The sequence below is a fragment of the Staurois parvus genome, unplaced genomic scaffold (genome assembly GCF_062004578.1).
Source record: "Staurois parvus isolate SC_StPar_1 unplaced genomic scaffold, SC_StPar_1.0 ptg000019l, whole genome shotgun sequence".
Classification (NCBI taxonomy): Eukaryota; Metazoa; Chordata; class Amphibia; order Anura; family Ranidae; genus Staurois; species Staurois parvus.
The window spans coordinates 6,275,978-6,420,156 of record NW_028317815.1 but is presented as its reverse complement, the minus strand read 5'-3'; the positions used below and the strand labels follow the sequence as shown (position 1 = coordinate 6,420,156).

The following is a 144,179-nucleotide window of genomic DNA, read 5'->3' as shown; positions in this document are numbered from 1 at the left end:
CAAACCTAGGCTGATCTAACTGAAAATGGTGCAGTACAAGGTAATTTAAGATCACAAATGATTCCCCCTCCCAGCTGCCAAGAAAAAAAAAATATAGATATTTTTACCTTTAACCAATGAACAAGTGTATGTATAATCTATTTTTATTTTTAGCTGGTAAAAAAAAGAGTTGTAGTAAAGGGGAATATAAAAGGACTCACTTGATCTTATAATAGCAATGTCACATTATTTTGCCCTTTTTGACTTTGATCAAGACACCTGCATATTCATCTTGCAGGAATCTCAGATTATGCAAAGTTGAAGAAAAGGTTGAAAAGGGAATAGCATGGTTGCACTACTGAGAGTATTGATTATCATGTGTATACAGAAAAAGCTTTAGATATTGAGTAGCTGAAAATAACAAAAACTGCATGAGCATCTCCAGCTGACATTGAAACTATTCAGGCTTCTAGTACAACACTGCCATCTTGTGGATTTTTTCCAAATTTCTCTTTTTTCAGTACTGATTTTTTAAAAACGTTTATATGGAATAAAATAAAATACAATAACAATATTTTTATTATATTCTACACCCACTGAATTGTAAAATACCACTTGTCTGTGCCAAAAGGCATTGTAAATATATAGAGAGCAGCATACAAAGTCCATGCATTCTTTTTGTAGAACAGTCACTACCAAAATGGTTATGTTTAAATGATGCTAAAGTACGCTTTGCAACCTCCTCCAAAATGTATACAGAGAGATGAAAATAACATAGAAAAACATACATTATATACACTATAAATATTCAATGTATCATCCTCATGATGTAAAAGAGGTAATAATATAAATAAGCAAGTTCATCAAGATAAAATCTGATAATATTTAAAATCATAACATAAACCAATAATAACATTCAATCTAATCAATCTCAGAAAAACAGCCAAATCCTATGCAATACAGCACTGGCACTATCTGGGAGATCAAATGCAGCCAAGTGGAGTCACAGCAGGGGTAACCCTTATGAGATTTAAAAGACAATAGAAAAACAGTGCAGGGGACTCTCGTAGTGTAGTATGGAAAGTACCAGTTACACTTACCGATAATGGTATTTCTGGGAAATCTTCTAGTACAGCACACCTGAGAAATGACTAGCTCCACCTGGCAGGAAACACAATCAACAATTGACAGAGTTTAAATTCCTCGCCCTTCCCACCACTCCTCAGTTATATAAGAGTATTCCCACACCCTGGTGCACGAAAGGCAATCTGTCTTGAAATAACCAACACCAGACACGGGTGGGAAGTAGGCCTGCCATCCTGGAAGATTTCCCAGAAATACTGTTACTGGTAAGTGTAACTGGTACTTTTCGCTAGTCATCTTCCAGGACAACACACCTGAGATAAGCAAGGAACTCAGGCCTACCTTAGAGTGGGACTACTGCCTGTAATACTTTCCTGCCAAACACCAGGTCCTGAGATGACAACTCTACCCTGTAGTGTCTCATGAAGGTGTCCTGGCTTGTCCACGTGGCTGCTCGGCAGATGTGCTCAATCAATGCACCCAGTAGGTCACTAGCGCTCTAGTAGAGTGAGCCTTCAGGTGAGAGGGCACTGAAACTCCTAATTGCTCATAAGCTAAGGAAATGGCTTGTCTGATCCATGTAGCTATTGTTGGCTTAGATGCCTGCTGTCCCTTCCTTGGACCATTAAACAAAATTAGAAGGTGACTTGACTTCCTGAAGTCACTTACTCTATTCAAATATGTCAGCAAACACCGCCTGACATCTAAAAAATGAAATTTCTCTTCCCCTTCATTCCTAGGATTTTGAAAGAAAGATGGTAGGGCAATCTCCTGTGTCCTATGAAACCTTGACGCCACTTTGGGTAAATAAATAGGGTCCTGTCTAAGTTCTACCCTGTCCTCTAATGCCACCAGGAAGGGTTCCTTGATTGACAGGCTCTGCAGGTTGCTTATCCTTCTTGCTGTTGTGATGACTAACAGGAAGGCTAACTTAAAAGATAACATTTTAACCAAAATCTGTACCACTGGCTCAAACGGTGGCTTAGTCAAAGCAACTAACACTAAGGTTCAATCCCAAGTCGGAAAATTATGTAACTTACAGTATGTAACTTAACTGAGGTCACCCTCTCCCTGGCTCCCACAAATCTCTTAACCAGGGGCTCTGACGCGAACCTTCGATCCAAAAAGACCAACATGGCCAGCACCTGCACCTTCTTACTGCTATACCTTTATCCACCCCCACTTGGAGAAAGTCTAGGATCACCGGAACCTTGGCAAGGAAAACCACTTTTTTCTGACACCAAGTGGAAAACACCCTCTACACCTTGGTGTATATTTTTCTTTATTGAGGTGCTGAGTTGGCCCCTGTAAGAGAAGATCAAACCTGACTGGGAGATGCTGCGGGGGAACCACGGCCCACCTCTTCAAGGTGGAGAACCAGATTCTTCTTGGCCACCACAGTGCCAGTGCCAGCAAGATCAGTCTGCAGTCACATCGGGCCAGCTTCTGGAGTACCCACGAGATCAGTGGCAGAGAGGGAAAAGCATATGCCAGCTCCAAATCCCATTCAAGCGCTAACGCATCCAGGTCTTCAGATCCCTGTTCCCGAGCCAAGGAGAAATACTGTTTTACCTTTCTGTTTCTCCTGCAGGCAAAAAGGTCTATCTCCGAGCAGCAAAAGACCTGACTTATCTGAAAAAAGACTTTGGGATTGAGTTCCCACTTTTCCTGGTGCACTATCGACTGAGAAAGTCTGCTTTCGTGTTGACCGACTCCTTTGTGTGGACTGCCGACACCGAAAGCTCTCTGCTCATCCTAGAATCTCCTGAGCTAGCTCCAGGAGATTCCGGGATCTAGTGCCATCCTGATTATTCAGGTATGCCACTGTCGACATATTGTCTGACAGAATTTGGACTTCTTTTCCTTTGATCCTATTTGCAAAGGCCTTCAAGGCCTGACCTACTGCCAACAGTTCTCAACAGTGGGCATTAGGCTTGTTGGTCCTCCCCCCCCCAGCCCCATTCACTTGCGTCCGTGGTTACCCAAAACTGGGTCCCACTGCACCCATGGTCTCCCTTTTCCAAAATTCTGGGGCCTGAGCCACCATCCTAGAGAGGTCTTTGTCCAGCGACTCCTCTTTCCTGTTCCAAGAGGATAGAAGAAATAATTGAAGCTCCCTGGAATGTAGTTTTTCCCACTCCACAGCCGGAATGCAGGCTGTCATGAGACCTAGCACTTTCATGATGTGCCTGTGGGAGCAATCTGAAACAGCTATCAGAGCAGAGACCACCCTCACTACAATTGTGTTCAAAATAATAGCAGTGTGTTGAAAAAAGTGAATAAAGCTCAAAATCCTTCTAATAGCTTTTATTTCCATACACACAAATGCATTGGGAACACTACACATTCTATTCCAAATCAAAACATGAAGAAAAATATATAAAATTTGTGTTGTTCCTCTTAAAAAAAAATTGAAGAAAAGTGAATCTTAGACTGTTCCAAAAAATAGCAGTGTTTGTATTCTTCTTTACAAACTCAAACATTCACTATGTAAACTGAAAAATGTTTGAAGATTTTGCTTTACTTTGAATCACTTAATTAATATTTAGTTGTATAAGCACTGTTTCTGAGAACTGCTGTACATCTGTGTTGCATGGAGTCAACCAACTTCTGGCACCTGTGAACAGGTATTCCAGCCCAGGATGATTGGACTACATTCCACAGTTCTTCTCTATTTCTTGGTTTTGCCTCAGAAACTGCATTTTTGATGTCACCCCACAAGTTTTCTATTGGATTAAGATCCGGGGATTGGGCTGGCCACTCCATAACGTCAATCTTGTTGGTCTGGAACCAAGATGTTGCACGTTTACTGGTGTGTTTGGGGTTGTTGTCTTGTTGTAATACCCATTTCAAGGGCATTTCCTCTTCAGCATAAGGCAGCATGACCTCTTCAAGTATTCTGATGTATTCAAACTGATCCATGATCCCTGGTATGCGATAAATAGGCCCAACACCGTAGTATGAGAAACATCCCCATTTCATGATGCTTGCGCAACCATGCTTCACTGTCTTCACAGTGTACTGTGGCTTGAATTCAGTGTTTGGGGGTCGTATGACAAACTGTCTCCGGTCATTAGACCCAAAAAGAGCAATCTTACTTTCATCAGTCCACAAAATGTTTCTCTTTATGCCAGTCAATGTGCTCTTTGGCAAATTGTAACCTGTTCAGCACGTCTTTTTTTCAACAGTGGGACTTTGCGGGGGCTTCTTGCAGATAGCTTGGCTTCACATAGGAGTCTTCTAATTGTAACAGTACTCACAGGTAACTTTAGACCTTCTTTGATCTTCCTGGAGCTGATTGTTGGCTGAGTCCTTGCCATTTGGCTATTCTTCTATCCATTCGAATGGTAGTTTTTCGCTTTCTTCCACGTCTTTCAGGTTTTGGTTGCCATTTTAAAGCATTTGTGATCATTTTAGCTGAGCAGCCTATCATTTTCTGCACTTCTTTATATGTTTTCCCCTCTCCAATCAACTTTTTAATCAAGGTACACTGTTCTTCTGAACAATGTCTGGAACAACCCATTTTCCTCAGAATTTCAGAGAGAAATGCACTGTAACCAGCAAGTACAACATTTGCTGCCTTCCTTCCTTAAATAAGGGCAATAATTGCCACCTGTTTTTCAAAGAATGAATGACCTCACTAATAGAACTCCACACTGCTATTATTTTGAACATGCCCCTTTCAATTAGTGATTCAATTACATAGAATCAGCAGCATGCATGTCATGACTGTTGGGTCTGTTGGATTTCTAGTACTCTACTACACCTGCTAGTAAATTATTTGCCATGTAGAAATATCATTTGTACCAAAAACAGTGATTGATCAGGTTAGTGATGTCTGACTGCTATTATTTTGAACACAACTGTACCTTTTAGGTCTTCTCTTGGTGTAAAAATAGTTTCTGGACTTTGGAGTCAACTACGTATCCCAAGAACACCTTAATTTGGGAGGGAGTCAATTTCTCCCAATTGGCGATCCACCCCAAAGATTCCAAGGTGAGGAACACCTTTTCCAGGTCTCTCAGGACTTGGTGCTGGGAGACCTGTAGATCATCAGATTATCTAGATAAGGAATGAGTGAAATTCCCTGAAGGTGTAAAAAGGCTACTACATCAGCCAAGACCTTGGTAAATATTCTCGGACTGGCCACTAGTTTGAGAGGGAGAGCTCGAAACTGCCAGTAACTGACTCCCTGCTCCATGAAGATAGCAAAGCTCAAGAAGGCTTGGTACTCTGGCGCGATGGGAAAAGTGGAAGTAGGTGTCCCTGAGATCCATAGTGGCCATAAAGACTCCTTTGAGCAGATGCTTCCATACACTGTACATGCTTTACATTCAAAACTTCTTGTACCATAGGAAACCATTCAACCTTCTCAGGTATATGATCAAGCAGAATTTCCCTGAAGGCTTCGGGACAACGAGCACATGGGAATAAAATCCCTGAAACAGTTGGTCCGCTGGGACCAGGATGATTACCTCCTTTTCCACTAAATCCCTTCCAAGAGACCCTCTGCCTTTGTCCCAGCTCTGGGGAGATAAGTCAGCACAAAAGGTATGAGGAGGGAGAGAGGATAATTCCAACTGGTACCCCTCCCTTATCACCTGCAGGATGGGCTCTCCGTAATCTTCCCCCACTGTTGAAGGAATCTGGACAGCCTTCCTCCCACCCTGAAGTCTGTCATTTGGGGTGCTTACTGGTGGGTTTGGAGACAGTAAAAAGGAAACTCCGTTTTTGTCTCCCTTCATTGGACCATTTTTTAGGGGAGTCTTTCCTAAACCTTTGTTGGCCAGAATTAAGGGGGGGGCACGATAAAACTTCTTCCCCTTATGCTTTTTGGCCTTGGTAGGGAACTTCTTCCCATTTTCAGCGAACCTAGATAACTCCTGGTCCAGCCCTGGGTTAAATAAAAAGGAACCCTCAAAGGGTAAACCACAGAGATGGGCTCTTGATGTTTGATCACCCTCTTAGGTTTTAACCCACACTGCCCTCCAGGCTGAGTTAAGGAGAGCTGCGGTCTTAGCCGATGTTCTGACCATCTCCACCCCATCATCCACCAAGTAGGCCACTGCCTTACCAACCACCTCCAGGGAATCCAAGACCTCCTCTGACTGGGTTTCCCCTTTTTTCTTTGTACCCCGTGAGACATGGTCAATTACTCTGTGCATCCAAGCATCAGCATTTCTAGCTGGGGCCAAAGTAGCAGCATTGGCATCCCCTGCTCTAAGCAATGTCTCCAACCTTTGGTCCAACTGGTCTCTGATGTTACCTGAGTCCTCAAAGGACAAGTCAGATTTCTTAGATACTTGCAAATAACGCTGCGTCCAATTTGGGGGTTTTCATTCATTTCTCTTCTTCCCCAAAGGGGTACCACCTCTTCCAGATCTTCAATTTTAGGACCTCTCTCTCAGGCTCCTTCCATTCTCTTAAGACAATATCTTTGAGAAACTGGTGTATAGGTAGCACCCTAGCTTGAGGCCTCATCAACCCTCTATACATCTTGTCTTGAGCTGAGACCCGCATTGGTGGTTCTGGAATGTCCTCCGAGGCATAGATAGCCCTTAGGAGCCCTTCCATGTCTTCCACAGCAAAAAGGTGTCTACCAGGTCTAGATTCCTCCCTCGCCAGACTAGCACCTTCTAAATCTTCCCCTTCTTCCAAGCCAGAAACCTCTGCCTCCTCTAAGTCTTCTTCCACTGTGACCTGAGAGGATGAGGGACCTAAACTCCCCATTCCAAGCTCCCTCCTGGGAAGATGATCCTTCCCTAGAGGATCGGGCATCCACCTCCCTAGCTATCAGGGCTGTCTTGAAGGATTGTAAGGTGGTTAATATTTCCGTCTGCACCAACAAAAAATCCTTCATAACCGAGGTTTCTTTCCCTGACAACTTGTGGATACACATGACAAAAGGGTCTGGAGTGGTCTTGCGGGACCTTACCACACCATTTGGAGAGGGGGGGGGCATTAGGTGTCTTGTGGGCGCTCTCTTGGGAAGATCTAGATGGCTCTAAGGAGAGATAAACAGGGGCCCGGGTTAGAATATTAATTTCCCCCCTAAGAACATCTATAGGGGAGTGGGTAAGGTCTCTATCCTCCCTCCTCTTCCCTATAAGCCTAGTCAGACTCACCACCCCTGGTCTTTTCACTGGCTGCAGCCACTGCTTTGCCTTCCATATTGCAGGGCCCTTCAGGACTGTGCTGCCTTCACCAGGCTCCTGGATCCCCACTCCCAGGGGTATCTCCTGGAGGCTCCTCACCAGCCTCATAAGAAGAAATTGCCAACCGGTGCCGCCATCTTTAACCTGGGAGTCCTGCTCCCGCTGGAAGTCATATTGAGAGTGAGGCTTGGACCTCAGCCCTTCCTTCCAGTCCTGGGCTCTCACTACAGAAACCAGTGACAAACGTCACCACGGCCGCCTTGCTCACCCTACAGGGGTGCGCCACACTATCTAGCTGGTCAGCCTCAGTATACCCGCGAGAAGCATCTCGTGGCCCAGTCTTCACCAGATATGCTTCCCTGCTGCCTTGGAAGAGGGAGGAAGGAGCCTATCCCTTGAACACCAGGAAACCTCCCCTGGGCCCAGGAAACTCTGCACCAATGGGACCCCTGCAGTGGGTGAGTAAAAGGCTGCCCTCCCGAGCTTGGCTACTACTCCCCAGGGGGACCTCCAGCCCCCAAGCTTAGGTCCACAAAAAAACAAAATGTTTCGCTGCCAGGGGAACACAATCAAAAACTGAGGAGTGGAGGGAGGGTGGGGAATTAAACTGGTAATTGTGTTTCCTGTCATGTGGAGCTAGTCATCTCTCAGGTTTGCTGGCCTGGAAGATGACTAGAGAAAACAATTTATTAAGTAAACACATTATTAACACACAATGGTTAAGGACTCATGCATGCAGGTAAGTACCAAAAGAGAGAATCATATGCTCAACATAGTGTTAAAAGTGTTTAAAAAAAATATTAATAAAATTTCACTCACATATGAATAAAAAGAACAGTGCTGTTTAAACTGCTTAAGGACCGCCCACAGTACATTTACTGCTACAGGGCAGCCGCTGTGTGCAGGATCACGTACAGTGGGGCAAAAAAGTATTTAGTCAGCCACCAATTGTGCAAGTTCTCCCACTTAAAAAGATGAGAGAGGCCTGTAATTGGCATCATAGGTAGACCTCAACTATGAGAGACAAAATGTGAAAAAAAATCCAGACAATCACATTGGCTGATTTGGAAAGAATTTATTTGCAAATTATGGTGGAAAATAAGTATTTGGTCACCTACAAACAAGCAAGATTTCTGGCTCTCACAGACCTGTACCTTCTTCTTTAAGAGGCTCCTCTGTCCTGCACTCATTACCTGTATCAATGGCACCTGTTTGAACTTGTTATCAGTATAAAAGACACCTGTCCACAACCTCAAACAGTCACACTCCAAACTCCACTATGGTGAAGACCAAAGAGCTGTCGAAGGACACCAGAAACAAAATTGTAGACCTGCACCAGGCTGAGAAGACTGAATCTGCAATAGGCAAGCAGCTTGGTGTGAACAAATCAACTGTGGGAGCAATAATTAGAAAATGGAAGACATACAAGACCACTGATAATCTCCCTCGATCTGGGGCTCCACGCAAGATCTCACCCCGTGGGGTCAAAATGATCACAAGAACAGTGAGCAAAAATCCCAGGACCACACGGGGGGACCTAGTGAATGACCTGCAGAGAGCTGGGACCAACGTAACAAAGGCTACCATCAGTAACACACTACGCCGCCAGGGACTCAGATCTTGCAGTGCCAGACGTGTTCCCCTGCGTAAGCCAGTACATGTCTGGGCCTGTCTGAAGTTTGCTAGAGAGCATTTGGATGATCCAGAAGAGGATTGGGAGAATTTCATATGGTCAGATGAAACCAAAATAGAACTGTTTGGTAGAAACACAACTCGTCGTGTTTGGAGGAGAGAGAAGGCTGAGTTGCATCCAAAGAACACCATACCTACTGTGAAGCATGGGGGTGGCAACATCATGCTTTGGGGCTGTTTCTCCACAAAGGGACCAGGACGACTGATCCATGTACAGGACAGAATGAATGGGGCCATGTATCGTGAGATTTTGAGTGCAAACCTCCTTCCATCAGCAAGGGCATTGAAGATGAAACGTGGCTGGGTCTTCCAACATGACAATGATCCCAAACATACCTCCCGGGCAACGAAGGAGTAGCTTCGTAAGAAGCATTTCAAGGTCTTGGAGTGGCCTAGCCAGTCTCCAGATCGCAACCCCATAGAAAACCTTTGGAGGGAGTTGAAAGTCCGTATTGCCCAGCGACAGCCCCAAAACATCACTGCTCTAGAGGAGATCTGTATGGAGGAATGGGCCAACATACCAGCAACAGTGTGTGCCAACCTTGTGAAGACTTACAGGAAACGTCTGACCTCTGTCATTGCCAACAAAGGATATATAACAAAATATTCAGATGAACTTTTCATATTGACCAAATACTTATTTTCCACCATAATTTGCAAATAAATTCTTTCCAAATCAGCCAATGTGATTGTCTGGATTTTGTTTCTCATTTTGTCTCTCATAGTTGAGGTCTACCTATGATGCCAATTACAGGCCTCTCTCATCTTTTTAAGTGGGAGAACTTGCACAATTGGTGGCTGACTAAATACTTTTTTGCCCCACTGTATATATACGTGATTCTGCATTTCCAGGTAGGGGAGTGTCAATCACCGGGTCCTGGCCGGTGATTACCGGTGATCACCGACAGAGGAGGGATGCATTGTTTACCAACAGCCCTCCTCCCTCTTAGTTTCGGCACACTGCTCTGGATGGATGAGCATAGCCATCCAGAGCAGTGTGCTTACAGTGAAGCACACACCCCAGCACCTTTGTAAAAAACACTCCCATCACACAGTTAACCCTTTGATTGCCCCTCATGTTAACCCATTCCTGCCCAGTGCCCTTAGTACAGTGTCAGTGCTTTTTTTTTTTTTTTTAAGCACTGATCACTGTATTGGTGTCACTGGGGATGTCAGTGACACCAAGACAGTTCCCCCCAGTGTCAGAATGCCCGCCACAGTCCCACTATAAGTCGCTGATCACTGCTATAAGTCGCTGATCGCCGCCATTATTAGTATAAAAAAAAAATCCCAGTATCTATACCGCCATTTGTAAATGCTATAACTTTCACGTAAACCAATTAATTTACACGTATTGGTATTTTTTTTTTTAGCAAAGACATGTCGCAAAATACATTTTAGCCTAAAGTTATGATGAAATTTGATTTTAAAATTTTTTTCACTTGACATGTTTTATAGCAAAAAGTCCAAAATGTTTTTTTTTTCCAAAATTGTCGCTTTTTTTATAGCGCAAATAATTAAAAATGCAGACGATCAAATACCACCGAAAGAATGCTCAATTCGTGCGAAAAAAGGATGTCATTTTCCTTTGGGTGCAGCATTGCGTGACAGCGCAATTGTCAGTTAAAGCAATGCAGCGCCATAATGCAAATCACTTTAACTGCTTCCTGACCGCCCTATAGCAGAAATACTGCTACAGGGCTGCATGCAGGAGCATATTTGCAGTGAGGCAAACAAGGCGTTTGCCTAGGGTGGCACTTTTCGGGGGGGCATGGCTCCACCTCCCCGGCCCCCCTACCCTTTCCCACAGAAGGGGGGAAACTAACATGGGAAAGGGACAGGGGCTTCTGTGTCCGCTATTCCCGTGTCCCACTTCAATCTGGTCCATGAGACGTTGCTGGAGGAGGGATGCAGAGGGTGTCCATCCGGTGTCTTCATCTTCCTGGATCTTGATCTCGATGTGGGTAGGATGACATGCCGCCCCTCTCATCTGACCACACCCCTATGAACACTGGGCAGCCTATGGAAGCCTGTCCCTCCCTCTGCAAGCTCCACCTCCTCGCCGGTGATTGGCTGCCGGATCTGTAATTCAGGAAAGGCACACAGGCGGCCAATCACTGGCGAGGAGATGAAGCTTGGAAAGGGGGAGCCGAGCGTTAGCGCAAAGATCAAAGATCGAGTGAGGGACCAGCTGGAGCTGGTGAAGGAGGAGAGCGGCAGGAGAAAGAAGACAGTTGATCGGTAAGGTAAATGAGGCTAGTATGTGGTGCTGCAGCCATGTATGGTGGCTGTGGATGGGAGAGGGAGGGAGCCTGGGCTGGAACGGGGGTCAGCGATGTACGTATCAATGGTGTCAGTAATAGTGCCCCATCATTAGTGTCAGTGTGGGAGGAATAGTGCCCCTTCATTGGTGTCACTGACACCAATGAGGAGACACGTTTCCTCGTGCTGACACCAAAGATGGGGCACTATTCCTCCCACTGACACCAATGATGGGGCACTATTCCTCCCACACTGACACTAATGATGGGGCACCATCATTGGTGTCAGTGGGAGGAATAGTGCCCCGTCATTGGTGTCACTGTGGGAGGAATAGTGCCCCATCATTGGTGTCAGTGTGGGAGGAATAGTGCCCCATCATTGGTGTCAGTGTGGGAGGAATAGGAAGAGGTGGAGCCTAAAGAGGAAGGGGTGGAGTTTACAGATGAAGGCGTGGATCTTAAACAGGAAGCAGTGGGTCAAATTTAGATGTGGGGGGTGCTCGATTTTAGTCTTGCCTAGGGCATCACAAAACCAAAGTACACGACTGGCTGCATGGGTGCGCAAAATCACATATATATATATGTGATTCGCGCTCCTGTGGTTTTCACATCCCTCCCAGATAGCATCAGATTGCCCATCAGTACACCAGTAATCACATTTAACCCCTTGATTGCCAGGAACACGATCATACACAATAAACCTCCATTGCTAGTATAGCGTCTGAATGGATCAATATCTTTGATCAGATCAGCACGATACCAGCGTTCACATTAGTATATTGTCCCCAAAAACGCAGCATTAGCGGGATCAGCCCCGGAACCTGCATTTAGCTCCTACACTTACCCCCCCCCTTCTCCCCCAGCAAGTGCAGTGTCAGTAGGTCACTGTCACTTGATACATTGCACACAAAACCGCAGTGTTAGCAGAATCAGGTCTGATCTCTGCTAGCACTTACCAGTAAATTTTGATGACTCTCATATGCAGCAGAGTGCCAGTACTAGTGCCGCTCTACCTTTTGGTGAACTGGCGAGCAACAGCGGTCTAGTACATCCTGGTCTTTCACATACCAGCACTGCAGTATCACTTGGTGACGTGGCGAGTCCCATAAGTGCAGTACAAGCTGGTGTGGTGGCGAGCGCAAGTATTGTCCTGCAAACACCAAGAATTTGCACAGGCCCGTAGACCCCCTAGTATCCTTCCAGATGTGTTTGCAAATCCCAATTGGCAGCCCACAAATTCAGCAGCACCCATACTTCCCCCCCTTCACTGCCCAACCCGGAATTCAGGTGGAAACAGCAAATTTAACTACTTCCCTTGATTCTTTTGAAGCTGTTTTTCACAGAAGATCTGTATGGATTGATTGTGGATCAAAGCAATTTATATGCACAACAATTTATAGCCACCAACCCAAATTCAAACCTTGCCAGACCATTCGCATGGAAACCCATTACGGTTTCAGAATTAAAATATTTTTTGGGCCTAACCCTCAACGTGGGCATTACTAAAAAAAAAAATGAATTGCGGTTGTATTGGTCCACAGACCCGATTCATCATATGCCCGTGTTCTCTGCTGCCATGGCCAGGCATAGATAGGACAATATAATGTGTTTTATACATTTCAACGACAATACACTGTCATCCTCGCGGCGACCCTGAATTTGACCGGCTCCACAAAATTCAGCCCCTTGTAAATCACCTTAACCAAAAACTTGCAGATGTCTATACTCCCCAGCAAAAAATCTGCATTGTTGAGCCCCTCATTAATTTTTCTGGCAGCCTTGCATTCAAACAATTTCGCCCCAGCGTACCAGATATGGGATCAAGATGTAGAAGACCTGTGGGAGGGCAACAGGCTATACATATAAGTTTTGGATTTATGAGGGAAAAGATTGAGCCCTCCAGACTACATGGGGAGCAGTGGCAAGATAGTTTGTGGCTTAGTGTCATGCTTTTTACATATGGGGTACCACTTATACGTGGACAATTTTTATTCAAGTGTGCAACTATTTAGACAATCTAGGAATTGGCGCATGTGGCACCGTGCGACCTAATGTGTGCTCACCATTAAAAGTGGGTGGATGCAGGGTGGTATGTTCTAATGGTGGGCATACCACACACTTTTTCTGGCAGAGATTTCTTCTCTATTTTTCATTTAGCCCACAGGCTGCATACAAGAAAAAAAAAAAAGGAATATAGCATATATACCCAACAAGGACCAGTGGCGTACTGGTACATCACTGGAATTTGAATGGTTATACCAGGATGATGCCTACAGCTGCATGCATCATCCTGGTATAAATTTTTTTTCAACCGGTGATCGGCTTTCATGTAAAAGCAATCCTATTGGCTAATTAGCTGCAGGACTGCTTTTACAAGCAGCGGGAGATGATACCCCCCTCCCCCCGCTGCCTTCCACGGCCTTCTCGGGCACTTCCAAGCCATCGAGGGAACCTGAGAATGCAGCCGGTATTTCTGCCAGCTGACCATATAGCAGATTGAAGACCAGAATGGTGCCAGTCATCTCTACAGTCTAAGAAATCGGAAGCCACGAGCATTTCATCACTTCAGTTTCGCAGGATATAAACAGAGCCATTTGTAAATTGGGAAAGCAGCGGATCACACCGATCTTGATGAGATTAGATAATGTAAGGGCAGAGGAGATATCTAGAGTCTGACAGACCCCAGCTTTCTCAGAAAAAAAATATATAATGTTTTGAAGTTCAAAGTAATTTCCTAGCAAAAAATACGTATTTTTTTTTCATGTGAACAAAGTGTCAGAAAAGGCTTGGTCTTCAGGCAGCAAGAAGAGTGAATGATGCATGGCATAAACTTCTAATGCTGGGCATAAAATGCCCCCACCCCCCCAAAACGACCCCTTGTTGAAAAATAGACACCCCAAACTATTTGCTGAGAGGCATATTGAGTCAACAGAAGAATTTATTTTTTTACTACAAGTTTTTGGAAAATAAAAAAAAAACTTTTTTTTTGTTTTTTTTACACAAAATGGTCATTTAAATGATTTATTGCTCACACATTCCATGGGTATATGCATAATTACTCCCCAAAATACATTCTGCCACTTCTCCTGAGTATGGGGGTACCACATGTGAGAGATTTGTGGCAGTCTAGCCAAGTACAGGACCCCAAAATCCAATAAGCACCTTCAGAGTTTTAAAGGGCTTTAATTCCTCATTACACTTCCTGACTACCTATCACGGTTTTGGAGGCCCTGAAATGCCAGGAGGGCACAGAACCCCCCCCCCCCAGATAACACCCCAAGGAATTTGATAAGAAGCATGGTGAGTATTTTGCAGATCTCATTTGTTGCCACAAGTTTTTGGAAAATGAGGAAAGAAAACAAACATTTTTTCTTTTTTTATATTTCCAACCCTTGTGAGAAAAGAAATCTGCAAAATACTCGCCATGGCTCTTTTTACATTCCTTGGGGTGTCTACTTTCCACAAAGGGGTCATTGGGGGGGGGGGGGGGTTGTTGCTATCCTGGCATTTCAGGGCCTCCAAAACTGTGATAGGTAGTGAGGAAGTGAAATGAGGAAGTGAAGTGGTCATTGGATTTCAGGCTCCTATATGTGGCTAGGCTCCCAAAACATCTCACACATGTGGTATCCCCATACTCGGTACAAGTTGCAGAATGTATTTTTGGGTGTAATTCCACATATACCCATGGCTTGTGTGAGAAACATATAATTTAAATGACAACTTTGTAAAAAAAAAAAAAGTTTATTTTCCAAAAACTCGTGGAAAAAAAAATAAATCTTCCATGGACTCAATATGCCTCTCAGCAGATAGTTTAGGGTGTCTACTTTCCAAAAAGCGGTCATTTGGGGGTGTTTGTACTGTTCTGGTATTTTAGCACCTCAAGAAATGTGATGAGCAGTCAGAAAGTAAAAGCTGTGTAATTTCCATTATTACATTACATTGAATTTATATAGCACCAAAGGGTTTGCTCAGCACTGTACAATAGAGGAGGGGGACAATACACGAAACAGTACAGCAACAACAAACAGCACACGAGGGGTTAGAGGACCCTACTCTTTCAAGCTTACAATCTAGGAGGGAGGGGGTAGTGGTACAGGAGGAAGTGGCTGTGGGGGATGGAGTGGTAGGAGGAATGAAGGAGAACGGCTGTTAGGCGAGGGTGGGGTAGGCTTCCCTGAAGAGGTGGGTTTTCAGGGAGCGCCTGAAGGTGAGGAGGGAAGGTGACAATCTGATGGATTGGGGTAGTGAGTTCCAGAGGATGGGGGAGGATCTGGAGAAGTCTTGCAGTCGTGCGTGGGAGGAGGAGACCAGGGAGCAAGATAGAAGGAGGTCCTGTGTGGAGCGAAAGGTACGGGTAGGGTGGTACTTGGGAATCAGGTTGGTGAGGTAGTTAGGGGCAGTGTTGTGAATGGCTTTGTAGGTCAGAGTTAGTAGTTTGAATTTGATGCGTTGGGCAATTGGGAGCCAGTGGAGGGATAGGCAGAGGGGGGTGGCAGAGGTGGAGTGGTTGGTGAGGTTGATGAGTCTAGCCACTGAGTTCAGGATGGTCTGAAGCGGGGAGAGCCTGCGCTGGGGTAGGCCGGTGAGAAGGGAGTTGCAGTAGTCAAGGCGTGAGATAATCAGGGAGTGTACGAGTAGTTTAGTGGTGTCTGGGGTAAGGAAGGAGCGTCTCTTGGCGATGTTGCGGAAGTTATGACATCTATACTATAGTTTGTAGATGTCATAACTTTCACACAAAGCAATCAATATACACTTATTGGGATTTTGTTAACCAAAAATATGTAGCAGAATACATTTTGGCCTAAATTTATGACGAAATGTGAGTTTTTTGGATTTTTTTTATGACAGAAATGAAAAAATGTTTTCTTTTCAAAAAAAATTTTTTTCAACACTTTTTTTTATTATAGTGCCAAAAATAGAAAGCACACAGGTGAGCAAATACCACTGAAAGAAAGCTCTATTTGTGTGAAAAAAGGACATAAATTTAATCTATGTATCGTATTGCATGACCACGCAACTGTCTGTTAAACTAGTGTAGCGATGTATAGCAAAAAAAAAAATTGCAGTATCTATACCAGAGTTTGTAGAGGCTATAACTTTCACACAAAGCAATCAATATACACCTATTGGGATTTTATTTTTACCAAAAACATGTAGCAGAATACATTTTGGCCTAAGTTTATGACTGAGTTTACTATATTTTTTTTTTTTTATAGCAGAAAGAAAAAAATATAATTTTTCTTCAAACTTTTCTGTGTTTTTTTTGTTTATAGCACAAAAAATAAAAAGCGCACAGGTGATCAAATACCATTGAAAGAAAGCTCTGTTTGTGTGAAAAAAGGACGTAAATTTTGTTTGGGTACAGCATTGCATGACTGCGCAATTATCAGTTGAAATAGTGCAGAGCCGAATAGCAAAGAGAGGCCTGGTCATTAAGGGGAGTAAATCCTCAGGACGGCAAGTGGTTAAACAAACATCAGAATATTCCACACTTCCAATGCGATGTCACAGCAGGCTCCTCCCTACGCATTTCATCACACATTTTATTAAAATCTTAGTTTTCACACTACTCCTAGATTGTAAGCTCGAAAGAGCAGGGCCCTCGATCCCCTCATGTTTTGCATTGTACTGTTATTGTTTTGTCACATGTTCTGTCCCCTTTGTAATGTACAGCGCTGAGCAAACCATTGGCGCTTTATAAATACTGTATAATAATAATGTGGAGCATGAGATTCTCTTTTGGGTAATGGCCTTAAAGAAGCTCCAAAACTTTTTTCAAATTGAATGGCAAACGCATGTCTGCCACCCACACTTGGGGGTGCCTTTAACATGTAATGACAGCGCAAGCATGATGCACATTTGCAGTACATTTCTGAAACGTACAGCATAGCGCACATTTTTTGTGCAGCTTGCCATGCGCTTGGAAACTCGCAGATGTGAACGGAATTTCACTGTTCTTGTGTGAACACACCAATTTTACTTTTAGGGCCCATTCACACCTAATGGGAGTGCAGGTTTTTTGGCTTTTTTTTTTCCACAACACCCATCGCACAGCATATTGAGTTCAATAAGCTGCCCTAAATGTGGCAAAGTAACTCATGACATTTTGGCATGTTGCAGTTTGACAAATGCACAGTAAAAAAAAAAAGTGCACTCATTTTTACGCAGGGCAAAATGTGTGCTTGCTTCGGAATTTGGGGTGCCATTAACAATTAATGTCACCAAAAGCTCAACTAGTTAATTTTAGGTGTATAAAAGGTGTATATAAAAGGTGGCCATGCATTATACAATCTGATTGTACAATCTCTATAGGATCTCCTTTAGATTTACCAAAACTATATAATAGGAGGACATACCCTCTATCCAACCACTCTGTATCCAGTCAGGCAGGATCTTTCACTACATAGTTGATGGTAGATCTAATGCTGTGTATTCAGAGAATGTTGTTCCTTAACCACTTGCCCTTCTGAGAATTCCCCCCACCCCGTTCATGACCAAGCCATTTTTTGCGTTCTGGCGCTACATTACTTTATCTGACAATTGCACAGTCATGCAGCACTGCACCCAAATGAAATTTACGTCACTTTTTTCACACAAATTGAGCTTTCTTTCGGTGGTATTTAATCACCTATAAGAAAAAAAAAAAAAGACCAACAATTTTGATAAACAAAAAAACAATATTTTGGACTTTTTGCTATAAAACATGTCTAGTTAAAAAAATTTAAAAATCTAATTTCGTCATAAATTTAGGCCAAAATGTATTCTGCAACATGTATTTGCTAAAAAAAAAAAAAAATCCCAATACGTCTAAATTAATTGGTTTAAATGAAAGTTATAGCGTTTACAAATGGCGGTATAGATAATGGGATTTTTTCTCTACTAGTAATGGCGGCGATCAGTGACTTTTAGCAGACATTCGGACACTGGGGAGGAACTAACTTGGTGTCACTGACACTCCAATACAGTGATCAGTGCTAATATAAAAAAAAAAAAAGCAGACACTGTGGGGTTTATTTACTAAAGCTGGAGAGTTCAAAATCAGACTCCCTTCTGCAAAGAAACCAATCAGCTTCTAACCTCAGCTTGTTCAATGAAGCTTTGACAATGAAACCTGGAAGCTGATTGGTTTCTATGCAGAAGGGAGTCTGATTTTGGACTCTCCAGCTTTAGTAAATAAACCCCTATATGTCACGGATCCAAACCGCACACACGAGCCCACAGCGACTAACTAACCGAGGTGTGCACGTCCGGCCGGGACTTGGGGTAAAGAGGGAATGAGGGGGACTTACTTTGAGCATAGAAGACTGGCCGTGATACACTTTCACAGCCTGTACTACCTCTGGCCACCACTAGAGGGAGACTCCACTCCAATCCAGCTGGCTGACCACACACAGGCAGATATGAATCTTATATACAATCTGGTGCACTTTAAGGGTTGGGGAGCAGTCTAGCAATTGGCACACCCTTCTAGGATTCCTCCTGCTATCCTACAAGCTAGAACCCCGGTGTTAATCACTCTTCCACTCTCCACTCCACACCCCCCTCCCCCCCCCAAACCAGACACACAACAAACGGTAGCTTGCCACCACCCAACAGTTTGTCCGCAGACTGGTCTGCTGGGCCACCACACACACACAGATCTCCGTCTGGCAGATCTGCTACTTTACAATCTGCATGCAATCTGCCAACACGCAGTGCGATTGCATACAGATTGGCAATAAACTTGACCGAGCATATATAGACACTGCAATACAATACAATCTCTCCGGAGAAATGAGCCCGAGCTTAAGTACCCAGAAATTACTTATTAATTTTATGATTGAATATCCCGAAAGTGGGCAGTGCATAAAATATGTACAAAGTATAAAGACAGTTACAGAAAATACAAGACGACACACAATTGGCTATTGACTATAAAATAAAAGGGAATAAAAACAGAAATAAAACTTTTACCAAGAGTTATCCTGCAACTGAAGCAAGTCAGAGAAAGTCCGCGATTCACCAGTAAAATAGAACCGGCTCTGTACGAATCACCCCGTCAATATCTCAGGGTCCTCAATTTATTGAAATATGGACGTAGGCTGAACATTAGCCCTTGGCCAATCAACCCCGGGGGGTGTTCCTGTACCAGCCCCCAGGACGTTCTGGGTTCTGAGGTGCCCAAAGTCGATTGGACCAGGAACGGTTTGAATCACCAAGTCAGGGATAGAATTTCCGACACCAGCGCATCAGTCTGATTGCGACAGTATCAATAGCTGTTCAGCTGTCGCAATCAGGCGCCATATAACCATTTTCTGCATTTCTCTGGGATTCCACAGGGGCTACAAATACAGTTTTACATGCAGATGTAGCCTACAGTGTGTCCAATCAGAAGGAAGTAGTTTCATCTCTCTGCAACTAATATTTTAGCTTGTATGAGAGATGAAACATTTTCCTATGATCTGTGGATAAACATCAGAGATGGCAGACAGATCGGAGCCACTCCTGGTCTCCTGCTGCTTCCCAAAGCGGAAATGGCTGTAGCTCTTCTTTTAGACTTCAAGAAGGTGGCAATCACTGGGTACATAGGTGACTTTTTATTGACATCCAGGTGTCACCTCCAGCCTAGAAGCTGCTCTGTCCTTTCAGATGCTAATTGGTGAACATAAGATTGACTGACTACTGAACACAGATCTGTAATAACATGGAATGAAACTATATTTACAATGACATATTTCTACTGATCACCTCACATCTCAGCTACCCACAGGCAGACATTTATGTTACACTGTACTAATGGCACTGGGCAGGAAGGGGTTAATGTGAAGTGCGATCAAAGGGTTAACTGTGTGCTAGGAATGTTTTACTAGGGGGCGGGGTGTGTTCTTCACTGTAAGCACACTGATCAGGATGGCTGCACAGCCATCCCGAGCAGTGTGATCGAGCTGACAGGGAGGAAGATTGTAAACAAAACAATCTTCCTCCCCGTCAGGAGATGCTCGGTAAAACGACAGGGCCGGGACCCAGTGATTGACATCCACGGCTGCAAACGGTGGCGCGCATAGGACTCACGCACAACCCCTACCCGGAAATGCAAAAACACGTGTGTATATATACGGGATTCTGCGCACAGGTGCCACCCTGTAGCAGTATGTCTGCTATAGGGAGGTCCTTAAGTGGTTAACATTAATTGCATGTGTGCACAGAGGTAGGTGAAAGTAATCTCCTGGAGGGGGAAAGGCAGGTACAGGGTGAATGCTAACAACATCAGCTGATAAATTCCTTCCTGTGTCTTTGCAGTTTGCACATTCTAAGGTCCGCCCATAAAGTAATGGAAAAGTTTATCATAAAACAATCTGGAGCCTGAGGTAAGGGATGTTGTAGGATATTCTAAAATAAGAAAAAAAAAAAAAAAGGGAAGGAGAGGGGGGAGTGTAAACTTAGCCTTTAAAGGATAAGTTCACCTTTCATAACATGTTACACCCCCTACTCAGCATGTAACATTTTATGAAAGCACCAAAGTTCCCCGTCGATCCCTTGCTTTGAGAGCTAGGAATGTGGCTGCGCAGAGCTCCACTCACCTGGCCACGTCACTCATTCACTGTGTTCGGTAAATGAGAAACTACCAGTCCCAGCATCCTTTGTGGCTCTCAGCTTGCAGTTCTCAATGAACTACCATGGCGCTCCACAGAGCTGTGGTAGTTCATTGAGAACTAAAAGCTGAGAGCCACTAAGACTGCTGGGACTGGTAGTCTCATTCACGGTACACAGTGAATGATTGACGTGGCCAGGCGAGTGGAGCTCCGCATGGCCACCTTTTTTTTTAAAATTTGACAGCTAGCAGGGAGATCACCCCCTGCTAGCTGACAAAGTGAGTTAATTGAATCTTCCCTGTCAGTAGATCTGCTTGCTCGTACGTCCCGTACAGGGAAGCAGATATACGGACAGATCTACAGGAGACTTGAATTGCACCAGCAATCTACTGATCACTGGTGCAATGCTTTACAGGCTCCTGCAGCAAAAAATAATACATGCACATTTTTTATCTGCAAAAACAAAAATGTGTATGTATTTTTTACCAAAAGGTGAACTTATCCTTTGTTAAGCCACAAGATCCTGAGCACATGGATGTTAGGATGACTTATCCTTGAAAACTGATAAAATGTGTCAACCAAGCAGTTCATGCAGTAGTGCGAGGCCATAGGTAAAAAAAATCTAAAAACGGACTATGAACTGAGGCATCCATTAGGACAGAGTTAGGATCTCTTGCCATGTGTTCAGTTTACATAGTAATGGTCTGGCAGGCTGTCATAGAAGAGGACTTCTAACCTCTTGTCTAGTGGGTCCTTGAACAGAGGATTATCCTGCATAGGGGTTATGAGGGTTTCATTAAAGCAAGAAATGGCAGGCTCTACCACAAGAACTGCTCACTTCCAAAGAAAACTTTCTTTAAATAGGATACGGCTGAATGAAATGTTTTGGAGAAGTAAAAATACTATATAGGACAAGCTCTACCAGCAAATGGACCAGGAAAGTCTTAGCTGGGTTCTACAATTTAAAAAGGATCTTAGGGGGTGCAGATTCAAACAATGATTGTCTAATACTATCCTTCAGCTGGATGAAATTTCACTATAGCCATTTCATCCTGATGTTTTCTCAGAAGAAAGATCTTCATCAATTATTACCTCCTCCTCAGGTAATATATCTGTCTCAAAAGACAAAGACTGATTAAAGGAGGGGGAAGTCAATAGGAGTAGTTGTGACCTCTGATATCCATTGCCTCAATAAAGCCTGAATATATGAAATCTGACATTGTGGCAGAACATTCCTTTGTTGACAGGAAAGACGCAGCTTTGGGGGTGGATTCAGGGCATTCCAGCAACATCACAGGCTGAACTCACTTCATTAAGCCTTATTTTTACCAGTTAGGCTTCCTGTCTTAGGCTACATTTACAGCGGCAATATCAACCTGTGCAAATTGTAGTGGCTGTGGCTAGGTGCGGCCGATGGCCCCCTTAATTATAATGACAAGTTATTCACTGATGTCCACACAGACAGAAATCCCAGCAAGTAATCACTGCTGCAACCTGCCATTATAGCAATGGGGGCTGGTGGCTGCGCCTAGTGGCTCAGAGCCATAGCAGAAATCTCAGATTCCTGACAACTAAATAAAATTTGATACAAGACCACATTTTTTCCGTTTAGATGGATCAGAATGGATTTAAAACGGATTCCATCTGTCTACATCTGTTCCATTTATAGACAAAAAAAACCCATTTAAATTTCATTTAAAAAACATATAATTTGTTTCAACATCTAAAAATGCAAATGGATTTGTAAACTGAATTAAACAGAACTGAAGTGTAAATTGATGTAAACTGAACCTAAATCCATATTAATCATTTTAAATTTAGAAAAAAATGTGACAACTCATAATGCCCATGTCAAAGGAGCCTTAGAAAAGTTATCGTCTTCCTCTACGTAAAAGGACTAGACATTTATACTGTAATAATCTAAAGTAAAATTGGGGAGTCAATTTGTGTCTAAATCCAGCCATAGACCGTTCGAATCTCAGCAGATTTGGCCAGGACCGGCCAAGATTAAAACCAAGTATGGGTAGGCTTAATCTACCAAAGTTTATCAATCAAAATGGGTACAACCAGCCTGCTGGATTTTACATGAGATTATTGGCAGAGATTGCTCCCCCCCCCCCCCCCCGCTGGGAGAACACAATGGTTCCATGGGAGGGATTCCCACATCCACACTGACTGTGTTGATGGAGGGAATCAAGCAATATTCTTTCCTACAACCCAGGAAAAAAAATCGCTCCATCTATGCCTGGTTTATTGGGGTTAAGCTGCCTGTGGAGGGAGCCAAAACAGCAGGTGAACTTACAGCCAAGACAGACCAAAAATGAAGTGGTATGTCAGTACATAAAGCAACATTTGAAAATGAACAGTATGGCTACATTTACATGGGCAATGGGATGTGGATAGTTTAATATGTGCAGGGGTGGCTAGATGCAGCAACACTCTGTGCTAAGGGCACACAAAAATTATGCTTTTGGCACAACTTGTGAAAGCACACAAATAGCTATACATGTCTGAACATGAATCTGTATGTCCATTGAAGGCAAACTGTGAGCAACTGGTAGAGATATCTGCTAGCTCAAATGCAGTTAAATTGAAAAATTACATATAGGATAAGAAGAAATATAAGATCTGTTTCTATACTTTGTTTGTCTTGTGCTCTGTCATAGAATTTACCTCCATTAATCTCTTGAATAAGCCACAATAGGATGCTGTGCAACACATTGAGTTTAAGCCTACATCATTTAGAAAACAGCATCAGGATCATCTGTTGATATCTCTCTACTTGAGTAATTACAAACATGTGGCCATGACCATGGTTATATGCTGTAAGGAAAGACATTGATGGAGGATATACACAGATTAACCATAACATAATGACCACCCACCATAACATGTTGAGGCATGAACTCCACTAGAATTTCAATCCATGTATGTAGTCACCAAGTGAACAACCAACCAGGTTGTTGTGTTTTTCCCAATCAGTGCCACCAGCTATAGCGGGTAACACTCACGTGTGTTCTGACAGCAGGGAAGGCTCCCCACCATCAAAAAATAATGGAACGGTAGGAGTGATTCCCCCATCCACCTAAGAGGTGTGGTTAAATGAAAAAAAAAATAAACAAATCAATCAATGTAAGGAATGCTCAAGGTGAACACTTGACTGGACCGAGCCTCCCTTCAGGCTCTCTCTGCTTCCAGTTCATGCAGCACTCCATACAGATTGTTGTCAGCTTCCTCACTAAAGGCTCATAGAGGCATGTTGTCAGTGGGGGCATTGTGGGCCAGACAGGGACAGTGAAAGGGCCACATGTGGCCTTGGAGCTGTAATTTGCCCAGGTCTGAATTAGCCATTACAATTTGGCCCTTGTCAAAGTTGTTCAAACCCCTAAGCTTGCCCATTTTTTCTGCTTTCAACATATCAACTTTAGAAACAAAATGTTCACTTACTGCCCAATACAATGCACCCAAGTTTAGATGCCATTGTAACAAGAAAATTAATGTTATTCATTCTACCTGTCAACATTACGTTATGGTTGATTGGTATATTACCAAACGAAACAATGTTTTTCAATGTGCCTTGTAGAATAGCATTTTTTTCTATCATGATTAGATATACTGTATGTAATAAATTATAAAATGAAATGATTTGTGTACATGGTGCCCTAAAAATCCACATACTTTCTTTGCTCTAAATAATGTATCAATACAGGTGTGCCTGCGTTAAATAGCATTACTGACCTTGAAAAAAAAAAAAAAGTACTTTGCATTTTTGAAGACCAAGTTACTGATAGACAAGATACCACAACTCCATTAAACTGTCTTGCCACACCCTACAGATCATCATCCTGCTCTTAGCAGTCATCACTAAGTATTCAACTCAAAGATCCACTGCTGAAGCAGAAGGGAAAGCTTACTACATGAAGAGGAAAGCAGCCATCAAAGCACAAGCTGACTACATACTTGCACACATGCAAAAGCACAAGCTGTCCAAGCATTTGCATGAGTATAGGCACAAAGTTCTTCAAACAGAAACACAGGCAGAAGTAGAAGCTGCTCACACAGAAGCTCAGCTAGTTTATCAGAAGCTAAGACAGGACGCAGCAGCCTTAGTCAAGCTCAGAGCTTTTAAAACAAGCGGCTGAAGAAGAAACCCATCAACCCATCTTGACAACCGGAGATGACCCTACAAAGACGAACCTTGCATTTCATCCTATGCTAAAACAAAGTCAATGCTATTGCATAGAACACCTCGAATTCTGTACATCAACCCACACAACAGTCACCAGCAGGAGAAGCTGCCATAATCAACCACACAGGTAACCCTAGCACATCTGACACTTCTCTACCTCCTAAGTTACTAACATCCTGTGCAGCAATTCCTATGCCACCAGAGACTGTCCTGAATTAAACTCAATTAGCCCAAAACCTCCTAAGACTGGTCAAACTGTTCTTGAGACCCACACCTCTGGATTCCAAGGTTTCATTTGGACTGAACCTATCTACTACCCCATTCTCTCCTCCAATACCTAAACACCAGGTATTCGATATCACCGCCCCTATCTTCAGTGAAGGAACACGTGTCACAAGGTTTTAAGGAATTGATACATCAGACCTTAATAAGCACATGACCCACAGAGAACTGATTAATATAGGTCTCATGAAGTTTGAGAATTGACTGGAGAACTATAGAAGCTGAAGATCCACCTTTATAGGCAGTAGTTGGGGATCTTACCATCCCACCTATGCAGGTGATAAATGGCTCACGCCTATGGACCAAAGACTTTAATCTCACAAAGGAGATACAAGTGCAAACTTATATGAGCTCTAGCATTATTGACTTTGCAGAATATTCCAAAACTATCCAACACAGACAACCAGAAGTTCCACAAACTGAGCAATAGTCTTGTGCATGAAATCACAAAGGAATACCCATATCTACCAGTCTTAGCTACCTAGATACATGGTGTGATCCCAGCTGTAGCAAAATTGTCCTATAATATCCAAAGAAAAATAAGGAAAAAGTGGGCTCAAAATGCAAGGAGCAGCCTTTTCATATTTTTCCTTCTTTACAAAAGGTTACCAAAGACTTGGAGCCAAGAATGATCAAACGTTTCTCAGTTATTAACTTGAACATTTCCAGCCCTGCAACTACAAGAAAACCTCACCTCAGAGACTCTAGAAATGTATCATTTAGAAAGACAAATTATACCCGTTACCAGTGGCAACAGCAAGAAAGGTGAAACAACGCAAACTCCAAAGGTTTTGTTTTGGTTTTTTTTTTTTACTAAAAGGCAGACTGTTCACTTTGCAATGGAAGTTGAACTTTGCAAGGGAACTTTCGGCTGACTTCAATCATCAGCAAGCAAATTTTAATTTTCCTTGCATGTGACTGGGAATTCTCTGCAAAGTAAACTTTCACCACATTAACAAAGCTCTGGAGAAAATTCCCTTGCAAAGCTAGCAGTATTTCCCTTTGGAATATCAACTCAATTATGACAAACCACATCCCCAGAAAAAAAAAAAAAAAAAAGTGTTGTGCCTTCAAAGGAAAGTGCTTTGAGGAAAGCAAGGAGTTTCTAAAGAACCATATTTGCTTTAGATGTTGCAGATCCACAGAGCATATTGCCAGAGATTGCAAGGCTAGTTAAGTGCCCATAATGTGACAGGCTTGTACCAGCCTTAAATTGAGACCTATTTAAACAAGACTCATCATCCACCAAAGATCTTACACCTGAAGGGCTTTCAAAGAAAACCAGTGTTAAATTGTCTAGTGAAAGGGTTTACACAGGGACAACCAGGGAAAGTGATCAGGATGTATACCATTTTAGACGACAAAAGCAGTCAGTCACTTGTTTGATACTTCAGAGTTCGTTGACATGTTTATTGTAAGGAGAGAAGTACTGACCTACACTATGCATACATGTGCTGGTACAGTAGAAACCACAGGAAGAATTGCCCCTGCTGCAAAATTCAAGCCATATTCAGGTCTGGGATATAAGCGACTAAAGGAATTCATCTTCCTACATTAATAGAGTGCAATCAAGAATCTAACGACAGAGGAAAGTATGATTTAAAAGTTCCAAGACAAGTCTACATACCACCATTGGAAGAGGATACCAAAACAATGCTTCTGTTGGGAAACAACATCTCGAGTCCACAAGGTACAAGAACAGCAAACAAGTGACCTTTCCAACTCTTAGGAACAAAGGTCAAACTAGGATTGGTTGTTGTAGGCGAAACAGAATACAATCATTGTGTGCACTCTTAAAGCAATTGCTAAGAGAACTCAAGACTTCATCTTTCAATACTCATTCTATGGGATATCAAAATAAATACCCACTCTGACACTCACTGTGAGCAATCAAGTCTACATCAGAAAATCATCTTACAGCTGGGTCAGTGAAGCATCTCAAAATTACTACTGATTGCAAGAAGACTAAACTTTCAAGGGTGTCCAGAAATCTACTAAATGCCGAGATCCTGCACAACACTGATGTTTACCAGTGCATGCTGAAATGCACAGTGAGCAGAAGTTGCCAACTGTCTGAATAGTCAATAGCTAAAGACCTCCAGACTTCGTGTGGACTTCAGATTAGCACAACAGTGCGTAGAGAGCTTCATGGAATAGGTTTCCATGACAGAGCAGCTGCATCCAAGCCTTACATCACCAAGTGCAATGCAAAGTGCTGGATGCAGTTGTGTAAAGCACGCCACCACTGGACTATAGGAGCAGTGGAGAAGTTTTCTGGAGTGACGAATCACGCCTCTGTCTGGCAATCCAATGGACATGTCTGGGTTTGGTGGCTGCCAGGAGAACGGTACTTGACTGACTGCATTGTGCCTAGTGTAAAGTTTGGTGGATGGGGGGGGGATTATGGTGTGGGGTTGTTTTTCAGGGGTTGAGCTTGGCCCCTTCGTTCCAGAGAAAGGAACTCTTTAAGGCGTCAGTATATCAAAACATTTTAGACAATGTCATGCTTCCAACTTTGTGGGAACAGTTTGGGGATGGCCCCTTCCAGCAAGGTCCATAAAGACATGGATGAGCGAGTTTGGGATGGATGAACTTGACTGGCCTGCACAGGGTCTTGACCTCAACCTGATAGTACATCTTTTGGGATGAATTAGGGCAGAGATTGCAAGCCAGGCCTTCTTATCCAACATCAGTGCCTGGCCTCACAAATGCGCTTCTGGAAGAATGGTCAAACATTCCCATATATGCACTCCTAAACCTTGTGGACAGCCTTCCCCGAAGAGTTGAAGCTGTTATAGCGGCAAAGAGTGGGCCAACTCAATATTGAAGCCTACGGACTAAGACTGGGATGCCATTAAAGTTCATGTGCTTGTAAAGGCAGGTGTCCGAATACTTTTGGCAATATAGTGCATGTTGGTATCCGATGGTGGGTTTGGGCTACTACTTCACTTCAGTCTTTGCTGGAACCTCTGTTTCTTCCAGTTTCTTTCAGTCAGTGTTCAATTTTCCAAAAACAGGGCCTAGGAAAGTCAGTGTCTTCTCACAGTTGCCTGGACATGACTGTAAACATCCTCTGTATTGCAGTTATCAGAGTATATTTAATTAGATTCAACTTCTGTCTTACTGAAGACTTAAGCTGCCTGTAAATTGTGTCAAGTCAGCAGGTAACCATACTCTCCAGAGAGATTGGATCTAAGGTGTGTCAATGCATAAAGCGGCACTTGAAAAAGAACACTAACAAATTAAGGTTGATCTTTAGTGAACACTTTATAAGTTACAGAACATTTTATTTTTCTATTGGTATACCATATGACTAACAGCTGACTGTTGTAAGCACCCTCAGCAGTGTAATATTGTTTGTCCCACCTGTAACTGTCAATTTCTGAACAGCCTGGTCTGTTACTGAGAAAAAATAATAGCTACGTGAAGGATCAACAGCCAATACTATTGTAATTGCTTGCTTTCTGGAGCAGTTTTGACATTTTTCGTATATAGCACTGTGCAAAAGTTTCAGGCAGATGTAAAGAAATGCTGTAAAGTAAGAGTTTTCAAAATACGTATTTGCTTTTTTTCTTTTTAATCAATTTACAAAATGCAGAGTGAACAAAAGAAAAATCTACATCAAATCAATCAAATAAAACTGATGCTGGTTTGAAAGCCAGGGATTGTGTAGGATAAGAGGCAACTGTATGATTAACCAACTATAGCAAGTATGTGGGAATGATCAATATCATATGTAAGCTAAAACACAGTCATTAAACAGATGTGTAGGAGGCTTAAAACTGGATTAGGAACAGCCAAACTCTGCTACTAAGGTGGGGTTGTGAAGACCATTTCATGTCATAGGTCATACGCCATGGCAAGACTAAGCACAGCAACAAGACACAAGGTAGTTACACTGTATCAGCAAGGTCTCTCCCAGGCAAAGATTTCAAAGTAGACTGGGGTTTCAAGATGTGCTGTTCTAGCTCTTTTGAAGCACAAAGAAAACAGGAAACGTTGAGGACCCTAGATGCTGTGGTCAGACAAGGAAACTTAATGCAGCAGATGACAGACACAGCAAGCTTATTTCTCTTGGACGTGAGATAATGTCCAACAGTTTCATCAGCACAGAACTAGTGGGACCCAGGTACACCCATCTATTGTCCAAGGAAATCTGGATAGAAGTCTTCATGGAAGAATTGCAGCCAAAAAAAGCCATACCTCAGACAAGGAAAAGCAACTCAACTATGCACAAAAACATAGGAACTGGGGTGCAGAAAAATGGCAGCAGGTGCTCTGGACAGATGAGCCAAAATCTGAAATATCTGGCTGTAGCAGGAGCGGACTGACCATTTGGAAACTCGGGCACTGCCCGAGGTCAGTAGGGGGCCCCATGAGAAGCCCCGGTACCTTTTTCATAGGTTTTTTGCGTTTGGGCAAGGACACAGGGGCCCCATGATCCCCTATTGCCCGGGGGCCCCATGAGTTGTCAGTCTGCCCCTGAGCAGGAGGCAGTTTGTTCACCAAAGGGCTGGAGAGCAGCTGTTTTGGTTATTCCACATAATCTTTATGTTTTTTGGTGCGCTGAATCCGAAAATTACCTCCATTTTGTCATAGGACATCACATTTCCTGACAATTTAGATAACTATGTTAAATAAGGCAATACCTCAAAATAAATGGAAATAGACTTATAAAATTAAAGTTATTACATTTTTTCATGAAAATCCTTTTTTGAACTGAAATGAGCTCACCTACACACACTAAACTCTATTCTTCTTCCCTGTGAGGCTTCTCTTGGTGCATTTACGCTTGTGAGTAGCATCTGGAATGTCTCTCTGAAGTATCCAACAGTAGTCTGCCATTATTGTAATACTCCATTTTCCCTGGTATCTCCTTTCGATCTCTTTAATGTCTTGGTGGAATCATTCACCTTGTTCCTCACTCACAGCTCCCAAATTTTCAGGAAAGTAGTCAAGGTGAGACTGGAGGAAATGCACTTTCAAACTCATCAGGCAACCTAAAGCTCGAAATGCTTTCAGCATTCGTCCGATGGTCTTTTTGTAGTGAGGATCGTTGTTATTGCCTAAAAATTTCTGTATGACTTCTTTAAATGCAATCCACCCTTCTTTTTGAGGATCCGTCATGGTATTGACAAACTCTTGATCAACTATAAGCCTTCTAATGTCTGGTCCGACAAACACACCTTCCTTCAATTTTGCCTCCGACAGGCCTGGAAACTTGGTGACCAAGTATTTGAAGCATTCTCCATCTCTTGGAAGTGATTTTACGAATTGCTTCATGAATCCCAATTTTATGTGGAGAGGTGGTAGAAGAACTTTATGGGAAGGTACCAAAGTTTCTCCGAGGACATTTTTTTCACCGACTGTTAGCACCCTCGGCTGCCAACTCTTCTTGGTCCTGTGATTTTGTCCATCTTGACTGTCCCATAGACACAGAAAACAAGGGTATTTGCTATCCCACCCACTGGATTCTTCAGGAAAGATTAACCCCTTCTACCATTAGAAGCACAGACTCAGGGCTGAGGCTTACACATACAGCATGCTGCTGAGTATCCCAGTAGTCAGACATGTCACTCAGAGCAGCACTTGTATTCACCCCCTTTGCAGGGGGGGGGGGGGAAGGGGCAGAGATGGTTTACCTGCAAATAACAACAAAGGGCCAGAAGAGAACTAGGGAAAGAAGGAAATAGAATTTTTTTTCCCTAAAACTTGCTTATCTTATGTATATATTGCTGACCATCAGATTTACAGTACTATATTTTTTTTACATAACTCTTATAACCCCTTTAAGGTTTTTTTGGAATTTTATATCTTAAATGCACTTATGTGAATAAAAGTAATTTGGACTTAAAATTTGGTTAAAAACCCATAATATAAAAAAAATACCAAAAATTAAAAACAATTGATAAATTTGAAGACAATTTTGAATTTTGTGGCAAATCATGACGTCTAGGAGTTTTTTCAATATTTTATTTGTTTTAAGCACACCAATATACATGGAAATTAGATGAAAATAAACAGCTTTTTAGTCACAGACCTGTGTAATGAGTGTCTGCAGGCAAAAAGTGAAGCATTGTAAAGGTTCCTTGCAAGTTTAGGACTGCATTTCTGCAAAAGGGGTTTGAGATTTGGTCAGGATCAATGGTGTCCTCAACGCGGAGAAATACAGGCAGATACTTATCCATCATGCCCTACCATCAGGGAGGCATGTGATTGGTCCCAAATGTATTCTACAGCATGACAATGACCTCAAACATACAGCCAATGTCATGAAGAACTAATTTCAGCGTAACAAGCAAGACATCCTGGAAGTGATGGTCTGTCCCTAACAGAGACCTGATCTCAAATTCGAGTGTCTGGGATTACATGGAGACAGAAGGGTTTGAGGCAGCCTACATCCACAGATTTCCAAGATGTATGGAACAACCTACCTGAAGATTTCCTTCAAAAACTGTGCAAGTGTACCTATAAGAATTGATGCAGTTTTGAAGGCAAAGGGTGGTCACACTATATACAGTGGTAAACAAAATCCAAAAAATCTGTCACAGAAATGAACAGGGGTTATTCTAGTTCTGTTTTTGGTTGCAAACTCAGATATCTGCTTAGAAATTCTCCATCACGTAACATTTTGGAGTGACATCCAGTTGAAATTTACACTATGTTGCTTATATGTACAATATGCGTATATAGGTGTATATTGTAATGTAGTCTTCTAAAAAGGTATTTGTATATGATTTTCTGTGTTGCGCCTCAGGAACATCCCTCTTAAGGGTCCAACAATAGTCTGCAAGCATACTGGAGCTACACTTGCCCTGGTGCCTATTTTCCATTACTGAAATATCCTGATGAAACCGTTCCCCATGTTAATCGCCGACTGCTCCTAGATTTGCAGGGAAAAAAATCCAGGTGTGAATCCAAGAAGTGCATTTTCAAACACGTTACATCCCAGTTTCTGGTAAGATTTCAGTAGAGTATCCACTAATTCTGCGTAGCTGTCTGCCTTGTTTTTTCCTAAGAAGTCACGGCAAAACAGTCTTAAAGGACTCCCATGCAGCTCTTTCAGTTTCATTCAACTTACCGTTAAAGTTTTCATCTTTCATCAGTTTCCTAATGTCAGGTCCTACAAACACCCCTTCTTTGATCTTCGCTTCACTGATCCTTGGAAATGTCTCTTAGATATGCAAATCCAAATCCACTTCTATCCATCGCTTTTACAAAGTTCTTCATAAGACCAAACTTTATATGGAGTGGAGGTAGATTTACTTTATTCGGCTCCACAAGTGGGTCATGTGCAACATTTTTTTGTCCTGGGACTAGTGATGTTCTCTTTGGCCACTGTTTCCGGATGTAATGATTTCTCCTGTCGCTACTGTCCCACTCACACAGAAAGCAGCAATACTTTGTGTAACCAAGCTGTTGTCCAAGCAAGAGTGCAATTACTTTCAGATCCCCACATATATTCCACTTGTGTTCTTCATATTTGATCTTTGTGAGCAGGAGTTGCATAGTGCTGTACGTTTTTCATATTAGCGGCATGAGCTATTGGAACAGATGGTAAAATACAAGACTCAGCGTTTGTGCTTGTATTAGTCAAGCCATTAGGGCAAGGGGCTAGGTAATTAAAAATACATGACTCAGCATTTTTGGTTGTGGCTAACAATGGAATTTTTTGTATTAAACCTCTGTTCAACCAAAACAAAACTAACATACAAACTTTACTAGAGCATAACTTCTGAAGTATGGGCAATAGAAAAATTCTGATACCATATTTGTAAACAAGAGGAAAAAGTGCATATGAAACAGGTCAGAGCAGATCTGTGACAAAAATTGTGTTGAACAGCGATATTGATTTAGATTTCTCTTCTATTTACTTTCCATTTTGTTAACTGAGAAAAATAAACTATTGACACTTCTATTTCTGAAAGCATTCTCATTTATAAAAAAAATTTTCATACCTGCCCAAAACTTTTGCACAGTAATGTACATGATAAAATACATTTTTTTTTTTTTTTTTTTAGAAAATCACTTACAACCCCTAAACATATTTTCTTGGGAGAGGCCCTGGAGAATAAAAAAAGGAGGCAATTGCAATATTTTATGTTGCACAATATTTGCACAGGCATTTATCAAATGCAAAATTTCAAGAAAAAATACACTTAAACTAATTTAACTGCAAAACACAATATCCAATTTTTGGTAAAATATACGAGATGTGGAGTCACATAAAGAGATATCAAATATAAGATTTAAAATTGCACTCGCCTGTGAAATGGCGACAAACCATGATACCTAAAATTGTCCATAGATGCTTTAAAAGCCTTTAGCCACATGTGGTGCAATCACTGGGGTGAGGGTGCTGTACATTTTTATTTTTCCCTTTTACACTAACTTTTTCTTTATTTGCTATCAGAAGGGATGATCAAGACTCCTGGCGATAGCTTTTGGCAGTGACAGGTATTCGTTATGGAGACATCAGGGGTCCAATTACCTCCCCTGCCCTTTAAAGCATTTGATCAAACACAGATATGTTTCAGACCGCTCTGAAACTGGAAGTGAAGAAATCGCTTCTGGCTTTGTTCACCACAAAGGAGATATGGTTCTCTACCCAAGCCATCTTTCATATGGAAGGTAACAAGAATTTTCCCATAAGTCTACAGTGGGCACTGCCAAGTGTTGTAGACCTAAAATAAGCAAATATGAACCCACCATCTACAGCACAACACCGGATCCTAAATACATGCCTTTACAACACTTGTGTATTCAGACCTTTCTAAAGGTTTCACAACTTCTCATTAAGCCTGTTGTGTTTGCCCACACCTTTTTTTCTACATAGTTACATTGAATCACACATTCAAGTAGATAATGCCCTGCTTTGCATGTGTGTGTTTCAAGGGAATAGTGGGGATGGAACTGCTGCCTAAGGCCATGCATAGTGGGAAGAGCTGGAGGCAAAATTTCCTCCAAATTAATGGTACAGTGGGGCAAAAAAGTATTTAGTCAGCCACCAATTGTGCAAGTTCTCCCACTTAAAAAGATGAGAGAGGCCTGTAATTGGCATCATAGGTAGACCTCAACTATGAGACAAAATGAGAAACAAAATCCAGACAATCACATTGGCTGATTTGGAAAGAATTTATTTGCAAATTATGGTCGAAAATAAGTATTTGGTCAATATCAAAAGTTTATCTCAATACTTTGTTATATATCCTTTGTTGGCAATGACAGAGGTCAAACGTTTCCTGTAAGTCTTCACACGGTTGGCACACACTGTTGCTGGTATGTTGGCCCATTCCTCCATGCAGATCTCCTCTAGAGCAGTGATGTTTTGAAGCTGTCGCTGGGCAACACGGACTTTCAACTCCCTCCAAAGGTTTTCTATGGGGTTGAGATCTGGAGACTGGCTAGGCCACTCCAGGACCTTGAAATGCTTCTTACGAAGCCACTCCTTCGTTGCCCGGGCGGTATGTTTGGGATAATTGTCATGTTGGAAGATCCAGCCACGTTTCATCTTCAATGGCCTTGCTGATGGAAGGAGGTTTGCACTCAAAATCGCACGATACATGGCCCTAATCATTCTGTCCTGTACATGGATCAGTCATCCCGGTCCCTTAGCGGAGAAACAGCCCCAAAGCATGATGTTGCCACCCCCATGCTTCACAGTAGGTATGGTGTTCTTTGGATGCAACTCAGCCTTCTCTCTCCTCCAAACATGACGAGTTGTGTTTCTACCAAACAGTTCTATTTTGGTTTCATCTGACCATATGACATTCTCCCAATCCTCTTCTGGATCCAAATGCTCTCTAGCAAACTTCAGACGAGCCCGGACATGTACTGGCTTAAGCAGGGGGACACGTCTGGCATTGCAGGATCTGAGTCCCTGGCAGCGTAGTGTGTTACTGATGGTAGCCTTTGTTACGTTGGTCCCAGCTCTCTGCAGGTCATTCACTAGGACCCCCGTGTGGTCCTAGGATTTTTGCTCACCGTTCTTGTGATCATTTTGACCCCACGGGGGGGATCAAGGGAGATTATCAGTGGTCTTGTATGTCTTCCATTTTCTAATTATTGCTCCCACAGTTGATTTGTTCACACCAAGCTGCTTGCCTATTACAGATTCAGTCTTCCCAGCCTGGTGCAGGTCTACAATTTTGTTTCTGGTGTCCTTCGACAGCTCTTTAGTCTTCACCATAGTGGAGTTTGGAGTGTAACTGTTTGAACTTGTTATCAGTATAAAAGACACCTGTCCACAACCTCAAACAGGTGCCATTGATATAGGTAATGAGTGCAGGACAGAGGAGCCTCTTAAAGAAGAAGGTACAGGTCTGTGAGAGCCAGAAATCTTGCTTGTTTGTAGGTGACCACATACTTGTTTTCCACCATAATTTGCAAATAAATGCTTTCCAAATCAGCCAATGTGATTGTCTGGATTTTTTTTCTCATTTTGTCTCTCATAGTTGAGGTCTACCTATGATGCCAATTACAGGCCTCTCTCATCTTTTTAAGTGGGAGAACTTGCACAATTGGTGGCTGACTAAATACTTTTTTGCCCCACTGTATGAGCTTGTAGAAGAGCAGTAAGTACAGTAAGCTTGTGTATTTTGCATAGTTAATTTTTGTCTATTTCCGTGTGCAACACCACTCATCAAAAATCCCATTATTTTCAACTGTGGCTGTTCATATCTCTATGCTCACTCATTTGAAATGTGACAGGGTACAGGAGGTTACATTTTTGCTTGTTGTGCATTTTTGGCCTAAACAGACTAAGTAAAGTGCTTATAAATGTGCAGCATAAGCATTTTTGTTCCTGAACTGTTCACAACTCTCCTCCCCCAAAACAAGTGCCCCAAAACCTTTAGCAAAACACTTCAAGCATATTTATGCATGCACAAAACAAAAAAATAATAAATAACATGCTTTTAAATAGCCTGAAAAATGCACAAAAGAGACTTTTTACACTACCATTACAACCAATCTCACTTCTGACACTGGGGACAGGAGTGCTTGCTTCAGTGCATAGATAAAAGATCCCTATCCAAGCATAACACGCTGCATCATATGGCTCCTTTCCCCAAAGAGACAGACTGCTGCCAAGCCCCATGAGTAACCCCTTGTGCAACCATTCAGAAACTACCTTCTTAGAGACCCCTCTAGCACTATCCAAGTATGCCTATAGGAAACAGGACTTCACAGTTTTTCAATTTTCAACATCTTGATTGCCTGGATAGCATAAACAAACACTTACTGAAGCTTCTACCTCACAACCCAAAATAAAGAAAAATAAAAGTGAACACATCATGACATTAATAGGGAGCAAAAGGTCAATTCCTAAGCAAAAAAAATGGTTTGCACTACTGTATAAAGGTAGCTTGCAGCTTTTCTGAAAACAGGAGACATGTCTTATTTTCTGTTAACAGTAGTGGACAAGGGACTACTTTCAGTTTTGAAAAAGCAACGGTTACACCAGTATTTTTGCCAAATACTTTTGTTGTTCTCAAGTTTAATCATCAGAAAAATAGTGCTTATACATAACTAATAATGCACCAGGATGCACAAGTACATCAAAATCCTGACTTTATTTTAATATAAAAATGCAGCTTTGGAAACCCATCATACATATATGTCCCTAACATAATGCTTTAGGTCTTAGAAATAAAAATAAAGTACTAATTCTATATACATCACATGTACCATACAAAATGTATCCAAAGGTTCTATTGCTACCAAGCTTTGCTAAATTATAACAGGTTACCTAAACCCATTTCCATAAAAAAAAAAGAAAACAAGGCAATTTTTTATTCCTTTACAGATTTTGATGCATATTTCTTGAAACCATGTTGACATATTTATGTGCCTGCAATATAAAATACATGTTAATATATCCACAAAATTAAATTCTTAGTTTAAAGCAAATTAACATTTTAAACAAAAAACAACCCAGGCACATATATAATTAAATTTATATATATTTATGCTTATAAAAAAAATAAAATCTATTGGATAAAGGTAGTGGGATCTTTAAAGGGAACAATGTGCCAAAAACACCCTTATCTCAAAAATATTAAAAATATTTAAAACATGAAAGATTTTAAAAATAAAGGGAGTATAAGAAAAAAAAAAAAAAAAAGAAAAAAAGAAAATAAAACAAACTTTGGGCTGCAGTTTTGTGCAACAATTTTGAAAGTGATAATACAGCTTGAGCATGTTCTGCATTTTTGGAAATACTTTCTAGCACACTGTATCTTATGACACCACAAATGCATATGGTTTCTTAAATAAACCTATAATCTTTATTTATATGGAAATATTTCTATGTGGGAGCTCTAAAGGGGTTTTCACTCCAAATGAAAAGTGAACTCGTGACATGATCTGCTACACCACCAGTACTTTACAGGTAACAGTTTCAGATTTAAACGAATCTTATACAGAGAGAAATTCATAGGCTGTCATTGCTGAACACTTTACGAAGTGGCTTGTTGTTTGGCTGCCTGTGGCACCAATACCATCTATATCAATGACCTAGAAGCATACAATAAATGAAGCCATGACTCTTCAGTAAATTCCTTTTAGGTCAGTGATTCAGAGGGAACTGCAATTTAGTTTGCCAGAGAAATACCATTTGCAAAAGGTTGTGCCTGCCATGGCATCCTAAACATTCATCTCATTAAATGTTTTACCTAAACCTGCAGTGCCATTCCAGGTGAAACATGATAGAGAAGCCATAGCTTTCATATTTGTTTATACTTTGGTAACATGATTTTGTTCACTTAACGAGTGTGAATTAGGAAAGGACAAGAGTCCTGCTCTTAAGATCTAAGCTAAACAGAGAATTTAAGGTAGCTCATTTGTGCTACTAAAAGGAGCCAGTGATTGATTTTTGAAGATTTATATCGGATTACTAACAGGTGGAACAAATGGTTTCTAATGGTGCAGCATGTAGTGGCAATCAAATGTGCATTATTCATCATGCAGTGCTTGAACTGTGTGCAAATTATCACAACCACATGATACAATATGCACATAGCTTACACTGTAGTACCGTTTGTTTCATACGTTAGTGACACGATAATGTTGGTGACTCTTTAGCCATTCCTTGCAGATTTTAGAAGCAATCTAAAGGACTTCACTTTTCAACCAGTGGAAAACCTCTTTAAGGACGCAAAATTAATAAGGTTTCCTAGCTTTAAGAACTTAAGGCCAATAGAGTCTCCCAATGTCCTGTTAAAATAAAACAGTTTACATGTAATAGCACATTGTACTCTTTTCAATGGTAATTATATCATTTAAAATACTTAATTACAGTAGTCAAAATATGAAAAAATGGACAAGCTAGGTAGCAGTTCATTAAATATATTTTAAACATAGCTATTTTCCAATCTAGCGAAGTCTTACAAAACATTTTGTCTTTATGTAAAGTGGTGCTAAGGCTCAACCCTTTTTAAACTTAAAAAATTACAATTATACATCTAATTTTAGAGCAAATAAAAAACTGTTTCAAACAGGCTTTCACCTGGTAGGAATTACTACGTCAAAGTGAGAATAAGTTAAGTGTTTCCCAATATACAATTATGTACATATTATAAACACTATAAACAGAATGCTTTAGTGGAAGCTCCTCCAATCAACTATAAAGTAAAGTCATCCAAGGGGCAGCAATAGCTTCATGCTCCTTTACAAAACAATATCTTCACCTTTCAGAGATTAGGAATTGTATTTTCAGTACATTCTTTCAGAGGAAGAAGTTAATGATAAAGCTTAAGAGTACATGAGGCATGGTGTGTCTCAGTAGCACCTTCATCAGTCAATATCGCTAAAGTCGCTAACGGATTCTCCTTGAACTCTGCTTAAATGGTTCAAAGCACGGTCATAAGCAACTCTGACAGCCTTCCGAATACTCGAGTTACGCCCTTCCATCATCTTCAATTTGTCAATGGTTTCGTCTATCCCAAGAGGAACCATTTTTGACTTTGGAAGCCACTGCCTAAAAACACAAAAGAAAATCTTTTTTTTAAACAGTTTTTATTGCGTTTTACTAAAGTTATACAAGAAAGGGGGAAAAAAATACAAAAAGAAGAAGTGTAGAAAGAATAGTCAACCGAAAAATGGCAATACACTGCGTATATAATCTCAATACACAATCACCAAAAATACTGAACAAAAAGGTGATATAAAGCTTCAGAACCATAATCCACAAAGGCAGAGTGCTGATATATCGGAGAGGGTAACCAAAGGGTTTTGGGCATAAATGGTTATGTCATTGCCAACTACATAGTATTAGACAGAAGAAAAAATACATAGAGCATCCTAGCAACCGATAATAGGTTTCATTAGGCAGTGTAAAGTTGGGTAATCCAAGAGTTAAAAGAAAAAATTGTTTACCCAAATATAATTTTTACATAGTAAATATGCATTCAAATGCTCAATTTTGATAAAACAAATTCATATTAGTATTCCAAAAAGTGGATAAATGCAAGCATGCTAGTGAGAGTGCTTGCAAGAACGAAATGTGCATGAGCAAGTGGGCATGTACAAGAGAACACAAAAGCAAGTGTGAGTGCAAGTGCGCACGAGAGAGCATGAGTGCAAAAGAGCAAACGATCCACCCAATCAAAACTACAGTTACCAGTAATCATGCACTGCAAAATCCTGAACTTGGAAGTACTCAGATCTATGCCATCTCAGGTTCATTCAGTACAAGAGAGAAGAGAATAGGAGTTCACTAGTCTTATCCAACTGATCCAGGAGACTCAGCCGCCCATGACTGAAGTGAGTAGCGATGGGCTTTTTTTTGCTGTTCAGCTGCCAAGACAGCTGAATGGAGGGCCCAGAAAAATAGCACTAAAAAGGAGAACACTTTAATGCAAACCATCATTTATAGCATATAGTGGACCAGCTGATGTAATAAAAGCTCTTCTTAGGACTTTGTGTCTTACAAATTCTCAAAAGAAGGAAGAGAACATTGATGTCAACATACAGATCAAATACAAAGAATGTCAGTGTTGCTCCTAAAGTTTGCCAGAAGCATTTACAATCTCCTGCAGATATTCCAACATGTATGTAGTGCAAGGGCATAATTAATTAACCATCAATGTAGTGGATTATTCAGGCAAGCCTTCACACTACATACTGTAGTTGTTGGCAAATCTAAAGAAAATTGCACATAATCATATGTAACAAGTGGCCAGCTCTTAACCTGTGGCTGGCAAAAAAATTCATTTATGACTTCTCTGTAAAATCCATTTCTTGGAGTAGATGGGACATTGAGCAGCTTCAGCAAGGGAGGATGTCCCCAACACACCGAGGATCACCAATATGGGTTCAAAAGTTTTAATGAACGATTACATAGTTACAGCAAGTCAATGTTTCGGAGTCTCGCAGGACCCCTTCATCAGGCATGTGACCACACGTCACATGCCTGATGAAGTGGTCCTGCGGAACTCCGAAACGTTGACCGTAGGTAAGGAGGACGATATAGAACAAAGTACCACCTGATTATGGTGGAGTACTGGAAATTACTCTTTGCAAGAAAGAGCTGGAAATTCTTAAACCCCACAAGACAATGTAATAGCTACCAGAAACACAACCTTCCAGGTCAGAATTACCAAGGGAAGGTCTCTAAAGGGCTCAAACAAAGGTTTTCGTAAGACCAAGAGAACCATTACGAGATCCCATAGGTTCAAGGGAGTCCTGGCTGGGAGAGTAATGCGTATGACACCCTGCTCAAAGATACATACCAAGGAATAAGAATCAATTGGTCTCTGGAAAAAATGCCAAGTCCGAAAGACTCTGGCTTCAGTAACATTGCCTTTACAGCCAGCCAAGGAAGGAAAGATCCAGAAAAGTTCAATGTTTGTCCGTTGACATGGTTAGGATATCTGAGTACCACGCTTTGGGGCCAAGCTGGGGAAACCAGGATTACTGGAATTCCTTCCACTCGAATTCTGAAAAGTGTCTGGAGACGTAGCGGTAGTGGAGAAAAGGCACAAATCAGGGAGAACTGGTGCCATGGTGTCACCAGAGCATCCACCGTAAACACCAGAGGATCCCTGGTCCTGCATGTGAATCTGTCCAGTGCTGAATTGAACCTGAATGCCAGAAGATCCACATCCAGAGTGCCCCACCTTCAAAACTCCTGAACACTTCTGGATGAAGAGCCCATGTCCACAGAGAACATCGCTGCTATCTGAGAAAGCATGCCCACAGAGAACATCTCTGATATCTGAGAAAGCATGCTTGCCAATTTTCCCACTACTGGAATGTGAACCACAGACAAAGCGTGAATGTGAAGCTCCACCCAAGACAGTTAAAGTAGATGGGCACAGGTACCTTTCACTGAAAGATAACCCAGAACTTCCTCCCACCTGGCAAACTGGCGTACGTCGTCAACATTGTCCAAGAGATGGAGAGAAAAGATTTTACGGTCTCCAGCACTTGGGAAGACATCCAAAGATGCAGAGACTGAAGAGTGTTTGTGTGTAAAGCAATTGGGAGGGTCCAAGGACTGTATCCTGTCACAAGCCCATAAAACATTAAGTTGTAGGGGTCTGGAATGGAACCTGGTAAAGAAAACTGCCTCAAAGAGACAACCATCTTTCCCAAGACTTGCATGCAACAGGGAATCGAGGAAGCCCTCAGTGCACTGGTAGATTCCCCCTACATTCTCCTTATAAAGGCATTTTTCAAGAGGGAGAACTCATCTCACCTGGACAGTATTCAGAATCAGTTGGACACTTGCCCTTCTTCCGCAGAGGTAAAAAAACTTTCCAGCCAGAAATTTTGTTGATGTACTTATCCAGGTCAGGTCCAAACAAATTTTCTCTTGCCAGCAACATCTTACAGGGAGCTTCTGCAGACCAACATTTCAGCCAAAGAATCCTGTGCATGTCCACAGATAAAAGGCCCAAACAAAACATTTGCTGGATGAAAACCTTTAGGGCATCCACAGCAAAACATAGCACCCAAGGAAAATCTGGTAACTGTCTCCATTGAAGGACTCCAGACCTCTGGACAGACATTTTGCCTTAACTTTTAGACTCTAGCAAACTCCAAAAGCTGCAACTGCCCATTGGAGAGTGGCCCCTGTCATGGCAAAGGAAGCCTTTAACAAGGATCCTAGTCTTCTAGATTCTTTTGTCAGAAGCATCTTTAAAAAACAGGAATATCGTCAACCAGACAAAAGATTCTTGCTAAGATTTACTGAGTCAACCAATGGCACACTGCACTTTTTTGTGAATTCCTTTTTCATTGGATATTGCTGAACAAATCTCTAGTGGAGTGAACACCTTGTCAAGGTGAACCTAGTCCACATGAAAAATGTCCTCAAGATGAGGATATATGAGAAAAGACAGAGGGTCTTGTAACAGAGGTCGCCATGATCCAGGAGGCTGTACTGTCTGAGAAGACAACTCTGAAAGAGGCAACTTCAAATCTGTAAGCACTACTAGCAAAAGAAACTACACAAGGGCCTTCTCAGTTAAACTTTCGCCCTTGGGTTCCTCTGAGACAGAATCCTCAGCTGAGTTCTCCCACCTTCAGGAAAGCCATCTTCTGCTTGCACGTAATCATCCACAAACCTCCATTATGGGATTATGGAAAATATCAATCATTTTAATAAATATAAACTGCTAAACACCTTTTCTTAGCAGTATACAGCAGTCTTGTTTCCAGGCGAGCACTGCTTACAGCTTGTATGAGGAGTTTTCAATCAGCTCTGATTGTCCTATGAGGCTGAATAACCCCTAATCCTCTGTGTGGGCAGTGCTGATCACATGCACCATTGCAAAAAAAAAAAAAAAAACTCTTGGCTCCTCCTGTCGGGTACCCCCACAGCAAGCAGCGTGCTATGGGGGGCACCTGCTGCCATCCACACATGGAGCTGTGCCTTGGCCTCGCCCCTCTCTCTCCTAATTGGCTGGCTGTGATTGAGAGCAGTGGGAGCCAATGGCTCCCGCTTGCTGTCTCAGCCAATGAGGAGGCAGAGACCCAGGACAGCTGAGGCTGTCATTCACATCGCTGGATCGTGATGAAGCTCGGGTAAGTATGGAGTGGGCTGGGGAACTGCTGCACACAGGTTTTTTTTTTTTTCACTTTTGTGCATAGAATGATTAAAGGTAAAAAACCTTCAGCCTTTACAACCACTTTAACTGCATATACAGACTGATTTTACTGTTGTGGGTTTAGTAACACTTCATTGGTCCGACTCATCCTGGACTCAAGAAATTTGCTGAAGCCTCCCAGCAAACATGGACAATAAATCCTCGTTTGTAATAAAGTAACTGGAGGAAATTGCCGTTAAAGTGATATTAAAAGTCAGATTTATTTATTTTTTTAAATGTCATACTTACCTGCTCCATGCAGTGGTTTTCACAGTGCAGCCCCGATCCTCCTCTTCTTGGGTCCCCTGCTGATGCTCCCTCCTGCCTGGTGCCATCATAGAGAAGCAGCTTGCCAACAGGGCACCCAGGCAGGCTCGCTCCTGAACTGCTGCTTTGTGTGTCCATGCTACCAATGTGTCCAATGGCTACCGTAGTTGTCTCAGCCAATAAGGAGGGAGAGACCCGGGAGAGCTGTGCATATCTCTGGATCGAGATGGGACACAGGTAAGTTTTAGGGGGGAGACTGCTGCATACAAAAGGTTTTTTATGTTCATGCATAGAATCCATGAAGGTAAAAAACCTTGAGCCTTTACAACCACTTTAAGGTAGCCGAAGCACCTGATACGGGAAGAGTCAGAGCTACCAGGCAGCATTTAGAATCCCAGGGGAAAAAGTATCGGGGGGCCTACATCCAGGTTCTTCCCTGACAGCGGTATTTGAGACCCATTCCTTGGTGTCTTCTCTTTGCCATTTTTGGACATAAGGCCTGCTGACAATGTAAATTGACCTGAGCTATGTAGCAATTGTTTTTTTCAGCTGAAATAACACTGCACAAAAGCACCCCTGGGGATGACCCTTATCTGCCAGTGTGTCCCAGCCCCCACCCCACCAGGCCAGGGGAGTGCTTACATGACCCTGAAAGATGACTGGGCCACCGCTGTGTAGTGCTGGTGCAGGAAGTTTCTTCTGCGCAGTTGCCCTGGAGTGCTGACCGGATCATACCCTGAATGAAGCTTAACCTGTGAAAGCCATGAAGGGGGAGAAAAAAAGCCACCATTGGGACTCTCTGACTTCAAATTCCTATTGGAACCATTGAGAACATTTAAAATCGTGCAGAGAGCTGCCAAGTAGTGACCATCACCTTCAAACACTGGCAAAAAAAAAAAACTAAAAGCCTTTCAGGCAGAGGAGAGGACTTCCTGTCTTTCTTGTCAGTGTCCAATCACGAAAGGTGGCCCATAACCCTAACGTAAGGATTACTGAATCTGCTCTATGTACCGTAATGTAGGATAAAGAAAATATGAAAGTGCCACTAATATACGTGCTGTCTCATTGGGTCTGCCTCTACAGCCTGGTAGCCTGTAAAACCAGTACACTATTCGATGCAACCACTATGGATAACTTCTTCCCTGCACTTCAGTTAGCAAGAAAACCCATCATAGTGATGGGTCAACAACTTGTTGCAGGACACGTAAAAGGGTAGAAATGATAAGAAATAAGTCACTATTTGGATATCTATTTTTTGGCCACTTGAAGCACCTTGCAGGAAACTATGTAGCTTTAAAAGTAAACAATACAATATACATAATATCAAACTGAAATAGCTACAGTCCCAAAAAGGTCATAAACATTCAGTTCTTCATACTTATAAGTGAAATACAGTAAACTGGCTATACATGTACATCAAGTTCTTACCAGCTTCTTTTAGTATCGAAGAAAAGAACCAAAAACAGCTTTTCTTCAGCTCTTGTTTGCATTTGTTCTCCCGTTTTTAAAACATCCATCGGTGGAACTGGTATAGCAACACCATTATGATGACAACCAACACGTGGCATTTTGGGATCTATTATCTAAAAGAAGGGATAACATCTTTGAAGCGAAAAAACACTAAAAGCAGCAAACAATGCAAAATAGGAATTCCACAAAAGTGACAATCCAATTTTTTTTTTTTAAAAGTTCCATAATTATAATTTTAGCAGGATGTTTACTGCCAATACCTACGCCAAGCCAAAACAGTTTTCGTTTATTAAAAACACCAGTTTTAGATAGAGTGGGAAAGGATTACAACTCAGTTTTACTGTTACCCATTACAGAGTGTCAAGCTCACTTCCTGCTGAAAACTATTTTACCAAACATGTCAGCCTTTTAATTCTGTTTTTAACCCTGTTGCAGTTTCCCTCAGTTTACCTGAGTTCTAGCCTTCCTCTACCATTAAGTAATGACATTTTTATTTTAACTGCGTCGATGTTGGAGAGTTCCCCTCACTTTCAGTCTAGTAAAATATCAGCAGGACAGGAAGCAAGAGTAAATCTTTCTAATGGAGATCCATTGAGCAGTAAAAACCTGGCAGGGGGACCTTTCCCCACTCTATCCAAAACTAAGAAAAAAAAAGTTCTGACTGGATATGTGCTTTAATATTACTATTACGTATAAACAGACATCAAATATTACCGCTATACCAGGGTAACATGACTATTTAATGAAACTTGTGCCTAATACGATTAGATCAAAATTAGTATGTGAATAGTTCTTACCAATGCTGGATAAGAAGGATAACCGCTACATTTGGCCCAGACCACTTTTAGAGGTTCAAGGAAAGATGAATTTGCACTTGCGGACACCCACATGTTGGTTTGTCCAACTTCTGCATTAAAAAAGAAAATGTAATGTGTAACATCAAAGCAAAAATTATCAAGTATATTTTACAAGCACTGAAAAATACATTTAATTTTTTCCTAAGATAGTACACTACAAGTCCATCCCACACCACTAACCACATGTATGTACAGTATGGGAAAACGCATTTAACTGATATCTTATCTTAGCTGCTTGATGTTCAAAAATGTTTATAGGCCAAGAAGCAGGATGCAACACTGGCCCTTGGGACAAAAGGTCAGGATGATCTGCAAGAGTCCATGCAGTGTCAGAGTATGTCTCAATACCATGTTGTTCTGCAATGTGAATCAGTATGCATTCCACCTCGATCCTGTGTAGGCGTGGGAAAGCCATACAATAGATCAAGTTGAACTGATCCCACAGAGTCATCTAAGATAGCCCAAAGGTCACTGGACCTGTCAACAAACCTAATTTATTGTTGAGTCTGGAAGCCAGGAGATATGCATCCGAAGTCACCCATCTGAGAAAAAGGGCTAAAAAGTCAAGACCAGTGGCTGGGGGAATAGGAGGCATAGCAGCCACTGGTCTTTCAAAACAGAAAACCGAAGATAATTAACGGCTTGATTTGAAAATGAATAGACTATTTCAGAGCAACAACTGAGTAAACCAGAAGATGGATGACATTCAGTGAAGGTAGGAAATCAGCAACAAGGACATGTAAAGAAGTTTTTGCCTGGAGTTCTGCTTTCAGGTACCCTACAACAAGAATCCCCCAAGTGTTTAGCAAAGCAAACACCTTGGTGAAAAACACAAGAGGCCACAGACAAACTAAAAAGCAAGATCACAAATTGGTAATGTTAATCAAAAACGCAAACCGCAGAGAGCATGGTTATTGAGAAAAGATGGTAATGTGCAGATAAGCATCCCTGATGTCTATATAAGAAAATCACCTGGAGGGAGAGAGAAAGGGATGGTTTAAACCCGCAGGAGGAAGTAGAGACTTCTTAGAACCAGAATGGGCAGACTTCTCCATTCCACTGCTGGTATCACAATGATGCCCTGAGACAAAAACTGCCACACAAAAGTCATGAGACTTTCTCTTTGAAGAGAAAAGTACTCTTACCCCCAGTCATCTCTTTGATGTATTTAGGAAAGCAAGGACCAAACTTTTATTAGCCTTCAAGGGGTAACCGCTCAAGGAGTTTCTTGTACAGGAGCTCAGCTGACCAGCATTTAAGCTAAAAGAACCCTTTGCTTGTGGATAGAGAGAGTATTGTACAGCATCAGTAAGGATAGCTACGATTCCCCTAAGCTTGGGTGAGATTTCTGTAATGCCACAAGGAGTGAGGGCTTCTTCTCAATAACCTCCTCCTCTTCAGGTACTAAGTCTGGCTCAAAAGGTGAAATAAAAGTTAAGGGGAGACTGGAGAGGCACAATTGTGACCCCCTGATGTCTATGGCCTCAATAAGGCCAGAAATTCTAGTCATGAATTACAACATTATGGCAGAAGATTCCTCTCCAGAATGCAAAAATTAGGTTGATGTGGCAGTCAGGCATGACTGAAAGACAGCATGGAGACAACCATCAGAGAGGGGGTACCAGGGCCTTGAACCAATGAACACCTCTGAGTAAACTAAAGGCTAAGCCTAAGCTAGTGAGCCCATCGAACCCCATATTCCTGTGGCGGTTGTAAGGATTTGAAGAAACCTGCTTCCTGTACTATAATATCAATAAAATATGTTATGGAGTACATTGTGCATATATTATAAATACCAACTGTCAAAAAATTTCATGGTAATTTGAAATAAAAATGTAATACCTGCTGCAATTCTTGCTGCCCTTGCATAATTTCCATTCTCTATACAAGATATTAGCTCGCTTCGGTCTTCGATAGTATGGCGTCGCACAAGTGCAGGTTTGCCTTTACCGCATTTTGGTAAAGTAAAACTGAGTGATAAATACAAAAGAATAATGTGACTTTACAAATATGGAAATATTTTTTCTTTAGTTGTGTACATTACCCAGCTGTCTAGTCTTTTCACTTAAATGGGTAAAATTACTGCAGCCGATTTAAAATAATACAGAGGTGATACCTGGAAGAAAACGCTAACTTTTCAGCACTAAAAGCACATTTAAAATACTTTTAAAAACTTGTCAATTTCTATGCAAACTATGCACTTTCCCATTTTACATTACATGAACGCTGTATTAAAGCCTTGTTTTCTAGCTTCTCCCTAGTTTTAGAAGTAGCCCTATATAGAACAGGAATTTTTCCAACAATCACTTGTGAAGAAGCCAATCACAGGACTGGCCTTTTTTTTCCCCTCTATCACTAAACTCATTTAACCCTCATGCACACTTGACGTTTGTACAGCTGCTGTTTTTGGCTTTTGACATTTTTTTCTACAGCTAGTAAACCCCCCAGCATGTTATCCTATGTGTCCATGCACACAGACTGCAATCAACTTTTTTTGGCTGCAAAAAAAAAAAAAACCCAGGACTAGTGGGTTTCTAGGAGTTTTTTAGCTGTAAAAAAGCTCTAATGCTGAAAAACGTGCTAAAACGCCACAAACCAAAAACCGTGGAAACCCACAAACGCAGGCAAATGCAGCAAAACGCAATTGCAACAACGCTTAAAAAAAAAAAAAGCTGAAAAACCATGTTTTTAACGTGACTTTACACAGCTAACATTACCAGTGTTATCAAAACATCCAGTGTGCATGAGGGCTTACTAGCGCTCCTCTGACTTCAGAGTTCCAGGATCACCAGGTATTATTGATAAACTTATTTAAAGAGATTGAAAACGACTAAAAATTACAATACAATATAAGGATTGGGTTTAAATTTAGCAGGTACAAAACAGTGATTGGGAATAGCTATTCTTTTATATGAAATAAAAAAAAGGGGGGAATTTAAGTGCACGACAAAAAAGTTTTTTTCCCACAATGAGATAGGACCTACTATGTGGGTAAACAATATATAAAAATGAAGGTTGATAAAAGGTTTTATAACAGGCAAACATGTCATTACAACCCTAATGTTTATTCATGTATTTGAGAATTATGTGAAGAAAGAATGTATTGAAAATGTGAGAATTAAATCTACAAAGACGACACTTTTACTAACAGATGAAAAATAAGATTCTACAACAGACAAATTTAACACATTCTTGGTAGAAAAGCCAAAGAATACACCTCAAAATAAACATATGGAGAGATCATTTTTCAAAACCTTGATAGAAATAAGGTTGTAGGAAGAATTGCATGCACTTGTAAAGCGAATTTTTAGAAGGAAAAATTTTAATCAGTGTTGGGGAAAAAAAGGGACAGAAGATAAAAAAGCTGCAAGTGCACTTTTTATATGCAAAAAGGGGAACATTCCCATTTTTGCCTGTAATGGACCCTTACTTTGAGTTGCACAAAATGCTGTTATTTGAAGAGATACTGGATTCTGAAGCACACCTTCTACGAGGTTCCAACTTTCGGACTGGAGTCACTTCAATATCTTTCTCCTTGTCTCCATCTGCAAAGCCATTTGGGAGGCCTGTAAAATAAATTCAAGCTATGCGTGAAGTTGTACTTTTATAAATTATATGACTGTAAAAGCTATAATTTAACTAATACTGCAGAATACTTCTGAAATGCCAAAACAGAAAAATGGACAGTATATTATTCTACAAGAAAAGAAAATACTTTCAAATTCCTTGAAGTTTACATATACCCAAAGCATTGTTGATACAGTAGGGGAGGAGTTGAACCCTTGTCAGAATTTTATTGTCTAGGTTTCTACTGGGAAGACTTAACGTGTAAGCTGACCTTTACAGAAAATCTGTAAGGTGACTTTACACAGGGCCCTGTTTCCCGTTGTACCAGTTTCCTGCGATCCCCAGCTGTCAGGCACCAGAACCACTTTGACGGTCTGAGGATTTTAAAACCTCGCAGTTTAATCTATCCATACCTCTCAGCATGTACAGACAAGAGGAATTCTAATTGGTCAACACTGTCACATGGACGGCACTGACCAATCAGAATTTGTCTAGCCCGTCCTGTCAGCGCTGCGAGGGGAGAGAATCGTGGGGATTTCATATCCTCAGATTGGTGAGTGGCATTCCAGAGCCTGACAGCAGGGGATCGCAGGACACTAATACAGCTATATAGGGAGGTATGGGGAGAAGTTCCAAGTTAAGCTCACCTTACAGATTTTCTGTACAGGTGAACTTACACTTTAAGCTGGCCAAACTGGATCAAAATTCATCAGGGACAGGCCAAATATTGATCATAAATGGGCACTGTGGTTGTATAACTGTCCTGTTGGATTTTTGCCTTCAAACTGTGTATATTCACGACTGGGAAGTCTCCCCATTGTCAGAATGCAAAGACACAGGAATGATTCTCCCATTTACCTTGAATGGGTAGATGGTGGAATCGGGTCAATTATATTTTTTTTCATTCCTCTGGTTGAACGAAAAAAAGGACTAATGTATGGACAAGCCTAACACTATTTGCCCTGGTGACCATTTTCACTGGGACAGAAAGTTACAGGACAGCGAAAAGTGTTGTCATCAGAAAAGAGCAAGGAGGTCACTTATTCTGACAACTGAGGGAATTTCCCCTCATTTACTTTTGTGTTTGTTTAACAGCAAGTGAAGGGTATTCTCCCAATAAACCACATACCAAAAATATATTGACAGTGTTTTAGCCATATTTTTACTCATGAAGAAAAAAAAAAAAAAAGGTTTTGGCTATACATATATATTTACACACACTAACAGTCTAGACTTTCCAGGAACTAATGCCATAAAAAAAAAAATATACATATATAAAAATAAATATAAACTCTTGCGTTGATAAAGGAAGAAACTTGCATACATAATTCATTTACTTTAAACATAGTAGTTAACCTTAAAGTGTACTAAACCCTGGACCCTGCATCCACTATATCTGGTCTCCCACAGTGCACAGAACATAGAAGTGCAATTATTTTAGTAACTATAAACTGCAAAATACCTTTTCATCAGAAGTTAGAGCAGTCTACTGATGCCCAGCCCAACACTAGCTACAGCTTGTTGGAGTTTTCCTTTCTGCTCTAGGAGGATGCAAAACCCCTGATCTCTGTCTGACCAGTGCGGATTGGCACTGTGCCGATCACATACACCCTCCCAAGAAAAAAAAATCTCTAGCAATACACACCAAACTGAGCATGTGCAACTGCCTACGGTTCAGTCTGCTTTATCAAGAGATAAGGGGTGGTCGCTTGAAAAAGGGGATGAACAGAAGAAAGGATTAAACTGCCTTTTTACGTAATGCAGAGGATTAACCCCTTAGGTTCCACAGTGAGTATAACAAGCATGCTTTACTGCATATACAGACTGATTTTACTGTTGTGGGTTTAGTAACACTTTAAAGCACATTTCCAGGCAAATAATATAGTCCTGCTAAAGTATCCTGTGGGAGTTGTTTTTCCTTTACCTTGTCAAGCAAGGGTGTGGACGAAAACTAATCTGCAGATGTGCCCATTCCAACCGGTTTGTCTCATGCTCACGTCACTCCTCTTCCTAATCCTGAAAAGACCGCACCATTGTACAGCTAAACAGAATAGGACTCGGGACTTGAGTCACATACCTGCTGCCTTAGAGGAGTAAAATAGGCTTTTTTTTAATGTCAGTAATCATTTAGAGGGGGTGGGAGGGGATTGCAGGGAACTGCAGCCATAACTTTATGGACAGGGTGGGTGATGCACAGAAATCCCATTGGGCTTTAATTGCAGTTTGTCATGGTGTTTCCCCTCACACAAGTAAGTGTGCACAGTAGGGATGGAGCCACGTTGTGAAAAAAAAGTTAACGCAAGTCTTCTAGGATGGTCACATGCGCTAAGCTCCCCCTACTTAAAGGAAACACAAGCACAGAGGTTAAATTCAGCTTTTTAACTTGTACCTACAAGTAAACCAATAAAGCGTACCTATAGGTACAGGAGATATTCAGATGTAAAGTAGCCGGTGACAAATCAGCACATGCGCACTAAATGGACGGCACACTCGAGTGTGCTGTTCTTCGGGACTTCTGTGCTGCATGCATGACAGTGCTGTCATCATAGATCAGCCATTCAAACAGCCAGAAACCTAGGAGGATTGGGTGAAGATGGAATCCCTGTCAGCAGTGACAGGCCGCCACTGGAGGGATCCGTTTTACAGGCAAGTCTGTCAAATGTGTTACTATAACATGACATTAACCAGAATGGCAAAGATGAACCAAAAATCTTGAGCAGAAAGCAAAAAAACAGCTGTCCTGGAGGATTCCTGGAAAAGTAGTTGTGTTAAAAAATAGTGTGTTTAAAAAGTGTTTAAAAAGGTCAAAATCCTTATACTAGCTTTTATTTCCATTACAGGCAAATGCATTGGGAACAGTGAACAGTATTCCAAATCAAAACATTTATTTCAGGTTCTTATATAGCACTGTCAATTTACAAAGCGCCTTACATATATATTGTACATTCACATCAGTCCCTAACCCTCAAGGGGTGTACAATCTAAGGTCCCTAACTTATATTCATACATATACATACTAGGGCCAATTTAGACAGGATCCAATTAACCTACCAGCATGTCTTTGAAGTGTGGGGGGAAACCGGAGTACCTGGAGGAAACCCACGCAGGCACAGGGAGAACATGCAAACTCCAGGCAGGTGTTGCCATGGCTGAGATTTGAACCAACGACCCTAGTGCTGCCAGGTGGAAGTGCTAACCATTTAGCCACTGTGCTGCCCCATGAAGAAAAAGGTTTAAAATGTGTTATTTTACATAAAGTAAAGAAAAAGGAATATTAAGCTATTCAAAAAACAGCAGTGTCTGCATTTTTCTTTACAAACAAACATTTACTGTATAAAAACTGAAAACCGCTTGAAGATTTAGCTTTCCTGTGAATCACTGAATATTTAGTTGTATAAGCACTGTTTCTGTGAACTGGTTCACATCTGTGTTGCATGGAGTCGACCAACTTCTGGTACCTGTGAACAGGTATTCCAGCCTAGGACGATTGAGCTACATTCCACAATTCCTCTGGATTTCTTGGTTTTACCTCAAACAGCATTTTTGATGTCACCACACAAGTTTTCTATTGGATTAAGGTCCTGGGATTGGGCTTGCCACTCCATAAATGTTAATTTTGTTGGTTTGGAACCAAGACGCTGCTTGCTTACTGATGTTTGGAGTCTGTCTTGTTGAAACACCCATTTCAAGGGTATTTCCTCTTCGGCATAAGGCAGCATGACCTCAAGTATTTTGTTGTATTCAAACTGATCCATGATCCCTGGTACACAATACTGTAAATAGGCCCAACACCATAGTATAAGAAACATCCTAATATCATGATGCGTGTGCCACCATACTTCACGGTCTTCAGTGTACTGTGGCACGAATTCAGTGTTTGGGGTTTGTCTGAAACTGGCTGTGACCCCTAGACTCAAAAAGAAAAAATCTTGCAGTTCTTGGGCAAATTGTAACCTCTTCAGCACGCCATTTTTTCAACAATGGGATTTTACTGGGGCTTCTTGCATTGCTTGGCTTCACATAGGCGTCTAATTGTTCTCACAGATAACTTTCTTTGATCACCCTGAAGCTGATCATTGCCTGAGTCTTTGCCATTTTGGCTATTCTTCGATCCATTCGAATGGTAGTTTTCCGTTTTCTTCCACATCTTTATGGTTTTGGTTGCATTTAAAGCATTTGGGAGAATTTTAGCTGAGCCACCCATCAGTTTCTTTGTTTTCCCCTTTCCAATCTAATTTTTAATCAAAGTATGCGGTTCTTCTGAACAATGTCTGAAACAACCCATTTTACTCAGATTTTCAGAGAGAAATGCACTATAGCAGACATGTACAACATTTGCTGCCTTTTTCCTTAAATAAGAGCCACCTGTTTTTTCAAAGACTGAATGACCTCACTAATTGAACTCCACAGTGCTATTTTGAACACGTTCCTTTCAATTGATGATTCAAATACACAGAATCAGCAGCATGCATGTTATGACTGTTGGTTTTCTATTACTCTGCTACACCTACCAGTAAATTATATGCCATGTAGAAATAAATTTATACAAAAGAAAAACAGTGATTGATCCGGTTAGTGATGTTGGACCCCAACCCCCCCTCCCCCCCCCTCCCCACACCACACACACACCAAAGCCATTAAAGTTTTTTCCCATTCCTGCCAGGAAAATCCTGTCAAAGGAGATGAATTTTTAGACAAACCTGAGCAACACTGGATCCTTGAGGCCAACTTGCCAGCAGGGTTTAACCTACAGCAGGTCCCAAGGATTGCCCTTAACATAAACATCACCTGTGAGGCAGACTCATGGTACTGTCCAATACAGGAACTAGATCAGTCTTTCAACCAGGGTGCCTTCAGGTTTCTTTAGGGGTGCCTTGTCAAAATGCCTAAAAATTATAAACAAGCCATCAGGTGGATTAAGCCTGCCTTTTATTTACACAAAACCACAGATTTTGATTGTGAACCAATACAACCTTCTAGTCCCCGGCATCCTAACAACCGATGGCGTCAACGAAGACATCGGGCGCCTGCACAACATCCTTGTTTACCCCTCCCCCTCTCCAACACTGGGGTCACATTAGCTGAGAGAGGGAGAGAAACCGTTGGAGAAGAGAGAGAAACGTTGGAATACTAGTCAGTACCAGTGTACAAGGGGTTATTTCCTTTGTAATGAAATAAATAACATTTAACATTGGATGTCCTACGTGTGTGGAATCTGCTGCACTATGAAACATGATTAGTTTATTTTTTTACATTTTAGAATGGGATGCCTTTAGAGTGTGCATAAAATAAAAAAAAAATGAAAAAAGTGAACTAGATAATAAAAAGTGTTTTCTATTCCTACCAAGGGAATTTTATAGAAGTTGGCTGATGCACACCATCTGCTATCCAAATCAAGGTGGGGCACCCACTGATCCTGACCTTCCAGACAGGGCCAAAGGCACACCTAAAAATATGTGACTATCCATGTGCAGAGGTTACTAGTTGAGAGAAACTATTTCCTAGGAATTGCCCTTACAGATAACGACCCTTATAAGATAGAGACTCACGGTATTGTCCAGAGCAGAAAACAGAATATTTTTCCTCATGCAGTACAGACTCACACTTCTCAGAGAAGAAGCAGCAGCACCTTGGTGTCCAACTGGATCTGAACCAGGAGATTCACCTACACAATACCGTAAAAGGAGCACCCCCCTGAGAAACTAGGCAATCCAGGATATTACTCTCCAATTAAAGCGCCGCCCAATACAGGCAAGTCAATGGGAGGCAAAGATTAGTATACACCAGGATGTGTGTGACATATAGGAGTAGACAATGGCAGAGAAAGTGGTTAAGGCGGATAGAAAGGAAAAAAAAAAAAAAAAAAAAAGAAGGCAGCTGTCAGAGAAGAGAAGGGTTCCCCAACACCTGATGCTCTTGAATGGGAGGAAAAAGGAGTCTCTTCCTGGCTGATAATGTTCCTGACTATGACCTAGATGCTGTTGCCAAGTACTATAGTGGATAATGACAACTACAACTTTGAAGGCTGATCAAGCACAGATGGTGAGCCTGTGGGGGATGTTATCCACTAGAATCCGCTCACGCCCACCACGCTACTGGCACAAGTGTTCCAGTAGAGAGTATAATGCTGCTGCCACACCTGACCCACATGGATCAGGAGTAGCAGGGTTCCTATCCCTACCCCACATGGGAAGAAGGTGCACCAGTTCACTGAAGCTGGGGTAAGAACATGGAGCCCAATAAGCGAGTACTATAGGGAAGACATAGTTTAAACTAACCATGCCCCAACATCTTTCCCGAGTCCTGTCCCATGGACGGCTAAGAAGACCACCTTGCCTGTAAGTTGAAGTTAGGCAGAAGGATTCCCAAGCGGCTTCTGGGAATTGGGGGACATGAAAACAGCAAAATAACTGAACAAGTGCTTGATGAAGGAACAAGAACAGAGGTGGAAGCCTCTGTGGAGCCTTTGACTTTCCTGTAGGTGTACGGAGGTTCATGTGACCATCATGATAAATGACTTTGAAAACATTTTATTCACCAAAATGGGGAGTGGCTAAAACCTATGTCAGGTTATAAATACTGGTCCGGTGATAACCATTCCCCTCATTTCTCCTACCCTGATATCAAACAGATAGGAAGTGATGTGAAATCGTAACAGTCACAGACAGCAATAAAAAAGTGACATTAATATTTTAAACGCTAGCCAAAACTGTGAAAAAAAAAAAATTTGACTGGGTTTGGCATTTTATGCTGTAAAATATTTAAGATCCTAAAAATCATTCTAAATATATACTAGGAACATGACTTATTTTCAGTCATTTGCCAAGTCTAGTACCCCAAAAATTAGCAGATTCCTCTATGATAAACAGTGTAGATGAGTGAATACTCCACTGCATCTGACTAGATGAAGGTGCTGTTTGGCTTACAATTCTCCACCTGAGTCCTTTGATTGTGGAGTTAAAGGATGTTGGAAGGAGTGGTGCTGACAGGGCCAGCCACTGATCGAATTTCATACAGTTTATTAGGGACCAACTGAAATTCATCAAGTGTATGGCCAGCTTAATTTACACTCCACAATGGTAAAACAAAACATTAGTAAACTAGAATAGGCTCTGTTATAGTAAAGGAATCTGTCATAACAGGAATATTCAAGCGATTAATGCCAGCTCAGTTTAATGGTGCATGTCTATAGTTAGACTGGCCATACACAAGTCTTTTTTTCAACCAACAGATTGAGCAAAAGAAAATGACTCTACTGCCCTCATCCACACACTATGTGGATGGGGGAATCCCTCTCGCTGAGCTATTGTATTCTGACAGTAGGGAGACTTCGCCGCCCTGTGAATACACGTATCAGCATTGCCAACTATAGTTGGCAGCAATGACTGAAAGTAAGTTTTCCAACAAGCTGGTTGTACACAGGTCAATCATTAGATTGACTTGCTGTACAACCAGCCTGCGCATACATGGATCGAAATTCAGCTGGTCCCTGCTGATATGGACAAATTTCAATTGATGTATGGCCGGCCTAAACCATCCTTATCCTAGCTTTTCTAATTAGTAAATAACCTGATATAAGCATATTCTAGCCCTGGAGCATACATTTTCAAAACGTTAGTCAATGATGGCAGCTCATACATTTTAATCTGAGAGACTTCTTTTAAATTAAATCTTTCTTTCAGGAAGGACTGGGGGGGGTTGACGTCATTACAGATCTCCTTAAAAATGCTAGCTGCATGGCAGTCATGCTGATCCTCTTAGTTCTTTTAGCCCCTAACTGCAAACATCAAGCAGAAAAATTTAGGATGCATGATGAGCATTTCTGTTTCAAGCAAGTGACTCAAAGTATTGAAGCCATTAGATCAACATAACAAAGAGCAATTAATTTCAAGGACATGTAAGATAGCAGCTTCTATACTTGTAACGCAGGCTTACTTTAAAACAAAGACTAACTGGGAATCAGAATGTAAGACAAGAATGTTTACTAATACCTGCTCTAGATCTATTCTCCCTGATTTTAAGTGGAGGTTCTACTTGAAAATGTGCTCCCTTGTCTTTGTTCCTAAGAGCATCTGTAAAACACACTATCGAATTAAGATATTTCTTTTCAAGGATACATTTGTTAAATGTTAGCTTTAAAAGAATGTAATTTTAGGCTCTGTACAACATGATTAGAGAATATTACACAGGTTTAAATGGATATTTAAAGTCATTTTGGAAGCACATCAAATGCTTTTATATTCTATGCTGAATATTCGTACAAATTCTTGAAGTCAAGAACACAAGAAGAAAAAAAAAAAAAAAAACACACACACTCTCTATATTGCCAAAAGTATTGGGACGCCTGCCTTTACACGCACATGAACTCTAATGGCGTCTTAGTCCGTAGGGTTCAATATTGAGTTGACTCACCCTTTGCAGCTATAACAACTTTAACTTTTCCGGGAAGGCTGTCCACAAGGTTTAATAGTGTGTCTATGGGAATGTTTGACCATTCTTCCAGACGCGCCTTTGTGAGGTCAGGCACCGATGTCAGATGAGAAGGCCTGGCTCGCAGTCTTCGCTCTAATTCATCCCAAGGGTATGCTATTGGGTTGAGGTCAGGACTCTGTGCAGGCCAATCAAGTTCCTCCACCCCAAACTCACTCATCCATATCTTTATGGACCTTGCTTTGTGCACTGGTGCGCAGTCATGTTGGAACAGGAAGGGGCCATCCTCAAACTGTTCCCACAAAGTTGGGAGCATGAAATTGTCCAAAATGTCTTGGTATGCTGACGCCTTAAGAGTTCCCTTCGCTAGAACTAAGGGGCCAAGGCAAACCCTTGAGAAACAACTCCACCCTATAATCACCCCTCCACCAAACTTTACACTTGGCACAATACAGTCAGGCAAGTACCGTTCTCCTGGCAACCACCAAACCCAGACACGTCCATTGGATTGCCAGGCAGAGAAGCGTGATTAGTCACTCCAGAGAACACGTCTCCACTGCTCTAGAGCATGGGTCTCCAAATTATGGCCCTCCAGCTATTGAAGTACTACAAGTCCCATCATGTCTCTTCCTCTAGGAGTCTTGCCTGTGGCTGTCAGTCTTGCAAGGCCTCATGGGACTTGCAGTTCCTCAACACCTGGAAGACCACAGTTTGAAGACCCCTGGTCTACAGTCCAGTGGCGGCATGCTTTACACCACTGCATCCAATGCTTTGCACTGCACTTGATGTAAGGCTTGGATGCAGCTGCTCGGCCATGGAAACCCATTCAATGAAACTCTCTACGCACTGTTGTGCTAATCTGAAGGACACACAAAGTTTGGAGGTCTTTAGCTATTGACTCTGCAAACAGTTGGCAACTTCATGTTGTGCACTTATCATTGTTGCTTTAAACAAAAAGGGATTCAGAGGCAAGGATATTGCTGCTACTAAGATTGCACCTAAAATCAACCATTTATCAGATCATCAAGAACTTCGAGAGGTTCATTTGTTGTGAAGGCAGCTTCAGGGCACCCAAGAAAGTCCAGCAAGCGCTAGGACCATCTCCCAAAGTTGAATCAGCTGCAGGATATGGGCACCACCAGTGCAGAGTTTGCTCAGTAATGGCAGCAGGCAGGTGTGAGTGCATCTGCACACACAGTAAGATGAAGACTTTGAGGATGGTCTTGCCAGTGACAAAATCACCATGCAGGGCTAAACAAAGGTACAAAAGTGCTACTTGCTTCTATATCACTCTTCCCAAAGATTTTTATTCTTTTGGGCATTTCCAGTAAGGAGCGATGCCTCACTCATCCAGTTTGTGCATGCATAACAGATCATGCACTCTTAAGTAATCTAATCCTTCACCTGGCAAAAACCTGTAACTAGTCACTTTTAGGAAACCCTTTTCCAAAAATATTCAAAGCGGAACCTCATACTTCTGCTTGTTTGCATCCTCCCCCGACCCCCCTCCACTGCCATATTTGGCACTTTATTTTTTTTTTGGGGGGGGGGGGCATTGAAAAGCATTGAAAAGTACAGCAGTTTTTCTCGGTACAAAATCTACATTGCTTGTATGACAAAATAGAATTTTTTTTTTTTTTTTTATTATTATTTTTAACGACACCTGTCAAAGTTTGATTTTAAACATACAGAACAGAAATTTCCATATAATTACACCATGTAATTACTAGTGTGTAAACTCTCCTACCTTTTCTTTCATGAGCTGCGGTTTGAAAACTACCTTACGTCTGGTTGCAATTCTTGTATATAGGCAGCTACCCGTATATCCCAAGCTAGTGTGCTAGCTACGTACAAGGCAAAATACTCATATTGATAATTCGATAAAGTTTTTCAAAATGGTAGAACCACACAGATTTTTGGCTAAGCAAAGATTCAGAATTATAAAAACAGCTACAGATTTAAATTTCAACTCCAGGCAGCAAGAACAAAAAAATAAAATACAATTTTTAAGGAAACAAATGCATTAAATTTTTTTTTTTTTTTTTAAATAAAAACTAGTTTTACGTACATAACTCTGACTTCGTTTCAGCCCTTTGCAACTCCCTGAAGCACACAGGACCGGAATAGGGAGTAGCAGTACTAAGTTTGCTGTGTTTCTTGTGTGCCAACATGAAGCGAGAGCAGAACGAGCAGAGGTATGATCTCAGTCTGCTGCTTCCCTATCACTGTCCAATCACAGGCTGTGGAAACAAAGGTTAGCAAGCTGTATTGCTTAAAGTGTATTTCCATTCTTGCAGCAAATTTGGCATAACACCTACTTTGTGACATGTTCCTATTAACATAGCATAACTTAAAATATTTAAAAAATGTTGGTTACCTTTTTACATAATTTTTACTTTCCTAAAAATCCTTAAAGTAGAAGGCAAGTCAAAACCTAACTAAGCTTAAATTTACTCCCACCCACATTCTAAGCCTGCAAAAAGGAAAGATTTCCATACCTGCCTATTCTGAAGTCGCTCCGGTCAAGTCACACGATCTTTCCAGTGCCGCATTCAGTGTAGAGAAGAGATTGCAGACAATGGATGCAGAGCCTGAGCGATGAGGCCACCCACAGGCTTACTATGGGGCATCCATTGTCAGCTGTCCCGCGTCTACATTGAAGCTGGAAACCAGTCATGTGATAAATATAGCCATCTTTCCTTTTACAGAGTAGATAGATTAGGCTTCAGAGATGTTCAATTCCTATCGCACGATGCCCGGAACATGTAGTTCCGGGCAGGTCTTTTTTTGCCTTTAGCCCTGCTGCGGGCAAGCAGGACTCACCTGTCAGGTGGAAGCAATCGGGCAATAGCGCTGCCGCCCAATTGCTGCCCCACTATATGTCCCAGGCTCCGCTTGCCCATCTGCAAGCCGAGACTGGTTTGGTGGGTGCCACGGGATGTGGTATGGGGGAGGGAGGGAGGAGGAGATTGGACACATCCGTTCCCCTCACTTTCCTGATCCGGAAGTGATGTGACGTGACGTGGATTGCAATACACGTTCCATATTGTCGCACATGCCAGAATGAGAGCAATAATTCTAGCACCAGACCTCCTCCGTAATGCTAAACTAATGATCTATAGGTGACTAGGAAGGGATTCTCTTGAATGGGACTGCTGAATACCAATTAAAATTTAGGTATTTACACTAAGCGCATTTGAAACACATTTCAGTTTGTTTTATTGACTGTATAGCTGCCTGTTAATTCTCTAAACATGTAGAAGTATTTTATTAAAAAGGGCCAGGTTTATTAACATTGCTTCCCGGCATTCATTAAAGTGGTTCTAAAGTCTACTTTAACCTTTAACACACACTTTGCATAGGTAAATATGAACACAGTCTAGCTCAGGAGCATGCATGCACGGGTGCCTCCTTGGCACCCGGCTTGCTAAGGAGGTACCCAAAAGGGGAGAGGAGCAGACAGTGCCAGCAGGGAATTGCTTAAAAAGAAGATAGGGGCCACTCTGTTCAATATTGTTGCACGGAGCAGGCAAGTATAACCTTGTCCTTTAACAAAAACAACTTTAGGTACATAAAACATAGTTTTTATTTACTTACTGCATTCATTATTTTCCTCTAATGAACCAATTTTTTTTTTATTTTCAATATTTTTATTGAAGTTTTTTAGTATAACAACAGGGTATAAAAATATTGCGAAGCAAAAAAAATAAAAAATACAGTTCACAGTCAAATAGAACAAAGCGTTAGTGTGATGTGCGTTCCTCACCATTTGGCTGAGGATAATAAATGTCTAGGTTGCATTGACCTGAGAAGTATACTCGTTTAGGTGTGAACCGTATGGAGGTGGTGGTGTTGTTACCTAGAGGGGGAGCGCAACTTGTGGAAGGATAGGGGGGGGGTGGACATGGGGATAAGGGGAAAATATGCACCAGTCTTGGGATTGCAGAGGAATGTCAGTCTTTTACTGTACAGTTTGGGTTCTGTAGCCATCGAGACCATTGGAATTTGAATTTTTGGTAGGATGTGATGGTGGGAGCCGTTCTCCTTTCCGTGTCGCATTGTACGTTAAAATCTGATATAAGTGTGGAGAGGGAGGGAGATTTAGTAGAGTTCCATAGCTTAGTAAGATTAGTCTTAGCAGCTGATAGGACATGGATAATGATTGTACGAGAGTCTCTGGGGAGTTTGTTGATCCCTATGTGGAGGAGTGCCTGAGCCAGGTTTTGTGGGATTGGTGTATCAGCTATTGTTGTGAGAAGTTGTAAAACACTGCCCAATTTTAACCAAAGTTGAGCTTTACTGAACTCAAAGGTGCATCATATATTAGCTGCTTCAAACCAAAAAAGTTCTAGTGATTTAATTTTAAGTGTAAAAAGTGAAGCTTTCATCTGAATGATCCAAATACACATTTAAAGTACATACACCATTAAAAAAATCTTCAGTGTACATGCATATGCTGGCCAACAGAAGACCTTAATGTGTGACAACTGACCCGTCTAAATCAAAGTACCTGTAGATTTACTAATTATGTTTGATCGTGGAGTAACCTCCACCCCTAAGTGACTTCAACTAAAAAGATGTGTTGCCTATACAGGTTTACTTTACCATTTATTGCTCTAACAGCATCAGATAAAGGTAAAAAGAGCAAAGTTTCTTGAAGCTTTTCTCTAAAGCTGGCCATACACAGAGCAATTTTCCTTCCTGCAACCACAGGAGAACCAGGAAGAAGCGGGAGAACACAGTGATTACTGCTAGTTGCTACAATAGCCGCTAGCAACAAATCGCATGTAAAATCCAACAAGCTGGTTGTACCCAAATTGATCAATCAACTTAGGTACATTCAGCCTCCCCATACATGGTTTGAACCTCGGCAGGTCACTGCTGAACCAACCGAGATTCGAACCATCTATGGCCGGCTTTACAGAAGGCAACATTGGGTATGTAGCAGCAAATTTTACACTTTAGGATTCCACTGCTGAAACAGACACTTCTCTTCGTAATGGGTAATACACATTGGAAATCTTTGCTATAAACAAGTAGAAGCAGATAAATTTACAACTTAAAAAAGGCAAAAAAAGTAAATGTTAATATTTAAAACAGAAGGCACATTTAATATTCAAGTCTGAGTAGGTAAAAAGTTTTTTTTCTTTCCAGACAAAAAAAATTCAGTTTAAAATGTTCTCAGAAAAAACAAGCATTGAAGGCCAAGAATAGGATTATAAATATCTATGCTATAATAAAACAGGCTGTTTATTTTTATTCAACTTCTTTCATGCACCCAGATGCATGAAACTATTTTTCTGCACATTTTAAAGTTTGTGAAAGATACAGTCCACGATGCTACCAACTCTTGTATTGAGGCTTTGGAGCAACCCAACTATATGGTCTAATGTTTATGTTTCCCTTCAAATACACTAGACATTTCTGTTAAATGTATACATTTTGAATGATTTAATCATTCCTGGGTTCTGTCACAGAAGTATTCGCATTTGATATACTGTAATATAATGTAAGACTAAAGGATAGGTGAAAAGATAAAAAAAAAAGAAAGGAAAATATGTATAGCGTTTTCTTCTTCATGGTTACATATTTCTAACATGCAAGGCAAAAATTAATAAAATGCCAACAGTTAAAGACAAAACCAATGTTTTCTTCCAAAACTGTAGACTGCGAGTCTAGAGAGGTAGATGAACTTTCAAGTAAAAAGGTTATTCTTCAAATATTGCTAAGTGTTGCTCCAATTGAAGCAGTTATGGAAATAATTCAGACAGCAAGACATAATCCTCCGACCTTCCAGATTTATGTGCAACAGTAATAGTTTTCAAGAATGGTTTTAATTTTTAATGCTGAAGACAACTGTCTGCAGGGAGTTCTCTAACAATTCGTTTTCCTGTTTCCAATCATATACTGGTCCTCCTAAAATAGACCATTGCTGCTTTCACTTAAAGATGGTATCTGATATATTCCTCAAGTGCATAAACTGGCTTTTACTGGCAATGGAATCAGCTCTTTTTTTCTGTTAAAAGGAGAAAAAAAAAAAAGAAAACAAAAACAAAAAAAAAGCAAAATGTTCTGTATTTCTCTTTAACAAGGAGCATTATATCATAAATGCAAAGATCCCAAACCTGTGGCTCATCAGTGACATATGACATCAGCTAAAGTTTGACTGTTTTTCTATTATTAAAGAAAGGCTTGCCATCATTAAATCTGAATGTGACTCACAAGCCAAAGAAATTGGGACCTCAGCTTCAGTGCACAAATTTACTTAGTTATTTAAGGAAGTAAAATCATGCTAAAACAGAAACAAAAAAATCTATTGCAGAACATCTAAAAACTCTAAACCTCAAAAGCAACTACAAAAAAATTCACACACACACTACAAAGAAAAAAAATAGCCCAATGTTTCCGACACGGTCATATATTTCTAATAACAGATATGATAGAGATGGTAGCTGGCAGGAAAGCAAGGAAGATACACAATGACACTTATTTGTTGCTTACAGGAATTCAACTGCTCCCACTTGATAAAGAATATGAGCTACTAAAAAAGTGAAGATAAAAGTAAAATGGTTGTACACCTCTATAAAACAAGAGGCCTATGCAACAAGTCACTCCAATATATACCAATGAGTAAAATACTGAGCATCAAATAAACAGCACCAGGGACTTTAATACTATTACATTTTTATTGTAACCTTCAACACAACATAGTTTGCATCATATTAGAGCAATGTGACAGAAAAGCATTCCATGATATTCTAGATTTAATGTAAATAGTGACTCCTTTCTCAATCCAATTGAAACCCTGGCTAGAGAAAAGGGTCACACTTAACCTAAATCATGGCAAGACCTCTTTGAATGCTTTTTTGGTCACATTGCTCTAACATGACACATGCTATATGGTGTGGAAGATTACCACAAAAAATTATTAACTTGCTACTGCTATTGTGAAGTCCCTTGATTCCGTTAAAGAGGTAAGCATTCACTTTTTAGTAGTGATTATTAACCAAAGTCTGGAAGAGCTTTGTACACAAGTATTTAGATGTATAAGAGAATACTGGATTTACTACGATGCATGGTGATCCAGGTGGTTGGAAGGTTTTTGGTTGAAGATTTGTCATTTGTCTTATGTATGTTGATTTATAACTTTAACCCAGTTTAATAAAGATATGGTATGTGGTTTTAATCAATTGAGTGCCATCACAATGTAGGTTTCATGCATTTCAAAACATTTTTGAAAAACCCTTATATTCATTTGTAGACCAGGGGGAAAGTAGAGCCCATATCCATTCCTTTTTTCCTGCTTATGTGCCAAGTATTTAAATGTACATCCGAGTCACAGTCATGCCTGCACCGTTTATCAAATTTAACTGAACAGAGCATTACTTGGCTTCACTGAAGCGTTGTTTATTCTATGTTTACCAATAGTTCCACCATTTCTGCATGCTTAGCCCTACAGCAGCAGGTTCTCAGCTGATATTCCTGCTATTTACTGAATTCCAAAGCCCCCTAGAATTCAGAGAACTCTAGAACAAAACCAACCTAGACCTGATCACTGAGGAGGCGAATACTACAAGGAAACACCCGTTCATCCTATTTTGACATCAGCCGCAGTTTGTAAGAACCACCATAGTAGCATCAGATTTGTGAAGCAAACACATATGACATAGAACACACACACAAACTCTAAAACAAAGCTCTGATATCTATCCTTACAATGCTTATACTTATTAAAACATTTAGCACTGCTCCATTACTGAAAAGCTTCAGTAATTTGCTGCTCCTTGTCTCCCAGTTTTCCAAACTGTATGGGTTCCTCACCTGTACATATACACATCTAATGGAAAATTTAATAGGAAAAAAACAGCACTCTTCTAATTTGTTTAGTCCATTGTTTGTGGTTATGTTCTGCAGAAGGAGATCAATGTTTACCATTAAAAGCACATGCAAAAGTGTCGGTATTCTGTTTGTTTCAAAAGTCCAGAGCTTCTGTATCCATATTCATTTTCTAAAAAGTCTGTCTCAAAGTATTTTCCATTTTAAATCAGACCCAGAAACTGACACATAGGCCCCGATTTACAAAATGTGCCTAGGCACATTTCCGTGGGCTAACGTCTGCTTTTCAATAGCAACCGTCTACTTTTAGACGGCAAAGACATTTACTAAAGAAAGGGTCAACAAGTAGACGCGAAATCGAATTTACACAATCCAGGAATCAGTCTCAAAAAGCAGACTTGCTAAGAAGCATATTTAAACACAACGAAAAAATCACTGCAGAGACATGTTCACATTGAAATTTGCTTTCACAAATATCAGGACTTCACTTTAAACAATATCTTACATTTAAAAAAAAAATTTTTTAAAGGAATTCATGACAGTCAAGAACTAAACTGTTTTCCAGCGTCTATGCACGGATATAAACGCACATGTGCAGAACACATTTTAGCCATCTGCCGTGGGCGCTTTCTTTTTAGACGCTGTTTAATAGTAAATCTCAATGTGGAGTTCTCTGACAGGAGGCACTCAATCGCATCTTCTGTGTTTAACAAACAGCACTATTTGTAGCTAGGCATATCTTTATGTATTCTAATTTGATTTCCTTAGTGCTATTGATTCTGTTTCCTAACACCCCCAGATCCCTGCCCCCCTTCCCCCTACGTGAATGAGTATGGGGTACACGGTACCACTACTCATTCACAAAAAAACAAAAAAAAGTGTAGTGTAAAAAAAAAAAAAAAAAAAAAAAAAAGGACAGGACAAGGTCTTTGACAAGTTCTTTAAGAAAAGAAAAATCTAAAAGAATGTCCCCCGAAGTAGATCCAACGTCAATCATGGTAAAAGCAGCCACCGACCCAAAAAAAAAAAAAAAAGTAAAAAGTTCTGTTCCCAACAATGGCATCCAGCCCTCTGGTGTTGGCTGGGTGCCAGCTCTTTTATATTTAAGGGGCGGGGCCACCCGGGGACATCACGCATGTGACATCATTGATGTCACATAGGGCGGGGTCAATGATGATATCCACGGGTGGCCCTGACCCTTACATATTTAAAAACGGTCAACCAGGCTCACAGCAGAGGGCTGGACAGCCATCGTTGAGAACGGAACCTTTTTTCCCTTCTTTTTTCGGGTCCCCGGCGGCGTGCTTTGTGATTGACGTTGGATCTACTTCGGGGGACAGTCTTTTAGATTTTTCTTTTATTAAAGGATGTGTCAAAGACTGTGTCCTGTCTTTTTTTACACTACACTAGTTTTTTTGTGAATGAGTGGTGGTACCATATACTCATTCACGTAGAGGTGGGCCGGGATCTAGGGGCCCCCTTGTTAAAGGGGGCGTCAAGATTCTGATATGCCCCCCCTCCGCACACAGACCCCCACAACCACCGGCCAAAGTTGTGGGGAAGAGGCCCTTGTCCCCATCAACATGGGGACAAGGTGCTTTGGGGGGGAAGGCCCCCCTGCCCCAAAGCACCCCCCCATGTGGAGGGCATGTGACCTGGTATGGTTCAGGAAGGGGCGCTCACTCGTTCCCCCCCCCCCCCCCCCTTCCTGACCTGCATGCTCGGATAAGGGTTTGGTATGGATTTTGGGGGGGACCTGAATGTGGAATATTTTTTTTGGGGGGGGGTTATTTCATGTTCAATATACTAGCACCCCTAACACTTATATTTTGCGAGCTATAGAATATGCCCAAATCTAGCTTGTTAGAGTGCACATATCCAAGTATGTCCAAACTAACAAACCAAAATCCCCCTACTGCACCAAAAGACCATGTTATGTACCAATGAATAGGCCGTGTTCAATGTGCAGCTAGCTATTCTTTTTCTACAATCCTCTTAACAGTAATAAAATTAGGCCCCCAATTTATGTTGACTTTGGGCCTTTACCGGCAAACATATTCACCAATGTCATATACACAGTAGAGCTGCAAACATACACAGGTGAAACTCAAAAAATTTGAATATCGTGCAGAAGTTCATTTATTTCAGTAATGCAACTTAAAAGGTGAAACTAATATATGAGATAAACTCATTACATGAAAAGCAAGATAGTTCAAGCCGTGATTTGTCATAATTGTGATGATTATGGCTTACAGCTCACGAAAACCCCAAATCCACAATCTCAGAAAATTAGAATATTGTGAAAAGGTGCAATATTCTAGGCTCAAAGTGCCCCATTCTAATCAGCTAATTAAGCCATAACACCTGCAAAGGGTTCCTGAGTCTTTAAATGGTCTCTCAGTCTGGTTCAGTAGGAATCACAATCATGGGAAAGACTGCTGACCTGACAGTTGTGCAGAAAACCATCATTGACACCCTCCATAAGGAGGAAATGCCTCAAAAGGTAATTGCAAAAGAAGTTGGATGTTCCCAAAGTGCTGTATCTAAGCACATTAATAGAAAGTTATGTGGAAGGGAAAAGTGTGGAAGAAAAAGGTGCACAAGCAGCAGGGTTGACTGAAGCCTGGAGAGGATTGTCAGGAAAAGGCCATTCAAAAGTGTTGAGGACTTTCACAAGAAGTGGACTGAGGTTGGAGTCAGTGCATGAAGAGCCACCACACACACACAGACGGATACTGGACATGGGCTTCAAATGTCGTATTCCTCTTGTCAAGCCGCTCCTGAACAAACAAACAGCAACGCCAGAAGCGTCTTACCTGGGCTAAAGAAAAACAGATTTGGTCTGTTGCTCAGTGGTCCAAAGTCCTCTTTTCTGATGAGAGCAACGTTTGCATCTCATTTGGAAACCAAGGACCCAGAGTATGGAGGAAGAATGGAGAGACACACACTGCAAGATACTTGAAGTCCAGTGTGAAGTTTCCACAGTCTGTGTTGATTTGGGGAGCCCTGTCATCTACTGGTGTTGGTCCACTGTGCTTCATTAAGTCCAGGGTCAACGCAACCGTCTACCAGGAGATTTTGGAGCACTTCATGCTCCCTTCCACAGACGAGCTTTATGGAGATGCAGACTTCATCTTCCAGCAGGACTTGGCACCTGCCCACACTGCCAAAAGCATCAAAACCTGGTTCATCGACCGTGAGATTACTGTGCTTGATTGGCCAGCAAACTCCCCTGACCTGAACCCCATAGAGAATCTATGGGGCATTGCCAAGAGAAAGATGAGGGACACGAGACCGAACAATGCAGAAGAGCTGAAGGCTGCTATTGAAGCATCCTGGTCTTCCATAACACCTCAGCAGTGCCACAGACTGATAGCTTCCATGCCACGCCGCATTGAGGCAGTAATTGCTGCAAAAGGGGCCCAAACCAAGTACTGAGTACATATGCATGCTTATACTTTTCAGAGGTCCGATATTGTTCTATGTACAATCCTTGTTTTATTGATTGCAAAAGTTCATTTATTTCAGTAATGCAACTTAAAAGGTGAAAATTATATATGAGATAGACTCATTACATGCAAAGCAAGATAGATCAAGCCGTGATTTGTCATAATTGTGATGATTATGGCTTACAGCTCATGAAAACCCCAAATCCACAATCTCAGAAAATTAGAATATTGTGAAAAGGTGCAATATTCTAGGCTCAAAGTGTCCCACTCTAATCAGCTAATTAAGCCATAACACCTGCAAAGGGTTTCTGAGCCTTTAAATGGTCACTCAGTCTGGTTCAGTAGGAATCACAATCACGGGAAAGACTGCTGACCTGACAGTTGTGCAGAAAACATCATTGACACCCTCCATAAGGAGGGAAAGCCTCAAAACGTAATTGAAAAAAGTTGGATGTTCCCAAAGTGCTGTATCAAAGCACATTAATAAAACGTTATGTTGAAGGGAAAAGTGCGGAAGAAAAAAGGTACACAAGCAGCAGGGATGACCGCAGCCTGGAGAGGATGTCAGGAAAAGGCCATTCAAAAGTGTTGGGGACTTTCACAAAGAGTGGACTGAGGCTGGAGTCAGTGCATCCTGAGCCGCCACCACACACAGACAGATCCTGGACATAGGCTTCAAATGTCGTATTCCTCTTGTCAAGCTGCTCCTGAACAACAAACAATGTCAGAGGAGTCTTACCTGGGCTAAAGAAAAACAGACCTGGGCTGTTGCTCAGTGGTCCAAAGTCCTCTTTTCTGATGAGAGCAACTTTTGCATCGCATTTGGAAACCAAAGACCCAGAGTATGGAGGAAGAATGGAGAGGCACACACTGCAAGATGCTTGAAGTCCAGTGTGACGTTTCCACAGTCTGTGTTGATTTGGGGAACTATGTCATCTGCTGGTGTTGGTCCACTGTGCTTCATTAAGTCCAGGGTCAATGCAGCCATCTACCAGGAGATTTTGGAGCACTTCATGCTTCTGCTGACTAGCTTTAAAGGGGATGCGAACTTCATTTTCCAGCAGGACTTGGCACCTGCCCACACTGCCAAAAGCACCAAAACCTGGTTCAATGACCGTGGGATTACAGTGATTGATTGGGCAGTAAACTCGCCTGACCTGAACCCCATAGAGAATCTATGGGGCATTGCCAAGAGAAAGATGAGAGACATGAGACCGAACAATGCAGAAGAGCTGAAGGCAGCTATTGAAGCATCCTGGTGTTCCATAACACCTCAGCAGCACCACAGGCTGATAGCTTCCACGCCACGCCGCATTGAGGCAGTAATTGCTGCAAAAGGGGCCCAAACCAAGTACTCAGTACACATGCATGCTTATACTTTTCAGAGGTATGATATTGTTCTATGTACAATCCTTGTTTTATTGATAGCATGTAATATTCTAATTTTCTGAGATTGTGGATTTGGGGTTTTCATCAGCTTTAAGCCATAATCATCACATTTATGACAAATCACAGCTTGAACTATCTTGCTTTGCATGTAATGAATCTATCTCATATATTAGTTTCACCTTTTAAGTTGCATTACTGAAATAAATGAACTTCTGCACGATATTCTAATTTTTCGAGTTTCACCTGTATTCACCAAATGTCATATACACAATAGAGCTGCAAACATATATTCACCAATGCCAAATCCACAATATAACTGCAAACATATATTTGCGAATGTCATATACACAATGGAGCAGCATGGAAAATTGCTATGGTGCACAAATAAACGGTAAGAAGGCTGCTGGAGGAGGCGCTAGAGCAGCTGTCATAGCGGAAATACGTCATCACGTTTGCGGAAGAACGTTTGCACACACCCGGAAGTGGTAGTGGGGAGTGTTAGTAGATGGGAGTGTAGTTAGGAGAGTTTAGTGGTAATTTGCAAGTCTATTTTTTAGCTTTGTGAATTGTTCTTTTGTGGAATTCCAGACCAAATCTGGACATGGCGAGATCGCTGTTCTCCACCGAGGAGCTGATCCTCATTTGCAGGGGAAACATTACTAATTGTTGTATTTTCAGTTGAAAACATGTCCAATTCCTAGATACATTGAGGTACATAGCAGAGGTTCAAGGTATTCCATAGAAGAAGTTATTGTTCTTCCTAACTATACAGGTGGCACAGACACAAGCATACACCCAGGGCCACTGTTAGATATCACGGGGCCCCATACAGCACACCTGACAGCCCCCCACCGCCACAGAAAATATCCAAATTATATTTATGGTAAAAATACACTAAAAACATTATTAATAGACACAATCCCAACCATATTCCTGTGATATCTAAGTGATAAAGCTGTGTGTGTAATTGAGGTCTTGGGGCTCATTCACATGGGTGCTGTGGCCTGTAGAGTGTGAATCAGTGGTTTGTTTTTGTGGCTGTCGCCGTTTGCAGACAACCTATGTTACACTATGGAAATGCTACAGGTCCTAATTTGACAAGCATATGGGTGCAGGTGTACAGCCCTGAACACAGACAGTGAGCATTCAGGGCCACTTTCCACGCCTTCACACCTGTCAGATTAAGATCTGTGTTCATACAGCTGCTGTGTCCCCATAGTGTAACAGGTGCCTCTAGCCACATGAACAACCCACTCAATCATGCTGTACAGGCCAGAGGACCTGTGTGAATGTGACATTTTTTACTTTTTTTCCTCAGCTCATTAATTTCAATGGGCTGCCTAACGTGTGGTAACATGCAAAAATACTGCAGGCATGTTATTTTAAAAGTTTGTTCCACCTAACCGCACAGTAGTGTGGTGCCATGCGTTTTGGTGGCTGTGAATGCGTCTGTTTACTAGACGTGTGGAGGGTAAATTACGTTTTCATCATGGTACCTGCGCAAATCTGCAGAGGGCATTGCATTTCTTTGCTGTGCAGGAAAATGCGAACTCTTGCATGCGTTTCTGCACCACAAATGGTGTGAACAAGTCTCAAGGGCCAGTTCACACTATAGAAAGTCTAGATGTGTTCCAGATGTATTTTTGCATGCACTTTTTTGATGCATTTTCAGCGTGTTCCAGTGCATTTTGGATGCATTTTTGACGTGTTCCAGTGCATTTTTTTTATGCATTCCAGTTAATTTTTCCCCGTCTTTTTCTTCAATTTAATTAGGGACATGTGTGTTTTAGCACGTTCCAGGGCATTTTACCGCGTCCAAGTACAGTTCTATGCATAAACAATGGTGCCTGTTCGACTTTTTTGGCAGCACCTGCAACGCACTGGAACTGCAAGCGCTGATGTGAACTATGACATTGACAACCATATAACCTTCTGTGTGTTTTAGATGCAAAAAAGCAACTGAAAACACATGTAGTGTGAACTGGCCCTAAAGGTTATTATAGGTAAGGGAACTGAACTGGACTGACCAGGAATTGTGAATTCAATCAGACTAGTGGTGAGATACAATCAGGAATCATAATAATGTGAGATCTGAGCTGTAGGTGATAGGAAATGAGACACATTAACTAGATCAGTAAATAAATAGTTAAACAACAAGAGTGGGGTGGTAATACATAGATTTGCAGATGGAACAGGTGATGACAGGTGGGGGGGGGGGGGTCAAGTTGTATAAAGAGAGAGGTTTAAGGGCTCGTTCACACTTGATTAATTCTAGCTCTTGCCAAACAGCCCTATAGCTTTGACAGGCATTTGGAAAGAGGTTTTAACGCTCCTCAAATGCTCCCCAAACGCCCTATGCACAGTTTTGAGGCATTAGCCAAGCGTTAAAACTGCACCACAAATGCCTGTAATGAAGTTAAATGGTATTAACGCTCCACAAACGCCTGCCAGGCATTTGAGTAGCAGCACCATAGACTTGAATGGGAGGCTTCAGCTCCTCCTGACTTGACATGAGGCGCCAGTTTTGCCGCGACGCAACGCTAACGCTTCAGTGTGAACAGCACTGTGTGCTGCCTTGTGCAGAATTTTTATAGGCGTTTGAGAAGCATTAAACACGCTTCCCAAACGCCTGTCTGACGCCTGCTGACAAAGCTAGTGTGAACGTAGCCTAAGAGAAGAGAAACAAAGTTGTAATGAAATATAAACAGAAAGAAAATTGAAAGTTTCAAACTTGTCAGAAGAACAGGACGCAGGTAAGATTCACTCCCATTGTTTGGTCAATATTCCTGGCACTGACAGAACCCTGGAAATTGATCTCCATATTTTGGGCATTCACAAATGTCAAGGAGCTTACAATCTAACGCCAGAAACTCAGACATAAACTAGGCCCAATTAACCTAACAGCATGTCTTTGGAGTGTTGACAGAAACACATCCTTGCAAAGAAAGCATGCAAATTCCAGACAGGTCAGCCATGACTGGGATTAGAACCCCTGACCCAAGTGCTGTAAGTCCTGAGTACTAACCACTAAGCCACTGTAGGAGACAGAGTTTGAGCTGGAATGTAGAATAGTTACATGAATAAAGAGAAGGAAGATATGTAATTATATTGGGAAATTAGAACTAGACAATCAAATTATTTGAGATGTTTGAAAATGTTTGACATTTGAAAATAGAACATATGACATTCATTAGGAAATGCATTAGTTGGCTGATCATTTCTGGAGAAACAGAAAAAAAAACATAATAAATAATATAGGCGTGTTTTTTAAATTATAAGTATTCTCATATGCAAACAGAAAAACGCCAATGGGACAAAGCCACCTAGCGAACATATCCAGCATTGCATGTAGAAATGTGCCTGACGCGATTCCGAATTTACTAAACAGGAAAAGAGTCTACAAAGTAGACTCTTTTTAATGAGTTTGCTAGATGCCTTTCTGATGACTGACAGGTCTTGATTGAAAATGAGTCTGCCTGAATGCTCAGCATCTGCTGGTAGACTCAATTCTCAGTAAATCAGGGCCTCACTGTCCAGAAAAATAAACTTGGAAGAAAACCAATCAAAACAAGGAATTTTTACTTCAGGGGAATGCATTAAATGGCAATACATACTATAATTTACCTTTCCTGGACAGATGAATACTGTTGGACAAAAATTTTACAAATCCATTTAGCACAAAATCAGCTTAGACTAGGTGCCATGCTGCAATTCTTGGACTGAACACTGTGGTACCTAGTTGAACATCATTTTGTTTTGGCTAGGTCCTTTTGCAAGAAAGAAAACTGGATCAAAACGTTCACAATGCTACACCTACAAAGTTCTTTGACTGGTTTGGAGTAGTAGGGTCAGTACTGTGGTTTTAATGTGCTGACCAAATAAATCATAGGCACTTATCAAGAGTGCCGACTAAAAGTAAAAAGAGAATCCATGTATTGTGAATTCTATTGTGACTTTATAGGCATCAACTATGCCCGCCCACCCACCTCCTCCATTCTTAGAAACCACACTACCACTTCCATCAATTTAAAGCACTCAATGAATAGAGGAAAAGCAGATGAATGAAATAGCTGCCCCTCCATTTACAAAGAACTTTTCAGTCAACCCCTGGAGCAGTTGTAGGCAAGCATGGAGCATGGGGGAATCCAATTAGGACAACTAGCACCAGCACACAAGGGACAGGTCTCTTTAAATGTAAAATACTGGAAGAGGAAAACAAATTAACCTCCCTGGCGGTATGATTATTTCAGATTTTTGGTGCTGAAAGCGGTACCATTTTTTTGCATGGAAATATGTATTTTTTTTATTGTAGGCTATAATTTTTAGGAAAAACTCACTGAAATCTGTCCGAACAAGAGTCTAGTAAACATCCCGGGTATGATAAAATTTGAAACACAAAATCATAAATTATAATTTAATAAATAATCATAAAAATAATATAAAAATAATAAAAAATTTAATTCAATAATATAATCAAACCAAAAACACTGAAATGTGAAATAGAGCGCCAAGTTCGCACATTGCTGAGCTCAGTCGCAAAATCGTCTTCAGTTTCTGATGACGAATTTCCCCCACGAATCATTATCACTCAATTCTGAAAGTGGTTCTGATTTACTATCGCTGTTCTCTAGCTGATCTAAACCCGCTTTTGACCTAAAGGGACACTTTTTGGACGCCATGGACATTTCTCAGTTTCCAGGCAGAAAGAATAGACAAAATGCAGGCAGGGCGCAGGACAAAGCACTAGGGACAATATGTATGTGAAATAGGTTGAAACAGCAATGTTTTACTGTGTAAAATGAAAAAAAAAAAAATGACATTTTTTAAAATTTTTAAATTTCCCGCCGGCGGCGGCGCCCGTACGTCCCGACGTCACAGGGACAGGACACAGAAGCCGGATGCCGGCATCGGCCGGAGGAGATGGCCGGGGACGCTGCAGGGGACACATCGTGGGAGCGCAGGGTAAGGTAAGTGAAGACAACTTGCCGGAGCAGTGCCGCAGGGTAAGCCCGAGTGTAGCTCGGGGTTACCGCTTTTGGTACTGAAATGTTACCCCGAGCTACACTCGGGAATACCGTCAGGGAGGTTAAAAAACAGCAGTGTCAAACTGTTGCTCCCCTCAGAGCAGCTTCCCTCCCTATACAAGTCTATAGAAATGCAAATTAACAGAAGCTGGTCCAATGCACTTGCAATGAGTTCTAAAATATCTCAAGTTAATCAAAAGTGTTGTAAAAAAAAAAAAAAAAAAAAAAAAAAAAAAACTTCATTTACCCATCAAAGTCCAGCAATACAGGCCCTAAAAAGTAACATCACACTGTCTCTGGGAAATTCAGTCACCAGCTATGTAAAATGCAATTTTTGTGTTTTTACAGTAGGAAAAAGTATTCATACCCCTTAAAATTTTCCACATTTTTTCAGGTAACAACCAAAAACGTAAATTTATTTTTATATGAATTTTATATGATAGACCAACACAAAGTGGCACATAATTGTGAAGTGGAAGGAAAATTATAAATGGTTTTCAAAATATTATACAAATAAATATCTGAAAAGTGGTGTGCATTTGTATTCAGTCCCCTTTACTCTGATACCCCTAACTAAAATCTAGTGGAACCAATTGCCTTCAGAAGTCACCTAATTAGTAAATAGAGTCCACCTCTGTGTAATTTAATCTCAGTATAAATACTGGTGGTGCACCGAAAAATGAAAATTCTGATGCCGAGACCAAAAACAAACTTGGCTGAAAACTGAAACATGTAGTTTTTAAAAATGAATATCTATTTTATTAAAAAATACACGGATTAAAGAAAAAAACAAAAAAAAAAAAAAAAAACACACAATATGTACCCAAATTTTTTTTGTAAAATATGAAAGAGGATGTTCCGGTAAATAGACACCCAACATGTCATGCTTTAAAATTGCGCAAACTCGTGGAATGCCGTCAAACTGCGGTACTTAAAAATCTCCATGGGTAATGCTTTAAAAAAGGTCTACAGGTTATCAGTGTAATGTTACAGAGGAGGTCTAGTGCTAGAATTATTGGTCTTGCTCCAATATCATGGCAATACCTCATGTGTGGTAGGTTTACATATGTGGGCATGGCCTATGCATGCGTTTACCACTACGTGCGAGCACGGGGGTACATGGGCATGTTAAAACTTTTTTTTTTTATTTAATTTTTTTTTTTGCACTGTCCCTTTAAAAAAAAAAAATGTAATCACTTATTCTTATCACAAGGAATGCATGCATCCCTTGTGATAGAAATATTTAGTGACAGGTCCTCTTTATGGAGAGATATAGGGTCAATAAGACCCCACATCTCTCCTCTGCAATGTAAAGCATTACACCCTGTTCCAAATTATTATACAAATTCTATTAAAGTGTCACAAAGATGAAATATTTTGTTTTTCAGTTTAACTCATGGATGGCATTGTGTGTCAGGGCTCTTTTGATCACTGAAAACAATCTCGGACACCTGTGATAATTAGATTGGCAGGTGAGCCCAATTTAAGGAAAAACTACTAAAGGAGGGTGTTCCACATTATTAAGCAGAGCACCATTTTCAAGCAATATGGGGAAGAAAAAGGATCACTCTGCTGCAGAAAAGAGTGAAATAGTTCAATGCCTTGGACGAGATATGAAAACACTAGATATTTCCCGAAAACTTAAGCGTGATCATCGCACTATTAAGAGATTTGTGGCTGATTCAGAGCACAGACGGGTTCGTGCAGATAAAGGCACATTGAGGAAGATTTCTGCCAGATCCATGCATCGGATCAAGAGGGCAGCTGCTAAAATACCATTACATAGCAGCAAACAGATATTTGAAGCTGCTGGTGCCTCTGGAGTCCCACGGACATCAAGGTGTAGAGTCCTCCAGGGTCTTGCAACTGTGCATAAACCTATTCGGCCACCACTAACCAATGCTCACACAAGCAGAAACAGCAGAAAAAGCATTGGGCAGAAAAATACATGAAGACTAATTTTCAAACAGTCCTGTTCACTGATGAGTGCCGTGCAACCCTGGATGGTCCAGATGGATGGAGTAGTGGATGGTTGGTGGATGGCCACCCTGTTCCAACAAGGCTGCGACGTCAGCAAGGCGGTGGTGGAGTCATGTTCTGGGCCGGAATCATGGGAACAGAGCTGGTTGGCCCCTTTAAGGTCCCCGAAGGTGTAAAGATGACCTCTGCAAAGTATGTGGAGTTTATGATTGACCACTTTCCTTCCTGGTACAGAAGGAAGAACTGTGCTTTCCGTAATAAAATCATCTTCATGCATGACAATGCACCATCTCATGCTGCAAAGAATACCTCTGCATCAATGGCTGCTATGGGGATAAAAGGAGAGAAAGTCATGGTGTGGCCTCCATCCTCCCCTGACCTCAATCCTATTGAAAACCTTTGCAGCATCCTCAAGCAAAAGATCTATGAGGGTGGGAGGCAGTTTACATACAAACAGCAGCTCTGGGAGGCTATTCTGACATCTTGCAAACAAATTCCAGCAGAAACTGTCCAACAACTCACAAGTTCAATGGATGCAAGCTATCAAATAAGGGGTCCTATGTTAAAATGTAACGCGACTTGTTAAAAGTTTGATTGATATAGCTTTTGATTTCAGTAAATATGCTGCAAACACAACAAATGATAATTTTCAGTTCTTTACAACCTATAAAGTGTTTTGAAACTTACTGTGCGTAATAATTTGGAACAGTGCATTTTAAGTTTTTATGTTTAAAAAAAATACTGTTATTAGGAGTTTTGTTCAATAAAATTTGAATTGTACTCTTAACAGTTGATAACATGAGAATTATGCTGACTGTTATTTACATCAATTATTTAGGTAAATGAGAAAAATATAATTTGCATAATAATTCAGAACAGGGTGTAGAAAAAAAAAAAAAAAAAAAAAAAAAAAAAAAAGAAGAAGAAGGCCGGAACCGACATTGCTCCGGTCTTCCAAGGGCATAGAGATGAGTGAAGGCCATCTTTCCTTCACTCATCTCTATGCCCAACGCTGGGATCGTTTGATGGTTTCACAGGTAAGGCTGAGAACTACCGAGCGGTGACCGATGGCAAAAGGTGGTTCTACAAAAAGTATTGACTCAGGGGGGCTGAATACAAATGCACGTTACACTTTTCAGATGATTTGTAAAAAAAAAAAAAAAAAAATTGAAGACCATTTATCGTTTTCCTTCCACTTCACAATTATGTGCCCCTATGTGTTAGTCTATCACATAAAATCCCAATAAAATACATTTATGTTTTTGGTTGTAACATGAAAAAAAATGTGTAAACAGTATAAAACAGTCAGATGGCTCACTCCTGACAGTTGGAGGGCATTTTAAAACATCCTCTCATTTGAATCCTCTGAAGCATTGGACACAGATCACAGAGGGGGACAGGGTAATTGAAAACTACGGTGAAACTGTACTGGGGTGGCTAGTGATCAGGGACCTTAGCGGGCTGACATGGGTGACACTGAGCACTAGCCACATCAGCCCAGTGCAGACAGCCAGAATGTTCCTGATCACCACAACAGTCAGTGTCGCCAGACCAGTATGGTCGGCAACAGTGTTTATGATCATTGCCACAGTCTCAGTGCCACCAGACCAGTGTAAGCCAGCAAGTGTTCCAGATTGCCACATCAGTGGTAGCGACCCAGACTTGTGAAACCAGAAACAGTGTTCCTGATCACTGCCACACCTGTGACAGAATCAGACCAGACCAGCGCAGTCACCGACTGCCCCTGATCGTCGCCACGTAAGCACAGTGTCATTCAAGGCACTGCAGCCAACAGTATTCCTGATCACCGCCACACCAGTGCAGTTTCGCCTCTGTATGCCACCTGTATTAACTCCGGCCTGTTAACCACATTTCTGCCTGCCATCTGGGCCAACCTTTTGCCCATTTGGTAACATTTCTGCCTGACTCCTTAACGAATCCATCTGCACATTCCTGAAACCCCAGTTCTAACCTTCCCCTTTTAGTCACCCTTTGTTCAGCCTCCTCTGCTTCCAGGCGAGTGAATATTGCATTCCTGGAGGCATTCACTCTAGGCTTCCTTGGCTTATAGCAGTGGTGGGCAACCTTTTTTTTCAACTGAGCCAAATCTCGCCAAAACCACGATTGAAATTTATTTTGAGAGCCACATTTTTAAAACTGAAAATACATAGGATGGTACACTGTTTTTAGTTTCAATAAGTTTTTATAGTAATTCATCCCCCCTATAGTAATTCATCCCCCATAGTAATTCATCCCCCATATAGTAATTCATCCCCCATAGTAATTCATCCCCCATATAGTAATTCATCCCCCATATAGTAGTAGTAAGCCAAGTCCCCCCCTGTGTCAATTCACTTACCTTTGCTCCGCGCGTTCCTCTCGCCGTGTTCCCGCGCCGTTCCGGTCTTCAGGGCGGACTGTGAGAGGAGCCTAGCTCCTCTCACGTTCGTCACGCTGCCCCGCCTACACACATCCTGACAGCCAATCACTGGCTATCAGGATGTGAGTGGCAGCGAGACTGGCCAATCATTGCATTTGAGCGCGCTGCCCTGGCTGTTTTTTTTTTTTATTGGATCACGCTGCAGAGTCCCTGCCGCCCGAGAGGAGGGAGGGGAGCGGGCGCCCGGCACACAAGAGCCGCATTAAAGCGTGTAAAGAGCCGCATGTGGCTCGTGAGCCGCGGCTTGCCGACCACTGGCTTATAGGAATGGAACCACTACAGGTGATGCTACACTAAGCTATATTCCCTAACTAATTATGCAGAAGCGGGTATTACAGTACAATGTTTTTGATACAATGTTAGTTGATTTTGTGGTGCACAAGGTACAATGCCAGATAGTACATAATCATTCCAAACATTTTTAAAAATTCTCACAAGTGGTATCTCCATACTCAGGAATAACAACAGAGTGTTTTAAGGTTTAATTCTAGGCATTTCCAAGCTGTGTCTGAGAAATATCTTATTAAACTAGGGGCGCTCATCCTGTGGGAAGCACATGCGCAGATCAGAAACCCATTGATTGCAATCTGGGCTTGCCAACTCCCCATCCCAGAGCATAGCAAGCTGGCACAAGCAGCAGAGGAAGCAGGTGGCCACGGAGAAAACAGGAGCTACATAAGCCGATGCTTCCTCTGTGGCACTGGCTCCTATACCAGGCAGAGTGATACCAAGTGCATTTCACCTGGGAATTTTCTAGCAGCCTGCAGGGCGATGCCAACAGGAAGGGGGGGGGGGGGGCGAGTCAGTGTGTTAAACACATACTGCGCTTCTACAAAAGGGCATATTAGCACCTATAAAAGGGTTAACTATTTGCTACACCCGCTGATCCAGTGAAAGCGGCCTCAGTGCACCACCTGCGGGTTAGCTGCACTTTCAGTAAGTACACCACACCATCACGATATAATAAGAGTATGGGAAAGCTCAGCTAACCCACAGGAAAGCCGCAGGTGCACTGTGCTGCACCTGCCATGCAGGTAAACCGCACCACATTGGTGTGAGAGCAGCTTTATAGGGGGCTCAGGACAGTAAAGGCTCATTTAAATTTGCAGTTTAGGGGGCAGTAAAACCCTATAGCTGAGATGTGTTTTTACCACCACCCCAACCACTGATGTAGGGTCAGGTGCTGCAATACTGACCCCGTCCCATGCAGCATCCCTGTCACATTCCGTTTTACACTTGGACAGGAGGGGCAGCCGGGGACGGCATATACAGGAACTAATACTCTCCATTTTCTTACTGCAACCACTGGAAGCCAGCTACTCCTCCCGGCATTCCGTGGCTGCAGTAGGAATGTTCGTTATGCTATTCAAAAAAAAAAAAATAAAAATGATAAATCATTTCGTTGTGGTCCACGATCGGTTACCTAATCACTTAAGTGGGCCTTGCTTTTCAAGAAGGTTGAGCACCTCTGTATTAAACTGACAACTGTGTAAAAAAAAATTTAAACATTTTCCTGTTCTTTCCGCCTTTTCCAAAAACTTCAAAGAGAAAAAAAATATATATATATCTTCAAAAAGACACAACATGCCTCTTAAATACACAGTGGTGATTTTGTGGGCGTTTCTACTGTCCTGGTGCTCCAGGGCCTCCAAAAATGTGATAATCAGGAAATTAGAAGTGTATTACATGTACTTTGAAAGCCTGATGGTACTCCTCTAATTTTAGGCCTCTCTTTGTAGCTAGGCTCAGAAATTCTTACATGTGGTATCTCCATACTTGGGAGAAGTAGCTGAATGTGTTTTGGGGTGTAATTCTAAGTATGCCCATGTTGAGTGTGTGCTAGAAAAATCTTAATTCATTTACAACTTTGAGTAAAAAGAAACACAATTTTAATTTTCTTTCTGTATTTTCCATAAACTTGTGGCAAAATATTAAATCTTCAAAAGACTCGCTATACCTCTTAAAAATACCTTGGGATGTTCACTCTCCAAAATGTGGTCATTTTGTGGGTATTTTTACGGTCTTGGTGCACGGAGGCCCCCAAAAAATTGGTGGTCTTGGTGCAATTTATGCTCTCTGAAAATTAGCACCTTGGATTTCTAAGTATGGCCATGCTGTGTGTGAGAATCTGATTTTTTTTTCTTTTTCCAAAAATGTAATAATCATCTTCAAAAGACTCACAATGCCTCTAGTTAAAATGTCTTGGATAGCCTGCTTTGCAAAATGTGGCAATTGTAATGGGAGTTTCTCCTACAGAGCCTCAGAGGTAGTCAGGAAATTAGATGCCTTATATCCCTTGAAAGCCTGAAGGTGCTCTTTGGATTTTGGGCCCCTCTATGCATCTAAGGCAGTGAAAAAGATCTCACACATGTGGTATCTCCACAATAACTTGTTAAATGAAAAAAAAAAATAAATAAATAAATTATAAAAACCAAAATAATCAAATTTTATTTACTTTCTTCATTTTCAAAAAAGCGACAAAGAAATTACGACTTAAAAAAAAAATGCTTTTTACTACATACATTGGAGTGTCTACTTTCCCAAACAAATGTCACTTTGGAGGTGTTTGTACTGTCCTGGTACCTTTAGTCCCTCAAGAAATTAAATAGGCAGTCAGAATATCAGGGTTGATACATTTCTAGAGATTAACTTTCACACAGGCTAAAAATGCACTTTTTTTTTTAACCAAAGAAATGTAGCAGAACACATTCTGGCCTAAATGTATTTATTTGCAAAATGTTTAAAAGCAGAAACTAAAAAGGGAAACAAGATTTTAAAAAAATGTTGGACTTTTTTTCTTTATATAGAAAACATTTTTAAAAATGGTGATTAAATACCACCAAAAGAAATTATCTAAGAAAAAAAAGAAAATTACAAAATTCATTTGAGTACAGTGTTGCACAACCAAGTCATTCATAGTTAAAGTGTTACAGTGCTTAAAGCTGAAAAATGGCACTGACAGGAAGAGGTTCAACATTCCAGTCTTTGAATGGTTTATCTACAATACATATAGTTTTCTTGTTGAAATTAGCAAAAAGCACCTTTCTGGCTTTACGTGCTTCAGCCAGACTCCGCTATATAAACTCTTTCAACAGTTTGGATATAGACATGATCTGATGCACGAAATGGTAAAAACTAATCTACGGATAAAATTTCCTTTTTGTTACAATGTTTTAGGTCCCTTTCACACAACAAACTGCAAAAGGGGCCTAAAAAAAAAAAAAAACCTGACAGCCAGACCTGATTGGACCATTCATTCATCACTATAGACTGGTGGGACCAGCCTGCCTCCAATCCAAAAAGAAAAAAAAAAAAAAATTGGAAGGGGATCCGCCCTCTATGCGGATCAGGGAGCAGTCGGGTGTAAACAGACAGCAGAGTCCGTGTATACCTGGACACCCATAGAGCACAGCAGGCTCTGTCCATGTCTGCTCTGCATAAACTGAGCAGACACCGACCTGTCATCCGTCTGCTCTGCTCCGATCCTAAATGGAGTCCACTCTGTGTGAAATGAATCTTAGGAAGTATACCTTCCAACATAAAAAAGGATATTATTCGCCAACAGAGTGAGCAACACAAACCATAAAACCCAGGTAAAAGACAAAAATGACTGCTGCCAGACCAGTACAGCATGGGAGGGGGGGAAAAAAAAAACCTGACATCTATCGGTTTTATTACTTAAATTCTTTGTACTGTTTTGCAGAAAAGGGCCAAAAAGCATTAAAATAAAGAACGTGTCAATATAATGACTTGTATTTGAAGGCTACACTGTGGCCTTGATTGGAATTTAAAATTCGTGTGTAGGTTATATGCCTAGCTGCAAAACGTTTTGGCATGTACTTTTTGGTAAAGGTTATATTACCTTTACACTTTTTTTCAACAGTTATAACCCATATTAACTTACAATCACTGGCTTATTGTCACTATAGCCCAACCGTAATCTGCATGCAAGAAGGCAACATCTCTTGGTATGCAATTGTGCCATGTCAGTCCTTCTGTTTCAACTACCTACTTTCTGTATACTTGCTGCATTTTCATATAGGAAATTAAATGACTCATTCCGTATATCCCTGGACTCATGATTCTTATGTGGCCAACAGCCCATGTGCCCAAATACACAGAAAAGCAAGAATGCCAGGATTCCTGGATTACATGCCACCTGGCATAGGAAGTGACAATGTATGACACAAGTCACACCCCCTCCTACAGAAAAGATATTTCAAATCACACAAATCACATGGTGCAAATTTTCATGAATGGCTAAAATAAAAATGGGGAAAACACGGAATTTAAGACTAAATTCCCTTAGCTATAACAATTTTCACTTGCCATAACTTATTTTTAGCAAGAAGAGTTAATATATACAGAAAACAATGATCACGTCAAACCACACATGCACTAGAGCATATGAAGTTGAACTTTTAGAGACTGTTTTCACTGGCAACTTTTACCACTGTTTAAACTCCAGGAAGGAGATTAGTTTAAACACTTACTTTAGGCCAGCTTGGCTCCAACGAATTAGCCAGATGAAACCTCTGTGTGGCCAATGGTGAAGCTGCAATTCACTGTTGTAGCCTATGCTATATACAGTAAGCGCTGTCCTCTTCCACTGGGTGCTCAAGCGACTTCTCCGTGCACTAAATACAGAGCATCAATAGCTCCCGCACTGCCACCACTCAGGGGAAAAATTTTTTCTTTTCCTTCAATGAATACAAGACGTTCTCCAATGCGCCAAGTTGTTGAGGAAGGGCAGGTGACCTCATGACAGTCATCTTAGCCAACCAGAGATCGGCACACAGAGGTGGCATCTGGATAATCTATTTGAGCCAAGATGGCCCAAAGTGTTTAATCCCATTCCTGGATTACATCTTTAAATTTCCTCTGAAACAATATAGTATTTGCCTGGAGTTCCAATAAAGGACTCCTGTAAAGGAACAAGTGAATCATGAAGTAAAAAAAAAAGCATGGATGCAAAATGAACACTGCAACAAGCAAGCAGATATAAAATACAAATTATTCTAAATAACATGGTACACACATTAATTTGAAGAAAAAAAAAAGGTCTAAGTAAACAATTTTAAATAGTGCTCTAGCAAGTATATGTTCAACTTATGTTTATGGGAGAAGCAAATGAAGGTATTTACCTGTATCCAAACGTTTCACAGGGGACTCATCAAGCTCTGACTCTCCACATGAGCTCCTTGACCTTTTTCTTGGTTGCAGGAGTGTTTCCAACCTTGGGAGGACTACAGACAAAAAGGTTTTGGTCCCTAGCTGTGGTGATGTTGGCTGCGTTTCATTGTTCTTTGCAGGCTTTTGGGGGCTTACACTTTTAGATTTGCGGAAGAGAATAGATGTACGTCTGTTTACATCAGCTGATGATTCCGCAACTTCAGAATCGGTCGAATCACTGAGATTACTGTCCTTAAGTAAGTGTTCTGAACTGTGTCCATTTAATACTTCATCCTGAACAGTAGAGCTATGTAATTCATTATCAAAAGTGACTCGTTTGTATAGCTTACTCTGCTCTGGATTGAGTTCTATTGGTTTGAGGGTTGGTGGTTCTGAATTAGTCTCCGGGTTTGAAGGCAGAGGTAATGCATCGGATGGTTCAAGTTTAGGGGGAGATTTATCTCCTGAAAAAATTATAAAAGTGCCGTTTTTGAAAGCTGTATAAAATTATACGTTTTCTTATAAAACAAAACTAATCTATTAAAGTCTCATTTAAAAACACAAAGTTAAAACATATACATAACAGTAAAAACAAATTTAACAAAAAGCTACATTTAAAATTTACTTATTTTTACTTATTTTTTGATTAATAAATTCAAGGATTTCTTTAAATATCTGAACTCTCTACAGTGGGTGATCAAATCTACTTAAAATATGAAACTGTAGTAATAGTCAAAGAACTGTGGAAAGGTCTTTGCTTAAGAAATGCACAATGATTTTGCATATTTTGGGTCACAAAGCTATTAACTAGCACTATAAAACAAAAATGAATAATACTAGCAAGATCTTTTTCTATGGATCCATATACATCTTTGCTTTGGGCTTGGGTACATGGGTACCTTTGGTCACATTTCTCTCCCCATCCATATATCATGCCTCTGTCACCAAAACTGAAAAAAACAGTTCAAAGGACAGAGGAGGCCAGTGTAGCTGAACTGGAAATAATCAATTTTATGATTTTCTCCACATGCACTGCTGTTGGGCTTAAAGCAAACCTGAGAACTGTCAAAGTCAATGGCATCAAACACTACATCTGAGATTTCTCTTACCTCCATTTTAAACAGGTAGTGGGCACATTTGAGAGGAGACTAATCATTTATAGGGGCAGTCTAATCAGGTCTGCCTGTCAGTATTAAGGGGGGGGGGGAGGGGTCTGCATTTTCTTCAACCTCAATGTGACAGAACAGAGCTACACTGATGTAAGCGGACACATGTTCATTTAAAACCAGCTGCCCACAGATCCAATATGGACCACAAAGCTTCTGCAGCAAATAAAATGAACAGACATGGATGTCACAAATGTGATATTCATTCCATTCTGCTGATTCAGCAGGGGATCTATTCAAGACACCCCTGCTGATTGGAGTGGACGCTGCACCATTTTCACCATAACAGCGCAAACTGTATTAATGTATGTCTCATTATGCCTATCTTCCTACACCAATTCCAACATATCATACACAATTATTGGTCACAGTAGCTGTCATCAAGATTTGCAAATAAACAAAATGTTCAGGTATGGCTGACATTTTTCCATACCTAGACACACGACTTGCATTTCCCAGATAAAGCAATGAGAAATAGATATTTGGGAAGGGGCAAGGACACTCACAAAAGTCCAAAAGGTGTCCTAAAGCTTAGGCAAAAATGTATAGCTCACACTGTAGCCATCAATCCAGCATTAACCAAAAGTTTGAAAATTCTGTCTTGAGTGTTCTTTCAACTATATGCAACTACCTACTATACGTCAGGAAGCTTGCACACACTTGTCAGATGCCTTAAAAGTTCATTTCCATTTTTGCAGCAAAATTGGGATAACACCTACTTTATTTTAGTTGCATGTTCTCAAAATAATATTTAAAAATTGCTGTTTAGCATTTGAAATTCTCTTTTGTGATAACTCCAACACTGGAAAAACCCTACTTAGTACTTGTTGTTTATAAGAGGGCTGTAGAAAGGTGTTTGCTATAATTGTTAGGTTTGTACTGGGATGGCAGATCGCCATCAGATGTAAAAATAGATTCAAAAGCACTAAAAGGGTGATGCTAAACTAATTTGTTTTTTTTTTTTTAAATAAAACATGTCATACTTACCTACTCTGTGCAATAATTTTGCACAAAGCAGCCTCGATCTTCCTCTTCTCAGGTTTTCCGCTTGCTATGGGGGGCACTTGTGCAGGCTCACTTCCAAGCCTCACTATACTTAAACAGAGGAAAGGAATCAACCCTTCCCCCTCTTCACTGGCTAAGATTAACAGCCTCTGAGCCAATGGGGAGTGACAGAGTCTCTGCTCTTGTGCACATTGAGATGGGGTGCAGATAAGTATAAGAGGGGCCTGGGAAGAGGGGGCTCCACCTTCTCTCCAACTGTGCTACTACAATGTGCCATTTTAGCCCCAGGAAAAAACTCAGTACTTCCAGGTATGGGATGTATGTGATATACTGCCCTTCTTTTCACTATGCAGAGATCAGTGGTTGAGTGGCCAATCACCAGGTTTTTCAAGAGATTGAAGGCAGCAGAAGACCTTATGTACTTGCTACTAAACATTACCATTCTATTTCTTCGTACAGTTACTATATATGTATGGATGACAACAGGCAATCAGTAAAGTCCGATTCTCTCATCCAATTTGATTGTTGAATTAAATATCAACTTAATGACCTCTAATTTTCTAAAACAATTGCCATTTTTTCCATCAGACATAGTTTCCAAAGTTTTTTCTTCTTTGTTTACACATCAATGCTGCTGATCTTCTCCAGTCACTTCAACCAATTCTCATCTGCATGTACGCACTCTAGGGTGGGTTGTACATTGCTGCTTGTCTACATCGATTTACTGATGGTGCCAAAAGGTGGCTCATACCTGCACAGAGTGCATCTGGCAGTCTCAACCAGAGCTGTTCAAGACAGGCCAACACGCAGAAGCAAAACTGAATTAACCAATTAAAGACCAAGTTCACCTTTAGTAGTTAAAGAAAAAGTAATCAAATGCACATGATTCTGCAGGAAGGAAAATTTGTTTTTGTTTTTTATACTGAAGCCTGCAAAGTATTGCACTCACAACCAAAGGATCACAGATGCATTGTCAGGCTCCTGCAGACACTGCTGACAGGTCTCTGGCCCTACCTCCAGTTATTCAGCTTCAGACATATCAGTGAACTACAAGGGTGATAATCCTCATCCTGGTAGTTCATTGAGAAATACAAGCCATCTGACACAGTGGCAGAAAGGACTTGTATTTCATTCATTCACAATAAATAAGGGTAAACGTATTCTTTATAAGGAAGTGTATAAACATATCTTCATATCAGGATTACCAAGAATAATTTTTTTAAAGCTACATATTTAGCAAGACTGAAAACTTCTGAAATTACATGAATATGTTAAAACTTGATATTTTAAAGAATGGTTTAGAGCTACATTCAGCTTGGCATGGCAAGTACATACCCAAGCCCTAATTTTAAAAAACACAAAACAAAAAAAATGCAGCTGACCAGAGCAGGTTTCTTTAAGCAGAAAAGCCTGCAAGGATCTGAACATCAGTACTCTTCACAGATGCAGACGACAGAGCTAGCACTGCAACCACAAGCTTTGTTTCAACAGTCAGCTGGTGGACACTCAGTAAAAAAAAAAAAAAACAAACAAAAAAAACAAAAACTTGTTCAGTTATAAAAGCAACATTAAAGTAAGTGTGTGTGCCTGTATCACACGTCCTCCAGTATTCAGGTGTAAGATTTTGTGTCACACATTCTCAACACATCTATATCAGCCTTTCAACCAGGGTGCCCTTAGGTTTCTTCAGGGGTGCCTTGGCAAAATGACAAAAAATGGCATACCAGCAGGTGGATCAAGCCTGCCTTTTAGTTACAGGTTTTCAATGTACACCATTACAACTTCCTAGCTGCCGGCGACATAACCAATAGTGTCATCAACTGATAAAGACATTAGGCATCTGCACAACATCCTTGCTTGCCCCTCTCCATCAGCACTGGGGTCACATTAGTTGAGTGAGAGAAACTGAGGAAGAGAAAACTATGGAATACTAGTCAGTGCTAGTGTGCAAAAGTGTATTTGCTTTGGAAGAATAACCTAAATCTGGGCGTCCTACATGTGCAGATGTTGCTGCGTTCTGTAAAACTATTAGTTCAGTCTTTACATTTTGTAATGGATGCTTCAAGATTGTGCAGCATTTTAAAGTGGTTACATATACCCAGTGAATTGAAAAGCCTCCGATGATAAACAGATTAAACAAATCCTTCTACATAAGTTTTACTTGTTTATCTGCAGTCTATTCCTTTGTATCTTTTTCATCCCTTCAAAAGTGCTGATTTTAGATAAAACCCTACTGCATTTGTCAGTATCACTGAGATGGGGGCAGGGAGTTGCAGTTAGAACTGATTGGGAAAAAAGGGACCTCCCCCCTAACAAATTTATCTCATGTGTCAGAAGCAACCCCCCACCAAACAGACACAAAATTGATCTCTTGTGTCAGAAGTGACATGATGATAACAGAGGAATGAAGCACCAGACATAAACTACTCCTAAAGCTTTGCACAGAAACAAGTAAACACTACAGATAGCTGTGCTTTGTTCAGATTCCATGACTGAGGTTTACAACCACTTTAAAGGGTGCCTCGAGATTGTGCAGAATTTTAGAAAGGTGCATGGACTGAAAGATTGGGAAACACTAATCTATATTACACTGTAGATTTAGCTGTAATTATACAGTATGCACATCAGGCTGCTGTGTATGCCCATTACACTTGCATTCTTTGCGCTCTGTCCACTGAGGCATGCTGGTTATATTCATTTTCTCGCTGTACAAAATATATGTACTCTTTAGGGTCAAGTCACTACGATAAATTCAGCATTAATTTGTTAAAATAACTCATGCTATATTGATCTCAAAAGTAGTCAATTCACTAAAAAAATATGCATTATTTACCAAATGAGTCAAATATTAATTCAATTAAATTTAGCATTATTTTTGGTGGGGGGTTTTTTTTTCACTTTTTTTTTTTTTTTATTAGCCAACACTACAAGAGGAAGAAAGATGCACACAGAAATATTATGAAACCGTGAAAACATTCTCGTGTGCTTTCATTTACAGAACAATCTCCCTCTAGTGTATTGTTACAATTTATTTTCATTCTTGAGCTCAGGGAAGAACATTTCTACACTGATACAATGTATACTTTTAATTAACTGGCCAGTGCAGAGTTCCCCTCAGTCTTATTTTGTACATCGCTAATATACCAACTGCATACCAGCAGGTGATTCATAACAATTGTGTGTGTTCCTTAGTGAATGGATTTCAATGATTTATCGCCTAATTTTACCTCCCATTCGATATTTTACTTTGATGAACTGACTCTTATTATCTCATGCAATCTTTCCAAATAAATGAGTCAAGTGACCTTCATATTGCATGTAAAATCCCTTAGTGAATTGACCCTTTTGTCTGTCATCTTGTCTCTGGGGTTGCTGTCTGGGTAGGCTGCGTGACTAGCAAATACAATAAAAGCACCAAACAAGGATAACTTAAAAATCTGCAGTACAAGAAAAGATAGTGATGCACCGAAACGTAAAATTCTGGACCGAAACTGAAAATTCAGGATGAACTTCGCCAAAAAATCGAAACCAAATTGGACAGCTTTTTAAAAATAAATATTTCTTATATATAATTTTATATTTTGCTACTTTTTAATTAATATCACTAGAGCAGAGTAATGGCCACAGAGACCGTGTCCAGGGGCTACATATTACAGCATGGCACTGGCCGTAATACACGTGATGTAAGCTAATCTTTTCAAGATCTTTTTTCTATCGGCACAATGCCGATAACCCTATTGGTGGCCAATATATTGGTGTATCACTAGAAAAGATAGTGCAGTAGGCATGTACAAAGAAAAGAAATTCAAATATATGCATCTTGAAGATATTCTATAGTTTTCTTACAGTCTGGTGATGTGGAAGTGTTCAGACCTGTCAGGTTTTTATTGCTGTCCACTTCTTTGCTAAGGAAATTCACAACCAATTTTCAATGGTGAGGATAGTCATCAGGGTAGAAAATGATGGCACATTCAAAGTTTTACTACTGCCACCAGAACTAGAGAGGAAATCTCAACAGGATCACCTCTTAAGGTGACAACTAGAAGGGGATTTCTTCACACATTAGCGTTAGAGAAAGGAGAATAAAAAAAATGTACATTTTAAAGCTGAACTCCAGGCAAATAGGAACATACACAAATGAAAAATACATATAAGGCAGTAAGGGGTCATAGAATTAACATTTTTCTATCCTATTTTTGCTTTAGTCAAGCAAGACCTGCAAGCCGTGTCCATTTCCCATCCAGTGGACCACACAAGGAGAAGCAGCAGACTGGTGAGCTCATCTGTCACTCTGCTCCCTCCTCTAAGCATAAGCCTGTGCCAAATCAGATTTAGGTACTTCCACTGCTTGCATTAAAAAATACAACTAATGATGTAGTAATGATTACAGAGCTGCAGTCTTTTGTATTTGTTTCTGCCTGAAGTTCAGAGTTATTTCCCAATAAATCCAACACAAAAAAGCTTGGCATTAGATACACTTTCAGATTACCATACATCAACATGAAAATCTTTTAAAGCTCAACTACAAAACACTTCCCACCCCCAGCTGCTTACCTACCCAAGGAAGATTGTCACTGACTCCCCCATGCAGAGGCTTTGTATATAATCTATGGCTGCCATTTTAAACAACAATGGACATGCCTGCACAGGATAGCCATGGCTGTCTATAGAGGAATGTGGGAATTTCGATTTCTCATGTAATACTAGCCAGCAGGTAGTGAGTTTCAAAACAGAATACAATATTTACAGGAGGTAGTTCATTTAAAAAATAAAACCAACCACACACACACACACACACACACACACACACACACACACACACACACACACACACACACACACACACACACACACACACACACACACACACACACACCTTCAGCCCTTTAAAACAGTAATAACTCATGCATGGCCAATACACTACTGCATGTATTCAGGCCACAAGGACCTTCAGGGAAACTGCCTGGGCATTGCCCATAATACCATACTCCAGTTACAGCAGTTACGGCATTAAATGCATTAGGATTCAGTCATTCTGAGTTTGGAAGTCCAAGGCTAAAAAGGCACACAGGATCGAGGACATTTCCCAATGAATAGAAAATTCCAAAACAGATAAGCAGTGTTCTGCATGAAGTTTAACATTTTTAACGCCAAGGAGATTCTATAGGTCATAACAATTAAAAGGGTAAAACAAATACATCACTGCTGGTTTTAAATACAAACTTCTTTATAAGTCAATAGCTTCTGGACATTTCTATGTTGTTGAGAAGTCCACACTAAAAAACAGTCTTCTGTATTTGTCTAGCATGTCTAACAAAAACCAGAACCAACATGAACTGTTGGGTAATGCATCAAATTCAAGAACAAACATTGCGGTTTATAAGGTATGATGACTTAAAGGAGATCTATGGTCACAGCATACACGTTCATATTATAACATCAGCACTGTAATAATACAAATAGTTATTTTTGACCATCCAAAATAAGCTTACTTGAAAAATCTCCTTCATGTTGAGTGCTGCCTGTTTGCTAGCCATCTTTCTCCGGTTTCAATTTCTAAGGGCTACATATCCTATGGCGCCTTGCTGTCTCCTAAAAACCCTCCCTCTCTCTCCCTCTGTAGTTCAGTTCATAGCAAATACATGTTACAGAACAAAGTAAATGTGTAGGGATTTTCTCAAAGTTAGTTTACAAGCTTCAAGATTTGAGATTAGTAGGTGTACGATAGAAAAAAAATTGCAATACAATGTAGCAACATGAATTTACATTTTATCCATCGGTTTGCTTTAAAGTCTTAATATATGTGGAATATAAAGTTAGGAATGAACAACCACTCCTGTTTTCCTGTCACAGCTGCAAATAGTAGGGGCATGCGCAAACCTAGTGTGCACAGACACAGTTGATTCTGGATGTGTGATTTATAAAAAATCAATTAATCTGATGAACGGCATATCTCTCTTCACAAACTTGGGTTCCATGCACACCAGCATTTTAAGCTAAAGAAATGCTGGAAAAACGCTGGTAATAGTGTTTTAGTAGCATTCACAAGCATTAACGTTTTATTAGTGTTTACATGGTAAAAAAGGAAAAAAAATACAGCTAGGGAAAAAAAAAAGCTGTTAGGATTGTTTTAGTAGCGTTTAGGAGCCATCAGCACTTTTTTCTGCTGTTAAAAAACGCTCCAAAGCTGAAAAAAAACAACAACATGCTTAAAACAGCTTCTAGGAGCTTAAAAAAAAACACTATTGTGCATGGAGCCTAAAGCAACAATATCATAATAGATTATATTTAAAGATCTATAAATCAAACTCTCAAATCAAACTATGATCAAGGTTTACATTTTACAGTAAATACAATAAAAGCATTTAGCCTACCCCAGAAGAAACTCCTGGGAACTATTACAAGTCTTACATTCTACTTTAACTGCAAAATGTATTTTAATATGTATATTTATTTAACATTAAGGCAATAGAAAGCAAAAAAAGGAAGTTAAACATGTTATTATAAAATCTAATGAAGGTTTTTGTTTTTTTTAATAAGCAGCATAAAGAGCAAAAAACCCATTAAATAAATACAAATTGGATCTTCAAGCACAAATGTATATTTTTTTGAACAAGATTTAGAGTATTTCATTTTTGCACAAGTTGCTCGATCCCAGATTATGTTTTATAATAAAAGAAAACTATTAATTACTGCAAAGGTTCTCCCTCTAGTTACTCTTTAGAAAGGCAACCAAAAACTGGTTAAACATACTAAAAGCAGAAACATAGTATGCATTCCCAAATCAACTCACTACAAAAATAAATAAAAAAAAGTTTAAGGTCAATAAAATTAGCTTATGGAGACAAAAGGGGACACACTTATATGCAAAACACTTCTTGATGGCTTCTCAGGTTGAAGAGGACACCATATGGCCCGCATTCATTGAGCGAAGGACAAAAACATGCAAAAAGAACAGCTGTCTTGCATGGGCATCATGTTATGTAAGAACAAAAGACACACAATGCACTTTTGTAAAACGCTTCATGAGATAATGTTTTGAGACACAAAGTAAATGACACAAAAACACAGACATGTCTTCTAATCCTATACATGAGGATTTTAAAAGCCTTTACTGAAAGGGGAAAAAAGGCTCTGCTAAAACAAACTACAAAAACTTATGTTCCTAGCACTGTGAAATTTTTATATACACAACAATCCTTATACAGACAATTTTTGTGCCCTATGAAAATGATATGCCTTTAAGGCGTACATCACATTAAAGGACCACTTATTAAGGATCCTAAGAAACTGCTTTCCATTGATGAATGGTGAGAACACAATAGCAAAGGTCAATAGCTGCCTGTGCATCTAATATTTCCATTAGCTATCCCGACAAATTAAACACCCGGGCTAGTGACAAAATTCCACACCACAAAATTATCCAGATAAGGGTTTAATAGTGGTAACAAGATAAGTCAGGTGTCCAGAAATCAAGGGCACCCAATCCCAAAAACACATATAGCAAACCTTAACAGAGAATGGGGCTTTTTAACGATGCCAACATATAATCCAACACCACATAAAAACAACCATCATAAATATATTATTGTTTATATCAAGTGTTTAATAGTAAACCAGTTATGGTCAAAAATATGTGGACGCCTGAACATCACATTAGAACTTTAAGAGATATGTGACCATCCACTCAAAATGTATCGAGCTCAGGTGTTTTGAATGAAGGGTACAGCTTAAGTTTTTTTTGCCTAATGTATATCGTGTCTACTAGCATGATTTGGGTCTGTGCATGCATTAAATATGTTCAAGCATGCTGTTGTTGGTGACCATTAAAAGAATACTGTATGAATAGAGAAGGCAACAATGTATGTATAGGTTTCAGTGAAAGTGTCGTTAAACATGCCTATTTTAGGAAGAATTTACCTGAAAAAGCAGAAGGACTCACTCCACCCACAGAAATATCCTCTGGTGTTCCCAAACCAACAGTTAAGAGCCTATCTAGCAATTTTACAATCTGGCACCTCCCGAACTAGAAACTCCAAAGTATGAAACTACAGATTTAAGTAGTATCTGTAGAGTTCAACGATTGTAAGTTTTCCTAAAATAACAAACCTGTCATACTTACCTGCTCTGTGCACGTTTTGCACAGAGCAGCCCTGAACCTCCTCTTATGCCCCCATAGCAAGTCGCTTGTTATGGAGGCATTAGTGTGGGTGCACTCCTGAGTCGTTGAGCTGTGTGACACACCGTGCTCTCTTCTCACAAATTTTGGCTGATAGCAGCAGGAGCCAGTGGCTCCCACTGCCGTCCGAGTCTTCAGTGAGTCCAGGAAGAGGAGAGAAGAGCTGCAGCAGATGGTCACAGTGCTGGATTGAGAATGGACTTGGGGGGGGGCCTGGAGTCAGCTGATATAGGAAGGAGTTTACCTTAATGCAGAGATTGCATTAAAGTTAAAAAAAAAAAAAAAAAAAAAAAAAAAACACACTTTTTCCTTTAGAACCACTTTAAAGCAACCAACCATTCTCGACCAGGGTTCCATGAAACCACAGTATACTGCAGAGAATGGAGGACCTATTGTCCTGTTGGTGTATGCTTGGTTTTGGGACACAAAAGCGCTTGGCAGAGCTATCAGCACAACACCAATAATTTTCTTAGCTATCTGACATGACATTATGACCACCATTATTGCTTTCCAATCTGTGCTGTTTAGCGTGTCAAGTCAGATACTCATCCACTATGTTCTGGAAGCTTGGAAATATATCTGATCTGTGTATTTTTAAAGATTGTGAAGGTGAGTGGTACAGATAAAGAGGTACAGCTTAAGTGTGAGGATCTGCTTCATCTGTGTATCATCTGAAGCTAGTCACTTCGGCTGGCTTATATAAGAGTTGATTAAGGACACTTTTTTCCATTCAATTAGGTGAATATGATAATTTGCATATTAAGATTATTTCAGTAAATTACCAGCCAGTAAGTGGAACACTAAAGGCTGCAATTCCAGATTTTCTCAACAATTTATACTATGCTAAAAAGTTGGTGTAACATCATCCCCCACTATACTAAAAACACACACAGAGCTGAGGGAGTCGAAAAAGCAAACCTTTCCTTTTCTACATTCAAATAAAGACAGATATTTTTAGTTAGACACAGGGAATCATAAGTGAAAAGGTAGTAGTGGGCTTTCTAATTAGAAAGCCCAGCAAGTTAAATGTCATAAAGGCATCCTGTATCCAAAACGAATTCCAGGTATTATTTTATACAAAGTTACATTGGTCGAGCTTAAAAACACCGTAATTATGAATGTGCCATACCTGGCCGATGGCCCTGGAATCTGGAAATAAAATGACGTAGACACCTCTACGCCAGGCATCTCTGGTCCCGCAATAAGCAGCTGCTGTGCTGCACAGCGAACACAGATTGGCCTAATGGCACAGGTGCCATTCATAGAAAACTTTCCATTTTCTAAACTAATGCAAAGTGTTCTCTGATTGGACGATTAAGCACAACAGTAAAGTTACCTTTGCTGTGCCTTGAGGTCAAGGTTTAAAATTTTACAATGATATAACCTATTTTGCTTTATTAGAGACTGCGGATGATTTACTATAATTGCCTCTCCACATGCAAGCTTGTAAAAAAAAAAAAAAAAAAAAAAAAAAAAAAAACCTTCAGATTCATTCAATGATTTGTTTTAGTCCTGGCCTAAAAATGGTACTAGATAGCCAAATAAATTTTTTTGCACCTCAACCCTCCCACATTCACAATACGTCGACTGCCTATAATTCAGTTTGCTTCTCTAATATCTTCACTGTGCAGTCTGCCTGATACGGCACAGCCATGGCCAAACTTGGAACTGCGTATAAGCGTCATACTCTGTTCACTTCAAAGCAATCGCATCAGGCTGTAAAATGATCTGCACCAGTTTTTGGAGACCTTGGTGCATACACTGGAAAACAATTCTTTAGATTTCTGAAGATTTTGAAAGCTGTGTAGCACTAGCAGGCCACACAGTGACGATCGCATATCTAAACATGTGTCTTTTATCACTAGAAAGTAGATATGTTTCAGTCAAGTTACTGTGTCTAGGTCTGAGAGAAACATGCTGGAGGAAGGTCATCAGTGCAAGGTGATATTCAGCGCCAGTGAGGCTTAGCTGTTTGAGATATTCTGTATACAGAGACAAAAATCAAAGACTACTGAGCAGGCATCAGGATTTACATGGCGTGTGCAATGACCTACCATCTTTGTCCAGGAAGTAAACACTGGACCTGGTAACATCAGAAAAAAAAAAATAGTACAATTCTGAGGAGAAATGCATGCAATTTCTAAAGAATTTAATTTTCTTTGTAGGTGCTACACTTGTACACTGCTTAGCATGCAGGCACGTAAGGTAAAAAATTATATATATCTGAGGATAGGTCCACTTTGAACTATAAAAAATATGTAAACAAAAAAGGTATCTTACCATCTTCTTCGCCATCATTTTCAACTGTGGACCCATTTTCCTCTTCAAAGCTTCCAATACCAGATTCTATTTGTGGAGGTTGCACTTGCTGTTGTAACAACAGTTGACGAACATTGCTAACTTCTCTTTTCAGCAATTTTAACCGTTTACTCCTGGATCCACTTGATTTCATTGCAAAAGTCAAATCTAGTTTTTCCAACAGTTCTTTTAGTTGTTCTTCCAAGGGCATATGTGCACGGTTATTAGGATTCAGCAGCTTATCAACTGCAGATATATAAATGAACAGTGAAAGATTAATTACTTGCTATTCTCAAGTTTTATGCATTTAATCCTGTATTATCAATTATAAATGATGGAATTTCTGGATGTTGAGGAAGGGGGGGGGGGGGTTGGAGGGGAGAATTTAATGACTATTGGACTTACAGCTGCCTGCCGGGAGGATTTGGACACTAGGGGTAAAAAAAAAAAAAAAAAAACGAAACAAATTTGGGCAGCCAGCTGAGAATGCTTACGTCCTCACTGCACATGCGCAAGCTGCACTGCGCTGAGTGGTCCTGTAGCTTTCTGGGGCCTGTGACAGGTCTCAGAAGGCTGCAGGGGGAAAAGGGGGTCTGAATTTGCAAACTTCGGCTCAGATCGCTGTGGCGATCTGGCTGGAAGTGGGGAGCAGGTATCTGTCAAAAGGCAGGTTATCCACCTCCCCCCCCAAAAAAAAAATAGATACAGGGGATGGGACCTTAGTCTCTCAATGCACTACAGTGTTTAGCGTTCCACGACAGACTTAGGAACTGAATGAATGCTGGACATCCAAAAGCAACAGGGGGTGAGCAACAGCAACAAAAAAAACTAAAAAAGGCACCCTACGCCCAAAGTTGCCAACAGAAGAGACATTAGCCCCTTCATGATGAAGGGTAAAACAAACCAAAAGCTTTTGGTAAAAAATAAAATGCACCAAAAAAAAAGTAATGCACCCATTATATGGGTGCAATGTCAGGCTCCTGCAGACAAGCCCTACAGCTTTGAGCATGTACCTTTGTACAGGCTTGTCAGTTTTAAAGCTGCAGGGCTTGTGACTGAACTACAAGGGTACTCATCAGCACATGTTACAAGTTACAACCTAAACATAGGTGTAAGATGCTCCAGAAGGTGAACTTATCCTTTTAATGCCTGAACAGAGTTTTACAACTCTAACATGCATTAGTAAAATTGTGCATATCATTACAACTTTGTATATCCAGATGGAAAAAAATAAATTAAAAAAAATAATTGAACAAGCTGAAGTTAGAAGCGGATTGGCTACCATGATACCAGATTCTGAATGCTCAAATTTTAGTAAATCTCCCACAACGAATAATTATTTTCTCCATTTAGGTGACCAGGAACTGGGCCTGCACTGTACAGCAGGTGTGCACAATGAACTGCAATCCACAGGAGTAGGGCCATGCTTTTCCTTTAAGCCGCTTCACCTAAATGCCAGGCTGTTCCAACAGGGAAAAGTTCTGATGCTAGTAGAGCTGGAGCTTCCCTCTCTCTTCCTGCGTTACATGCATTCCTATTGTGCCAGTGAGGCAACCCTGCCTGGTAATGGGCAAACAGGACTTTGCTAAGGGCATGAGGGACAAGCAAGCTGCACCACTACCTGGAAGTGTCAGCGTTGCCACATTTAATGGGCCAGCATTAGGCTAAACAGAAGGTATGAATAGCTGCTGCAGTTACGTGCAGGCACATCCGGCTGCCTGTGATTTGTCAAAGCGAACAATAGCAGGGAAAAAAAAAAAAACCAAAACACTACTTTTGGAAGACATTTTTACACACACCCCAAAGATTTATATATTGTAAGACTGGTGTCAACTACTTAAGACCATTTATCTAGACAACCAAGTTTGAAAGCACACACTTTCAACTTCAAAATGCACATCTAGAACTAAAACATCACTATTTCTGAAAAGATTATACAAAAAACCGAATCATATAACAATCTACAGACATAATAGTCCTTAAATTTGCATTGTTTTTTTTTTTTTAAACTAGAACCTCGCTCAGCTTTGTATTCTTGCATGTTGCAGATTCTCCCTAACCTCCTATCTGCTAAAGTTTTTATTTTTCCCCCAGAATAAAAAAGGGAGGGCAACTCTCCAATATCTAGTCTACAGTCAGGGGGCTGTAAAAACAGGCAGTATATACTGGAGTTCTTTAAAACTTCTAAATACACAAAATACTAACTTTATTCTACAGCTTGGCCAGCTTACCATAACAATAAAATTATAATTAATAGTTTAAAACATGGTAAAGTTATCAACAATATTTTTTTTTCTTGCTTTTTGTGTATTTTGTTTGCCATCATAAGAAATAAAAATCTGAAAAAAGTTTAAACAAGGTGTTACTAGACTGTTTTCTACTTTTAACCTTCAGGTTTGAAGCATTATATTCCCATTAGCTGCACTTGGCAGATAAGTTTCACCCACAAGCACCAACACTAGCTGCTGAAAGCAAGTCAGCCAAACACGCACACAGCCCCCCGTTCTAAGGCCGTAGATGTCTGGCAGTGGGCACAGGTATTTATATAAGTGAGGAAGGACAGTAGGGTATGCAAGTACAAACCTAAACCCATAACTGGTTAACGCTACAGAATAAAAGGTTGTGTTTTACGGATGTCAAAGCCAACATACGCTACATTGACAAGTTGTAGAGAAAAAGCATTTGGTTCCTTTGGGTCTTCTTTACCCTATTCAGGGTAAAGCATTGAAATTAACTTACCATCCTCCCAGGAAAATTGTGGGGGAGGTTCAGTTTTTGGTTGCTCTGGTAAATGCATCCCTGTTTCTTCATCAAAGCCAATAGCATTAGCATCACGCCTTGCTTGCCTTAATAATGCTCCTCCCTGATCTCGCAACCGAACAGCAGCTCTGTAAAACATTGTGTCCTTGGCATTGTACTTCATACAGTTTTCAATTATAAGATTGAAGTCCTCTTCAAATTCATTTAAATTACTGTATCTCTGATCTTCTAACTGTTTCTTCATTGTAGAGAAATCCATGGGATGTTTTATGTGGTCCAAGTAATCAGGAACCTATTAAAAAAATAAATAAAACCAATCCTAATACATAATATTGTAGCAAAGATGCCTTGTCAATGAAATCTTAAAAGGATAAGTTCACTTTTGGAAAGATGTTACATGTGCCACCCATTTTTATGGTGGAACATGTAACATGTTTCCAATGCTGCAACCACTGTGACAGAAGTATGGGGAGAAGTTCGCCATACAAGCTTTTACTTATTAAACAACAGTGCGGGCGTATGGAGCTATACCCACACAGCCTCGTCATTCATTCACAGTATTCTATGCCTGAACTACAGATCCTAGCAGCCTTAGTGGCTGTCGACTTGTAGTTCACTGAATCTTCCTGACCGTATATCCGCTAGCTCATACAAGACCTGCATGGCACCAGCGATTTGCTGATCGTTGGTGCAATGCTTTACAGGCTCCTGCAGCCAAGAATAATAAACGCACTTTTTGTGCATTTATTATTTGTGGATTTATTATTTTTGGTCAAAAGGTGAACTTATCCTTTAAAACAAAAAGGGTTGGCTGTATGAACAAAAAGGGTGCGTTGTAGCAGTTTTTCTGTTATCAGTTGAATAATCACTGTTGTCCGTACCTCAGAAAGATTCACAGGTTGAGAAAATATATGGGCAGGATCCTTTTCCTGCAGTTGTTCAAGAAGTGTTCGCAGGATTACTGTCAATGGCGTTAGTTGAAGCTCCATAGCAACCTGCTCAACCTTAACCTAAAAAGAAAAAAAATATACATAAATATGCACTATGCTTCTAGTGTACACTTCTACACTGTATATAAATATATAAAATATTACAGAAAAGCCCATCTGCCTGGTAAACTATCTGCAATAAAAAGCAAAGAAAGTCATAGTTCAATTAGGTTTGTGTGCATTCATAAAATGTAGACTAAAGTGTCAAAAACATTGCACTTCATGCACTGCTCCCTCATTCATGTCGAAAAGATTAAAGTGATATTAAAATGGGTTGTTTTTTTTTTCTAAATAACAAACAAGTAATTTTTACCTGCTATATGCAATGGTTTTGCACAGAGCAGCCCAATCCTCCTCTTCTTGGGTGCCCCCGCTCCTGGCTCTTCTCCCTTGACTAGTGCCCCCAATAGCAAGCCGCTTGCTATGGGTGGGACTGGTGAGTGCACGCTCCTGTGCCCCGCTCTATGCCTCCATGAGACACAGAGCTGTGACGTGGCCCCACCACCTGCTCTTTTCTCATTGTCTCACTGGCTATGATTGACAGCAGTGGGAGCCCATGAAGATAGACTCTGGACAGCCGAGGCTCCTGTGCATATTGCTGGATTGAGACCGGACTCAGGTGAGCAGCACATAGGTGGGTTTTTTTTTTTTCCTGCATGCATATAATGCATGAAGGTCAAAAAACCTCATCCTTTACAACCAACCAATCTAAAGTATAACTAAAGGCAACACCTTTTTTTTAGTTTTCGATAGAGTGGAGAAGAATTAGAACACCTGTCAGTTTTATTGTTGGTTGAGCCCCCGTAAGGGGAGATCCACCCACTTTTTGTTCTGTAAGAATTTTATTAGGCCCCTTGCACACGGGCATCATAATTTACTGATGTTTACTCAGGAACTTGTGGCGCCCCATGTGCAAGAGGCCAAAAAATGTGTAAAAAGACCAGTCAACTGTTCGTGGTATTAAAACAAAGTGGAAGCAACTGCGAACAACAGAAACTCAGCCACAAAGTGGAAGGCCATGTAAAATGACAGAGCGAGGTCAGCGCATGCACATGAAGAAGTCACCAACTGTCTTCAGAGTCAATAGCTAAAGACATGCAAACTTCATGTGTCCTTCGGATTTGCACAAAAGTGAGTAGAGAGCTTCATGGAATGTGTTTCCATGGGCAAGCAGCTGCAACCAAGCCTTACATCACCAAGTGAAATGCAAAGTATTGGATGCAGTGGTGTAAAGCACGCCGCCACTGGACTCTGGAGCAGTGGAGACGTGTTCTCTGGAGTGACGAATCACATTTCACTGTCCGGCAATCCGATGTACATTTCTGGGTCTGGCGGTTGCCAGGAGAACAGTACTTGCCTCACTGCATTGTTCAAAGTGTAAAGTTTGGTGCAGGGGAGTCTCAAGGTGTGGGGTTGTTTTTCAGGGATTGGCCCCTTCGTTGCAGTGAAGAGAACTCTTAGAACGTCAGCATACCAAGACATTTTGGAGAATTTCATGCTCCCAACTTTGTGAGAACAGTTTGGGGATGACCCCTTCCTGTTCCAACATGACTGTGCACCAGTGCACAGAGCGAGGTCCATAAAGACATGGATGAGCGAGTTTGGAGTGGAGGAACTTGACTGGCCTACACAGAGTCCTGACCTCAACCCGATAGAACACCTTTGGGTTGAATTAGAGAGGAGACTGCAAGCCAGGCCTTCTCGTCCGACATCAGTGTCTGACCTCACATATGCGCTTCTGGAAGAATGGTCAAACATTCCCATAGATACACTCCTAAACCTTATGGACAGCCTTTCGCAGAAGAGTTTAAGCTGTTCTAGCTGCAAAGGGTGAACCAACTCAATATTGAACCCTACGGACTAAGGCTGAGATGCCATTAAAGTTCATGTGCATGTAAAGGCAGGCGTCCCAATACTTTTTGCAACGTAGTGTATATAAGGGGTATTGAATTAAAATTCGAAGAGGTCCGGTTGCTAAATATAGTGCTTATATATCCCCAAATATACACTTTGCCTGACCTTCTTGCCAGTACCAGGTAGACTGGAAAGTATAATACCAATATTACAGACCCCATTACACCACACAAACACACACACACACACAAACACACTTCTGACCTAACAATGCTTTAAATCCGTCTGTCCACTCTGCCACCTGTCCATATCATTCCATATAAACCTATCTATGCAGGCAGGGGGCAAGTGGAGGGAAGTAAAATGGCAAGGAAAAAGCAAGGCTCAGAAGGGTGGCGAGTGTTGATTCACACTCTCTATTTGTCCATTTACCGTTATCCCCAGATGGAAAGCTTTTTTGGTGCATTTTCCAAAAGCGCACCAAAGACGCAACATGCAGGACTTTTGGTGATTTTCAGAAAACGCACTAAAAACGCCTGATCTGATAGAAGTCTATGGGAAAATGCACGCAACTCACAAGAAAACTGCAGGTATGCTGCACTAAAGGGGAACCACAGCAGGGAAGTGGAAAAGCGCCCTAACAGGAGGGGAAATCTAAGTGTGGACACCAAGTCTGCCAACAACCAGGGATTCCCTTTACTTTGGAGAGATTTCCTTTCACATACATGAGCATACATGCATTCTACTGGGCAGAATATTTATTTTTGCCATTGGAATGCATGAATGTGCATATGCTTTACAGGGCTAGCGTTAATGCGTTCACAGGTGCGTGCTGAGTTTATTCCACTCTGTCTGTAAACACTCCTTCTAATAGGCCCGTAAATGTGCATGGACACAGTCTTATATAGAGATGTTTTTACATGCTGAAAGGGGAAAAATAAAAACTAAGATCAGCACCTGTGTGCATGAGACATTCTACTCTTATACCTGTCATTTTCACAGCATGTTGCTCAAACATATTGAAATGCTCATCTAATAGTGAGCGCTATTCATATCTATTTAAGCAAATATTATTTAAGAAATATTGTATATGTTAATCTTCGGTGGATTCTGTGTAATCCCTCTTTTTTTCTGTATTTACATTTACAATAGAATATCTGTGATACTGGCATTCAATAAAAAATATTTGAAAAATGTTTATCTAAATCTGAAACCTCATTATTAATAAACTACATATCAAAAAAGTAAAAGAGTGCTACCTGTTCACGTTTTAACTTTTCCCGTTTTCGGATAAGTTCAATTAATAATCTAGCTCTCTCAAGGTCATGTCTTAACCGTTGCCAGTATTTTAATTTCTTTTTCAAGTTCTGAACTTCTTCATCATCTTCTCTCTGAAAGAGTTAAAACAAAGAAATCAATTCTAAATTAAAAATTAAAAGGGATTTGCAAGCATGTCAAACATTAGGCCCCTTTCATACAGGGTGAATCCTTTCCAATCAGGCAGGGGATCAGCTCACAAATCCCCTGCTGATCAGAGTGGAGCAGGCAGATGACACTTCCATGTCCACTCAGTCTCTGCAAAAGTGAACAGACAGAGCCCGCTCTGTGGGCGACCGGTGTACATGGACTCCGCTGTCTATTTACACCCCAATACCCTCCTTTCCACCTAAATGGAAGAGGACAGACCAATTTTCATTTTTCTTTTAGTGGACCAGATCAGACACAGATTTAGGTGGATGTAAAAAAACACAAATCCGTTTACACCCGCCTGTCCATAAGAACTTATGGACCTTCTTATCAGATCCACATGAAAAAAATTACAGACAGACCTGATCACCCATGTGAAGGGGGTTTTATGTTTACTGTGGCACATAACTAACAATGAACAGAAAAGCTAACAGTCACTCTGTTAGCAATCTTCAAAAAATGTACAGAAAAAGTTTTCACAAGGGTCAATTATAGGGATACACCAAAATTTCAGCCACCGAAACAAATCGGTTGAAAATAGCCCTATCGGCATTTTGCCAATAGGAAAAATTAAGCAGATACAGGGGACTGTGTGTACTGCAGATGTGAGGGGGTGGTGGCAGAGAAAGGCAGGAGAGGAGCAGTGTATACAGTGATTGGCTGTCACTATATGTCAGTGCCGTTTTTTTAAATCCAATTACCGGCTTTTTTTTTTTTTTTTCACTATAGCTCAGAGAATGACCTGTCACTTTACCTGAGTTAAAAGAAACAGTTTCTTTTTAGTTACTTTTCCCGAGGTAAAACAAAGTTTTTCTCTGCGCTATAGTGAAAGGAAAAAAACAAAACAAAAACAAAAAAAAAAACAAAAAACACTGGTAATTGCATTTAAAAACCGGCACTGACATATAGGGGTTTATTTACTAAAGCTGGAGAGTGCAAAATCAGACTCACTTCTGCACAGAAACCAATCAGCTTCCAGGTTTCATTGCGAAAGCTTCATTGAACAAGCTGAGGTTAGAAGCCGATTGGTTTCTATGCAGAAGGAAGTCTGATTTTGGACTCTCCAGCTTTAGTAAATAAACCCCATAGTGACAGCCAGTGAGGGAGCCTCTCTGTATACACTACTCCCTCACTGTATACTATCCTGCCTCCTCCTTGCACACACTGCACCCCCTCCCCCCTACAAAGATGGCCTGTCACTCATATGCTATCACATAGGGGACGATTAGTCCCCCATGTGATAGCAATAAAACCATAAGTTAAAAAATATATACACAGGAAAGTAGAAAAAAAAATAAATAAATAAAAAAATTGGAGCCTCCCCATTCCCATACACGCAGAAATTTCAGTTTGGTTTTCAGCCACATGCATTCTGAATTTTCTGTCTCAGTTTCGGCACCAGAATTTTCATTTCGGTGCACCACTAGTCAATTATATAACATTATGTATATCACAGCCCAGGCTTTTATGGCAGGAGAATATCAACAGATCAGGATTCTGCATAATGAGAACAACTGAAAGGAGACAAAACCTTGCTTCATTACATCCAAAATAAATATATTCTAGTGATTTACTCCAAGTACTACTGGTTTTTGGTGTTAACATCCTTAATAAACAAATCATTTTCACAAAGGCTTTTGTGTGGACAATGATTATCTAAAATAACCTCACCTGCTGAATGTTTTTCTGGGACTGCAAACTAGACTGAAGCCGTCTCAGTAAAGGAATGCCATTTCTTGACAGTCGCTTCAGAAGCCAATAACTATGCACTCTCTCCATGAATTGCTTCTTCCGCTGAATAGACACCTGGTTTGATATTTTGTTTATTCTGAACAAGACAAAAACATGAAAATCCTTAACTTGAGATCAGGAAAAAATGCAATAAATGTTTCTTAACATGCAACATAAAACATATACTTAAAATAAATTATTATGATTAATAATCATAATATTTCAAACTGCAACAAAAAGGAAAACATGATGTTTCATAAAAGCAAGGCATTAAAGTGGTTGTAAAGGCTGCCGGGAGAACACAGATTGTTAGCGGATATAGCCACAGGAAATAATCGCATGTAAAATCCGACATGCTGGTTGTACCAAAGTCATACAACAATCAAATTGGGTGCAATCAGCCTGCCCATAGATGGTTAGAATCTTGGCCGATACCTGCTGAACCAGCCAAGATTCGACCCATCTATAGCCAGCTTAAATTTTCCTCTCCTTAACATACAGTGAAAGACCATAGCCCTGAAATCTTTTACCTTTTGAGAGGACAGACAGCATTAAAATCTAATTTACAACTGATAATGAAATCTGCCAACACAGTACAGGCACAATAAAATATTGTAAACATTAACTTAAAATCCCCCTCAACATTACATACCAGATGGAAACTTCAGTTTGGATTTAGAGAATACCAAGTAAAAATGTAGGTAAAATCTTTAAAGGGCCAATGCACACTGATTTGCTGTACATTCCCATCCATTTTAGTTGTGTTTTAACACGCGTGGATATCCATTGACATACATTTTGATGTCCATGTACATGCATAGACAGCATTATGGTGTGAATGGGACACATTGTTTTTCAAATATGCTTCCATTGATCTGTGTTTTACTGCTGCTCTAAAACGCAGATCAACTCACTGGTGTGAATTGGCCCTAACTTATGCTAAGTGAATGGGAACATGTAACAAACATAGGAAGGTTATCCTAATTTGGCTGAAAGTGTCAGAAAACAAAAAAAACAAAAAAAAAGGGACTGGTGTTTTGAGGGTAATTTTAGCTTTTAACAACATATTACATACATACTTAAGAGGTAACATGCAACAATTTGCAAAGCTCAAGCCCCACTCGGACCCTGAGCCCTTTGAGACAGCAGTTAGGGATTCCTCTCCCCTGCTGCCACTGTCACATTTAAAATCGGTATGGCTGTGCAGATGGAGCAATCTGTAAATTAATAAAATACAAGTCCCATGTGCAGGCAGAGAGCTGCTGAAAGTTTCTGCAAAGCCTGATTTCCACTGATCACGACTGCAAATGCTTTGCAGGCCCCAGTGTAAAATAAATTAATAATTGCACGTTTTTTTCAATTCTATAAAAACGTGCATTTTTTTTTTCTTCAAAGCTGAACACAAATCCTTTAGGTAAGTCAGTAGGTAGACTGCTCTGGTGGAGCAGCGCATGCCTTTGACAAAGCAGGCTGGAATCTATTCCATCCTGAGATTTCTGACATTCAGATTGAAGATGTTTGTGTGAAGGGCCCTTTCCCCTTGATCCAGGTGGTGGCTGAGGTAGTCCACTTTCCAGTTTATCACTCCTGGGATTAGGACTGCAAAGATCCCTTGAAAGGAAGTTTCCCATCCATGAGATTATCTGGCTTACTTCCCGAAAGGTTGTATGACTCCTAGTGCCCCACCTTGCCGGCTGATGTAGGCCACAGCCTTGGCATGTCTGATAGCACCCTGAGTGGGTGTTCCCACAGAAGGGGAGGTCCAATGTTACAGAGCTATCCTAACTGCTCTGAGCTGCAGAATGTTGATAGGAAGCTTGGCTTCCAGAGATGTTACCTGGACCACGAGACTAGAACACTCCTTCCCAGCCTGAAAGACTGGCATTTGCGGTGATCACTTTCCAGTGATAGGGAAGGCATGCTGGTTCCAGGCTGATAGAATGTTACGATGGAAGGCTGTTAAATTGGGCAAAACGGTACAGCCTCGGAAGCCTAGAACTCCCATGGAGCATCTTATTGGGGTATGTCTATTTGACCTCAATCCTGAAGCGTGCCCCCTCAAAAAAATGATTTTTCTTTTCTAGAAGTAACCAGGACCAAAGTATTACAGACAAAGAAAAAGCTGTAGAGATTTTTTTTTTCTGTAAATGATTACCCAACAGAAAGTCTTAAGCATCTGAATTATCATGTGGTTGTTCACTGACAGCTGAATGAGAGAGGAGTCCTTCGAAGGTCAGGAGATGGTCATCTAGATAGCTTTTGACCTGAATGCCCTGAGTTTTGAGAGAAGAGGTCCTGGATCCTTTGTGAATAGCCTGGCACCTGCTAAAAGGCAGCATTACAAACTGGAAAAGATGGTCTGCCACTCAAAGCACAGAAAGCGCTGATGAGGTAGATAAATAGGAAAATGTGTATGTAGACATCTTTGAGGTCTAGACACCCTTGTACCAGACAAGTGATTACTGCCCTTGCGGATTCCTTCAAATTTTGGAATTTGAAGGCATTTGTTGAGAGAATTTAAGTCCAGAATTGGACAAATACACCCATTCGGCTTTGGTCTTGTTTAGGTACTGGCTCAACAACTCACTGGGACAAGGAGATGGTTCAGAGCACTTAGCAAATTTGACTGACCTTGGGCAGTTTTTAGTTGACTTGAGAAGACACAGGGGTAGAGTTCTGCATTATTTTCTACCCCCCTGAAACCACCGACTGAACCTATAGGTCTCAGACATTAGTGACCCAGAGAGGCAAACTTTAACAAGTCACCCCCTACTCTTAGGAGAGAGGGCATCCTTTCATTGGGAAGAGGGTTTTGGGAAAGATTTGCTGGATAGAGAATTAGTGCACACCTCTAAAAGTGCAAATACAATTTAAAGGAGAGGAATCATGTGACACAAGGAGAGATAGTAACCAGGAGAAAAAAAAAACAAAAAAAAACCCCCACACACAGGAGGCACGTCACAGAGCTGGAAAAAAACACTAAAAAGTCTACTATATTTCTTTCACAGCCTTCCCCAACCATTCTACAATTGTTTTTCTGTTATGTTTTATACCTTAGGAAAATTAAATAAGCATCACATCTTAAATAATAAACACTTTTTACTATCATGCTGAGGTTAACCATCTTACCTTTGAGGTGGAATATCAGGAACATTGACTGTTGGTATAACTGTACACGTTTCAGTCAACGCTTTTTTTGTTTTCTTTGCTTTTTTCCTAACCTTAGATGTAGACCTAGCTGATTTATCAGTCCCTTTTCTACAAATGCCATTTTTAGACTCTGGCAGCTCATATATGTTTAGAGGCCTTCTGACACACCCTGAGGGAGTATGGGCATCACAATATGCTGTCTTTTTTACAGAAAACGTTGTGCCACTGTCCGTCACTTCTTTCACGGGCTCCATTTTCATGTACAATCCAGCCTTTTGAGCACAAGTTACATGAAAAGCTGTATAACAGTTAGCCTTATGGCACTGAATGCAGGCACCAACACCTTTTTGCTTGCAGAGGTAGCAAGTTAATTTCCATCTCGCTGGGGGTATGTTACGTACACCATCAATTGGTTCAATAAAAATAGTATTTGCAAATCCAACTTCAGGGATCCACAAAGCACAAACTACATGTCCCCAGCGATCATCATCAGTCTTTTTAAAGGCACCTCCCTTATTTGGGCACAACACGCAGTCAATAGCCGTGCTACGTGACTGGAGGCAATGCCTGCAGAGCCACTGTCCTTCTGGTATGTATGGCACACCATAACACTCTTGATGTACTGCTAAATTACACATGTCACAAAACAAAATAACATTACTGTTCTGACATTCTCCATCCATGCAAATGCAACATACAGCATCCTCATCAATTAATGACTGCTGATCCCCCTGCTTTTGGTTTTCACAATAAGATTCCTTCTCAAACCTGTCCATAAGGAATTCAAATATGTCTTGAGACACTACAGAAAGTCCTTCACTTTTTCGTTTCTCATTTACTATTTCCAGCCAAGCATAATCCTCTTCATCCATATCGTACTCCACTTCTTTATCCAGCTCCTCTGAAGACTTTTCATGAAATTTGTAATATGTAGCAGGCCTACTGGGAGCAGAAGGAGGACTACATTCTATGACACGTACTTTGGGCTCTGGAAGAGTGCTGGTGGAAGCATGTCCGTGCGTGGTTGGAAGAACTTCACTTTTCTTTTTTCCTTTACTGGTTTTCTGTCTTTTAGACCGTAAACAAACCTGGGGTGGCTGCTCACTATTTTCTTTATTGCTATTGCATTCACTCATTTCTTGAGCAGTAGGATCATCTTCAGAAATAATGTCGAGAGGATCAAAAATACTTATTCTGTGCAAACGACCTTCTATTTCAATTTCAACCATTCTCTGTGCCTGGGCATAAGTCAATGTCTCTCGAGTAGGAGAATGCTTAATACTACAGGGAGAGGTAGACGTCCTGGGTGCAGAGACCCTATGCCAACGTCCTTTTCGCCTCATTTTGGATTATCTGAAAGAAAACAAAAATATATTATTTCACAAACTATATTGGAGGAAGGGGGGCTATTCAAACAGTATTTACAGTATGTACAAATAAAAACTGCTCTTATTTTCCCCCCTCATAGAAGGGGCCAGTAGATTTGAAAATTATAAAAGTTTAAAAAGATTTTGCATGTCAATTTAAGACACACCTTGTTTAAAAATCCATTCATGAAGAACAATGGAGAAGTCTCCATTCCTGCAGCAAAAAAATCCAAGTATAATAATACTAACTGAAGCCATAAATCATTTATTTTCAGTACTAAAAATCACTAAACTATGGTTTAAAAAAAAAAAAATGTATTCAGGTAAATACATGTTTGTCATAAAAGCACTCAGATTAAAATTTATCTTGCGGGCTGACAACATATAGCATTTTTATGGACTGTTCAGTTTTCCTTTTGCCAAACTGCTCAGATCCTCCTCCTCTCTCATCTAACACAGGAAGTGAACAATGAACACAAGACAGCCCACAATTTGACAAAAAGGTATTTTTCTGTACTTGTAGGGTCATCCCTTTTGCTGCCTTTCCGTTTTTTTTTCCACACTTTTAAAACGGATTGAGAATAAACCACGACACTGCCAGAACCCTTATGCCGGCAGCAATGAAAGGGCTAACGTCATAGAACATGGGAAAGCATGGAAATATTTAAATTTGCCCCAACAAACGTTCAAGTAGAATTCCAGATTTCATTGCACTTTAGTCTTTGGGCCAAGGTGACCCAGATATACTATTATCATTACTAAACAATGCGGCCGCTGTTTGTGCAATAGTACACTACAATAGCCTTAGCTACATTCAGTAAGAGGCAATGTATTGCAGCAGCAGTCTGGCTGATTGCTGCTAGAATTAAAAGGGAGTCACTCCAGAGTGCTTCTCCACCATTCAGGAAAATCCTTGTATTTTTGCCAATAAACACACAAGGCTTCCTGTGACAGGCCAAAGTGGGTAATGTGATGTTATTCGCCCACCTCTCCACCTTGTCCAATCAAAAGAAGCCTTGTGTTTACTGACAAAAATACAATGCTTCCTCTGAATAGCCAAGAAGCACGCGGCCTGACTCTATAATTCTGGCAGCAGAGAGGAAGTTGCCCATACTGTAGAGAGAACATAGTGTTGCTTACTCTATGTAGCTAATACTACTTAAGTATTTTATTTTGCAACACACACAGAGGCCCCATCACTTTGCAATGGAAATAGTTCATTTGGGCCAGCTTGGCCAAGACAAACTATTTTTAGTGCACCAAAACCTGGAATATTACTTTTAAGCAGCCAGAGACATCACTGGCCAAAAATGCATCCCAGTGATATCCCATGTCCTTGCCATAGTTAACTATCTCCATTCACCCCAGACCTGAATAGAAATGATCACAGCTGCTTCTTAGTACATTTACAGCAGAAAGATCTCATTTTATGTAAATGTGATTTGCTCATCTTTTCTCCAGACACAGATTCAATACTGAAACTGAATTTAATTATATCAGGCTATACCTCTCACATCCTTCAGGTTGAAATTGGCAGAATTGCCCGTTTCAGTATCTACATAGCAGATGCAAGTAACACTCTGCAACGAAGGTTGCCACAATACTTACATGGTTAACTGATCTAAAGACTTTTATTCAACGAAAGTAGTCCCAGTTTCAGTATAAAGGTTTTTAAATAGTACACATTTAGGCAATCACAGGTATTCCAATTTATGCAATATTGTAGTTTGAATACTTTGCAAAATTGTTACACTAGAAAAAAAGAAAAGTAAAAACACTGAACTGCTTGGAGTTACAATACTGAACAACCAAGCATAATAATCATGGTATACAGCCATAACACTGCAATAGGCTTTTATTCCAGTATAAAAAAAATAAATAAATCTGCTTTCATTAGCCTGAATCCACTATACAGTCCAGGATATCTAATCGGTTAGAATAAGTAAATGCTCATCAATTAAAGTGCAATGTAGCTACTTACACATGTGCTGCTATGTTTCAATACCAAGTTACAGAGCTTACGCAGCCATGAATTAAAATCTAAACACAAACATTTGTAGAACTTCAAAACTGTGAACACTGACTTGTGGGCACACTGATTTTCCTCCTCCTATCTTTCTTCAAGAGTCAACCTCACAGTGGGTGCTCAAGCATGCAGTCTATATGCAAAATAGTGGTGAGAAAGTGGAACAAGTCAGAAAGATCAAGGGTACTGGTTTTGTGGTCTGAGTCTGGGTCGCTTTACGAAAGTTGCAGGAAGTTATAAACATAGCAACAAGTAACTAAGGAAAACATTTGTATAAACAACGTGAAACACAAAAAGGTTAACCCTGCAAAAGTATTCAAAATTTACATACAGTAAAAAGCAGTTATGCAGCAGCTGAGAGAAAAACTAAAATAAAATTAATTATATAAATTAAAATATAATTATAAGAGTGATATGGACTTAAAGAAGGCCTCTAGTCTCCCCCAGAAAAAATAGTCAGCAGCTACAAGTACTGTAGCTGATGACTTTTAATATATGGACAGTTACCTGTCCAGGGATCCAGCGATGTCCTCACCCGCACCAATTCTTCTTTGAAAGAAAAACACAAGTATTCTGCCCTGCAAGGTAATGTCAATGTGCTAGTATGCATCGCATACTAGCACATTATGAAAGACTTACCTGAGGACAAAGCACTCCAGCGGCGCACTGTCACTGCTGCAGAGGCTTCCATATTCACCTGGTCTTCCTTCCAGCCTCCCGGGCTGCAGCTGAAGCCGCGATGTTGTCACTCCCCCAGCACTGCGCACGGGAGCTATTGCCGGAACACAAAGCTCTGAAGGAACAGCACAGGTATGCCGTTCCTTCAGAGTGCATGCTCCGGTGAGGTCACAGGCTGTGGCTAACTAAAATATCTCCTAAATTGTACACGTTTAAGAGATATTCATTTTACCTACAGCTGAGCTTTATTATAAGCTTACCTGTAGGTAAAAGTATAAAAATTGAGTTTACTACCACTTTAAGGGAATCCACAAAGCTACACTACCAAGTACCACTGCACATTCGCGAGTTGCCCTTTATTAGTGGTCCCGCAGTCTTCTAGGACCTGTGATGTGTCCCAGAAGGCTGCAGGGCAAGGGGAGGCAGAACTTCCACTCCGATTGCCGTCAAGTTCTGAGCAGAAGTGGGAGCTACATGTCTTCTCACGGGCTATGATTCACAGCACTGGACAGAATCTGCGCAAAACCATGTATATATGCGCGATTTTGCCTTTCCGAGTAGAGGGCCACGCCCAGGAGGAGATATATCTTTAAAGCGGAGTTCCATTCATTTTTATTAAAAGTCAGCAGCTACAAAACTATAGCTTCTGACTCAACACACTCACCTGCCCCAGGGTCCAGCGTTGGGCTCACCCGTCACTTCTCTTCCTGGCACCGGCATCTCAACTGTGGGCACCAGGCTGTGACAGGTTGCGGCTTCAGGGCCCTGAGGAAGTCACATGGTACTGTGACGCACTTCCGGCATGGCAGCCATCTTGGCACACCTCTGTACACCCTTGTACACCCATGCATTCAGTACATCCAGAAGCATGAGGTTGGAGCTTTGATGTTTACAAGTTGATTGAGTGCAGCTTGTGATCCTGCCTGGAGAGGAGCCACTATTGAAGGGCTGATACCTAGAGGGAGATTTTTATACAGTGGGAGCAGTCGTATGGAGTGACATCTGACCTGGAGGATCTGTGAGAGGGATCCTATTATACGTGTAGACTCGCAAGGGTCGAGTCTTTAAGGTGAGAGGCTGATCCAGCCGGTGGTCGGATGATCTTCTGCTCAAACCACCAACCCACTTCTTTGCACAAATATCAGCACAAGTGTTTTTTCATCTAAGTGTGGTCATTTTTGTGTTTGGACTTTATATGCACGAAAATAGTTTTTGTGTGCAGTTACACTTGTTTGTTTCACATATATGCACATTGTTTGGAAATATTCACGTTACGGGGTATTTATGAAATTTATGTACACGTACACTTTATATCTATCTATCTATCTATATATATATACATATATACTTATAGAAGCACGTATTACTGGCAGTTGATTTAATGTTGGAAATAATTTGTCTTCACTATCACTATTGGAGTTGTAATTTTGTTCACATTATTATTATATGATTAGTTATTTGAATTCTAAAAATTGATATACTATTTCACATATTTGATATTTAATATATCAGCTTTTTTAGTAGTTCACTTGCATTTAGGAACATATGAGAGTAGCGCTACATTTTTTTCACACTTTACTATAAAGTGACTGTAAACTCATTTTTTTATGAACAAACATGATTAAATGGAATTGCAGAGTGGCCCAAACCTCCTCTTCTTGGGTCCCCCACCTGCACTGCTGGCTCCTCCTCGTCAGCAAGTGCCCCCATAGGAAGCTGCTTACTATGGGGGCACTTGTGGAGTCCACCACAGAACGAAGTCCTTCTTCACAGGACTTGCCGGACAGCGGCATGAGCCAATGGCTCTTGATCTCAGTCTATCCTGTGCATGAAGAGAAGACAGAGCCACTGAAAACAGGCACAGGATCGATTGCGGAGGCGAGTATGGGTGGGGGCTGTGCGATACTGATGCCTAAACATTTTTTACTTTAACCACTTGCCCTCCTGAGGATTTACCCCCCTTCCTGACCAGGCCATTTTTTGCGGTACTTTAACCTCCCTGGCGGTATTCCAGAGTGTAGCTCGGGGTAAAGTTTCAGTACCAAAATCGGTAACCCCGAGCTACACTCGGGAATACCCTGCAGCGTTGCTCAGGGATTCCCTGTAGCACTTACCTTGTCCTGCGCTCACGTGATGTGTCCCCTGCAGCGTCCCTGGCCATCTTCTCCGGCCGATGCCGGCATCCGTCTTCCGGTGCCTATGAGCGTCGGGACGTACGGGGGCCGGAACCAGCGGGAGATTTGAAAATTTTAAAAGTGACATTCACAAAATACACTAAAATAACATAGTAAAACATTACTGTATCAAACCATTTCACATAGATTTTGTCCCTAGTGCTTTGTCCTGTGCCCTGCCTGCATTTTTACTGTTCTTTCTGCCTGGAAACTGAGAAACGTCCATGGTGTGCAAAAAGCGTCCATTTAGGTCAAAAGTGGTTTTAGACCAGCTAGAGAACAGCGATAGTAAATCAGAACCACTTGCAGAATTATTCGTGGGGAAATCCGTCATCAGACACTGAAAACGATTCCGCAACTGAGCTCAGTGATGTGTGAACTTGGCGCTATATATGTCAAATTTCAGTGTTTTTGGTTTGATTAAATTATTGAATTAAATTTATTATTATATTATTTTTTTTTGATTATTTATTAAATTATAATTTATGATTTCGGGTTTCAAATTTTAACATACCCAGGATGTTTACTAGATTCTTGTGCGGACAGATTTCAGTGAGTTATTCCTAAAAATTACAGGCCTATTATAAAAAAAACCGACATATTTCCATGCAAAAAAAAGTACCGCTTTCAGCACAGAAATATGCACATAATCATACCGCTAGGGAGGTTAACTGACAATTGCGCGGTCATGCAACGCTGAACCCAAATGAAATTTACGTCCTTTTTTCCCCACGTACTGAGATTTCTGTGATATTTGATTGCCTGTGCGGTTTTTATTTTTTGCGCTTTAAAAAAAAAAAAAAGGCTGACAATTTTGAGAGGAAAAAAAAAACATTTTTGACTCTTTGCTATTAAACATGCCCAGTAAAAAAATGAAAAAAAAAATAAAATTTCGTCATAAATTTAGACCAAAATGTATTCTGCGACATGTCTTTGCTAAAAAAAAAACCCAATACGTGTAAATTAATTGGTTTACGTGAAAGTTATAGTGTTTACAAATGGCGGTATAGATACTGGGATTTTTTTTTTTTTTCTTACTAGTAATGGCGATGACCAGCGACTTATAGCAGGACTGCAGCAGGCATCCTGATACTGGGGGGATGGGGGGAACTGACTTGGTGTCACTGACATCCCCAGTACACAAATACAGTGATCGGCGCCAAAAAAAAAAAAAAGCACTGACGCTGTACTAATGGCACTGGGCAGGAAGGGGTTAATATGAGGGGCAATCAAAGGGTTAACTGCATGCTGCTTTACTAAGTGCTGCGTCTGTGCACTTCACTGTAAGCACACTGCTTTGCATGTGCTATGCACAGCCATCCAAAGCAGTGTGCATGAGCTGACAGGGAGGAGAACCGTTTTGTTTACAAACGGTTCTTCCCGTCGGAGATGCTCGGCAATCACCAGGCACTGGTGAGTAATCACCGTCCGGGACCTGGTGATTGGCAGCGCAGCCACAAATAGACCGGATAGGGTGCATGTACCCCTTACATGGAAATGCAAAATCATATGTATATATACACACACGTGATTTTGAGCATCCGTGCCGCCCTGTAGCAGTGTTTCCGCTATAGCGCGGCCAGGAAGCTGTTAATGCAATAAACGCATTAAAGTAGTTATAATGCCTCTACACTTTTTACCTTAATGCATTCCCTGCATTAGGTTAAAAAATGTTTAGACATCAGTAACCCCCTCACCCCACCCCCTCCTCCACTTACTTGAGGCCTCATTCAATCCAGCGCTGTGCCCATCTGCAGCTCTTCTCTCATTTCCTTGTCTGACTGGCTTTGCTGAGACAGTCAATCAAAGCCAGTGATGAGGGAGCTGGGTTGATTCCCGCTGTCTTTGTCAATAGAAACAGACAGCGAGCCCGCACAAGTACCCCTGTAGAAAATGGCTTCCTATAGGGGCACTCACCTAAGGAAAGCAAGCCGGGACCACCAGTAGGGACCTAAGAAGAGAAGGCTCGGATGTGTTCTGTGCAAGTAACTAGAAATGTTTGTTGGTTTAATACCACTTTAAGAACCCATTCACACTTGTGCAACTTGTCATGTGACTCTGGGGTCCGAAGTTGCATGACAAGTCGCACCCCATGTCTCCCAATGAGTACCATTCATATATGCGCGACTTCAAGTGGCAGCAACTTCAAAGTAGTTCCTGCACTACTTTGGTCTGACTTTCATGCGACTTGAGGGCCATAGACTTCAATGCAAATTCTCCAAAATTACATGAAAGTCGCACCTGAATGATTTACAGCTGACTTGGGTTTGACTTTGTACAACACATCCTTGGTCAAAGCCAAAGTCGCCCTCCTCCACAGGCGCACCAAGTCGCCCTCCTCCACAGGCGCAATGAAAATCACAATTAAGTCACACAAGTGTGAATGGAGCCTAAAACAGCTGGTTGGGAGAGGATATACATCACCTCAACACCTGCTCAGCGTATCTGAAAAGCAATCCACTATGGACAACTTTTGTGAGGAGCAACAAAGAGACCCAAGTGTGGACACTGCCTAATGCCAGGCTGCAGGTGTCCCTTTAACTATGAAGGGACGGAAGTGAGATGCAGGAAGGCTGGCTCCATGTAAACAAAGCACACTGACTGAACACAGGCCGGGGCGGACTGGGCCTTGAAGTTGTGGTGGAGTTTGTGAACTTCCTGGCAGCAGACGCCCCCTTTAATGAGAAGTCCTCCCACTACATCCCGGCCCACCATGTTTCCCCCTCCAGGTGATGAAGAGTTAAACCTTCCCCCTCAAACTTGGGAGAGCCGCCAGCCCCCGTGACGTCACTGCACCAAACACTTTTCCCGGGCCCGTTCAAATCAATGGGTGGCCGTTAGAGTCCCCGGGAGAGAGCCGCCATGGCCGGGCCCGCGCCCTCCACTCCCCGGCGTCGAGCCGCCCAGCCAGCCAGAAGCAGCAAACATGGCGGCCAACAAAACAAGCGCACAAAGCAGAGTATACAGAGCCTGGGAAGGCGAGGAGCGGCCATCCTCCTTCCACTGACGCCGGCTGGGAACTCAGGGGGAGGAGGAGGAAGGCCGGAGCTGCCCGCTGAGGGCCTGTATGAGGAAAGAGAGGATTATACAGCGTTACCTGCTGAGCGATGCTTGTCACTGTCCTCAGCGGCTAATGGCGACTACTGCTTCTCCCGATGTGACCGCAGACTGCGGCCAAAAGGCACGGATCCCACCACAATAGACTTCCGCTCCAGGCTCCCTCCCCCGACCAGGCGGCAGGAAGGGGGACCCGGAATCCCCCCGCGGTCTCCCTTTCCTCAGATCCGTTGGCTTGTCCTGGCGAAGCTCCGGGTTCCGTACGGCGGCCGCAGCTCGGCCCAGATTCCTCCTTTGAAACAAACAATGCGGTTTCACCACCAGCGCGTGCCGCCCCTCTCCGCTGTGCCGACGTAAAGACGTCACGTACTGTGCGTGCCGCCATGATGGGGGAGGCAGTAGGGCAGCTTGGTACAGCTGGTTACCGTGGGAACGGCAAGACCTGAACCGACTGCAGGCTGCTGAGCTCTATACTGATTTCTAAGCATATTTTCGGAATTTCAGGTCTGTTGCTGCACTAATGCAGGTCGTTTATCGGCCGAATTTTCGTCTGAATGAAAAATTGGTCGATATTCACACCGTTAGTGGGGCCAGCCCGTCAGCCGTTTTTCGCGGATCTTCTCATTTATTTTTATCGGTCATGCTGGAAAATCCACGAAAAACGACATTGTTGGCAGCAACGGCACCAACCAATTTTTTTTCGTTTATCGGCCGACAATTTGGCCGATAAACGGCCCGTCTCTGGCCTTTATAAGGATCATCTTAAAGCTACATACAAGTGATGTTCACCTGGTTGGGCTATGCTATAAACAGGGCCGGAGCTAGGCTATTTTGCGGCCTAGGCAAGACCAGATTGTTGCGCCCCTGCCTTCCAAAAAAATACATTTAAAAAACACAGAAAATATAAAATCAACAAAACATGAAACTACTAAATTTCTTTTCATTTGCAAAAATATGTGCCGTAAGATGCCACTAGCACCAATATTAATGACAAATATACACTGCACAAAAAAATGAAAGGAACATTTGGAAAACGCATCAGAAACCAATGGGGAAAAATTGTTATTAGTGTTATTATACATATATAAAGAAAATGCAGCGCTGCATTTTCTTTATATATATATTTTTGGGACTTTTATGTGTTTTCCTTGAATGTTCAGCTGCTGACCATTGGAGCGCTCACTGTATTTTTTTATACTCTCATGCATTAGTGTTATTATACAGGATTTATATAGCGCCATCAGTTTGCGCAGCGCATACAATATGAGAGACAGTACAATTACAATACATTTCAGGACAGAAGGAATGTGAGGGCCCTGCTCCTGGAGCTCACAATCTAAAGGAAGGGGGAGGTGATACAAAAGGTGATAGCTGCGGGGGATGATCTGGTGGAGGTGATTCAAGTACAGTTCTTAGGTGGAGGTGGGGTAGGCTTCCATGAAGAAGTGAGTTTTCAAAGATTGCCTAAAGGCAGACAGGGGGGGGGCTCCTCCATCATGGAATAAATAAAATAAAAAATATCATGGATATCTATACTGATATGGACTGAATTCAAAGACACCCCAAAAATCAAAGTGAAAAAATGATGCAGCATGCTAGTCTATTTTGCTGAAATTTCATTGCAACTCAAAATGGTACTCAGTAGTTTATTTCCTCCCAGATTTGGACCAGGGCATCACTGAGCTCCTGGACAGTCTGAGGTGCAACCTGGCGGCATCGGATGGACAGAAACATGATATCCCAGAGGTGTTCTATTGGATTTAGGTCAGGCGAGTGGGGGGGGGGGCACTCAATGGTATCAATTCCTTCATCCTCCAGGAACTGCCTGCATATTCTCGCCACATGAGGCAGGGCATTGTCGTGCGCCAGGAGGAACCCAAGATCCCCTGCACCAGTGTAGGGTCTGACAATGGGTCCAAGGATTTCATCCTGATACTTAATGGTAGTCAGGGTGCCATTGTCAAGCCTGTGGAAGTCTGTGCGTCCCTCCATGGTAATGCCTCCGCAGACCATCACGGACCCACCACCAAAACGATCACGCTGAACGATGTTACAGGCAGCATAACGTTCTCCACGACTTCTCCAGACCCTTTCACGTCTGTCACGTGCTCAGAGTGAACCTGCTCTCACCTGTGAACAGCACAGGGCGCCGATGGCGGACCTGCCATTTTTGGTGTTCAATGGCAAATACTAATCAAGCTATATGATGCTGGGTAGTGAGCACAGGGCCCACTAGAGGACGTTGGGCCCTCAGGCCACCCTCATAAAGTCTCTTTTTGATTGTTTGGTCAGAGACATTCACACCAATGGCCTGCTTGAGTTTTGTTTGTAGGGTTCTGGCAGTGCTCATCCTGTTCCTCCTTGCACAAAGGAGCAGATACCATCCTGCTGATAGGTTAAGGACCTTCTACAGCCCTGTCCAGCTCTCCTAGAGTAACTCCCTGTCTCCTGGAATCCCCTCCATGCTCTTGAGACTCTGCTGGGAGGCACAGCAAACCTTCTTGCAATGGCACATATTAATGCGCCATCCTGGAGCAGTTGGACTGCCTGTGCAACCTCTGTAGAGTTCAGGTATCGCCTTATGCTACCACTAGTGACACTGACCCTAGGCAAATGCAAAACTAGTGAAAAACAGAAAAGATGAGTAGGGAAAACAATGTCAGTGGCCTCCACCTGTAAAGCCATTCCTGTTTTGGGGGTCATCTCATTGTTGCCCATCTAATGAACCGTTGTTAATTTCATTAACACCAAAGCAACTGAAAAAGATTAATACCCCCCCCCCGCTACTTAACTGACCAGATCAATATCCCAGGATTTTAATTGATTTGATGCTATACTATGATTAAAAAGTGTTCCTTTAATTTTTTTGACCAGTGTATATTAGCCAAATATTAACTGTATTAACCACTCAGAGAAAAAAAAAAAAGTAAAGACAGAGTTACAAAACTCCACAGTGATCAGCAGCCGCCAGCTGGTTTGCAGTAAGGGACTGAGTCTGAGAGAAGGGACTGAGTCTGAGAGGAACACTGGAAGGAGTCGCAACTCAGCTGCTACACTGGCCATAGACAGCCGGCATCTACCTCTGTCCTTTCCTCCTCCCCTTCTGCTGCCCCTCCCCTCAGCTGAAGGATCATTTATGGCATGATAGTGTCCCATATGATCAATCAGCATCTGCTTCCCTCCCCTTGACCATTGTCCCCTCCCTCCTCCTCCCGTCACCTCTAGACCCGCCCACGGAAGTTAACAATTCGACAGGAGCGTCTTCTGATGAGAAGGGTTGAAGGAAATTGCCATGAAAGTTCACTGCAGTTAGCTAAAGAAGTAGAAAGCCAAAACTGGGGTGATTGTTACCTGTGACACAATACAGAATACACTGCAGAGGAATGGCATGCATGGATGTTATCCACGAAGGAAGCCTCTCTTAAAGCCCATGTACAAAAAAGCCTGCCTAGAACTTGCCAGGGCCCATGCTAAAAAAGAAAAAAAAGAAAACTACTGGGACTCTGTACTCTGGAGTGATGAGACCAAGATAAATGTTTTTGGAACTGATGACTTTAAAATTGTATGGTGTCGCAAAGGTGGGGAGTACAAAGAAAAATGCATGGTGCCTACAGTGAAACATGGTGGTGGCAGTGTCCTTCTGTGGGACTGCATGAGTGCTGCTGGTGTCGGGGAGCTGCATTTCATTGATGCTATCATGAATTCACAGATGTACTGTTCTATATTGAAAGAGAAGATGCTACCATCACTCCGTGCCCTTGGTCGTCGTGTACTTTTCCAACATGACAATGATCCAAAACACATATCTACGGCCACTGCTGCATTTCTGAAGAAGAGCAGGGTGAAGTGATTCAGTGGCCAAGTATGTCTCCTGATCTGAACCCAATCAAACACTTATGGGGAATTCTGAAGAGATAAGTGGAGCATCACTCTCCATCCAGCATCCAGGCTCTATCAGATATCGTTCTTGAAGAATGGAGAAAGATCGATGTTGCAATGTCGCCAACTTGTTCATTCCATGCCTGTAAAACATGGTGCTTTCCTTACAAATCATGGAGGTCATACAAAATACTAGATGTAGTAGTATTTTTGCATCAACCAATTTGCGTAAAACTGAAGATTTTGTAATCTAAGTTATATTATTAACCTTACTTTCATGTAATGAGCTAAAAAAATGTTCTATAAAACTCAGTTTTGTCAAAATTTTGGAAAGTGTTCTTGTGTTCATTGAAATATCAATTAAAATCTTACTTTTCAAATGGGGTGTACACATTTACGCTGAGCACTGTATAATATATATTGTATATATATGTACTAAATGGTCATGTGTGTGGATAAGATGTGGGACAATTGTGCAGAGTAAAGATCCCATCATCATTCATACAAGAGGTCCATAGGTCACACAGAGAGAGTGCAGGCCTGTGCTGTGGCGGCTGCCTACTTTGCCTAGTTGAAGTACCAGCCCTGGCTATAGGGATAGTTCAGCACGTGCAGCCCAGTGTGTTTTTCTGCATCAAACTTATCTATATTCCCATTGCACACATTCCTGGAAATATGGCTCATCAATGGTGGGTGTTGTAGCAACTACCAGCTGGGACTGGAAACATAATAGCAAAGGTACATATTCGGCAGTACACCATGGATCTCCAATATGGTCCAAATAGGTTTTTATTGCAAAAAGATCACAGCACAAAAAGTGCAACGTTTAGGATCCATGCAGGACCCGCTTGTCAGGCATGTGCTCACATGCCTGACGAAGGTTTCCTACGTGGCTCCGAAACATTGCACTTTCCTTTGTGATGTGATTGTTTTTGCAATAAAAACCTCTATGGACCATATTGGAGATCCATGATGTGCTGGCGAATATGTACATTTTTCTGCATCAAAAACGCAAGGAAAGTAGGTTATATGGTTACCAATGGCATAGTTAACATTAATGTGGTCAGTTCCAGTTATTTCCAGAACAAAAAAGTAGAACATGCTGCAATTTTCTTTTAATGGAATGTGGTTAAGGGCCAGTTCACACCACATGCAGTCCAGTGCATTTTATTTTTCTGCATCAAAAATGCATTCATCGTAGGTTACATGGTCTCCGATGGCATAGTTCACACCAGTGAAGTCAGTTCCAGAAAAAAAGTAGAACAATGCTGCATTTTTTCCATACTGAGCTATACTGGAATGCAGTAAAATGCATCAAAAAAGCACCGGAACGCACCAAGAACGCACATGTCCTTATTTAAATTGAAGAAAAAGGGGAAAATATGAACCGTAACGCATCAAAAACGCACCAAAACTTGTAAAAAATTTGCATACAGAAACACATCCAGACTGCGTTTCTATGGTGTGATCTGGCCCTAAACGCATCAAAAACGTACTGGACTCTAGTACTGTGGAAAAAAAACAGGAAAGAAAGCATTTGGAATGTATACGGAAATGTATAAAAAATGTACCATAATGCTTTAAAAATGCACATGTAGAAACAGATCTGGAGTGCGATTATGTTGTGTGAACTGTCCCATAGGGTAAGAGGAGTTATCTGGGAATGGCAGAGCTTGTTAATTGCTAAGCGTTTTGTAGCACAATGAATGAAGCTCAAAAGTGCCCAGTGCCAGTTCACACCAGAATGTGGTGCAGGAAACCCATGTTCCATGTGCGTTTCCTGCGCCACATTCAAAACGCACTGCACTTGCAATCTGCAGCAGGTGTCAGTGTTAAAGCAGATTTTCACTCTCAAATACAACTTGCCCCCTCTCCACCCCTCCACTTCATGCAGAGCGCTCATTTTTATTTCTTGTATACTTTTTTTCCTAAAAAAAACTTTGGGCTCGCACCCAAAGCACATCATTCATCTGGGCGAATGACTTGCAATATGCCCACTGTGCCTCCTGGCATATGCACGTCACATATCCCAGGAGGCACAGTTCTTCATTAAGAAAGGAGGTGGGGGCGGGCCTAGCACCACATCATCATAAGGTCCGGCAGCTGAACCCAGAGGAGACGGAGGACCTCGAAATGACGTCACTTAAAGCAGAACTATACTAAACTTGGATCCAGCATCCTGGATCTCCCCGACAGGCTGCTGACATCTTCAGGCACACGGCTTCAAGGTCTCGATTGTTGGCCGCTATCATTGGCTGGGTGGGGTTGATGTCACTCCCACGCATGTGCGGAAGTTTAGTCAGATTCGGCATTGCCGAATTTGTACAATTGGCTGTGCGTGTACAGCTCACTGTACAAAGGGTGGACAGGCAGGTTAACCTCCTTAGCGGTATTCCCGAGTGTAGCTCGGGGTAAAATTTGAGTACCAAAAGCGGTATCCCCGAGCTACACTCGGGCTTACCATGCGGCGTTGCTCAGGGAGTCCCTGCAGCACTTACCTTGTCCTTCGCTCCCACGATGTGTCCCCTGCAGCGTCCCCGGCCATCTCCTCCGGCCGATGCCGGCATCCGGCTTCCGTGTTCCGGTCCCTGTGACGTCGGGACGTACGGCAAATTTGAAATTTTTAAAAAATGTCATTTTTTTAAAAATGATTATTACATAGTAAAACATTGCTATTTCAATGCATTTCACATACATTTTGTCTCTACTGCTTTGTCGTGTGCCCTGCCTGCATTTTGACTGTTCTTTCTGCCTGGAAACTTAGAAAAGTCCCTTTACGTCAAAAGCGGTTTTAGACCAGCTAGAGAACAGCGATAGTAAATCAGAACCACTTGCAGAATTGAGTGATAATGATTCGTGGGGAAATTCGTCATCAGACACTGAAAACAATTTTGCGACTTTGTTCAGCGATGTGCGAATTTGCCTCTGTATTTCAAATTTCAGTGTTTTTGGTTTGATTATATTATTGAAGTAAATTTATTATTATTATATTATTATTTTTTATGATTATTGATTAAATTATAATTTATGATTTCGTGTTTCAAATTTTATCCTACCCGGGATGTTTACTAGACTCTTGTTTGGACAGATTTCAGTGAGTTATTCCTAAAAATTACAGCCTACAATAAAAAACTACATATTTCCATGCAAAAAAATGGTACCGCTTTCAGCACAAAAAATAATCAGACCGCCGAGGAGGTTAAGTAACAAGTGCAGAAGAGACAAAGCATGTCTCTTCTGCAATAAAATTCCTGCCTGTTCGCCCTTTTTTGCTTATTATTATTATTATTATACAGTATTTATAAAGCGCCAATAGTTCGCTCAGCACTGTACATTACAAAGGGGGACAGAACATGTGACAGAACAATACCAATACAATACAATACATGAGGGGTACATGAGGGGTTCGAGGGCCCTGCTCTTTCGAGCTTACAATCTAGAAGGCCTAAAGTTCCACTTTGGTGAGCATCTTAAAAGGTTACAACCAGTAACAAAGTTTACATTGGGCTGAAAAAAAATATATGGTGGAGAGGCTGGAGATCTACTGTAAGGACATCCCAAACACAGCATGTTTGCCTGCATCAGAATTCATGGTACCGTACTACCATGCGATACAGCTGCTGTGTGTGTTTTTTTAAGTAGAGCATCCACTACATTTGGTGTGGTCTAGCACGATTTCAGCCTATTCAAATGAATGGGCTGAAATAGAACTGCACCATTCCTGTGCAATTCACGGTGTGAACCAGCCCTCAGGGAAGGCTACTTTTGTAGCTTGATTTGGGTAGATTGATGTGTTTTTGAAGCATTTATTTTTTCCCCATTGAAATACATTGAATCATTGGGTCATGCTTTTCTGTACATACAGTATGTACAATGACCAAATATTGCCCGTAAATGAACAAAAATCCATTTTGGTCAGCAAAATGAAGGAGATAGTGTCTGTTTTCGATCCCAAGACCTTTATATGGATGGTGATGGAGCACCCCTGTCTTTACAATCCTTAGGACTCCTATTACAAGGCCCCAGTGAGCAAAAGGGAGGTATCTGATCAAATTGGCAGGAAAGTTTTTTTTTTTAGTTTTTTTATTTATATTTAATTATTTTTTAAAATTTGAGATTTAATGGCCCCCATCTCTCTCCTGAATCAGATCCTCCTGTGCCCTGCAGCAATTGCCAACGGGAGGGAGAGGAGGATAAGACAGCAGCACTACATGGGGACACACATGTGGATCAGTGTCAGCCATATAGGAGGCCTTATTGGCAGACACATACTATTTGTATGTAAACCCTTGGTTTAGATTTTGTGTATATATGCTAATGCAGGGCTACATAGACATACATATAAAAACAACATTGAGAGCTCTTATAATTACAAAAAGAACACACGAAAATCCAGATTGTCCTAAGCTGTCCAACATCTCAGGTGGCACTGCCAGAATAGTTACAGCCAGACACCATAGAGGTCACAGGTTCAGATCTGGACCCTGACAGTAATGACGACAACTCAGTTACCTTTACCCCCTCCTTCTCATTGGCATCATCCCGTGAATGAATCCTCTGAGCCACCAGTCACCCCCAAGTGACTGCGTCTTTACGGTTGGTGATGGTGACACAGCAGTCACCTCCTCCTCCTCAATTCCCTCTTCAGGTGAATCATTCCCTGAACCACCAGCTCCTCACAAACTTTCAAGAGCCTATGTAACTGTCCACGCAAAGTTCTTCCATGCTTTTGCAGCTGGTATGCCTGAGGAATAGGATCCACATTGGAGCTGATATTCTCTCAGCTCTTTAGGGGTGGGCTGAGAGGTAGATGAACTCACTCCATCTTGTGCCAGGAAAGGTTGTGCGTAACAATGGCACCAATATGCTGTCTGCCCTTTGACAGGACGATTCACACTCGTGCTTGCCTGGGACATGTCTTGAACGTAGTGGTGCAGTGTTCCCTAGTTTGGTACCCTGGCTTCTCCTGGGGCAGGCCAGAAGATGTGCAGCCGTTTTGGTTGGTCATGTCACAGATCCACGGTCGCCGCCACCAACCTGCGACAATCACACGACCGCGACTAACAGTAATACGTCACGCCCGCGGCGTCAGACCCCAGACCTTCTCCCCAAACTCGTGACCAAAGGACCGGCCGATCTAAAACCACAGTGTGACGCGTGTAACAATGCCACACCCAGCTGCACCCTGCACAGCGATTGTCCAGCTAATGGGCTACAATCAGTGCCTGCAGCCTGAATGCGCTTGTTACTGGGTCAGGTTAATTACGCAACTAACCCTCTACTGCCACCACCACTTTTGTCGGAGACTGGGAAACTCCCGTTATCAAATATACACTATAATGATTGAAAAGTCGCCTGTCCAATACGGTCACCGCAGGCCGATTGGGCAGAGGATTAAACAAACACAGTAGCATCTCTTCAAAGGCAGGAATTCGTGAATTGCAAGTAAGCGCTTAGAAACAGTTTAACACTTTCAGAAAGAAAGATTTATTACTAAAAGAGTCAAACAGGTGCAATAAAATATTTACAAAAAAATGTAACTATATATATATATGCATATAAAGGTACAGCAAAGAGATCATAGGAAGGAAGTTAAAGAGTTCAGTTACTTGCCAATATGCCTTGGTTTGTAAGCAGATCCAAGTGCAGAGCAGGAAGGGTCTTTGAGCTCCTCTGTTACGATGTTACACTCAGGAGGTGTGTGTGTTCAACTTCCAGGCTTGCTAGCCTCTGCGGGGGGGGGGGGGGGGGGTTGCTCTGACTACGCTGCGTTGGGAGGGGTCAGGAGAACTCTGAGTTAGAACCCACATCTGTCATAATCCATGACATGAAACATCGGGGGAAAAGCCTGACATGGGGAATGTTCAATTTTCTTTCAAGTCTGGAGAGAAACTGCATTATCTGTTTTTATGATGGGTGAAAAAGGTTACATTTACACAGATGCACCAAACTAGGAATGCCTAGCCTGTGTTGACCCCCACCATCTGTCACCCAGGAGATAACGTTTGCCTCTCAGGAAGGGAGGGGGGTAGGGAATGAGGGCTGAGGAACAAGGAATACTTCCATTAAAAGAAAAAGGGGAACTCCGCGTCCAACTCTGATGAGCTAGTTTGCTACACCTCCACCTCAGGTGATTGCCAGCGAGGGGATTACAAGTTCCCTCCTGACGCAACCGACCTCTGTCCAGAGGTTTCTCTTGTGTCGTCCTGGTACTGCTGCACTGCGGGAGAACCGGAGTCCGTCTGAACAGGACACCGTTCTCCCCAGCAACACTACTGGGCCGACCAAGTGAGTGGTCACGGGTGGGTACCAGTCGGCTGTGGCTATCCGAATCCCGTGGCAACTTCTGGGGTGCCCACCTGTTCACAAAACACTTCGGCTCAGGGGTGTCATTTGCTAACATATTAATATGTAGCTTCTTGTCGAGGTAGAGAAGGAGATTTCCCTCTCCTACCTTCTTCCTCAGGCTTAGGATTACATCTGGCCTGAAGGCAGTAGCGCCTGTGGGCACTGAAACCGAATAGGTGAATTCTGGGCCTTGCCTACCAGTGGTGTCCACAGGTGCCTTCATCCAAGATGGACAGTCCTCGTTACCTGCTAGCATCCAGGACACCAGTTCCTCTAGTTTCCTGTCTGCTAGGTCAGCCACAGGTCCAGCTGAGCCATGATCATCGCATCTAGGCGTCTTACCGTAGCCAACTGTTCCCGCGACTGACGTAACCTGCTTTTTGGCCTGGGGAGCATACCAGGCCTCAACTGCCTCAGTCTCCCCATGCCCAGACCTCTGGGGGTCTCTTCTTACTGATGGGTTCCTAAACTGAACCACTGACATGCCCCTCTGACAGTTACCCTTCTCGACTGTCAGACTGGGCACGGGCGGTTGGTTCCAGACTAGTGACAGGGGCCCAAGTGGCTCTCTCCAGACAGGGCCGAGCACCGCGAGGCCCCTAAAGTGGACAACTGCACCCAGGTCCACTGCGCATTGTGGGCCATTCCTGACTGCTGGAGAGGCGGTCGGTGCATTCTCAACCCCAACTAGCTTTCCCGTGAATTCAGGCAAGCCACATGGGGTAGTGAAGGCTGGCTTGTCTTGAGCTTGCTGGGTTAGAGATGGTGGCCCATGCTCCTTGCTCAGGTCCATGATGGCAAAACAGTAGGCACCTTCCGGATGCTCCATTACCTCATGGCTCCTGGGCATGGGGTGGGCCACAGCCACAGGGCTGGCATTCAGTTTTCCAAGGTTCTCAGAAAGCCTGGTCATCGTATCCTGCTTGAGGACCGCGACCACTAGGAATGCCCAGACTCTAACTGACCCGTGGATTCCTGACGGTGCCATTCCCTTTGGCTCTGTGGCCCAGTCCGCCGGCACCTTCTGAATCCAGACACCATCTATCAGAGGCCTGGCCAGCAGCTCCGGAACCTGAGTGCAAAGGAAGGGTGATTGGGTCTGGGCCCGGCGGCCCTCTCTCTGTAACCCAAGCATCAACCCTCCTTCCACTCGTAATCCAGGCATGCTGCCTCTGCCTATGTCTGTCTGCCTGTGAACACACCTTGCCAAGTGAGATTAACTGACAGGTTTTCAGGCTTCCACCCCCCTGGGGGTAGGCCATTCTTCCTGTCAGGCTTTTGTTTACCCTTCCCAGCAGGGGGGCTCAGCCCTGGACACAAGCTGAAATCTCCATATGAATGACTTTCCAGAGCTGCCTCCCCTGTGGGACTACAAATCTCAGTTAGCTTACCTCTGAAGGTCCTTTGGGACTCACCTTTCAGGGCTGCCTGAAGTGTGGAACTACAAGTCCCAGCCAGCTTACCTCTGAAGGTCCTTTGGGACTCACTTTTCAGGGCTGCCTGAAGTGTGGAACTAAAAGTCCCAGCCAGCTGTGGTGTGCCTTTCTTAGCATGGCAACTCACAGCTAGCGGACTTCTGAAGTTCCTTTGGGAATCGCTTTTCAGTGCTGTCTGAGGAGTGGAACTACAAGTCCCAGCCGTCTGCCTAGTCCTATGCAAGGCCAGTGGCTGGGCACTTATCAAGGCACAATCTTTTGAGCCTGGGCAAGGGACAGGCCTATCCAGACCATCCCTTTGCTCAGCCCCCAGAGATTGTACTTCTGCCCCCATCACAGCACTGTGGGTGACCCCCAACAGTGAAAATACATTATTTGTCTCACCATGAAGAACACAATCATTGTTAGCATTACCAACCATACCATCAGCATTACTGACATTATCAATGACATTACTGACTTTGCTATCAATGTTACTGACATTAGTAATATCCCCTCCATTGTCATCACAACGATTATCAACAGTCACGTTCATAATATCAATGACACATGAGTTCAATACCTCCCCAGGCAAGGGGATTTCTTCTTGTTCTCCAGCTGATGGAGAATCCTGTAGCCCCACACCATTCCCAGCCCCCTCCCTCTGTCCATCCACCGAAGTTCCAGACATCACCCCAATATCTGTCCACAGTACCTTGGCTTGTCCAGAGAGTTCCAGGGGGCCCTTCCGGGTATTCTCGGCAGGGGCATAGTACGACACCAGAGTGCCTAGGTCAGCACCCAACAAAACAGGTGTGGGCAGTTCATCTGAGACCCCCACCTCCCTCATCCCCCTCCCCGCACCCCAATCTAGGAATACCTTCGCACAGGGTATGAGTGAACGAGTCCCCCCAACTCCTGTGAGGGTAAGGAACTTTCCTGGGATGAGGTTCTGTGGCTCAATCAGCTCTGGCCGGATCAAGGTGACTTCTGCCCCGGTGTCCCGGAAACCAGTTGCAGACCGGTTGCCCACGGTAACGGGCTGCAAGTTGGTGGGGGTTACCCGCATCTTCCTGCGAACGAACAGCACAGAAGAAGAGTTGCTGGCCGGCTGGCCAGATGATGTCATCTGCTTCTGCTCAGGACACTGCGTCCTGAGATGTCCGGCTTTCCCACAGGTGAAACATCTGCGGATGTCAGGCAGGGATGGCTTGGCTCCAAGCCTTGCAGGGTTGGGCGGAGGTGAAGCTTGACTCACCGAAGTAGGAGAGGTTGCTAGGGATGATTTCCCCCCTTTCCAGCTGTTTGGAGGAGCCTTGCGAGGGTCAGGCACTCGCGTGTGGACGCAGGTATCTGCCAGGTCTGCTGCAGTTTTAGTAGATGCTGGCTCCCTCTCCAAGACGAACTGTCTGACATCTGCTGGGCAAATGTGCAAGAGTTTATCTCGGATCATGAGATCCTCCAAAGCTTCATAGGAATTAGCTTTCAGTCCCTTAGTCCACTGTCGGAATGTGGTGCGTAAGCGACTGGCCACATCCGTGTAAGAGTCCCCAGGTCCCTTCTGCATGGACCTGAACCGCTTGCGGTATACTTCTGGGGTCATCTGGTACTTCCGGATAATGGCATCTTTTAAAAGTTCATAGTCATCATCTTGCCCTTCTGGCAATTCAACAAATGCGTCCAGGGCCTTGCCTCGTAGCCCTGGTGTCAGGTACCGCACCCGTTGAGCTTGGGGCACATGGTACTGATGGCACATTTTTTCAAAGGACAGCAAGTAGGTGTCAATGTCACTGTCCTTTTCCATCACTGGAAACTTGGCTGCGGCCACGGAAAGAGTGGCGTCCCTGTGATCTAGGGACCCAAGGTTCTGACCCGGTCACTGCTGGAACCTTGCCATCTCCATCTCGTGCTGACGATCAGCTTCCCTCTGCACCGCCTCTCTCTCAGCCTGGCGTTCCTCTCTCTCAGCCGCTGCTCAGCGTTCCGCAGTTTCTCTGTCAGCTGCTGCTCGGCGTTCCGCAGTTTCTGTCAGCCGCTGCTTGGCGTTCAAGGAACTGCAAGTATGCCATAGGATCCATCTCCATAACACGTTTCAGGGCTTCCTGCATCTGAGAAGAGTCTCTGCTGGTTACAGGCACCACGGTGCTAGCGCGCTCAGGCGGTGGTGTGATGCTAACATTTGGTGATCTTCCAGTGTCAGTCTCTGTATGCCCATCCTGTGAGGCCGTCTCTGAGCCACTGGCAATGTGGGTAACGGGAACCCCTCCATGTTCAAGTTCCCCTGAGTTCTGATTTGCTCGGATATCATACTCCACTAGATCACTAATCAAATCTTCACGAGTTTTGCGACCGACGTCCAATCCTTGTGAGGCACAATCAGCTTTCAAATCACCTTTGCTCATTTTCTCGTAATCTGCTACACCAGGCATAATTGCAAGCAAAGATAGAAGAGAAAAGTAGGAAAAGAAAATAGCTGTTGCTATATGTCTTGGCGCTTTATAAATACTGTATAATAATAATAATAATAATATATATATAAAATATGCACCACTTGTTTCTAAGGACTGTTTCCACAAAGGTTACAATCCTTCAGTGCAGAGCCAATTTTTAACACTGCACTGAAGCTCTTACTGCAATTATCCCACGTACGCTGCCAACAATATGTCACGGATCCACGGTAGCCGCCACCAACCTGCGACAATCGCACTACCGCGACTAACAGTAATATGTCACGCCCGTGGCGTCAGACCCCAGACCTTCTCACCAAACTCGTGACCAAAGGACTGGCCGATCTAAAACCGCAGTGTGACGTGCGTAACAAGGTCACATCCAGCTGCACCTTGCACAGCGATTGTCCAGCTAATGGGCTACAATCGGTGCCTGCAGCCTGAATGCGCTTGTTACTGGGTCGGGTTAATTACGGAACTAACCCTATACTGCCACCACCACTTTTGTCGGAGACTGGGAAACTCACGTTATCAAATATACACTATAATGATTGAAAAGTCGCCTGTCCAATACGGTCACCGCAGGCCGATTGGGCAGAGGATTAAACAAACACAGTAGCGTCTCTTCAAAGGCAGGAATTCGTGAATTGCAAGTAAGTGCTTAGAAACAGTTTAACACTTTCAGAAAGAAAGATTTATTACTAAAAGAGTCAAACAGGTGCAATAAAATATTTCCAAAGAAAATGTAACTATATATATATATATGCATATAAAGGTACAGCAAAGAGATCATAGGAAGGAAATTAAAGAGTTCAGTTACTTGCCAATATGCCTTGGTTTGTAAGCAGGTCCAAGTGCAGAGCGGGAAGGGTCTTTGAGCTCCTCTGTTACGATGTTACACTCAGGAGGTGTGTGTGTTCAACTTCCAGGCATGCTAGCCTGTCTTTTTTTAAAAATCCCTCTGCAAGGGGGGGGGTTGCTCTGACTACGCTGTGTTGGGAGGGGTCAGGAGAACTCTGAGTTAGAACCCACATCTGTCATAATCCATGACATGAAACATCGGGGGAAAAGCCTGACTTGAGGAATGTTCAATTTTCTTTCAAGTCCGGAGAGAAACTGCATTATCTGTTTTTATGATGGGTGAAAAAGGTTACATTTACACAGATGCACCAAACTAGGAATGCCTAGGAATGCCATCTGTCACTCAGGAGATAACGTTTGCCTCTCAGGAAGGAGGGGGGTAGGGAATGAGGGCTGAGGAATAAGGAATACTTCCATTAAAAGAAAAAGGGGAACTCCGCGTCCAACTCTGATGAGCTAGTTTGCTACAGGTCATACCCAGCTACTGCTTGGCTGACTTAAATACCTGAACTTATCCTCTCTATATGAACATGCTGGGAGCCATTTTGTTCTTTATATTCTATTTTCATGGTTTATGGTCTAACAGCAGACATTCCCAGTTTCTTTCAGAATTCTTTCCCAGGTTATAAATTTGGGGGGGGGGGTGTTCTGACTCAGACTACGAGGCCATAAATGTTATCTCCAGTCATGTATACAGCTACACCATGTGGCGTTGAATTTATCCCTTGCATCGGGTCAGACAGTTTAACTCAATGAATAAACTCACATGTTGAGGAAGTCAGATGAGGAAACCCATTTGAATGTTCTGTTTAATGGAGAATATCATAGGTAGAAAAATGATAATGTTGTAAACCTCATGGAAAGATGCAGTCAGGAAGACAGGATACAGTGGAATGGCTACCAAAGAGAGGCAGAGGGGAAGGATATACACAAGTACGGTGAGAGAAAGAGTTCAGCTTAGACAGGAGAAGACAGCTTAAAGACACAGAGCAATGATAAACAAGTGATGGTCACAGAGAAATAATAATAAATCAAATAGTGTAACACAACACTCCCCGTCTGAAATCTTTAGATTTCATAACTTCAAAATATATATATTCAATAAGTCCAATTCTGATGAATGTCTTAGAACCTGTAACAAGAATCATGCAACAAGCAAACACAAACATGAGTTCAACTGGATGGCAGAACATGAAGTAATTCAACATGGGACATCTTCAGAGAATACTAAAGTTCCAAGTAAAAAACCTGTGGTTATCAGTAATGTACTCCCCGCCGTGCAATAGCATGGCAGAATGGTTGCATAAATCAGTCACCTGGCAAAAGGAGTACTAACTCTGTAACTGGTCTATTAAATGTTTGTGTTGATCCTCCCTTGGTTACCTTGACTTCTACCTTCCGGACCTTGTCATCATCACTGGGCATAACCTTAGTAATAAGACTCATAGGCCATTCATTCTGACAAACTTCCTTGTCCTTTAGGAGAATGAGATCTCCAACATTAAAATCAGACTTAGATGTTTGCCACTTGTGATGACCTTGAAGATGATGAAGATACTCCTGCCTCCAGAGATGCCAAAACACATTGGCAAGATGTTGCACCTGTTTCCATTGACGCCTGTAGATATTCTTGGAGTCAATTTCACTTGCAGATATTGCAGCAGTTCCAATCTTTTGAGTAAGAAGAGAAGCTGGAATAAGGATCTCTGGAGCATCAGGATCTGAAGACACGGGCACTAAAGGTCTTGCATTCACTATGCTACCCCAATCTTTCGTTCCCAGGATCCTCCCATGTGTGAAGAATGTGGAGGGTTAAACAACCAAGTACATCCTTTGTTGGCCAGGAAATTGTCTAAATGCAACTCTTTACATGCTCCAACAAAGTTGGTACCACTTGTTACCATCTGCTGCTGTTGATGTCTTTCTCTTAACTTGTGACACTTGACACACCTGAAGAGCAGGGAGGAGATGCACCTTTTCCTACAAACAACCCACAACTCAGCTGATCTGATAACACCTGTAAACTGACGGCCTTGGTGTTGCACCCGTTCATGGTGGTGACGAACCAGAAGAGTAGCAACATGATGTTGATATGGTATGATTATAGGATTCTGTTCTTTGCTAAATAGGTCAGATTTCCCTATACGACCACCAACTCTCAGTAGCTGATTGGCATGAACTATAGGGTTTAGATTGAGGAGTGAACAATTTTTGGACAATTCAGCTCCATTTCTGATTCGCTCAAATTCCTCCTGATACACCTCTTGTTACACAAAAGGGATAATTACCTCTTCTGCTCATGCAATATCTGCTGCTATGGGGCATCCAGAACAAATGTGCCAGCCATGACACTCTGATGTAGAGTTCTTTGCAAAGCAATGAGCAATGTGATTTAGGCGAGCAATAGCTCTTACAGCTGATGACCATGTAGAAAAACGCTCAAAACAGTGTGACTGTAGTTTCTGTTTTGTACTCACAGAAGTGTGGAGTGTGATATTCACAGTTCTTATTTCCTTATCATCTTGAGGACTTACTAGTCCATAGGTGTCGTCAGTAGGGAGAAAGTAGAAGTTCTCACACAAAAACCTTGGAGACGAAAGCCATAAGCTGTTCTGAAGAGCTGCAGCTGACACGGCTCTGGTCCCACAGTCAGCTGGGTTTTGCTACAGACAGCATTTCATTTGTTCTGGTGAGAAGATTGATTGCTTCTTTAGCAGATGGAAAGGATTTGAGTGTGTCGTCAATGTAGAAGTTTCTTTCAACAAATTGGCGGGCATCAGATCCATTTTCCTTTTCTCCAGCCTGAGCCATTCTCCTTAGCCCATAAATTGCCACTGCAGGGGAAGGACTGTTACCGAAGACATGTACCTTCATTTGATAATCTATTACTTCCTTGTTGATGTCTTTGTGTTTGTGCCATAGAAACCTGAGATAGTCTCTGTTGTCTTCTTTGACAATGAAACAGTGAAACATTTGTTGAATATCAGCCATTACTGCTATGGGCTCTTGCCTGAAGCGGATCAGGACTCCTATTAGACTGTTGTTCAAGTTGGGTCCAGTAAGAAGCATGTTGTTAAGAGAAACACCTTAATACTGAGCGCTGGAATCAAAGACAACTCTGATTTGGTCTGGCTTGCATGGGTGATACACGCCAAAGGATGGAAGGTACCAGCATTCTTCTCCCTCCTTTAGTGGAAGTGCAGACTCTGCATGATCTCTGTCAAATATATTTTGCATAAAGTCCACAAAGTGCCTTTGCATCTCTGGTTTCCTGCTTAAGTTGCTCTTTAAGGAGGAGACTCTACTGATGGCCTGCTGGAACTTGGGCAATCTCTCTCTTGGGAGACGAAAAGGTAGGGGTACTACCGAGTTATTGGAGTTGTGTTGAAAGAACTAATTTTCCATTACTCTGATAAATTCTTTGTCTTGCATTGAAGGAGCCAGTATATCATCTTCACTGGTTGTATTAAACACTGTAGAGCCGAGGTTGTCATCATGGGGAGAGAAAGGGCATGTGTTACTTGGGACATTATGTCGCCATTTGCAGCTGGCTATCTTCTCTTTCACCCAGTAGTGATGTGGGCATGGCTCAAAGTAAGCGTTTTGGCCATTTGGCAGAATATTTCTCTTTAATGATGAAATATTGGTGGGTCTCTTCATTTTGCCTATACAGACATTGCCTATGATGACCCAACCTAGATCATTGTGCTGGGCAAATGGGGCATCTGGGGTTCTACTGACTTGTCTGTGTACCTTGTGAACCCTTAGAATGTCTCTTCCTAACATTAGAAGGATCTGAGCATCTTTGTCAAACGGTGGTATCTCACTTGCTATTACCTTCAGGTGAGGGTGATGGAAGGTAACAGCTGGTGTAGAGATTTCTTCCCTGTTAGCAGGTATCTGGTTGCACTGAGCAAGTGTAGGTAGGAGTAATTGCAGGTTACCTTTGAGAGGAGATACCATGAGTCCACGAGCCTTTCTTCAAAAAACCTCTGCAGTTCCATTACAAGTACCCAAAGTGTAAGGATAAGCTTCACCATTTATTTCAAATAGATCAAACAGTTAGGATCTTGCAAGTGATCTATTGCTCTGATCATCAAAGATAGCATACAGCTTTAGAGTCTTTTCCGGTTGACTTTTGTGGTATATGTTCACCAGTCATATTTTAGCACACGACTTATCACGGCGGTCTTCCCCACAAACTTCAGAACAGGTTGAAGAAATTATGGTGGAATCAGGCACTTGGTCTGTATTCTCTCCGCCTTGCCTTGACCTGGGAGGAGACTTAACAGGTTATGCAGAGCTGGGCTCAAGTGGATGGAGGGCTTGCACGTGTTCTTCTGAGCCATACTCTATACACTTGATGCATATATTACAGTCCTTAGCAAAATGTTCGGTAGAAGTACAACACTTGAAACATACCCCTAATGTCTTTAAAAGCTCCTTCAAGAGGCTTTTTCCTAAAGCAGATGCATTTTTTGACGGGGTGTGGCTTCTTGTGAATGGAACACTCTCAGTTAGGGTTTTAAGTCTTCCTACTTTGTTTATTCACAGCCACAACTGTGGTAGGAGTGGGAAGGATGTCAGTCTTTTTCACAGATGCTGGGCCTCTACAGTTTCTATAGGTGGCCTGAAGACTGGTACTCTTAGGAAAGGATGAAGAGAGACTTGGGTCATTCTTGGTCTCTGCAATGTTCCTGATGAATTTGCAGAAGAAAGAGAATGGAGGGAAGGAAACATTGTTCTTTTTTTGTATGATGACCCCAGTGTGGACCATTTTTCTTGCAAACTTTACGGGAGCTTGGAGACTATTGGGTTTACCCCTCTAGCAGTGTCCAGGTAACTGAGTCCAGGTAGTTTTGGGTGTACCTTATCTAGCTGAAGCTCAAGAAGAAGCTCACTCAATCTCTGGTCTCTGATCATCTTAGATGATCAGAGCAATAGATCATTTTCAAGATCCGAACTGTTTGATCTATTTGAAATAAAGGGTGAAGCTTATCCTTACATTTTGGGTACTTGTAGTGGAACTACAGACGTTTTTGGAAGAAGGGCTCGTGGACTAATGGTATCTCCTCTCAAAGGTAACCTGCAATTACTCCTACCTACACTCCTGCTTTTTGGCGTGCTGACTGAGTTTCCAACTCTACTGTCTGAGTTACTAACTCTGCTCTCTTTTTTGCATATGCACTCTGCACCTTGCTGGCATCCACTTCAGCGTGGGCACTAATAGGTTGCTCACTCAGTGTAGAGCATCTTGAACTATGGGATTTAGAGGACCATTTTGAATGTCTTGTAGAAACGGATCTGTGAGATGCAGGGTCTTATAGCAGCTTTATCTTTGCTTCTGTCTTTAATTTGGTTTGCTGGATAAAACTGTCTCTTTCTAGATTAAGAACCTGGAAGTTGTATAATTCCTCTAATGAATCTTCCGTATGCATACTCTGTAAAACATTACTGAACTTGTTGCTGGTAAACTGATAAAGCTCATATGAGGCAGAAATTTGTTGGATGGCGCCATCTAGTGGCTGTATCTCATGTTCCACAATGTGTCAGATTGAATAACAATCTTTTCCCATAACCTCAGGCTGGTAGTTAGTTTAGTTCTTAAAGTTTCATCATTTTCCATCATTTTCCAAGTTGGTTTTACTGAGCATTTGGGTAACACAGCTGGATCATATTTTTGGTCTGGTATGTGTGACATCACTTCACAGACGGAGCCCTTATAACTCATGTTGACACGAGCAGATAATGACTGAGATATAAACAAGCTGGAAAGCTGACTAGTTATTATTATACAGGATTTATATAGCGCCAACAGTTTGCTCAGCACTGTACATTATAACATTATAATGGGAGACAGAACACGAGACAGTACAGTAACATTACGATTCAATACACGAGGGGTTCGAGGGCCCTGCTCCTTATAGCTTACAATCTAGGAGGGAGGGGATAGTGGTACAGGAGGAAATAGCTGTGGGGGATGGAGTGGTAGGAAGAGTGGAGGAGTTCAGTAATTAGCTGAGGGTGGGGTAGGCTTCCCTGAAGAGATAGGTTTTCAGAGTGCGCCTAAACGTGAGGAGAGTAGGTAATAGTCTGATGGATTGGGGTAGGGAGTTCCAGAGGAACACATGCTGTCTTCTTGCTTTGCAATGAGAGCAATAAATCTTGTATGTATCAGTACTGTCACCCAGGAATATTTTAATTAGGCTGTAGCTCCGTTTTTCTACTGTTCTGACTCAGACTACGAGGTCATAAACTATATCGCCACCATGTATACAGCTATACCACGTGGCGTTGAATTTACCCCTTGCATCGGGTCAGACAGTTTAACTCAATGAATAAACTCACATGAAGTCAGATGAGGAAACCCATTTGAATGTTCCGTTTAATGGAGAATATCATAGGTAGAAAAACGTTACTGTTGTAAACCTCATGGAAAGATGCATTCAGGAAGACAGGATACAGTGGAATGACTACCAGAGAGAGGCAGGGGGGAGGGATATACACAAGTACAGTGAGAGAAAGAGTTCAGCTTAGACAGAAGACAGCTTAAAGACACAGAGCAATGATAAAGTAGTGCTGGTCACGGAGAAATAGTGTAACACAACAGGGGGTATGGTGGTACCAGACAGCTACAAGATAAAACTAGACATGATACCAAGCTGCAAGATTAAAGGATAAAGCCATGTCTGGATAGAACAAAAGAGAAAGCACTATTCACAATGATTTTTTTTCTTTTCCATGAACGTCTAGAAAAGAGTTCCTATTACACTTTGCATTGCATATGATGTTATTATTAATTGATAGGATTATTTTAATCAAAAATGTCAATTTTATTATTATTATTGCATGAAGGTAATACTTATTACTTAAGTAATTTGGATTTTATATACTATATTCAATTTCCATATGCAGTACATATATAGTTTATCTATATTAATTAGTTTTAACAATTAATACATATTGGTATATTGTGGATATTATGTTTTCAACATTATAAATAATTAGTTTGAGTTCATTATACTATAATAATGCACTGCTGAGATAATTCAGAAATCTCAGTAAATGTGACCTCAATGACTGTCTCTAAGATGTATAGGTAGAATTTTTTTTTTCAGAATCACTTAGGTAATACTTTATTTTCAGTGACATGGGTCCCACTCTGTCTACCAGTCCTGTCAGAAGTGCAGGTATCTCTTAATATTTAGAGTTTTCATACTAACCGGGGTTAAAGGTTAACTTTTGACATGACACAGAAGGGGTGTCAGAAAAATCCAAAATCATTCCAAATCCTACAGTGCCCCCTTAAAGTAACTAGGAAAGAAAATGACACCTAGTGTGACGTCATAATTAGACGAGATAAGCTTTGCCCGCCTAGGTATTTTGGGGGATAAAAATTAGGAGACGGACAGAAACAGGAGGACGACACATTGCAACACAAGACATGAGACAAACAATACAACAGATGGACACAGACACACATGGAATTGCACTGACTTAGAGCTGACATCACTGACAAAAATATAGGTAACGTATAACTATCATTTTTCTGCAACCAGTCTGTACTAGCTTTATATCTCCAGCTAAACCGTTTACTCTGATAACAGTTATGGATAGCACTGGAGTTGATGTGAATTAATTTTAACTGCAGTATAAATTATTTTCATATCAATTCTCTGGAGGGAAGACTTTTTTTTAAAATATTCCTGAAGCTAATTTCAGCTTCTAGTCAATGATTTAGTTGGACAACATAGTGAAACATTCGATCTTGACCTCAGATAGATTCTAAGCTGATTGGATTGGCCTGTGTATGGTATTCTAAACCAATTCATGCCAAGGTACACTTTGAGCTTTGAATATCTGATTGTAGTGAGATCACATGGTCAATTTGCTTAGCCATTGACATATGTTACTGAGCTACTGAAAGTTTCTTACGTTGCAATTTTAGACAGTTAATCCTAATTTCATTAATATTGGAAAATAACTGCTGGTTCAAATTTCTACCCAATATTTTGGATTAGATCATTGTACTGTTATGTTGAATTGTTTATTATTTATCATCACCTGATATATTTCATTACCATTTTGCACTGGTTTTATCATTAATAAATATATATTTTTGTACATTATTGCTTTTTATTTTGTCTTCAAATTAGCTCAAATTAAGAACTCAGATTATCAATCGATTTATGAAAATTACTAGGGAATCTCCTTAATTCCAGATCACTGCCTGTTTTCATAAATTATAGACTGATTATTTTCTTATAGCTAAAGTTCTGACATTCCTCCTTCTGTGCCAGCAGTGGTTCTTTTGGCTTTCTGAATTTTTTTTTATATTTAATTTAAAAAAAATTTCTGCAGCAGCAGAAATATTTTGAGCACAATAACTGTTCCCCCTTTTGCATCACAGGCGGTCCCCCCTTCTGCATCAGCAGTGGTTCCCTTTTTTTTTTTATTTAAAATTTTTACATTTATTTTATTGTATTTTTTCAGCAGCAGCATCCATAATTACTGAACCCCCTATTTTTCTTTATTTAAAAATAAATAAAACGGTTCATAGTGCAGCAAGCACAAAAGTATTACACCCAAGCACCAAATTCCCATCCCACACTCCTAAATAAAAAGTTATAAAAATTCCCAAAAAAGATCCTCATCATGTCTGAAAGGCCAACAAGGAGAAGCAGATGTTCACAGGTAGCTAAAAGAGGGCATGTAGCCTTCGTGTCCACAGTAAAAAGTGTTGGTCATGGACATGGTGTATCCTCTGCATGCAGGGCATGCTTGTCCTTTTTTTCCAGTGCTGGCTGTGTTATTGAGCCACAACATGCAGAAAAGGTGGTGGAGTGGATGACTAAGTCATCCTCATCCTCTCACCCAGGCTCATACTAGTTCGCCTTCCACCACAGCTGCCAAAGTGGCCTATTCCACAGGCTCCTTGTCCACAGCTACTAGCCTAGAGGGAGAGGGTGCCAAAGACGGATAAGAAATTGGCAGTCATGTTCCCCCAGCCTCAGCATACTGCCAGGTTGGCTCCAGTGATGAGGAGGGAGGGGATGATGAGGTCACTGACTGTACTTGGGTGCCTGAGAGAACAGAGCATGAAAGTGAGGAGAATTTACAACTCTAACAAGGCAGAATGTCCTCCAGGGGCAGGAATAAGGGCAGCTACCCTATTGCATCACACGACAGAACTCCACAGGTGCAGGGTGCTGCTGACTCCCCGCTGACTTCCAAAAGTTCATTGGTGTGGGCTTTTTTCAACATGTCCAGCAGACCACAGCGTTGCTGTTTGCAGTCTCTGTCTGAAGTAGATCAAGGGTGGCCAAAACACCAGCCGCTTGGGCACCATACGTTTGACAGGACATATGATGACCTGCCATGCAGCCCATTGGCAAGAGCACCTGAAAGACCCGCATCACAAAAAGTGCAGACTTCTCCTTGCTCCTCATCTGGGATCTCTACCTCTACTGTGCCTCAAGTCATCTCAACAGCCTCCACTAAGAGGGATGATGGTATAGCAATGGGTGTCACAGGTCCTTGCACCCAATCTGCTAGAAGTGCACCACCTGTTGATTTCACCAGGGAAATTTCGCTACCCCAGTTGCTGAACAGTAAAAAAAAAAAAAAAAATACTGTCCCATCCATCCACATGCTCAGTGTCTAAATGCTAGCTTGGCCAAATTGCTAGCGTTACAAATGCTGCCTTTCCATCTGGTGGACTCTGCCCCCTTTCATGAATTTGCGGAATGCGCTGTACCACCATGACAGGTTCTGAAAAGAAATTTCTTTTCATGTAAGGCCATTCCAGCTCTGTCCCATCATGTGGAAGGCAATGTTTTGGCTTCATTGGAAAGGGTGGTCAGCAGCAAGGTCCACATTACTGCTGACACGTGGTCCAGCAGGCATGGTCAGGGACGTTACATTTCCTTCACAGCGCACTTGGCAACTCTGTTGGCAGCTGGGAAGGATGCAGGACAGGGTTCTGTGCTAGAGCTTGTTCCACCACCACAATTCCCAAAAAGCTGGTAGTGAATCTGCTCCACCCCCTCCTCTTCCTCTATGGCCTCTTTCTGCTGAATTGTACTCTGAATCAACAGTGCTCCCCAAGCGTTCAAGGGGCTATGCGAGCAGTCAGGCTAAAA

The 144,179-nt window shown here is 41.6% G+C and overlaps 1 protein-coding gene and 1 pseudogene across 5 annotated transcripts; both read right to left on the bottom strand.

Annotated features, from left to right (window-relative positions):
* Positions 1-5,396: 5,396 nt before the first annotated feature.
* On the bottom strand, positions 5,397-7,325 carry LOC149472873 (uncharacterized; annotated as a pseudogene).
* Positions 7,326-36,767: 29,442 nt separating this feature from the next.
* On the bottom strand, positions 36,768-119,424 carry BRD1 (bromodomain containing 1). 5 transcript variants are annotated; one of them, XM_089684735.1, is made up of 13 exons: positions 119,128-119,424; positions 109,765-111,138; positions 106,576-106,732; positions 104,697-104,828; positions 101,476-101,604; positions 100,574-100,886; positions 97,817-98,080; positions 85,159-85,650; positions 49,330-49,465; positions 47,742-47,869; positions 45,840-45,949; positions 45,001-45,155; positions 36,768-39,191 (listed from the first exon to the last, which is right to left on the bottom strand). In XM_089684735.1, exons 2-13 carry the CDS (start codon positions 111,126-111,128, stop codon positions 39,008-39,010), a joined length of 3,564 nt encoding a protein of 1,187 aa, XP_089540861.1. In that variant the 5' UTR covers positions 111,129-111,138; positions 119,128-119,424; the 3' UTR covers positions 36,768-39,007. The 5 variants fall into 5 exon arrangements, with proteins under 5 accessions (XP_089540861.1, XP_089540868.1, XP_089540876.1 ...); XM_089684742.1 differs by having other exon boundaries at positions 49,384-49,465; XM_089684750.1 differs by lacking the exon at positions 85,159-85,650.
* Positions 119,425-144,179: the final 24,755 nt, after the last annotated feature.

Coding starts and splice junctions, on each gene's coding strand:
- BRD1 (XM_089684735.1), bottom strand. CDS start 111,128: ATGAGGCGAAAAGGACGTTGGCATAGGGTCTCTGCACCCAGGACGTCT. Junction 45,156..45,839: donor ATCCTTCTTATCCAGCATTG/GTAAGAACTATT, acceptor CCCTTCTTTTAG/ATAATAGATCCCAAAATGCC. Junction 39,192..45,000: donor TTCGATACTAAAAGAAGCTG/GTAAGAACTTGA, acceptor TTGTGTTTTTAG/GCAGTGGCTTCCAAAGTCAA.